This window comes from Spea bombifrons, chromosome 7 (genome assembly GCF_027358695.1).
Source record: "Spea bombifrons isolate aSpeBom1 chromosome 7, aSpeBom1.2.pri, whole genome shotgun sequence".
Taxonomy (NCBI): domain Eukaryota; kingdom Metazoa; phylum Chordata; class Amphibia; order Anura; family Pelobatidae; genus Spea; species Spea bombifrons.
In genome coordinates, this window is record NC_071093.1 from 10,408,570 (window position 1) to 10,510,312 (window position 101,743).

Below are 101,743 nucleotides of genomic sequence, written 5' to 3' on the forward strand. Positions count from 1 at the left end.
AACTGTAGTATCCTGCCGATAATTCTTTTAAACATAATAAAATATTCTAGACAGTCGGTAATTACTGCACTTCCTATCAGATTTCTGGAACACTCAGCATTTCTGCGGAGCAAATACAGAAGTGTCAATGACAAAAAACGTTATGGAGAATGATAGCAGGGGCATCATGACATACAGTAAGGATGGCACCTACCGAACTATCACATCAGTTTCAATCTGACACTTTGTAATTCAACAAATGTATGCTGCTCAAGGACGATTTAAGCGTATCATAATTGGACAAAAAGGGGTGTATTCGCTCAAGTAGGATTTGCTGTCCATATATATATATATATATATATATATGGGGTGTACTGGGTTTGGCGTTTCATAATGCATAGTGATATCAGGTATGTGAACTGCAGCTCCCTTGCAAACCTACCTTCAAACTCCCACTTTAATGGATTAACCCCAAAAGCACATCGATCTCTACCAATTCTAGCGCTTTGGTATTGGACAGTGTTATTTAACCGCATGGATGCTGCGTAAGAAAGCCATGCAAATTCCTGAGCTGGGGGTCTGATGGGGAGTCTTTGCTATTCGCAAAAATATCAATATGATAATATTACTATGGGTGACGGCTAAAAGGCAGCTTCTGGCACATTCTTCAGCTGCGTTGTCTTCAAGGCACCAACCACGGGCTACTTATGTCTACTAAGCTGTGCTAAGATTAAAACCCATTGCCTGCCCGGTGTGAGGAAAGCAGTGCTCGCCCCACTGGCACTTTAAATATTAAAGCAAATAATGTAGCCCATACTTTCGCCCATGTGGAAGATACAGGCTGTACCATTAACATTCAACCCTGATTTCATTTGTCGTGGCCCATTGCTTAAACAGTGAGCCACCACAGCACAATAAGATACCAATGTATTACATCTGACTTATTGGGCAACTCCCAATATTACAAAGAATTTCTAATCATTTGTGACATTGTAAAAATCTCATGCAACCTGACCATTATAGGAGGTAGGGCAATTATTAATGTAGAGGTTAGACCTGGGATCTCAAAGCGCAAGTGTACGTAGAGTTAAACATTCCAAAAATATATTATAGAACATGGCTTTTCAGCCGGTCAATAGGCCACAAAACATATCGCAGGGGTTTTTAATTCCCCGACTTTTCACCTCTTAGTAAATCTACACATGACCCATAAGTTTGCTATATTTTAACCCATGACAGTGTGCTCAACATAATGTGTTAAATGTGACCAGTTTCCAGCAATGGTTGCCTTTAAAAGATCCCAAAATTATCTATCTACAACTAGAAGTCTGTCTCACTCCGCGGAGTATAGTTGCCCGTAACACGCAACGGAAACCATAAATATTCATTTGATGTGCAATTCATAAATATATGAAAATAAAATTCACAGTCTTTTATACAACTAGGAATCAAGTTTGGCTAATATAACTGTTTTTTGCCGAAGAATATTCATTTTCAAATCATACAGAAAATAAGTAGTCTTGTGAATTAACAACAGTACCATTAAAATATCGGAATTTTTACAATGAAAATGAAAAGTACATGTGAGATACAAAATACTTATCGTATGTAACCAATAAATAGAGCTTTTATTGTTAAGTGCAATCACTTCAACTTATTAGCATGGGGGTCCAAATTGATTGATAACTGGCATTAAGTAGCATTTTTTTTTCTGTTTGGATAGCAGCAGTGATTAAAGTTGCGTTTCAACTTGTACCAACTTTGTGAATTTTTAGATCGGCGGCGCATCTCGTATGGTGCTGTTTTCATGCCGTTTTCCTGCTTTCCACACACCGTGATCATACAAGAGACTCCGAAATGAATCAGCTGATGCTCAGCTGAGCAAACCCGATCAATTTGACCTCGTCAGGAATTTCAGTCCCATCACAACCAGACGCCTGCAAACGGAAAATGACAATTATTTTGTCAAATGAATTTGTTTTACTAACTAGCGCAACAAATAAAATGAGCAACCGTGATACGCCGATACCGCTGGCGCGTACATCGCTTTGCAAATATATTACAGCAATATAGTTTGTCACTTTGATCATACATATCCATGAATATTCTTACAAAGAAAATAACGAAGCAAGAACTTGTATGTTTATTTCATTCCGTTTTCAAGTGGGCGCCATCCATGAATATTCTTTGACATCACATGGACAAATAATTCAAGTGACCGTGCAACACTGCTACGCTAAGTCACTCAATGGGTTAAATGGACTCCACCGTGGGCACAAATGCTGTGTAATGATTGAGTTGGGTGCGTTATGTATTTTCAAATAATTAACGCTTAATCTGCTGCCATTTAAGACTAGGTGTTAATGGACAAATTCTTTCTGCAAAATGTTTCTTTATATTTTAGGCAGGTAAAAATAATTAGCAATGCAAAAAAAAAAAAAACCCGAAATGTGTACGCAGGTATTTGGCTGTTCTTTGTGCTGCAATTATATTCATCAACTGTTCATTGTCTGATTAGGAAGCAAGATTATAGTGTTCCAAATGACGGAAGTAGAAATTTAGGTCTTTTTTTTATATTTTAGAAAGAGGTAGTAACTTTTTTTTTGTTTTTTTTTAGAGGCAATAATAATAGCTTTTAACATCCTTATCCCAGTGCTGGCATGACGCTCATCAATGGTTATTACTTACTATACATTAAATATTACTTTGAACATTATGATATATACAAACTTAAATAAAAATGCAGATATATTTGTTAATGATTTATATGGTTAAGGTTTAGCAAAGAGCGCATGAACGGGTTTAGTAAATTAAATAGACATTCGGTTTTATGGTGGATAGAATCTTTATGCCTTTTTGGAAGATTTTTTTTTTTATTTGACTTTTTATGGTTCAACAGAAATGGGAGACTAGAACAGAATCTCTACTCAGTGATCCAAATAATATATCTGTGTATAAGGAATCATTTCTCAATGGTGCCTTTATGTTCTTGGGTCAAGTGCTGGCAAAATGTTACATTACACAGAAATGTGAGTCTCGTTATGAAGAAGCCATATGAGGTTCTAAAGGAATTCAGCCGCTAAACGCTGTTTTGAGATTGTCTGGAATATTTAAAATATTTTACGATGTAGAAAAAAAACTTTTGTTTCTTGCCTTCTTAAAGATTTGGGGTTGAAAGTTAAATTGGGGAGGTTATTCAAAGAAATATTAGATTGCAAGAGGTAAAATGAAACAGTCTATATACAATACATCAAAAGACCAGAACATTGTTGGCCCTTCTGTGCAGCATAGATGTGAAGTTTCTCTCTTTTTACAGGTTTAGCTTTCGGTTCTCATGTGTTACATTTCATGTTTTAAAAAATATATGCCAGCAGTAATGGCTTAGATTAAATTTTAAAGAACACGGTTTGGGTAAATGCTGGATTCCTGCAGTACAATCTACAATTACAGTCATCTAAGATTAAAGGGTTAGGTTCCAAAATAGGAGCTCCTCCTCATCGCATTCCCAAATTTTTGAGGCAAACTGATTTTTGATGAATCTCTTAATCTGGTAACGTGAGCTGATTACTACTCAGGAATGACGTGAAGTTGGAGGCACTCTCACTCATTGCAGTTGAGTGTACCAAGAGGTAAGTTGGAAACAAAACTAGATGGAAACAATTGTACCTCGTTTTAGCAACTGTGGAGGTCAATGGAGGCAAAGGCTCCTTTCAGTAATAACTGGATCTCTATGAACATCTGCAGCATATATTTTTGAAGGTGATGTTGAGAAGACATTTTCCAGAAGCATAATTTATTTTTCAACTCCATATCAGTATACATGATCCGCACATTATGTTTTATTCTTACGTATGCAGGCACATAGTAAAGATGTTCAAGGTGATTTAGGACATAATTACAGATGGCCCAAAAGGTAGTAAAATGTTCTTGCTCCTTGCCCTCACAGATGTTCGTGAACATTAGATCTTAAGGAGAGGGACATAAGCAGCGCAAGCTAATTTTTGTTGAGTGGTCTGGGTCACAGAAAATGTCTTATTCCTAGGTATTTGATGTAAAGTTAAAGGATTTTGCAAATTCATCATTTATTATGGGGCCTCGTTCTGGAGTTCAAATAGCTTCTTCTTTACAAAATTATAATCCACCGCATAGCTATGAATGATCGCTAAAATTAGTGACGGTTTATCATTTTGTAATACGAAAGCTAATTTGAGAAGTTTGAACCTTTATTTGCCGGCTTCCGCTGGGACCTCCTGGTTCCTGTCCTTTGTGGGGTACATAACCTATCACTGCCTACTTTTGTGCCACGCGATAACTAAGGATTCCCTGAGAGATTCTGAACAAAGCAAAATTCTCTATGATTAAATAATAATATTTTCTGGAAACATTGGAAAATGTATAATATCTGTAAGGGTTTTCTTAATGCTACATTTAGCTGTAACAGTGTTACATTAAGTGGGGTAGGTGGAAGAGCACCCTTTAGTCTTCCCTACATACTTTTAGTACGTTACCCCATTGTATTCATTCTTTAAATAATGTTTCTATACAAGGAAATACAATCACTCACCAGCTTAAATGTTGATGTTTTATAGGTTATTGGATCATCTATCATCTTCTGCAAGTTAGCAGCAACTGTAAAATAAAAATAACAGGGACATAAATTTGGAGTTCCAATACGAAAACCGTTATTTTGGTGTCAGACCTTCCACATGTTTTCGAGGTGTGTTGTTAAAATTTGAAATGATATCAAATATATGTTGAGATTTTTAGATTTTGAAAATGTTTAACCTTAAAGTAGACATGCCACCTCCATTCTTAACGCATTTATTAGACTTGTGCATTTGGAGTCGTAAAAACTTCAGTTGTAACAAATTGTGCCTCATTCATGCATTTGTTGGAATCTCACAAAATGATTCATTCAGTGTTACGCCTAATTATTTCACCTAATTATGTAAGCAGTTTAAATCATGGTGGACATGGTTGATGTTGTTTATGCGGATTTAATATATCCGCAACTGTTCAAAAGTTTGGGGTCACTTAGCTGTTTTCATACAAAACAAGGACATTTCTAGCTGTAACATAATTGCAACATTTTCTAATGATCAATTAGCCTTTTAAACTTAAACTTAGTGAAAACAACGTGCTGTTGAAACACAAGAGTGATTAGAGTGATAACGGGTCTCTGTACGCCTATGAACATATTCCATTAAAAATTAGCCTTTCCAGCTACAAAAGTCATTTACAGCATTAACCCCATCTGCGCTGGATTTCTAATCCATTTCATGTTATTTTGAAACATTATTTTGACCCCAAATGTTTAAAGGCAATATATATATATATATATATATATATATAATATACACACATACATAAATAATGACTGGACGTTATTTAATTTAAGATAGTAACACAACACAGACATCATCACTTTTAGAGCTTCAGAGAAATTACAATACACTCTCCGCTTGCTATTAAACAGGCATACAGACCAAAACATAAGCAACATTAACATACAAAGTGCCTGGGAATATCTTAAATGCAAATGATAAACAAACAAAAAACATTGTATTGTTGCCAGATGAATCAGGACCATTTAGCATAAAGCTTTTATCTTCAGTTAAGTCTCAATAGTATTAAGTATTGTTCCAACCAAATACTCTATTACCAACCCTTTTGTTTAGTAAATGCCCTCAATAATTAATTTGAAATAACCTCAGTGCCTCATCAGATGGTCGTCGTCACATATGCGCTCTACAAAGCAACACAGGAGCTTACTCACTGATTTTCATCACAAGTGAAACAAATAATACAAGGATATTCCCCAAACAAATGGATTTATACCTCTGTAAGTCTTTGTGAAGACCTCCTATAGATCTATACATGAGTTATTGCCCAAGTGGCGAGTTCCCATCATACGTAGGTGATGCTTGTCCAGGCATCTTTTGGTGAATAAGGTCTACCATACATTTTAGAATTCCATTATCACTGCTTTGCCAATAAGATTAATAAACAAATGTTTTACATTCCAAGTCGGTTAGGATTCTGCGGCACAGAAAGCATATTGAACAAACGTCCCCTGCAGAGATGATGTTCTTGTATTCTGATTGCTGTAATTTCTGCAATGTGAGTAATTTCTTTTTGGGAACAAACTGTTCCATTTGATTGTTACCGCTATAATTCCGAAGCCATGGTTTCCTATAACCTTCTACAAACCAATATTACAAAATAAACAGAACTTCTGTTTGTACAGAAGTCAATCTTCTGTAAAATCTTAAGTAAAGAATATAATATAAACGTAAAAATACATTTCCCCTTTCTGATGTATAATTTTTTTTATATATTGTCTTTTAATAATAGATTTCCTAATGACATATGAAATTATCTAGTCACCAGAATTAGGAATCTGCACTCACATGCATTTTTTATACAGTAATTGCAGCATTAAAAGTGTACTGATCTCAAATTAAGATGTAACGCAGATTATGTTAAACGGAAAATGCAAATACTATTTACTTGAGTAAAGAAATGATGAGGAATTATGTATAAAGAGCAATTTTGGTGTGAGGGAGTAAAGTGATTTTGCAATCTGCCGGTATATTTAATTGCTGGTATGGTGATTAGACCAGGATCGAACTGGCAATGATAGGGCAGCCCTGGGACTTTAAGGCCAGCGGCCACTTTATGATGAAAGCTCGGCAAACATTATGTTTTTATGCTCGCATAGCACTCAGCTGGCATATCCAGCTACTGGCCGCAAGCAGATGCACCTAGTCTGCCGCTAGAGCCACAGATAGGGTTAGTGTGTGGCTTTGTAGGCCAGTGGTCCACCGAGCATTCAATCTGTGTGCCAGATGGCCAATCCGGGCCTGGATTGCACTATATTTCCTTCAATTTGCTTTTATAAATAAACCCTGATTTCTCATACTACTTCCTTGTTCTCCCTTTTAAAAAAGGAAAGTGAAATATAAGAGAAATATATACCAAAAATGGGATATAATAAAAAAAAACAAGATACAGAAAGGACATTAATATATTCAGGGCCAGCCCAAGACATTGTGCTGCCTGGGTCCAAGGATGAAAAGCTGCTGCCCCCCAAAACCATACCCCCCAAAACGCACACATCCAACAAGTTATAACATGATTAACGTGCTCTGTCACAATCTCTCTCACACGCTCTGTAACTCTTCTTCACGCCTTCTCTCAATCTATTTCTACCTTCACCACTGACTGCTTTTGTGTCTGTCTCCTTTCCCGCAGCTCTCTGCTTTTTCTCTTGCCTCTTCTTGTTCTTCTGTCTTCTTTCTTCATCTGCTTCGCGGTGATCATAGCCTCCTGGTGCACTTACGCAAAAAGGCGGAGCTTCCAGACACACCTTCTCCCCGATTGGAGGAACAGGGAGCTACTATGCTTATTACAAATCACCTCCCACACATAAGCTGTTATGGGTTATAACTCTGGCACAGTTTCAATAATGGTTTGATTTTCATATTCAATTTTCAAAGCCCTAAAAAAAGAATTCCAGCATAAAAATGAATAATTCGCTTGTGAGTTTTAAGGTAACATACCAATTAATACACAACCACAAAACAAAAGTGAAATGTTAATGGGACTCATAAGGCCTTGAAAATGCGGCTAAAATGAATGGACCATTTTGTATGAACATGTAATTATTTTGTTAATTAGCATTGCTAAAATGTGTTTCTTTGACAGCAAAGAACAAAAATAAGACAGCAGATAAATCTCATGAAAAGAAGCAAAGGAGAGCATACTGCAATTCTTATAAGAAAAAAATCACAAAAAAAGATTCCAGAAATAATGAACTTTTTACTATTTGTCTTCCTTTTATAATTTTTAAATACAGCACATCTCCTTCAGAAGACTGGATACTGAAAAAACATACAAGTATTAGCAGGAGGAAAACATGATGTAGGCCTAGATTGGGCTCTTGGTGATAGGAAGATCTTAGACGCACTATGGTAGTATTCCCAGAAGTAGCACTGAGTGGAGGGCTGGCAACTTTCACCCTTGGAAAAGCCAAAAGTGGTCAAGTAATAAAGCAGCCCAAGAGATGTATCGCAGAACCTGGAGCAGCTGTAGGTGTTTATGGTCCCTGTGCCCCTCTTGCCTGCCCTCCCATGTTGGTATTGAGGAATCAGATATCCAGCAGGTCACCAGTTACCTTCTGCTTATGTAGTCAGAGAAAACTTTAAATCGGAATTAATGATTCATCTTATGTCATGTTACCTCACCTAAGCGTATTGTTTTTCCTATATATTATCATTCAGCGAATGGCGAAGTTTTGTTTCTACCTGAAACAGATATATTTGATGATCACAGGTGAACCTTAAATAAGCACATAATAATAAGCTTTTCTTTAACCCCTAAAGGACAATGAGCAGTCCCTAAACCCATTGAAAACAATGCATTTTGAGCCCGGGCCTTGTCATTAAGGGGTTAATATTGACTTCCATTAAGCCTCTGGGTAAGAGATGTATTTACAACACATTGTGCATCACCCTGACACTCAAGAAGGTACGTAACACATTGAACAAATGTCTGCAGTTGAGTTTGATGGCCGCTATAAATTATTGTATTCCTAGAGGTGAAAATACGTTATGTACATGAAATGTTCCAGCTTAGGGAACACAGTATCTGTTGTTCTCTCTATTTAGTGCTTTAGGGACCGTTACTGCCATTCTGTATACAGTCTAAGTGACCAGATATGCTGACTTTGATTGGTCCAAAGAAAACTCATTTATTTCATAGTCTATTATTCGCTCAAGGATGAGATGGCACAGCAGACAAAACAATGAATAATGTTTCTCACCCCAGACTGGTATCTCTATTCTTTCAATAAATAATGTATGGCTTCTATTTAAGCGAGCATTAGATATCGGGTTTGTATAGTCTGTAAGTAAAGTTACAAACACCGGAGCAGAATTTAATTGTCCGCTTGGGGTGATATTTCTAGTTGTTTTGTGAAAAGATAAATATGTTTTTTTTCCTAGCGTAGTATGAAAACTCTGCGATGAGATCTGAGGACACATTTGTTGTTTGTATTATAGATACCATATTGTGTTAAATGTTAGCACCATTTACTGCGTATAATTATACATTATTACATTCTACATTATTACTTTAGATTGTGCCGTGAACTGGATTAGGTAACTGGAGGCAATCAAGGAAACTTAATACAATAATTGAATATGATCATTTTTTTCTGATTGTGCTGAAGGTATAATATCAAATTTTATAAACAAATAGTATGGGCAAAAATTACACATTTTTCTATACTCCAGAATGTTACTCCACCGATCTAATAACTGCACCTTGTGGGCTATTTATGGTAATAATGGTCATTTATAACAAAAGACTTTAGAGTAGTTTACTGCAGCATAATAGAACAATGTTGTTGTGAAATAATGTTTATTGATTACAAGGAAACATATCTTTGTAAATGATCCAACAGCTTACAGAACCAGCTTGTTCATACAACATGTTTAAACTGGGATAACTACTTGATTGACGTATGCAATTTATATGTGTCCCTATATAACAAAAAAAATCAAAAAATCTACATATCTGCATTGTTGGGAAAATCAAATAAAAATGTCCAGTGGGGATTATATACAGGAACCCAACAGCTCCAGACACTGTTAAAAATGGTAGGTGATGTTTTAACATTTGAAGCTTTTCTGAGAAATATCTACAGAACAGTTACTACGCTATTTCACAGCTGGAACAAATATACCTCTTACTTCTCGCAGAGTAACCGGGGGGAAGCTTTCAATCATCAAAGCCACCTCTTGTGAATAATCCTTAGCGCTGAATATCTGTATATTATGCACGATACACTGAATGTCAGTCACATAGAGCAGAAGGTTTCTAACGGTTTTACAGTATTTACCGTTTTACACTATTTTACACTGGAAACCAGGGCCACTCTGGTTGCCTAAATCTTGGAATGTAGAGTAGTTGGAGTAAAATTATAACCGGAGGAAACACCAAAAGCTCTTTAACAGGACATTGGTGATTTTCTCATGTAGAAAGATTGCTAAACTGGGCCTTCCAACAGCTTATTAAATGGTCCTAGATGAAAAATCTAAGCTTCGAAAATCAGAAAATCAGAAAAATAGGGTTATTTTTGGGTCTACTCATCACTATATGAATGGCCACCACAAGATGCAAAAAGACTGACCTGCCTCTATTTTATGAGGAACAGCAGAGGAATTTGGGGATGGATAGTGTAGTGGGGTTTCTTTATTCTTTAAATATAAGAACAAAGTCGATTTATTAATTCCGATTATACAATACATATTTTTCTGTACATAGCAACTTACAAAATTAAATCAGTGCAGTGCAGCCCCAATGTTTGAACCCTAAGGGATCACATACCCAGGCGTAATTATCTAAATATCACTGATATTGGGTAAGTGACCTGTAAGTGACATATATATATATATATATCCAGCCATATAATATCTAATGTATAGTAAACAATGAGTGAGGAATAACCTACCATTAGCCTATAGTCACTTGTACTTTTATTGCATTATTGATTTGAAGACCTACCCCTGCTGGACTGGAATGCATAAATTATTCATTAGAAATTTGTTCTGAAAAACTAAGTTAAAAAATGATTTTATTGAAGCAAAGCATTCTATTTTTTAAAGCCTGGGTCTTTCAGGATGTTGTTTCTACATTTATATTCTACAAAAAAAAAATGAAAAGCGTTAAACTGTGCTTAAAAATACTGAGGTTTTGACAGTCGAATTTGTCATCCAGATGAAATGGAAAGGTTAAGTCGATTTATCAGTATAAAAGAAATATTGTGTTTTCTAGAACATCCTGCTAAAAGGAAAGAATACACTAAAATAAATATGGTTATATTTTTTTTAAAAAATAACATAAAATGTACTATAAATGCAATTTAAGTAATATATTTACCTCTAAGTTAATTGCGTATACCAATTTGGTTGTAATGTTTTTTTTTTTTAATAATAATTTAGTAAAATGCAAGAGAATGTTTTACACTTACTATAAAATTATGCATTCTGTGAAGTGGTACGCCTTAAGCTACAGAGACATTATATATATTAAATAACGGAAGGAAAAGTATTTCATTATATTAGAATGATTTGAATACTCATCCCTGAAGAATGCAATAGAGCCTAAGCTCCCCCAGTCACTGGTGTAATGGAGGCCCTCATTTTGGGGGAGGCGCTGCCCAGTGGGGGCCCCCAACCTCAGCACCACCAAGCCTCTGAGCCAGGCATACTGTTGGGCCTACTGGCCTCGCTCCCTCAGTCCCAGCACACTGACTGAGTCTAAGCCCCGGGATAAGCCAATTATAAACCACCAACACTCCCAATAAACAAGATAATTACCAGCACAGGCATCCAGGTCATAAGGCCAGTTATCAGGCCTTGCATAGGGAATTCTGGACTGCTGGCATCTATAACAGGTAATTTATTGTCTGAGTTGGGCACTACATATATGTAATTTACTATTGTTATACACAACACAGGGATTTTAAAGGCTTAATTTACGGTAGCACATTTTTACTGCGTTAACCAAGTGGACTCTTCATAGGTGGACAGATAAGAGTTACACTGAGCTATCCATTTCTCCAGCCCCGGTCTTCGTGCCATCATTCAACTAAACACCTACAATCTGTATTTATCTCAACCATCTCTCTCTCTCTCTCTCTCTTACAGGTTTGTTTATCTGATCCACCTCTGAACCCCTCATCTCCTGCTGTAACTACTTGTTTTCACCTGCCTGTCTCCGTACCCTGCTGATTTCAAAGGGTTAACTTTGGTGCCCTCTTGTCTAGCTTAATTGCAATTAAGACAAGAAACATCTGCATCCTATATACAATCACCTTATATAACCACTGGTTAGGTAGCCCTGTAGGCCTCACTTGGAACTGTAGCTGCAGGGTCCTCATCCTGAGTGGACTCTTTATAAGTGGACAGATAAGAGTTACACTGGAGGGAACTGCAACTCCATCTCCCCGTGCAATCAACAGCCATAATCCTAATCAAGCCATCTGAAGGACCAACAACCTCTACAGATCATCCGGACCCAATCAACTCATCCCCATCCAAGCTGTCCTCTCCTACTGATTCACTTCCCCCACCGACTAGCTTGTAAGCTCGCACGAGCAGGGAACTCTTCTCCTTTTGTATCAATTTGTTATTGTGTGTGATTTTAATTTATTCCCTTGATTGTAACAGCACTATGGAAACTGCTGGTGCTATATGAGTAAATGTAATGTACGTGTCATTAATAGTAATCTTTTTTTAGTAATCAATTATATGGAGGTTATAGAATCTGGGTTTCATTGGGTAGCTCTGGCATCTAGGAGAAATATTTTAAGGGTTAACAAATATTTCTTGTAACACACATTACACATTGTAGTTCAATATAATCTATACATGCAAATAAAATGTAAAAAAATGATAGATATAGATAAAATAGGGAGTCGGATACAGAGTTAATGGAGAAGGTACTGAACCAGCAAAGTAAGGTGTGCTGTGACGCAATCTGTGCTGTGGAAGGGGTTAAATCACCAAAGCTAAAATCTAATTTACACACAATATGTTACTGTGTGTGTGAGTGTGGCTGTAAGTATGTTACTGTGTGTATGTGTCTGTAAATATGTTACCGTGTGTATTTGTTATTGTCTGCAATAGTGTTACTGTGTGTGAGTGTGTTGTGTGTGTTAAGTATGTTATTCTGTGAGAGTGTGTGTGTGTAAGTATGTTACCATGTGTAAGTATGTATGTGTAAGTATGTTACTGTTTGTGTGAGTATGCTACTGGACTCCCCCTTCTCAGCCAAACATAGAAGTGTGTGTTTCTATGTAAGTAAGTATGGTTGTGTGTGTTGTTTTCGCAAGTATGTTTGTGTGTTTGTGTTTCTTATGTGAATACGCTTTTACAGGAAAGTATAAAATGCCAGCTCTGCTAAGGTTTATTCACCTGCAACTCTGGAGAGCGCAATTAATGTTTTATTTGTGTTGAACAGCCATGAAACATTTTCGTTTTCTAATAATACAATTTTTGAGAAAGCATTACTGTCGCTATAACTAAAGCCTTTTGCCTTTTTAATCATTCTCACTGCCTACAAAATAAAACTTTAACGTACCCCTACTGCCTATATCTTCTCAATCTGCATAACTCCACACATTGAATATTGTCAAACCTAATGGCTAAACCCTCCCAACGTCATTTCTGTGACTCTGTACAAGTGGCCCCCAGATCCCTCTAGTCTCCACATTGTCTCCTTTTCTCTAGTATGTATGATCTATAAAATCAAGATAAGCACCGGGTCAAAATACTATACAATCGCATCTCTAATCCCATAGGCTCAGTTTCATCTCTAGACGTATGGTTAAATGTTTATTGTTGTTCATTTATCACAGCTATACTATAGTATGCCCTAAGACTCTGCAACTGCCTTCAAGACAATCAAAAGGCTGTCTTTTGTGCCAAACAGAAGAAAATCCACATATGATTATATTTGTTTAAGCTGAACTGGTGCAATGTTCTTTGCCTGTGGCTTCTTTCTTGCGTGAGATTATTTATGTCTTAGACTCTTCTGCACTCTTTAGAGACCTAGAATAGTGTTCTTCATCAGTTTATTAAAACTCATCATTGAGCATTGTGCTGGCCTCCTATTTACCTTATATCCGTTCTGCCCCAATTCCTTCTAGACTCTAATCTTGCATTAACGACATTTATTGTATGTATGTTTCTGTTTATATCACAATAAGGAATGACAATAATTCTGGTTCTAATAATTGCCATAATTAGAAATTTACCATGACTTCATCGGGTTGTCTGTTCAATTACCCGGGCAGAGGAGTTGTGTTTTGGCCCCCATTACCACCTACTCTCCACTCCCCCCTACTATGAGAAATTCACGGCTTGCTTGAGATGAGAGTTTAGGTCCAATTAATTTTATGGAAACGTGTAGAATTTAAGATGGAACATATTTTACACACCAACTTATACTTCATGTTCTAATTAATGTAATTAATTAAACAATGAATATTTTATTTTATTATAGTTGAGATTTTTTTTAATAATGGGTAATTCATTGATACTAATTAATTTCATGCTCCAATCCATCCTCCTTCTTCCTTGGATACCTTTGAATGTCTCTATTTTATTTTTTTTTTAAATATGATGAATAAGGAACCTGAGTAAATCTTCTCCTTTCAACGGGACAGGATGGTTGACATGCGCCACCTTCATCATGACTTGGATCAAGTTTTGTTACTCTCTATAAAAATTAATAATGTGTTCCATTTTTTTAAAAAAAATGAGGCATATAGGTAAGCTTTATCTCCAGGGTTCAGCCTCGCTGAACCACACTGCTATCATGCTGACATTTTTGACAGCCTCTGCTCATTTAATTTTTGCTGTGCTACATGATGGATCACTTCAAAAAAAAAAAGTTCTTAAACTTCAATACATGCTCCGAATGTGAAAGGCCGGTACAAGAGATTATTCAGATAGAACTATTGATTAACAGGTTGTACAATCCTTTACCCACAATCCCGCTCTCTCATAAACAAAGACCACAGACTGTCAACGGAATCAAGGATATGTCTGCTTATTCAATTGCTTTTTCTGTGTAAGCTCTATTTTGCGATGAACTCATACACCGTTTCATATTGTAATGTAGGGAATGCCATTCAAAATGATAGCGCGCACAAATGCTTTCCAACTTTTGGTTAGGCTGAGTTCAAAATAAATCAGAGAGACGCTTAGTTCTGCTGCCCTCATGAATTCAATGAGAAAACAAGAGCCATTCACACAACGGTGACCTTTTTGTTTTAATTACACAAACATCTGAACTTTGAAAATGAGCTGACCTTGAAATCTCAAACATATTAGCAAACTTGGTGCATAATCACTGCATTCTGGGCTTTGGTTTAAAAAGAAAATACAGGAAGGTTCATAAATCTGTGTTGTAACCTTATATCAAAAGCAGTGTACAGGGCAAGTAATCAGGGCAGGACTGACAAATGACCCTGGCACTAGTCAGCAGCCAGAAAAATGACGGATGTGCGTCCAGCGGTTGGATAAGTAGAATCACATGCTGCGTTCTTTTTGGAAAATGCAGCTATGTACCCAGCCGGCAGCCGCACACTATAATACAGGTTTAGGACAACCTCTGGGGGCAATACAAGTGTGTGGGAGGCTTCATTGGGCGCCCCCCACTGGGCACTTGCTCGGGTTGCCCGATAACCAGTACCTGGAGTAGATAGATGGACGGATAGACAGACAGACATGAAACATATGTATATTGTTTGTAGGTCACTGCTACCAAAAAATGACATACTACATCAAGATCCACAATAACATTATGAAGGCAACCCTCATAAGAAAAAAAGGCTTCATTCCTAAAGGGACACTATCACATGGGATGTAAAGACACTATTGAACCCAAAACTGGAAAGCATAATTGTTATTAGTATTTTGGATATGAATTTGTTTTTTAAATGTATACTTTCCAGTGAACTTGTGCAAATGTACCAAAAATGATTCAGACACATTTTTGTGTTTTGCTTTTGGTCCATTTGTTTTCAGACAATTCATTTTTTCCCCGGACCTTCATGAAATGCAGAGGGATTTTCTCATTCGCAAATTAAATTTGTTGTCACTCTCATTCACTCTCTGAGGCTCATTCAGAGCATGAATAAGAGTGAGTGAAAGTGGAAAAAACAAAATTCAAATGAAAATTCAGAGCTCTTTGCTTTGTTTTCATTTTTTTAATTGAGGGTCTCTACTCATTTTCTATAAAACCACACTTCAAGATGTGTACGACAGAACTGCTAGAATTCACGAATCATTCACTTGCAAATCCAACAAAGTGGTTTATTGCAAACAATGCATGAATTGTCTCAGTAAAATATGAGAGTGAAACCCAACAACCCCTCCAATTATGTCTTAATCATCATAGACACTCTACATAGGAGATGAGAACACTCTTTGGCCAACATGTCTCAACACTTGGACACACAATATCAGACCCATTGAATTAACATTAAATGGCAACTTCATTAAAGCCTGAGAATTCAAATATATCAATGCCTAAAACTCAAAAGAAGGATGGATTTGACCAAGATTATGGTTTTATGCCCCACTATTAACATTTAACACTTCATTGTGTTCACACTCTTGATGGAAATCTAGCACTTTTTCATGTTAGCCCTTTAAGACAATCAACTTTGACCAAAGACTGCATCTTCTCTTGTAGCAGTAGGACTATATCCATGTTCCTCATTAAGTCTGTAACTTGAGTACCTGCTCTGAGTATCTGCCCTGTCTATCTGTATTTCTGTCTGTGCTATGCTTTTCTGTGTCGGTCTGTAACTGTCTACTTTTCACTATATCTGTGTCTCTCTGTCTATTAATACTTATCTCAATGTTTTGTCTTGTTTATCTCTTTCACCGAGTCTTGCCTGTCTGTCTCCGAGTTCTGTATATGTCTAATTACTTATTATGTTCGCTGTTGATGTCTGTCAGTTTCTCTGATTCTCATCTCTTTACCTACCAATGTTTATGTCAGCTTCCCCATTTCTTTTAATATTAGCTCAGGTCAGAAAGTCACACACAGACTGATCTGTACTTAAATAATTTTAATGATGACGCATGCTAACTTTTCCTACCACTGACATAATAACATTTACATTTTAAAGAAACATTCTTCAGGATTCTTTCTTATTTAACATTTATTTCCAGCTGGCAAACAAAGTATTCTCTGTCTAATGTTTTTTCTCATTTACATATATTTTCTTTTCTAATGTTCTTTTTCTATTCTTTGGACTGGTTTCCTTGACAACACAGCTGTGAGTGACAGATGTGCCGGTCTGCTACAGCTGTTCATCATACTGTATCCAATCACATAGCCATATAACATGCAATTTTGCAAACTGATTTTAAAACAAATGTAATAGGAAACACTGTAATGCATCAGCTCATCAAATAATAATATTAATAATAATAATTATTATTAGCAACTGTGCAAATAACACAATGCGTAAACTGTAAAGGCTTCACTGCTTTATAATACTTTACTCTTATTTTACAAACCAATTTGACAACAATTAACATTTTTTTTACAGCTATCAACAGAATCACATAACAACCTATTTTCCTATCAAATAATCTATGCTGATGTTCACCATGCACCACGGGATTCAGAAATTACAATACTGCTAACGACAACCAACCCCAATCAGCATTTAATAAAAATGTTGCAAACACACTTAATATTACTGGCACCAAGAGGCCACTTAGAAAACTATCAAGATTACATTTTACCATGAAGTTCCATTGTGAAAACTATTCTGAGTTAAATGAAACATATTTAGCTGGACACATTCATGGTATCCAATGCCAAAACTTGATCGGGGTTGTTTTTTATTCTTGAACATAGGCCAGATATTTAGAGGATGTAGAGGACAGGGAAGTATTCTTGAACATAGGTAAAATGTATATATTACATAAACATTTCCAAACTATTTTTGTGTATTTTATGTTTCATACTCTTTCTTGCTTTAGAATTGTCCACCTTTTGTGTCAGTAGTACAATCATCACTTGTGTGACATGTCTAGTACCTATGGGGATAAGATCTCAATATACTGTAACCACGTCTTCTATGTCCAAGGGGCTGATAATGTTCTGGCACCAGATCTCAAGTCTAAATGGCACTTATCACTCCTTAGAACACAGATAGGATCTGAACACCTCATTCCATGGACACATTGTTTGTTTGTTCCCTTTTAAATTGACTATTAATCTTAGATATATGAGTACTTGTTAATTGATTGAGACCATACCAGTAATGTCACCAAAAACAATTATTCTATAACACCCATACTCCATAAACCTAATGTGGCCTCTACTGCTACTACGCTAACACAAGCTATGATTACTTGTCCGCCATTACATAAAATCCATGTTAAACCTAACTTGGAACTTTTAAGAAAACAAATAAGCAGGTCAGGGATGGGCTACACCCTGTTAATATACCTTGTTTTCCTTTTGCCAAGTGAAATTTCATGCTCATGCCCTTCAACAAGCAGATAATAACATCAATAAGGATCCCACAGGTATATGAGAATAGCAGGTCTTGAATACTAATGCATCTGCAGAAATAATTCATCTTCATACTAGTCATTACAAACACTTGGGCACAAGAGATGTTATTAATTCTTCCTGCCATACAAGGAACGGAATTCCTGTTCCTATCAGCAGAGCGGCCCTCATTAGGCTCCAACGCACGAACCAAAAATATGCACACAGCCGTTATAAGCGTGGTTCGTGTGCATATCTGAGAACTACCTGGGGCAGACTACCAGAAGCTCTCCTTTTTTCAGGAGAGATGGTATTGTGTAAGGGTTGGACATAATGCCTTTTCTGAGAGGTAACATAGGTAGGGACCAGGGGAAAGCGGGCAGTGAGTAGGTAGAACATGTGTGGTGAGTGGGCATGGTCACTAGATGTTCCCCTGCCTGGAGAAAGAAGAAACTAACCTAACTCAATGTTACACCCAGAGAGTTCCCAAGGTATGTTCAAGGGTAAACTTTGCCCTCTTATATATTTTCCCCCAGGAGCCATTACATTGGTTCAACTCCATTTCAAAAAATGTCCACCATTGGATGGTCGTACATTTACATCCACGACTGACAAACCTCCTGCGTCACTTATAGGATTCAAGTAGAGTGAATCAAGAGACCTAATATTCTTAACACCAAAACTGTGTTATTTCTATACATTAACCTTAAAATAGCCTGGCGAAAGGTAATGTGAGTTGTATTCTCAACGCCAAAGGGCTTTTAACCCCTAATACGTATTTTAACTGAATGGATAAACATCCTTTCCCTCCCTTTGCATAACTTAGCTGAGAGTTATCTGCCGTCATCTGGTGATAAATGCAGGTGGCAATGCTGGAAGAGATTGTAAAACAAGTTAATACCTTATCTCAACCAACACAACTAAGAACATTCATTAAATGAGAATGCAGGACTTTGTGGTTTAACATGTGTTACCGTTTAGAAGACAGGAAATTCATCAGTTTTACTATTTAAAAATAAAACGTCTTTTAAAAATGTAATAAGGAAAAAAGTGAATATGTAATGACTTCACATGCTATAAAGCAAAAATGTTCTTTTCAACCGGGAAAAGCATAACTTAATTCCTATCTATCATTCATTATGCGCTGATGCTTGCTAGAAGTCGTTACCATTAATATTTAAGTGGCCAAAGGAAGCTCAGAATCGCTAAAATATCATATCGGTTTACAATTTTCTTTCTCAATAAAGTTAAATACTGCTAATTATCCCTATATAAATAACATGTAATCAGCACCTGGGAGCTTTATGGCCTGGCTACCCAGAGCCCTCCCCTTGCAGGATGTGGGAGGTCCCGCTGACAATTGAGGGCAGTCCCGCTGATGTCAGTGGGCGGTGACAAAGCTAATGTTGTAAGAGAAGTAGGTGGGGCGTGCCGCAATGCCGCTCTGGTGTCCCAGAGTTTTCCCGGGGTGACCCGGAGACCTAGAGAAGCATGAGGGTTAGAGGCTTACATGCAATGTAAGGAAGATTTACTTTACTGAGAAGGTGGTAAATGAGTTGGACAGCTTCCCAGCATAAGTGGTAGATGTTACCACAGTAAGGCAGTTAAAATATGCATGTGAAAGGTATATGGTTATCCTGAATTTAAGATGAGGCCAAGGACTAATTATGTTTTAGGTCTTTAAAGCAGGAAAACCTGGGCAGATTAAATGGTCGGAATGGTTCTGCCATCAAATTCTATGTTTCTGCTACTCACTGGAGCACTGGAGTATAAGCACAGAGAAGATCAGGACAATCATAAAATCTAACGCTATTCCAAATATAGTTAAGACTGTAAATAATTACGAATAAAATGTGCGTGGTGTTGGAAGCCTGAATTGCAAAGCCGAGGGCCAATGTGTAAGATCAAGAGACACACTTAACAGACCAGAACAATTCTTTTGTTTCCTACATATATGGTAAAACCAAGCAACGTTATACTAATGTGTGATATAATTATATTTTATATTCCTTTCTGCCAATCATGGAATCTATGCACACAGAAAAAAGCACAAGGGGGGCAAACAGGGGGGCAAACAGGTTTCACTAACAATGATTACACAGATATATCGGCCATTCTATGTGTATGGTCATTAAAATTAGCTTTTTGCCCTACGAAATAATATTACTTCTCATTAGCTCTAAATCGCTGGGTTGGCTATCTGGTGAAGTGTCACAATATCTTTAAAAGCCCATCGTGCTTTATTAGTAGAATAACTAAAGCAACATGGAGCTCCGTTACAGAAATATATTGGGGACTGGGGTTTATGGGAAGGGGCCTTCGTGAAACAACAGATACTAAACAATGCTACACATATTCATATATGGTAATGCAATAACATGATTATTAATATAAGACACACTTTAGCCGGGGTCTCTCCCTCTACTGTCCTATGGGGCCACTATTTGTAAATGTGTCAAACACATTGTTTATTTACTCGGGGCAGCCTGCCTCTCAATGCCCCAGGACCCCAGTGATTTGCCCAACATACTGTAATGGTTTTTAAGTTTTTGCTGCGTGTTGTATAAATAGGATAATTCCAGGAATATGAGAGACACTTTACTGAACGCAGGACCAGCACTTGAAGGCCGACAGCAGCTTAATGACGTAAGTGTGGCAGATGGCTAGATATGACAGGCAACATGTTACGGTTTTATTATCCCGTACAGAATGGCCAGGCATATCCAGCCAGTGGCACAGCAGATAAGGTTCTTACAGAGCGGTGTCACGCAGTGGCCCACTGGGCATTTGTCAATTATGCCAGATTGCCAGTCCGAGCTTACCTGCAAGTACTGCATAGGTCACAAATACTGCACCAGTGGCATATTCATTTTAAATTGTTTGTGTTCTAAGGTTTTGTACCAGAAGAAAAACCACATATTACATAGAGGCAGAAGCGGCCCTTAGATGGGTCCCAGTGAGTCCATGAGACCCAGGCGGCACCTTGACAGGGGAGGCGGGGGGCTACCCAGAAGCTCTGCCCTTTTGCGAAAGTGCACCAGGAGGCTAAGTTCACGGAGAAGTGGATGGAATCAGAAGACAGAAAATAGAAGAGAGAAGGCAGAAGACCAAGAACAGGCAAGAGAAGAAGCATAGCTGTGGGAAAGGAGACAGGGGCACAGAAGCAGTTGGCGGAAGAGGTAAAAAGTTATTGAGAGAGTGTGAATGAGAGTTGGAGAGTGCGTGAATGAGAGTGAGAGAGCGCATGAGAAAGAGTGTGAGAGAGCATGAGTGGGAGTGTAAGAGAGCTTGAGAGAGTGAATTTATTAATCATGATATAACATAATGGATATGGGAATGATTTTGGTGAGCATGATTTTGGTGGAGGGGGTCGGTTGGGCAGGGCAGCATTTCAAGGATGCATTTCAAGCCCTGCAAGGATTCAATATGTTCTGTATGTCAAAAATGTCACATAACATATTTTCAAGCGTCAATCCTGAGTTTTGTTGTTTTCATATTTTGTTTTTTCATGATAAAAGATGAGGTTTTTTTTCAGAGCAGCTGGAACAACTCATTGCAAAGCATACTGCATGGGCACCAAGGGACAGTAGTGAGCGAGCAAAGGACACTGCAGTATCTGCCAAAGAGCCCAATGCGTAACAAGAGATGCAGAAGCCACATTGCATGCAGATGTAGGCAGTTTGTATGATGTACAATGTTGCTGTCTCAGCAATACTTATGTATTCTACAGAAGCCATGATATTGTGAACTATATTTGGATATGTTAAGATGGGTATTAAAGTAAGCTTTTTCAATATAAGCAGATGGGGCCAGTGCAATTAAGAAAGAACCTGACATTTTTAAAACAAAATACATCCATCATCAAGTCAATAAGGTTATATTCGACTAGAGCCCACAACAGAAACAGTCTTGTCAAAGAAGATTTCATATTAACATAAAAAGCACTGGGAGACTCGGCAGATCTCTGCTCAGTAACATATCTCATTATTGCTTAATCTGTTTGCACCCACGCTTTGCAAAGCCATGTGGAGCATGCATTCCAAGCAAATTATTGGTTATAAAAAAAAGGAAAGGAAAGAGAAAAAAAAGATGTACAGAAAATGTATGGATAAATATCGGATGCAATTACATCTCAATGACAAAGAATAACCATTTGTAATTTTTAAGACCCGACAGAGCAGTTTTGTTACCAACACATCATTTTATTTCTCCTGCAACAGCACACAGCAGTAGAATGTAAACTTGCTTCTAGTTAATTAAATGTTCTATTAAAATACAGTACGCACTGCAAAGCACAAAGAGATACAACACATCCTTTATTCTCGGTAACTAGAAAGGGTAAGTCCTAGATCAGTAGTTCCCTGCCAAATGTAGGATATCTAACCCAAGGGTACACTGCTTGATCTTAAATGAGATTGCTTTTAAAACCTGCAGACCACGGCTTGGAGGCACATTTTTTACATTAAAAGTAGAAATTAATGGGCATTTAAAAACTGGGCTGCATTGGCCTCATGCAACTTGAATTGTTAGTATTCATCAACAAAATATTTCAGTGTTCCTGGCTTTGGAAATTATTTACTAACAAGGCAATTGGCAAGACATACATTGGCGATTTTGAAGTTTGGATTTGCTTTGCCACACAGCAGCAAAAAAACAAAAGTAAATTAAAAAATTTAAATAGTTCCCAATTCTACATATGAATATGACATGTGTTATGTATAACACCACTAAACAATGGTCTTCCATAGGGTAGATAGAAGAATCTTGCCTTTTCTGGCACATATGTCAGAAATTTCTACCCTCTAATGGCCATACAATACGGACTGCTAGGATATGGCATAATTATCATGGCTCCTTGCTCAGCGTAGTGTCACGTTGGAGCATGTACCAGAAGGGATACCGCTCGGCGGCACTTGTCTTGCAGCCAATCTTAGAGTTCTGCCTAGTTGGCCTATGACTTGCTACACCTCTGCCAATCGCATGTACCAATCATGATAGTAAATAAATGTTTTTGTTTAAAGATGAAAGGCCACCTACCTCACCAAAACACCAACCCTTTGGGGCCCAGGACCACTGCTGTATTTTCAGTGCACACTAAAAAAGCACATTTGGCTTCAAGATACCCCTGAGGCTAAATGATCAAGTTTTTTACCCTCTCAATGTGTTATCTGTCATAGTCATTTTCTGTGTTCAAAAATCTGTGGTTTTTAATAAAAATACTTGTCATGTGCATTGTGCGGAAAACTAGAGCAAAATATCAAAAATATCACAGTTACACTTACGGTTTAAAAACATGGACCTTGTCTGGGGCTCTTTAACAACCTTGTGGCTTTAGCAATCCCAGCCTTAAGGACCAAGCTTTCTCTCCCTCACAGGTACTCGCTTGACATTAGCAAAAAGTGGTATTTCTTTCCATATTAAAACATCAAGGAGTAGAGCCATTTTTATGAAGAGGTGAAGCCGGGGATGTAGCAAGGCAGCAAATGCCAACTAATGAGGGAAGCGTCATTCCCCCAGCACAGAGAACAAAAGACACATGGCTGGTTGCCACAAATATTAAAAATGTCATTCCTTAGTAACGCAAAGACTCCTACTTAGATTATTTCAATTTGCATTGCTGTAGTTAATGGGAAGAACAGTATGGATCTTCACAGTAACCAAATATTAACAATTTCACATTTACTGATGGCAATGATTTAATGAATCATTTTCCAATAAACCATTGGTTTAGATGAAGCAAACAAGCAACTCAGAGGAAGGGAAGTGAGAACTCAATTACAAGTAAAATAAAAAAAATAAAAAACAGATAAAAAATATAAAAAGCAAAAAAAAATATTTTTTTCACATATCAGAGCTCAAGCACTACTGCACACATTTTTTTTCTCACTACAAACAACCAATTACATAACTGCTGTCTGGTATATTGTGACAAATATCCGACTGTAGTGTTTGTGACAATGTGCAGACACCATGTCATTCTGAGTCTTGCATCCGTGAAAAATGTTTTTTGCTCATTCTGATTTATTATCGTTATTGAATGTTTCCAAAAAAGTTCCCAGGGAATAAGTCATTTACATATGGCACCACAGAATGCTTGTATATAACGGTGGAACCAACTTTTTAAACCTAATTTAATTTTCACTTTGTTTTTTGTACATTCTCCTCTTATAAACACTCTTCACGTGTACAAGTTATAGAGAAAAACGTTAAAGATAGGTAGGTATCGAACCATTGCCATAGAACGACAAGGGCGAAAAATTTAAATTGATTGCAGGTCGGATCAATTGCACGTTAGCGGAGATGGAAAAGACCCAGCAGATAACCAGTGGTGCATTTCCAAAGGTGTATTGTTCGTATGTTAGTCTTCACTTTCTGGCAATAAGATAAAATTTAATGCCCAAGAAGAAAGGTACATTATAAATACCCACAACAAAGCTTGACTTGTTTAAACACTGAGAGACGTATGTAGTTTTAAGTGACCTTAATGTAAACTCCTGGATTTGTGTTCGTTTTAAATAACAGTTTAACTCTCTTATATTGAATTGTATCTACATTTGGCCACTACAAGCTGTCATGAGCGTACAGAATATAATTAAGCTTTGGAAATGCAATTTGTTATCTACAAACCCTGAAATTGGACTATTAGGACAGACAAAATTGGGTAGATCCATCTTATCTGCAGAGAGTGAGCTTAGCCAGCATATAATACTATCCATAACTCATTTCCAGCATGCTCTTAGTACAAAGCCAAAATAATTAGCAACTTACCATTTAGCAACTATCTAGTAATGTACATAATTCTATCCAAGAAAATTAGTTTGTTTAAAGATTACTAGTGATAAAAATTTGCTTTCATATTGAAATAGCCTCACTTTTTTGTGGTCTACCTTATATAAAATTGCCCTCGTTGTATTGTTAGACCACACGCAGATCTCCTGTATTGGCAACCAAAACCTATACGATCCCGTTAACAATCCCAATAACAACTGGGCATCAGAGAGAGTGTCCCTAGCCACCGGCACCACTTTCTACAGCTGCGAAGTAACCCTTGTTTGTATTTTTATAAAGATATTGCTGTACGGTTTCTACTGTATTTGGTTCAAGTTACAAATCAATTGAACTTTCCTCTTTTTGGAGTTGGGATGCTTAAGTCTGTTGAAAAACTTCAATAGATGCTGTTCTATGAATGCAATCGTACTATTCCAGCCTTAAGTCCTTTGGGGGAGGGGGGGTTATTTGTATCTTTGGTTATCCCATCCATGAGATGAATTAGGGCAGTTGTCCTGGTAACAACGCCTAGGAGAGCCCCACATGGGGCTCCAAGGAAAGTGGTGAAATGCTAAAGTCTCAGCTCTTTGCTCAAGAAGTATAGGAATAACCTGTGTTGGCGGCTGAAGAGTATCTCAGCAGTCTACATCAACTTTAGTCAGCTAATTCAGGGTTTCAACACGTTCCTCATGTTGGTAAGGAAATTCTTTATTCGCCTTGGACCCGTTACATAAGACAGAGGCGCCACTGATCATGGAAACGTAAGACACAAGCTCTTTTTTTGTTGCTATGGCAACAAAACCTTTCAACCTATCGATGCTTTATGTCACATGACTTCAAGCTACTAAGTAATATGGACAGTACGTGGTGTGACAAAGTTTAAATATGTCGAAAATACTGGGTAAATAAAAGCAGATAATTTTACTATAATAGGTGGGTCAAAACCTAGGATATCAATTCACACGAATGCAATTGATTTAAATGAATTTGACTCTTGCCTGTTTGCAGCCCTTGAAGCCTAGAGTTCAACATCACTATTCTAGAAAAATCCCTTCATTTCCAGAGGGAGACCAAGGGATCTCCTGATTCTCACATGACCACACTTATAACATGCATTATCGTCCAATATTAACGTAAGCCAGGGCTTAACCCGGAGGAGCCAGGGACATATGGCTCATAAAAATGTTACAGCTGGTGCTTATTTATTTATTCTGATCATTTTATAAGGCGGTCTATAAATGTTCCCCTTTTCTGGTCCCAAAGAAAATCACATTGCGTTCTAAATGTGCCCGCGCGACTCCTGAATTCTACGCAAGTGTGTCAACCCCTGACAAATGGTGATCGATCTTTATGTATAACTACATAGAAATTCATAGAAAAGGAAACTTTACAAGATTGAAACATCAGGAGGCCAACATATTTTTTAGAGATGGCTGTGATGAATTCATACAAAATATTCAAATGTGAATGGGTCATTTCCAGTTACCACAGGTATAACAAGCATTGTAATAATTGAAACACATACGGAATTGTAGGGATTGTCACATCATTCATACAAAAAGACAATCACAGAATAACTTGTGGCTTTGTGAATCAAATAGTAATAGCACTTCATATTTGCACATATAGTACTTCAGACGGATAGACAATTTTGCATGGAGAATAAAGACAGGCTCAAGAACATAAATAATCAGGTAATAATAATAATCATCCCAATAAATTATTATTTTTTTTACTAAATAAATCTCAGCATGGAAACCTGGCGTTCCTAGTATGGATCCATAACGTGTTACAGAATGCACGGCCAGCAACGAGCTTCCCACTGAGGTTCTAACAGCTGTCAGCGAGTAGGTTTCCTGGCCATGTGCTTCTATACTCTTGGCTTGGCTATAAAAGTTGTTTTATGCAGCAGACATAAGCCTGAGGGGATCCAAGTCAGTAAATAAAGTTAGGAGGGGCACACAATGTGCGTTCATTCGCATGTCGTTACTCCGTAATACTGGTAGAAATGCAAATGACTCTAGGCAGTAGAGTTATGCAGCTTCATGATGTGTTCAGCGCATGTGAGTATCTTTTCCGCTATAAAAGACTATCTATAATGCTCCCTCGTACACCCTTGTTTACACGCCACAGTAAAACTTGCAGAACATCTGTCATCAATAACAATTTCTAATAAAGGCATCTAATTCCTGATCCACCTGGACATTTATACCAGAATTAACATATCTGCAGGTAATTTCCCACTGCTAAACACCTCTCTGTTCTTGAAAACCTTTTAAAATCCCCCAGTTGAATTATTCATATGATGGATGAATGCTTAATATAATACTATTTTATCATTATATGCAAATAAAGCAATGGGAAGCTGTCACACGGAATAAGGCAAGTTCCATCGACATCATAAAAACATTCGTATCAGGACTAGAATACTCATTTAGAAACATGGATCATCAACTACAATATTACCCAACGCAACAACCAAGTCGATTCTTCTTTGATATAATGTCTCTTTTATGCGTCATCTACCAACCTGTAGCCCTGCCTCTCCATGTTCTGTAGCTTGTTTCTAGGGACTTCTAAGACTCTGCAGAACCACTTGGCTCTGTTTGGCCCGATAGCCTGTCCATCTATTCAGCAAGCTAGCAGACGGGAAAGGCTGGCATCCTTTGATCCTTTGAGATCATCATTTGAGATTTGATCATCATTTGATCATTTCAGCCCATTAATACAGCAGATCAGATCATATTTCACCAAAATGGCCCAATAATAGGAGCACAGAAAAGATATTGTGGGAATGCTACATAAAATATTGATTATTAGAAGCAATACGCACATAAAAGGCTTCTAGTAGAATGTTAAAATTAAAGTAATCTGGGGGTCATTGTCCTTCTGCCCCCTTGCCGGCCCTTTCCTATGCTAGCATGACACCGTACTGGACGGATGCCATAAGGTTCGACACCGGAGCTTTGCATTGGTAGGTATGAATATATGTAAAATATGTATTAGCCTCATGCATCATTTGACAAGTTCTGTTTAACAATCCCTTAAATATATGGATAGTAAAATACATTTTACCCAAAACTATTTTGAAACGTGCATTTCAAATCCTTATAGAAGTAATAGGTTAATACTTAAAGGAAGGGTGCTTCAAGAATCTACATCAAAACGCTTGCGGAAATACTTTCTTGAATGGTACTATTATTAATAATGCAATAAAGTCCAAGTCAGCTTTGTTTTGGTCATAATATAGATATTAAAGCCAAGCTGCCAAAACAATTAACTCAATGGCTCCATTATTACAGGTGAGATGCAGATCTACTGGATACAAGCCAATTTTCTGAGCTCAATTTAAATATGAGGTTAAGATTCGTCGATGTCGGTAAATCCCAAATGCATAATCTTACTCAAAGAGAAAAAATAATAAAATGTTAAGAGTAATTAACCTATTGAGTGATTATAGGCCCTCTGAGCACTGCTAGTGTTTAAAATATTCATGCGTTCAAGAAGGAGGAAGACAATTATGCAAAGTGCAAAAAGAAAAAATAATTTTAGTCCCATAATCCATAGTATCAGGAAAGAGTTTCTGTTTTGTGTCTTAAAACATTTTCATTGTGCCGCTACATTGGCGGCGACACCATTCCTTTGAGAAAATGAGGTTAAATGTAATTATTTTCATGAAATGCTAAAGCAGTCGTGTAACAGATCCAAGTAAGAAATGTCATTTACCTATAACTACATCATGACCGTCCACAAGGCCTGCTGAGAAGAGCTCCTGAGAAACACCATCTGCTGTATCTGTGGAAATAAAAAAAATGGCTCATATAAACAGTACCTTCAGGACAGAGGATGATAACCCAATGATCCAGCGTAGAATGTCTCCGTGCATTTGTCAAACCATAAAACAATATATGGGGAAACCGTAGATTCTGCTTCGAGCTGTAAACTGTTCAGCAATAAATCTACCTGCATTGTACAGTGAAGACAATGAAATTGGTAACAGTACAGGGATTCTATATGATATTTTTCATTTATTGTTACGGTTGTGTGTATAGACCATGGATTCTTCTGACCTCTTGATTATAAGCCATATAATAATATGGTCGGTTCTGACCAACCAGAGTTATTGCATCTGGTGTTCTGAAGGAACTGACAAATATTTTTAATAATATAATAAGGGGTCGATGACACAATCAAAACAAGTCCACATTGTATGATGTGTGATCCAAGAAGGTGGCCATTGGGTATGGAAAGAATTGCAAATGAGGGAACGAGAAGGTTCCCCCAGCAATGTCCATAAAGTGATGATTCTGCTGTACAACAATATTAAGACGCTGCTTCCTAAAACAGTGGGCCCGGCCTATACTGTTATTTTGTAGAATCCTTAAGAAGTCAATCTTTCAGACAGTAACTAGATCTTCTAAAGTGTGAAAGTCATAGGTGATACACTGCATTCAAGTTCAGTGTACAATGAATTAGACATGATGTTTTTGGTGCTTGGAAGGTAAGCAAAACATTACTCAGGCATAAGATTTCTTAAATGATTATGTTATATGCTTATGGGGTTAATAGGGAATCACCTGTTATTAAATTGTTGATCTCCTCGATCATACTTGTTGTGTAACTTTGAGGAGCAAACTGAAAAGTCTTAGGCTCCACAGACCTCGGCTTGAGAAGCCCCGCTATACACTGACCTCGAGTAATGGAACTGTATTCCTGTGTGACCTAAGAGAGCTACATATCATACCTTATACATCCAGCTCTGAAACTGGTAAAAGGTGAGGACTTCAGAAACATGCTACACATTATTGTATGTCAAGATAAAAACATATGTTTCTGAAATAGGTATTATTAATTTGACGCACAAGTCCCTGGAGAATGTTTTACACAGGCGCATCTTCAGAAAACATTTACAGTTTGTGTGACAGCTGTTTAAATTCCCCACCACTATAGCCGTTTTCTAGTGGGTAATATTATTTATCTTAAGGATGCAAGGTAGGAGATCTGTTTTATATAACGCACTCGATATTTTCCAATTTGCACTTCATAACGATAACCAACCAAAGTGTGATTGCCATGTACGTTAAAATATAACTGTAGGGGTTCTATCATAACATCCCCTCCATTCATGAAGTTTAATTATACGTATTGGTATACTTTATTCTCCAGTTTTAAGTATTTGTTAGTTTATTGTAGATGGTTGTATTTGGTCAACAATATGTCTATTTAAAAGATCACACATTGCACTGCCCTGCCATCCAGACTGCCGCCTGTAAAGCAGGAGGTGATCCATGTTTATGGTCATTTGAGTTTTTGGGCCTGAATGAGATCATTTCTCATTTAACAAAATGCACAGTCGAGTATATATTTTACCATTAGAGGTGGGTGAGCTATCTTAAGAGCAGAACAAGCAGTCCTGGCTCGGACTTACTGTTCCCATGTGTGGCTCCCAACAGAACCAGCCTCAGGTTCTGGCTTAGCTTAAGCTTGGGCTTGGGCTTCTCCACCAACTGCCAGATCCACTCACAGCCAACGCTATTAAATAATTCAACTCACAAATGTGATTTTAAAATGTTTTGAACACTAATGATCCTCTATCCATACAAACGGAACAGTACACGGAATGGGCTAACGTTGGTGACGCTACCCAATTATATGTTGTTCTTCAGGAGCAGTCTAGAATTATTTATGTGAAATGTAACATCTAAAAGGAAAGTCACCTATTGATACAAAGTAAGCCCCTTCAGGGAAAACAAAATCCTTATTATAAACACTCAGATTATTGTGTTGAAAGGCAAGGAGCAGAAATGGCTGGGCTAACCATGATGACTGCTTTAATTGTTCCTGAAATCTTCTGACAGGAGACTTCATTCCAGCTAGAGCTCTGTGCCAAATCTATTAACTTTTTAAAAATAAAATCTAGGAATTGAAGGACAAGCTCGTGATTAATAGGTGTAAGTGATGTTTCATTTTGGCTGTTAAACTCCAAGTCCAATCAGTGTACAATGAGGATGAAGTATCATAATTTACAGGAAGGTAAAAATGGCTCATGTCAAAACAAGTCTAAAAAATGCTCATTGGGCTTAAACAACCTTGAAGGGAAAAGTGCAGTTCTGTATTTCTTACAACCATTTATGATTATATATATATATTTTGTAGATACATTAGCAATCACAAAAGACACCAAGTTCCACAGGTGATTACATTCTGTTTTCTTTTCATTCATGATTCATTCTCACTTTCATTCACACTTGAAGAAAACATGCCTAACAGAATGTAATCACCTATGGAATGTGGTGTTTTTTTGTGATTGCCAATGTATCTACAAATATATATATATATATATATATATATATATATATATATATATAGATATATATAGATATATATATACTTGTAGATACATTGGCAATCACAAAAGACACCAAATCACACTTGACCTGACAAAAAGCATTTATCGATGTCGATTTGTAATAAGTGGCAACAGAACATCAAATGTATTTTAAGTCGTAAATGTAACAGAAGCAATATTTTTAGCCCATTTTAGGGTCAGTTTCTGTTTGAGACAGAAATGCCAGCTCAGCCTTTTTTAAGCCATGTTTATGGATTTTGTTGGCGACGGGAGGAGAACCGACCTCTGACATTTATAAGAAGGCCATTATTTTTGTATGACACATTTTAGAAATTGGTAACCCAACTTTTTAAATTAAAACTATTGTTTCACTTCTCTATGGTGGTGAGGTAGCAAGCTCATTATGCTTTGTTCCATGGGCTTCTTGAGCTATAACTCCAATATTTTCTTGAATGCTGCTGGACTTTTCTCCCTTAATAGCGAATTGAATGGAAAATGAGGTGTCATGAAATGCATAGATTAAATGCTTCTCACTGGAAAACAAACTTGCTTGCCTTCATATTTCATAATACATAGACTTTTTCATCTTGCCTAACTCACCTACCATCCATAGACTCGTGATTAAACATCATATACGCTTAATATGACCTTCTCTAGAGGGGGATAGGAAGGGGCTCAACCATCTTTGACTTCACGTGCGTCTCCATCAATGGCAATTCATGCAAATTGCCCATTATTTCATCATTTCACATGAAATAGTGCACTAGAATAGCAGGGTGTGCATGAACCTAAAGTTTTTTTAGGTTTTTGTTTCTTCTACAGCAAATAAGGAAATTAAAATATGATGTGAAACCAAGATGACTGCTCACATGCACAATGAAATATACCAAACATTGCTAAAATGCTTTCACAATACAATTTAGTAGCTCTGTTTAAAACTTACCCCTGCCTGGAGTAAACTCAAATCGTATATCATTGAGCTCCTTTCTTGAGTTCCTACAAAACAGTACAGAGAAACATTTAGGTCTAATGAGACCAAGTTTATTAAAATCCAGTACAGTTAGCATTTTGGAGTATTTACCATTGGACGTGTAAGCAGTTTCTTCCTTTATGACATGCCTTTTTTTTTTCCACCTTTAATTTGTTCGAAAGGATATAAACTACGAGAAGGTTCAAGGATATTAACAACCAAAGGTTTATGAAACAAGCAAAAAAAAAAAGAAACTCATTTTACCAGCGGCAGCGTTATTATCTTCTTAATTAACAAAAGCCAAAAGACTGCTTGCAAGTAACAGTTTTATTTCACCGTGAAAAAAAACACACACACCGAGGACTAGCCGGTTTAACGGCTTCTCTTGCGAACTACCGATGTATTCAATTCTAATTAAGAAATTTTTACTGCCCAGAAATGCCTGAGATCCAGAAATTTTGTATACAGTGTTATAAAAGATTGCTCTCAGAGCAGTATTTACTGCGCACAGAGCAGAGTCGACAAAAGCCACTAACTGCTTTTACAGTGAAATTAGCCATAAGTATTAGGTTTAAAGCAGCGGGGCAAATTAGATATTTTGTAATCCAGATGGCGGGGCTTTTAGCATCATTTGCTTAATCGGAAGAATTAAATTTGATTTTTTTTTAATAAATGTAATCATTTTCAGATGAGCAAAACTTGCAGGATAAAATAGTCCTTTGTATACCACCGAATACACTAATATTAGGTCTCCAATGAGTGCCAAGGTGGGTTATTTCTGGGTGGTGTGAAAATGTGTTGCTCTGGGCATCTACATGGTGTATGTGTGGCTACCAGCCATCTTTTTCAGTTAATTCGTTATGTGTTCTATGCAACAGAATATAAGTTGAAGTTGCCATCTTTAATGGTCATTAGCCTAAATATCGGCCCTTTATTTTTGTGTTGACTTCTTGTAGAAAGACCCAGATCACTTTGAAGTTGAAGGACCTCCTGTCAGAATTCCTTGGGAACTAAAGCTCTCGATCTCGATTTAAATATGTATAGAGGGTATTATACAGAAGACTATATACATGTACTTAGATAAATACACAAAACACATGGATCTACCCAATACTTTAATGATGAACAAGCCAGAGACAAGTTATTCTTGGTGTGAACAGATTAATGAAGTAATGATTACAGGGTTCATGCAGAACACTTGTAATCAACTTGCACAGAGAATAAATACCCGTGTTAATTTACTGCACCAGATAATTTGCATTAATAAATCTGCCTAAGCAACGTCTTGCCACATTTTGCGTTTGACTTAATTGCCAACGCGTCCTTAGATTTGTTTCTAAGCAACTGAGAAAAAATAACTCCTGTCTTGTAATTTATCTTATGCATTGTTCAGAAGATGAGTGTCTCATTTATCTAACAGGTTTTGAACACCTGCATGTGTTTGTCGTGGAGAATATAATTCCCAACGAGCTGCGCACTCTCCAAAAGGAAGCATTTATGTTTCGCTAAAAAGTTAAACATTAATCCGTCTCGTACGCATTCTTCCCTGTAGTCAATTTGCCACCTTCAGGAAGGCGACAAAGTACAGAAAGGGCATTCTCCATCCTCAGGAGAATAAGGGGGATCCAATGGAATTAGAAAATATCGCAAAACAAACAAATAGTATTGCACGTGGCAAGTATTGTATAATAGTATAATATAAATATTGTAATTGGGAGAACCTTTAAGAGTCTTCAAAAATGTAATTTTAGAGGTCAGTTTGACCAAAAACAGACAAACCTTAATTAATACTTAAGGACAATCCAAAGCCACTAAGTGAGACAACGATTCAACAATTTGAGATCCATGGTGGCTTCTTCAGGTTTTCATCAGTAAGGAGTTGTTGGATTAAATATTATTCTGTTGACTATAGGTAATGTATCTGTTGACTATTCTTATACGATCCCCCAGAAGTATTCAGATGATCTCAACGCATAAAAGTTCTAGCAAGTGGATGTAAAGTGTAAAATCTGTTTATGTACCCACTCTGTAGCATGATAATGTTTTTGTTTTTATGCATACAGAGTGATTCTACCTACAAGGGTGGATCAGGCCTGATATTTGAGGCAGATTTCTGTGTAAAAGGGATGCCAACAATCCTCAACCTTCATGGCCCTCTTGCTTACTATACCTAAAAGCATACTATCCGCCCCCACTAACAAAGCCCATGAAGCCATAAAGTACATCGAGGGTTGGTGTTTTTCTGCATTAGAAATGGACTCCTGTTATAGTCTGGCATGGCTCAGCGAGAAAATAGTTGAGGAGCTTCTGAATAAGGAGTTACCTTAGGGAATGGTATTAAAGTTTTCCCATTCTCAGCTAGTTTCAGAAACATTTGCCTTTTTTATATTTATAAATATTATATACATTTGTCCATTTCAAAACCCAGTATCTCATTTTAGAGCGTTCTCTAGGGTGGCATATTTTGCAGAAGCCATTTAAAGATTAATGGACTACGCAAGGCTTTATTGCTGCTAACTTGTCAATTTATGACGTTCCTGGAAGGTTTTAGGTAGTATGTTTTTGTGATAGTGACCATTTGGCCGCACAGCACAGTCCTCCATCTGTTCTGCAAGGTTTTCCTTTGACTTCATGTTAAATGACATCTAGTAACACATTGCATTGAGACTAGCTGGTGCCAAACTGTTTCTGGCATTTTATATAATGTTACTACAGCAAGTCACCTGGTTTCCCCAAATTAGGAGCCACAGGGGAGTATTTATTAAAGGAAATCTACCACCGAAAGAAGATTTAGAGCTTGTAATGTGAAAATACCCAGAAACGTTCTATAAAAATCTGATCCTGGACTAAAAATCTTAACACTAATTTATCGTAATATAAAACCATTAAGGTGAGACTTTCTCATCTATCAACAGAGTGATGCTATCATCAACACAATGCAGGATATTGAGGAATCAGTTTCAGACTATGAAGATCTGCCAACAATCCAATTTTCCTACTATAGTCTACTACATGTTTATATCCTGGCTGTTGACTGTCCTGGCCAGCGCCTAAGGGCTATGACATCATGTACCCTTGAAGTATCACGTTTTATGGATCAAGGGCGCAGCTAAGTTTGGACCATATAATTTCCTAATTAAACCTAAATGCATGATTTAAATTAAAAACCATAAGAAAGCCATGAAAAGTGTAATCATAAATTAGTATTAGAGGAAAATGCAGGGACACTAGGTCAATTACTCATCAATATATGAGGATGGAGTTTAAAAACACTTTCCTTACCTCTGATTAAATGTGTGATAGTTAAAATGGTCACAATGTTAGACATTTTAAGTGGATTTTGACCTTACAGAAGATTCTTCCGTATTTAATGTAAATACAATCTTCACAAGATCTAAGTTTATTCTAAGTCACTGGTCACCAACTTTCACTGAATTACATCTATTCACAATGAATAGAATTAAGAGCTACTATTGTATTGAAAAGAGTGATATTTCAGGGACTATGAATAAATTAAATATTGTATTAGTTTGTGTTCTTATTTGGTGAGCTTATTTTTAATAGATTTGCCAGCTACTCGGGACAGCTACCTTTTAGTATACTGTAGTGTCTGTAGCACACCGGCAATACAATTGTGGCTTGGCAATATGTATACATAAGAGACGTAGAGGTGGAAATTGGACTAAAGGTAGTTAAAAATAGTCACATGACCCATTGGACTGGATTCAGTACCAGATATATACCTATAAGAAGAAACTGATTAGCTATCACTAAATAGATTGCAATACAAAAGGTACATTTTCTCCACTTTATATTTTTGTTTTCCCTTTGGAATTAAAGCCAGCTTGTTGTATTTGCAAAACCAGGTGGATCAGGGAAACCCTCTTATTTTGTGCGTTAAGCTACAATTAGCTGAAAAATGATTTCTCTTTCATTGATTTTATTTGACATCTCCAAACCATACATTTGGAATACAGGCATATTTAATTACTGGTTTTATTGAAATGCAATGAAATGTTCCTAAGTAATTAAGCAATCCAATATAACCTTTACTAGTCATCAATTCAAACAATATTTAAGGGGTTAATTTGTAATGTTTGATAAATAAGGTCATTTTTAGCTTTCTTTAGCGACGGTCTATTTATATATCCACTTATTGGGGTATGTACAAGTACTAACGTTACTGTTTTCTTATTAAATACACAAACATATGGTCTATTCTACTCTTTTTAATAATTATTCCCTGCCTACAGAAGTTCAGAAAACTCCAGCGCAGATTTTTTTATCAACAAGTTATTATTTACTAATTTCCTTTGCTAATAAAACGTTATTTGTGGTTTTAAATACCATAATATTTTAGAGGCAGCAGTAACGATAAGCATGAATATGCAATTAATCGCAATGGCATTTTCTGTTTCCAGTAAATAGCTCAATCTAGTTGAAAACCAAATAATGGGAGGATTTTTGTAGCCCATTATTTTTCTGTGCCTCTGCAAAGATATGGAAACAGGCTCATATTGTAGGGCAATAAGGCATGACTTCTTGCTATGAAAAAAAACTAAATTCAACGACCAAGGGCACTTAGCCATTGCTCAAAACCATTATCACTCTGAACAAGAAGACAAATGAATCTGGCTGGAAAGCACAAACCCATTTTGTGGATAGAAACCAAGCCTTCGGAAACATTTTATAACACGCTTACAATACATTACCATTTAGATAATACATCTGATAAAAAAAGAAATAATGAAACATTAACTGAGTTTTTAGAAACCATTCCTGGCCTCTCGGAAAACTGATATGACAGATACGCAAAAATCAGCATTATTCATCTGAAATTAATCTGGTTTTATGCATTCTTAATTAGAACTATGTTAGGTTATCTATACCTATGAAACATATAGCACATGGCTTTTGGGTACCCTAAACTACTAGTTTGGTCTCCCCATTTATTATTCCCTACAGTAGCCCAGAAAAGACATAGATCTTCACAACTGTCCTGATGGACCACGGCTGAGGAGCGCCAACGGGGGGGAGGTGAGTAGAACATTTCAATCCACCGATTTCTTTATGCATTAAGAGTTAAGAAGGACCAACTTCTCCTGGAAGAATAGGCTGAGCTAGACATCTGCTATAACAGACCATATAACTGTAGTGTTTATTAGTGAAATAAAGGGTCCATGAAATGGAAAACTGGCTAATTTGGATTTGATGATGGCTTTTGGTAGCACCCATCTAGTAAATGCAAATGACTTGTCTTTTAAAAGGTACTTCTTAAGATACATGTTTAAGAGTTTGGGCCAAACATACATGGCAATAAGGGGTACCTGTAATTTGGATGTACTGAGCATTTAAGGCTTTTCAAAACTGGAAACTTAAACAAGAAATAAGGCTACGCTCTCAACCGAGGAATAGGAAGGCTATTGTGTCCAACCAATTATCTAATTATCTCCTGACACGGTGTTTCCGGAACTGAATACATTCAAACAAAAAATAAACCATGCATACTATGGCTTGTTTGCCCTTTTTATACATTGCCTGTAAAACGTATATTATTAGACTGGTGTTGAATCGTTAGTCACCGTGACATGACTTGTACTCCAATACCCATACATTAAAGTGAGGTGCATACATTTGTGCTGACCTTACTCATTATCACTTACAAACTGTGTCAGGTAAAGATTCCAGAAGACATTATTTAGAGTGCTCATCAAAAAAAGTAATGTATCTTCTTCCCAAATGTCACATGATTATGGAATACCGTAAAAGTACTTTATGGGCCATTATAGGTGTATACCAGTTTACCGGCCAATGAAATAAATACTAGCAAAGAATATTTTCCAGTGTTCTATCCCTTAGGATGTTAAAAACAAGAGAGAGATATTGATGCCATCTGAAAGTTAATCTCCTGATATTATTTATAATTTACAACCCTCATCTTAACTTTTCTAAACTCGTAGAAAGGCAGCCCATTTGAAGTTTTCTCTCTGGAGAGGTTACTGTTTGACTTCTGCTGGCTAAGGCAGAGAATATTAAATTACATCTTACTGAGAGGTATTGATGGAGATTTCATCACCTTTTATCACGTTTTGGGTATTCTTATTCATTGGTTAGCTTCATGTTAAACTAATACAAAAACAGAGCAATTATTCTGTTGATGGATTTGGCGGCATGAAGGGAATGATCTTTCGATATTTAGGACAAAGAAGTGGGGTAAATTAACTCCTTTGGTGACTAACGGGTCATTCTATGTATTGACATTGAATTTATTTCTGATCCCTCTGCAGCTAAGGTCCTAACACTTACGTTTGGCAATGCAGCAGAAAATGAACAAGTTACAATGTCAAGCGATGCTCAGAATATTTATACAACCCAACTACCTTCTGTTTAGAGGACAGATCCAAAACACATTTTTGGCTCGTCATATTCGCTACGGCTGCTCACCAACCTTAAAGATCAGCAAAGCAATACTGTACAGAAAATACAAATACAAGTCAAGTATTTTAAAGAGCAACAGTTTATAATTAGCTGTGACAAGTATATATAATTTCGGACAGGATCTGATGTTGTACCCCCACCCAGGCCATTAAATGTGGAGTGGGAGAGTGGGATCAGTCCCTCTATTGACACAGATCTCTCTATACTTGCTCCCTAGCATGTGTGTACTACCTTGACGAGTCGGGAACCAAGTTATGACGTTATCACCTGACATCAAAGTCCTTAGAATCTCCCTTTGTGATAAGGAATATGGCATAGAAAGTCTGTGCTAATTCATAAACTCTGGAGACAGACAAAACTACTTATCCTGCTCCTCCAGCTCTTGGGTTTGGTCAAGTATATTACAGTGTTCACAGTGCTTATGAAGCACATGATGTGTGTCTGTATAAAGGTCTGCAACAAACTTTTTTTGCCTTGAATTGTATCCGAAATGTCTGTATACTTTTTGCCTCTGTAAAACCCAATTAAACACTGAATATACAAAAAAAGATATGGATATTGATGTATCAAGATGCAGACTCACACAAGCTTCAAGAGCACATGAGATCCCTTCTCCAGTTAAAGGGAACTTTGAGATCGTAATTTTAAAGAAACAGTAAATCGGCATGTCTATGAGGAATCTTATAGCACATTGCCATAACAGGGATCTTTACTCAGAGTCTCTGGATCTCGTTCTTCATTCCAGGGGCAAGAGAGTAGTGTTTGGCCATGTCCACCTTCCATCTATTTCACCCATACACTTCCCACTCCTCACCCATTAAACCCTGTCTGGGGCTAGCCCTGCCACTTATGAGGGAGAGATCTGCGTAGCCTTCGCTGGGATGTTCCCACCAGCACCTACTCCGGAGTGGGTGCCGACAGTAGCCGAGGTTGTCTGTGCTCATCCCGCAGCCGGTGGCGGAGGTCTACATTGCACAGACCTCCACTGGCTGCCCCACTAGACACCAGGGAGTCTGAAGCATGGGTCACAAGTAAAGGCATGCACTGGTAAGTCGGGGGGGGGTTGATAGTGGCATGGGGGGGTTAAGAGTGTCAAGTGGCATGGGGGGTCAATGGTTTTCTGGTATAAGGCATACTGGGGGGTGGCAAATAGAGGGTTAAAATGCATGTCAGGGAGGCAGAGTGGCATATATGGGTGTATAAGGCATATCTGGGAGACAGAGTGGCAAAAGGGGGTTAAAAGGCATATCTGGGGGCAGAGTGACATATAAGGCATTTATGGGGGGCAGATGTGCATAACTGGGGGCAAGTTGGCAAATAAAAGGAAATAAAAACAAAAAATCACTTTTTCATAGTTTTTGTTAAATATGAAAAAATAGTTTACATGTGAATTAATATTTACTAGTAAAACATTTTTTCCTATTGGGTAGTCTTTTTTTCCTAAATTAATATTCAAATTTTTGGGGGGTGATCTTACAACTGAGCAAATATTTTAGCGGTATTTTAATCTTAACTTTAAATTTTATGTATGGGAAAAATACCTTTATGACTGAAAAAGTGAAGGAGTTCTCAAATAACTCTAGTGTTTGGTAGCTTTATTATACGTTCTTTCTCTACAAGGCCGCTAAGATGAGCCTCCTGTCCCTACCAGTGGTGATTTAAAGTTTTATTTCATGATGTAGTGTCAGAAAGCCAATTTCGGAGTAAAACGTAAATGATCGAGACTCTCCTTAATTTTACCACTAACATGAAACCTTGATAAACATCAGCGTGGCCGGACAGCACAAATTATATATTAAGAAAGTGGAAGAACACAGACGCCAACCAAATGCATCTATCAACTGAACGACCTCTATGAGCTGCTTAATAAGCGCCGGTCATATTGTTCCTACCATGATCTCTCAAAGGCATGATGCAGTGACATAACTAGGTGTTCATGTAATATAAGCAATTACCTTGCCTCCGATATGTCTTAACGGCATTTTTCACAGGTGTTTTTACACAAAGCCTATATATATATATATATATATATATATATATATAGTATTATTATTCATTTTATTTATATATATATTTGTGTCGCATGGTATTTTGATTTAGGTTAGAATATTTTGGTTTTATAATATGTTAATTTTGACAATTTTGCACCTCGCTAGACACACAAAAGTTGCCTGGGGATGACATAGCACTTGAATTAGAACTAATCTCTTTTGTGTACTCACTGTCCTCTGCACACCAAAATGAAGCACGAGCAAGAAGATGATAATTCCTTTAAAAATGTACATAAAATATTTGTTTGGGATCATCAGGCGTACTTAAAGTCAGAAAAAAAGACTTTGCATAAAGAAAAATTATAGACAATTTGTTGGCTTCAGAAACAAAATATACAGAAATATTAACAACTTTTATGTTTCATATTTCAGAATGTAATTATATTTGCATACATGTCCTTTCCAGTGTCTCAATGGTCTATGCTGTCTCAAAATGTCTTGTTTTTTTACACATGATAAAGGTATTTTGTAGAATGATTACAGATTTTGTTGTTGGCTCCCTTTGTGCAGATGGAATTTGCCTCACATTTGGGTTCTGGACTGCCCTTTTGACAGAATCAGGCTGATTTGTTGATGGAGTTTTTTTCCTCTGTAATGGCACAAGAGAGCTAAACTGTGAGATGTTCCCAAGCGGGATGCACCGTAGGACAAGATATGAAGCAGCTGTCTGTTCTTGGTGATGTTTTGTATACCTTTTGTTGGACGTGATGTGGTGGTTCTCATTATTTTCAGACACTTTTTTTCTGTGTAGTGGGCGCTATTAGAAAGAAAAAGATTCAGAGGCCATTTCTCGCTTTGTGTCCTATGATGGTGGCCAACACTGGCAGTTTTCTGAAGCAAGAAGGGCTGAGTTGGCTGTATATAATGTATAATCTAATGGTTGAGGAGAGTTTGAAGAGATCTCATGGATTTAATGACCCATTCTATAGGGGCACTCAAGCTCTTCCTGCAGCAGAAGCTCTCTGGGGTTGGACCTTCATAATGTCTACTAAAGTGAAGAACCTCAAGCATAGTAAATAAATCCCAAAGGAGGAGACGTAACGTTAAAAGGAAGCATAAAAGTGCAAATTTTGCACTCGTCGAGAAGGTAGCTCTTTTTGTTTAACTAATTAAACAGCAGGTCTAATCCTGGCCATTGTACCCTACAGAGCACACAAGATCATAAAATTAATATGAGGTCATTGTGTAAAAGCTAGATTTTAAAACATAAAAGCTTTTTTTAATAGGTAGTTATTATTAAACAGGTTTACTGAAACACACAACAATAAGGATTTAATTACATTCAATTACAAACTGAAACAGTTAATTGGTTTGAAGGAAAATGCTCGCCCTCTGTTTACGAATGACTGACAAGCTGCATAATGCATACTATATTTCCAGGTTTGTTTGCAATTTACTTTTCAAAACAATACTTTCTTTGAAGCCTGTGCATAATTATTATTCTCAGCCGGATTCTCACTGTTTATGTATTATCTGAAGAAATAAAAGTAGCGTAGCAACGATTTAAACACTGGACTGACAATCTCTGTGAATTCACAATGTCATGTTAGGAAAGCAATGCGAAAAGAAATACTGGGTTTGCACTTAAAACCACAGGACAGCTAAGCGGCCCCTAGTGGTGTCCACCTTGCAAATGTCCATTTGCGCAGAAAGCACTTCTATTGATCTCGATGGGTTCTTTTACCTGCCACCGATTGGCTGTTTCAAGTAGCCAATCGGTGACGAGTAACGTCAGACCACAGAGGAGGAATTCCACTGCATTTCCACCGTTAGTGCTTCATAAAGGATAGTTATATAACATTTCTGAAGCTGCAACTTCTCCTGAAGGTAATGAGTTTACCTTCTTTAAAATGCATTCGTTGTTAATGAAGCAGCCTGGGACACTGGGGTGTTCCTTTTAAAATAAAATGCTGTTTATAAGAATCCCGCTTTTCAAACTTGCTATTTTCTGCATCTGCATGATGATTCTCTACCATTTACCTAGCCCTGCCCTGAAGTTAGATTGGGTAGGGTCTCAAAGCTAATTTTTTACTCAATATCTCAAAAATAATTATTCTCATTGACAAACAAACAGCATCAGCAATAAATTAATTTAGTTATGGTAAAAGTTATGGTGAAAGTTGTTACATCAGCAGTTCCCTTTTAAAGGGAAGTGTGGATTATATGAAAGAAGACAAAAAAGAAGTAATTGTTGTATTTTGTAATGTCTGCATATAGTTACCTGTTTTATTTAACCCCTTAATGACACAGCCCGTACATGTACGGGCTCAAAATGCATTGTTTTCAATGGGTTTAGGTACCGCCCATTGTCCTTAAGGGGTTAAAAGAAAAGAAAGCTTGTGGCAATAACAAACAGAAAATGCAATTATTAAGGCTAAGTACTTTGCCTGAAGTTTCCTTAATCTATCACTAATCATTGCCCCATTAATGGAAGATTATGTATTTTTCATTTATATACAAACAACATAAAAGCAGCTTTTTGAACAATATGGAATTATTATTATCATTTGGGAGGATAATACGGAAAGATTCACTGATATTACATTTTTTGTACTGTTTGCTGTAACTGTTTCCATCCATTTTTAATAGTCTCATTCAGTTTGGTCAATTGTTATGTTCTTACAGAGAAATTCATTTTAATTGCTTATACTAAAAACATAAGAACAAAACTCTCCGAGAGACAGAAAACATGACACCTAAGCCATGTATTTTTTCTGTAATCTATAAACAGATTTCTAACAATTATTTTTTTTCCCACTCAATTCAGGGTAGGCAGAAGAAATAACCATATGGATGTTGCAAATATTTTGAGGTCCCTGTGGTTGTCTGCTGGAGCCGGAAGGTTCTTGCCTCTCAATGAGCATTATAAGAAGAAAATATAACATAGAAAACAATTACTTTTACTGCTGAGTTTACACTTATTTATGTTCTTTCGGATAAAGTCCTAAATTGAATTTCTTGTTTATAGTTTAAAAGCAGAACATGAATCACCATATTCTAATATAAATTTACAACGACAGAAAAGATCCCAGAGTTCTGTCCCCCAAATGTCAGTGGTTTGTGCGTTTATTGCAGTAGGGTCCTAACTGCATTTTGACCCCCAACTGACCCATTTACATTATGGAGGACTGTGCCGAGCTCTGCCATATCCTAGCGTCAGTGGGCAGTCCTGGCTGCGTCCCACAAGGGTAGGCTCTGGGTAGCCCATGACTCCCCTCCGACACACAGGAAAATTAGAAACACGTGCAGAGCAGAATTCAGATGCAGCCATATTTAACGTCCTCTCAGAGCAGCGGCTTTTTGATGATGTCTCATCTGTCAATATTAAAGCTAAAAAGAAATTGATTCAAAAAGGGGACGTCGTTTTCATTTTGGAAACATTGCAGAATATTGTTTTAATGCAGCATACTGTTGAAAAGCTACCTTTGGTCGGCGAATCGCTTTATAATTAAATGAATGCATCTGCAAAGTGCCTCGCAGCTACACTCATTTGTTTATTTAATTTCTTAATCACCCGCCACTTCCTCAATTTATGTAATTCAACCATCTGCAATCTTCTCAAAGCGTTTTTTTTAAGAAGGAGCTGCACTGTTTTCTTTTCAAATAAACATCGCATTATCTAACTAATCATCAATATGACATATGCTACAAATTATTCATCAAAAAAAGCAACTTGCACTCCCATTTTATTCCAGGGTATACTTGATTTTGGTTTTTACTAAATATAACACTGCAAGGTCTCTATTCCATTCCTAAATGGTTAAATATGATTTCTCTTATACTTATGGTGACGATAAATTTGAAAAGAGGGGTGGGAGGTATACTATTCATGGTTCTTTCACTCCAGGTTTCATCATTAGGGAATTATGGGCAAAGACGGAGGACAGGTGCAGTAAAATAATATCTGTGACCGATAGGATATTTCAAGGAGATACGCAGCTGGAAGAATATATGAAACTTACAGGTCTCCAACTTATCAACTGTATTTAACGCTTTCTCGGACATTAATTTACAAAATTGCGTTAATACATATTGTAACCTGGGTGTGGAAGCTGATTATAAGTGAAAACATGTAATTAACGTGTTTATTATAACTAAATATATTTCATTGGATACATCACAAATGTACTAATTTAAAAAAAAAGATTTGTTTTCGCTAATTTTTCATCTTGGTTTTGCAGGTATGCGGAAGTAAGGGGTGGAAAATATATCTTGGAACATTATTTTGTATTCTTTACCATTATATCATGAAAACGCACCAAAAACTGGAACCCTGATGATTTAAATCGACAGGTTTTTGATTGAATACTGGAGATTGGCTCCTCAAATGGGTAATTTAAAAAAAAAAATGACAATAAGCTAACCACAGAACTACTTGGACCTCACACAAGTTGTAGATGCCATCTACAGGACCACACTTAACTTCCTCGGACTAGGAAGGTATTGGTTAATAGCAAATAAAGCAGAAATAGAAACCTGATTCTTCTTCTCACAAAGAAAATGTATATAAAATGAAGATTGCAATGTTTTCACTAGCCTGCTGCTTATGAATTGGGATGACATGAAATATCTTCAGAAGTCTATAAAACACCAGAATGTCTCTCCACACCGCCCTTGTGGGTGTGCTGATGAGGACATCACTCTAAGCCTCGGCTCATATCAGACAGTCTCAATGTTCTTTTAAAAGGCGTGTGTCATTTCTACACTGTTGCAGATCAAATCTCCGAGTGAAAAATGTTCCAAACATGCATCTTGTAAAACAGCCATACTTTACTTCTGCTAGAGACAGACTGCTGGAGTGTGAAAGAAGCTCATTAAAATATCTTACCGAGATCCCACAAAGAAAAAAAAAACAACGAAACATAATAAAGTATTTAGAAATCCCACAGACACTTCCATGTATGACAGCAATTCATCTTGACAATAAGTAGTCTGAGCGTATTAATCCCAGACCAAAGAAAATAAGGTTGTAAATATTTGTATTGCCCTATTAGCAGAAAAACAAAAATAGAACAGAACAGTTGTCATTCCTTATAAACGACACTGACATTATTAGGTTCTTTGCATTCATTTCAGACCATGTTACTACAAGTTCACAGCAGAAAAGTGAAAAACAAACCAATCATTTAATGTCAGAACCCTAAGACTGTCACATAAGAGAAAAAACAGCAGCCGTAATATAAATAAAAAAAAATAATGGAGAGTGGGCTTTTCATGTAAGGAAAGAATAGGGTGAATGAAAAGTTTCAGTTTCAGGTCCATCCTAAACCCCCCTTTTAACCAGAAAAAATGTCCAAATTTTGGCAGCTAAATTGGCAGGGCCAATGTGTTGATAATTATTGTTTTTTTTTCATTTTTTCAAAACCAGCTACAAGGCATTATTAACCCAATTTATGTAGGGTTTTGGAAGGGTTAAATTTTGTAAAATTAATTAGCAATGTATTCTACTTCCTCAACTCAGGAGAACCTACTAGTATCTACTTTTTGACCTTCAGTAGACTAAATGATTACTTATGGTGAATAAGCATTCCATCTGGTGGTACGTATTGCTGTGCTAAACTCAAGTGAACAGAACCCTTAGCACTCCTAAAATACTCAGATTTGGGTCTCAATGAAATGGAAATGGAAACAGCTCCTTACCTCAGTCTAAGTACAAGGTTGACAGCAGCTGGAAACCTGTTTTCCTGGTGGCTTTCATTCGATTGTGCCTAGAACAAAATATATAACAAGATATGAAATCCTAATCATTCCATTTGGTGGACAAACCTCACATGCGCAGGGACCTTCTTGGTATAATGGTCTCTTCAGGCTTTCCCACCTCTGTTTAAGGGCCTTCCCTTACAGTTTTTGCTGCCATCAGATTACAACTCTATGCTGGAACGTCTTGAATCATGAAGACACAGAAGCCTGGTTGCCCCTGAGCTACATTCTAATATAAAATATTGTGGAGTCTCTATAGAAGTAAACTTACTGTAATTTAGAGGATGAAAAAAATGACTTTACGCTCTTTTTTTAGTGACTTTCTACTTAGTACAGCCGTTAAGGCTACAAAAGCTCTATGAAAGCAGAGTTTTATAGTTAAAGTCTGAAGCCTGATAATACTTTATGTAATATATTCTCCTTATTTGTATTGTAAGGACCCTTAGCACTCCTTGGACTGTAAACATCATGTTTACTCACACAGGGCCACATATGCCAGAATGTTCAAATGACAATTATACATGCTTCTTGTTAACAACTTAGAAAAAAACTGCCCACAGTTATAGTGTCAAGAAAAAGTAAGTGAACCTTGTGGAACTAACAGCATTTATGAATAAGTTTGTCTTAAAATATAATATAATATAATATAATATAATATAATCTTCATCTAAGTTACAATAATGAACAAACACAATTTTAACTTATAGCACAAAAATGAGTCTTTGTTTTTGTCCATAATGAATACATCATTCAAACATTCAAAAGTGTGTGAACCCCTAGGCTAATCACTTCAACAAAAGTTAATTGTAGTCAGGAGTTAGCAAACCTGGAGTCAAATCAGTGAAACAAGATTGGGGGTGTGTTTTATTGTTACTTGGACATAAAAACAATCAAACATTGTGAGTTTCCTATTCTCAAGAAGCATCTGCTAATGTGAAACATGCCACACTAAACAAAAATAATGAAAACATTATCCCAAAAGTGGAGGGAGCATCATGGTCTGGGGCTGCTTTGCTGCCGCGGGGCCTAGTCAGCTTGCCATCATCTAGGGGACACTGAATTCCCAAGCTTATCGAGGAATCATAAAGGATAAGGTTAGGATGGCTGTCTGCCAACTGAAGATCAGTAACTGATGACCCTAAACATTGAAGTAAATCCAGTACAGAACGGCTAACAAAACAAGAAAATAAGTATTTCAGAGGGGTCTGGGCTCTAACTTGAGCCGTTCACACCAGACATTTTAAGAATATGGCTGATCTTAAGCAGCTCTGAAAGGAAAAATGGTCAGGGAAGAGGTTGTCCCCGTGGTGTGCATCATAGCTCTGCCCTCATGCAAAAGTGCCCCTGGAGGCCCGGGAGAAGTGGGTCACCAGAGATGAAAGAAGAAGAAAAAGAGGAGAAGAAGCGGTGAACAAGAAGCTGAGCTGTGGGGACACGGAAAATGTAGGATGACATTGAGAGAGATTCTGAGAGAGAGGAAGAAAAAAGGGCGGCAGAGAGTGAGATTGAGTGACAATGAATTTCTGAATAAAAAAAGTCTTCTGAATTTCATCCTAACTTAAAGGACAGGGAGCAATGAAATGACCAAAAATAAAATGAAAAGATAATCTGAATGGATTTTGGTTCATGTGCGCAAATCTAATCTGCAGTAAACCCCAGACATAAATAAACTTCAGTGTGCTGCACCACTGCAAGAACATAACATCCCTACTTTTTCATTAACCAGAAAAAATATTTACAGTTAGAATTTAAAAAGCCATAAATCTACATTTTACTTGAAATCAAACCACGATAAACTGCTTTTAATTGTATGTTTTGGTAGACTGTTTTTATATCAAGTGTCTTTTTTCATTTTATATGCTTAAACCTGTTTATTTAGCATATACACTGCCTTACAAACAATGAAAATTCTGTTTATGAATGTTCTTGATCATACCTGGGACCTCAGCATGGTTGTTCCAGAGTCTCCAGGTAAAGCCCTGCTTCCCTGGGTCTCTGAGTCTGAGTTTCTTCTTACTTCGGGAAATGGAGCAGCGCCTGACCATGTATGCTCCCTGCTCATTCCCTACCTACTCCCCTCTCACACTCCCTGTCCACTAAGGGACTCATAGCAGTTAAATTAATACAATTTTACAACAAATTATTAAAAAAGCTCAATTCAGAAAAGTTGCTCACCTGAGTATCCTGTATAATCATATTTTGTAATCGTGTTTCCATATTACTATCTGGGGAAATCTGTGAAGAGAGAGATTTGGCATATTTAGACCTGTGTAACCTCGCTGTCTGTTATTTTGTTTGGCAGGTACCTTACATTTCTATTTTTTCTCTTGTCATTGAAATGAAAAAAGAAAAATCTTCAAGTTTTGCATATTTTTGTAATCTCAGCATTGAAACTGGCATATCTAGGCCTTTATGAAATAGAACGATAATAATAGTCTGCATTTGCATTCGTAAAGTACATATCTCCCTCGACGTGTTATTTTATTGTGAAGATTGGGTAGAATATAACAATTTTAAAGAATAACATAAAACAACTAGTTTTTAAAGGCTTGCGAAGTTTCATGGCAGGCATCAACACTCTCACCCTGTCAGATATTAATAGAAAAAAAACTAAGGATACAATCAAAATTCTGCATATGTTAGCATCACAAAAATGCTTGAGAAATGTGATACCCAAAGGTCTTTTAATGTCAATGAAAATTAGGTGCTGTTATATACATTATGAAGAGCCAATCCCCGCTTCTGCTGCAGGAAGTGCTTGGCTGGTCCTTTATAATTAATTCAAATGTATTTTGTGGTTTGTAGGTGACATTTGTTAATGTCTTGTGGAAAAATTGCCCCTTTTTAAGTTACGCTTATATTGTGTTTATCTCATTAATTGTTGATTGTTGATAGCAGGGCCGGCCTTAGGGGTGTGCGACCTGTGAGACAGGGCGCCATGGCAGCAGTGGCGCCTGCCCGGGACTTAAATTAAAACATTGTTTTTTTTTTGTTTGTTTATTTTTTAAACTTTATTTAACATCCTTCATGTTAAATAAAGTTAAAACAAAAAACGATGCTTTAATTAAAGTCCCGGGCAGGGGCACTGAGCAGTTGCTTGTGAAGTTTTCAGCAACCGCAGAGGGGGGAGGTAGTGAGAAGGGGCAGGGGGGTAGTGAGAAGGGGCAGAGGGGGGAGGTAGTGAGAAGGGGCAGAGAGGGGGGTAGTGAGAAGGGGCGGTTGGGGAGGTAGTGAGAAGGGGCAGAGGGGGGTAGTGAGAAGGGGCAGGGGGGGTAGTGAGAAGGGGGCGCCAGAGGAGTAGTCCGCACAGGGTGCCAGAACACTTAAGGCCGGCTCTGGCTGATAGTAGTAGCAGTAGTAGCAGATGTTATTTAGCCTATTTAGCTTAGAATCCAATACCTTAATTTGTGGTTTACTCATTTATTTAGGGTGCTAAATAGCAAAACATGGAGTTTTCACCTCTGTTGGACTAAATAAAGTTAAGATGAGTAATTGAATTGGGTCCATGGACTAATGGCTGAATAACAGGGGTTCTACTTAGGGAAAAATAAGATTTTTGCTTCTATTGTTAGAGCTAAATGACCCGAAAATATATTTCTCATTGGCTATTCAATCACAATGACCGCAGCTAGTCCGGCACATCAACAGAAACATTTTACATTCTGATTACACAATTTCCATTAACGTTTGCATCTATCCTATGTAACTGCAGCTAGAACAAGCATAATTGCATCTATAATCATTTTAACACCAGCAGAATTCGATATCTATGTCATTTATCTGGAATTACATATGTCTTTCAGTGCATAATTATGTATTTCAAGGTCTGATCACTAATTAAAAGTTGTAATGGTATGGCCTTTTATCCTACAGTAATACCCAATGCTGAAAGATAAAAAATTCATAAATGAGATTTGGAAAAAAAAAATGTTTTTACAAAACCATTGAGACGAGGAAGCTAGAAATGCAAAAATAGTCAGGCTTTTTTTTTTCCATAGCTGTCATTAGTCAATGAAATCTATTTCAAGATTCAAGAGAGGTCGCTTAAAAATATAGGAAATGAAGTCATCCTTTCTTCAGAATCCGACATTAAAATTTAATGTACTAAAGTAAATGCAAATAATTTAGTAAGGTATGCAACTGCATAATTATGGTGAAAAATATCCTATTTCAAGCTCAAATAAGATATGAATAGTCAAACTGTTGAAGAACTACTAAAATATAACAAAAAAAAAGTTTCTCTTTAATATCCACATATGCAGATATGAGTAGATATTTATGAACAACAAAATTAGTCTTAATTGTGATAAAAAGCTGAAATGTTCTGTTTAACAAAAATTTGCTGATTAAAACAACATCCATCAAACAGCTCAGACTCATTTTCAAATGAGAAAAAATAATAATCGGCTTTGTTGCTATTCTGATGCATAAAAGATAATTGTGAACTAAAAATATAGGTATTTTTCTATTGAATTCATCGTTAATGTCTGGCTTTTAGTGACATAAACAAATTCAAATATTTTCGTATACAGGAATATTAAATACATTGTGTGAACCCTTTGAATGGAGGGGAACGATAGTTTAATCTGCAGGCTTTTCGTTGACTTTCACCGCAACCACACCAAAATTCAGGTCGGTATCACCTGCATATCTTTGCACGATGACCCTTCTAAGGACAAGCCCTTTAAATTATGCCAATAGTAGAGATTCCAGTTAAAATGACACTTTTTTTAAGAAAGTTTAATTTTTTTTTATAATATTCCAAGAATTTTAAGAAAGCAGCTCGTTCATTAGCAGTTACAAGCTGCTTTCTCTGGGCAACAAGCATTGTTTTCTGACAGTAACCTGGTTCCAGACAGTCGATCCCTGCCAGTCCTAACATTTCTTGTTCTGTATATTTATGTAAATAATGACCATACTGCCCCAAGTTCATAATCAGAAAACACCATTTAAATAATGTTTTGTAGAACTCGAGGCACGCAATAATTTACCAATAAATCTTGGAAAAATTAGTTTCTTTCTGGGCATCGCAATTGGCTCTTTTAAAGCTAGCTATGGTAATGTTATTCCAGGTAATACTATGCAAACAGGGGTTTCTAATAAATCTTAGTTAGCTTACAACTGAAAAACAAGGTATAAGAAGAATGAGATTTATTGCTCTGATCTGATTTGGTTACTGCAACTCTCCATCATTTTCATCCGCATCATTATAACAATCTCTGCAATAGTTGACAATAACATCGTTGCAGCTCACTGTGACACTTTTACAACTTTGCGAATCCCATTGAGATACATGAATTTGCACGATCTTAATCAATTAATGGAAAACTATAAATTGTTTTCTGTATGTTCATTCATAACACAAACCTTTCAGCTACACTCAGCCTCCAGTTGCTAGACTTCCAGTTGTCATTAGGGGCTTCCCAGCTTCAATGACTATCGCTAAGAGTGTGAGAGCAAAACTCACTGTAAAAATCCAAATACTAGTAATCGGCTGAAGCTGTACTCAGGCACCAGAGAGGGGACTCCATTGTTGATAGGTAAGGCAGTGACATAAGCATTAGAGGTGTCATAGCATGTAGCTCATTGTATATAGGTTTTCTTTAGCTATATGCACTTCATAGTGGTAATACAAGATGGATAGTTTTATTTGTATTATTTTCCCTTCTTAATTGTGTGTACAGGGCCCTGCTTTCTTAATGTAGCATCTGGGGATCCAGCAGTCTCCGAGTCTCCGACCCTACCCCTATTTGTAGATACCCCCTGCTCCCTACAAGAGGGAGAGCTTGGGGGACTTAGCCAGGAGAGCTCCCAAGTATGCCCAGAGCAACTCTCTCATACACTCTCACCACATGCAGCCAGAAACTACAGTAAGGTACTTGAAAACGAAGGAGCAGCTGGTGAATGTAAGACCAGCTAACTGGACATAATATCGGTACAATTAAGGAGATCTTAATCTTAAAACAAGATTATGTTTACAATGATATTTCTATTTTCATACTAGATATTTTTTCTTGTTTATTTTTTTAGTATTTCTGTATTTTCTCTTGTTGTACATGCAGCTGTCCATCCGCTATGTATTCAAGTTCCATTGGTAAAGGTCGCATCCTAAGAGGTACCTTAAGAAGCAATGAAGATTAGTTGTTTTTTTTCTGTTTTTTTTTTATGGACAATTCCCCAAAAATTCACGTTTACAGCAACTTCACAAAGGTCAAGCAAATGCAGGGGATTATGACCAGAACAAAACAAGAATGTCAAGCTGTGCACAATAATAGATGATAAAAAAAAAATCCCAGAGTCTTCAGTGCCTTACACACAACGCTACAAGGGGAGAGTGACAAGTCTGCATTCTCTATCAAGAATTTCATTAAAAGGAAAATATTTAACATGCTTTATAAAGCTCAACATACTTTCAGGTAACAAAGTAAGACATAACTCATACCTCTGTGTTTTCATTGTCATTGTCGATTCTTCTGGACTAAAGAAAACAAAGAAAAGAAAAGAAAAGAAATATTTAAAAAGGCTACTATTGCCACCTCTAACTAAATCAATTTTGGCCATTTTTAAGTTAAATAGAAATTAATTATAAACTAACTTAAATAACATGAAATAGATACTACATGTAATGAACAAAAAGAATATTTGGACTTAGTAAGGGCTAAGCTTACAAAAATATAAGTTGTATCAATAACATTATGGTGAAATGTATAGATCAAGAGAAAGGAATGGTTATTTTGTGTGGTTTGAATTTTTGCAGGATACACAACCATATTTAAAAAGTACTACCAGGTGAGATAAATACATTCTATGTATGTGACTCTTTAGCTGGGATTTAGCGGCCCTGTTCTTCTAATTAATAAAGGGAACTTGGTTTTTGATACAGCATGATCCTATAAAACATGTGCCCTTGGTGATATTATAATGTGGTGAAGTCAGGTCACTTAAAACATTTTCAAGTAATTGCTTGAAATTGTGCCAGCCGACACATTCCCTGTGAAATGTACCTTCTCTTTGGAAAATGAATCTTTAAATTCTCCACTCTTTTCATCGAGTTCATCATCGCTCCATTCCCAGTCGCCATCTTCTGTTTTATGGAGGTGACCACTTGAGCCAGGGACTCTCCTAACCTATAATTAGAGAAATGTATAATGTTTTGTGTTAGCATCACTGTGCTTTACCGGACTAATGCCAGACAAGTCATGTCCTGAAATGTAATGGGGCTTATAACAGGACTAATTGTCCACAATAAATCAGCAATACCCAACTGATAACCATGTTACAAACTCCACTAAATCACACAATTACATCGCTACATAAAATGATTTACAGAAAACAATCACGTCACCGCAACAGAAAAAGGAAATGAAGATTTGCATGCAAGCGACACGGTTGGTACCAAAATGAAAACACAAACCCAGAAAAGCACACTAAGATTACCCAGAAAACTAATTCCTAATCCAAAAAGTCAAGTACCCTTCTGCTGACATCCTGCTCATTCTCAGACCCTGGAACCAAACTCGTTTTCCCAGGATTCTGCTCATCCTACTTGAGCAAAACAAAATAACATCAGACTGTCCTGAAAAATCTTGCGATCGACTGGTTGAGTACAGAATGGATCATTACACAGGTTGGTTGATAAAATAGCAACTGGGTTTTATTAAAAAAAAACCATATTTTTAATGCATGATGTACATCTCTAAAACCAAGTGTGCTTCATTTCAGAAAACCAAATAGTATGAGCCATTATTTAGTAGCCTGTCTTAATAAGATTAACCAGCAAGGATATGATTTTTTAAACACTTGGCCAATTATTGTATGGAGATTTCTGCAACGATAGATGTATGCATAATACACGAAAGTTGAACATAAATTATGAGGCGCTATTGGCATGGAATAAGCAATGGAAAGCAAAGTATAACATAAAAAAGACAAACATATTAATCCTCATGTTGTAATCTGAATCACAAAGGAGCAATGGTTTTCTAACTAATTAAGGGGATTATCTACGTAGTTTGTATTAGTTACAGTTTCAACCTGACTTCATTATGCATGAAGGGTTAACTCCAATGAGCTTCCCATGGCAGAAGAGCTTGATTGGCCCTGTATAATGCATAGTTTAATTAGTGAAATATCTTGAAAGCCAGATCATTGATTGAACTACGCATTATACAGCTCCTGGTGCCATATGTCCTTGAGAGGAGAAATAAGATTACCAGCCGCAGAAGCAAAACCAGGGTCATGACTGGGGCGTAGGGGTAGGTGTAGGGAAGCACTGAGAATAACTAAATCACAGGCTGTGACTGGGAGGTGCGACTAGGCGAGTCATTCCTAGTTGAACATTAGATCCCAATGTTGTTGAATGGATTAGGCAGGTATGTCTTGATGTTCCTGGAGGGAGAAGCCAAATGGCAAACGATCTAGGTAAACTGGAAACATGGGCAGAGCTGTGGCAACTGGCATTTAATGCGGATAAATGCAAAGTGATGCATCTAGGGCATAAAAACCCAGAGTATAGAATATTTGATACTGTCCTGACCTCAATGTGCGAGGAAAGGGATTTAGGGTAGGCAGACAATGCAGTAGAGCAGCAGGTAATGCTAGCAGAATGCTTGGTTGTATAGCGAGAAGTATTAGCAGTAGAAGTGCTCATGCCGTTGTACAGATCACTGGTGAGACCTCACTTGGAGTATTGTTTAAGAAAGCATAAATCAGAGCCACATAATGCAAATTGCATTGACCAGAAAATGCTTCAGACTATTTTTTTTTGTTTCGTTTTTGGTTTATTCTTTTTAGGACAATTAATTTAATTTCCTGCCATATTTGGTTTGTGCGAAATTCGTAGAGCTTCTAAAATTTGGAAACAAAATTTGTTGTCACTCACCCTCATTCACTTTCTCATGCTCTCACTCATGCTCTCACACCCTTATTCACTTTCTCTCTCAATGTCTGCCTGTCTTCTCTGCCAACGACTTCCAATCTCTTTTTCTGCAGCTCCGCTTCTTCACTTGCCTCTTCTTGTTCTTCTGTCTTCTATCTTCTTTCTTCATCTGCATCACCCCGTGTCTCCTTTCTTCATCCATTTCTCAGTGAACCAAGCCTCCAGGGACACTTCTGAAAAAGGGTGGAGCCTCCTGGCACAATCTCTCCCCTGATTGGAGGAACAGGATAGAGGCTGTTCCTGTGGCTCCGCCCTGTCGCTCTACCCTTCTGCAGAAGTACTAAGAGAGACTGAAGAGGACAAAGAAGAAAGACAAAACAAAAAGAGGCGGCAAGAGAAGAAGAAAGAGCTGTGGGAATAGAGACGGGAAGACGGAAACAGTCGGCAGAGAAGGTAGGGAGACATTGAGTGTAAGAAAGGTGAAAGAGAGTGAGAAAGAGTGTGAAAGAGCATGAGTAAGCCTGAGTAAGAGTAAAAAAAACAAACAAAAACATTTTTTTGGAGTCCCTCCTCGGTTTTAGATACTTGACAAATTAACAAAATTGTCAAATGTACGAATCCAAATGCACAAGTCTAATGCATACTAAAGTGGTTTTGGTTTCTTAAATACAATCATCTCACCAATCCTATATATGATACAGGATTAACTCAACCTTCTTGTAATAGAAAATCACCAAGGTTTTCCCTTAAATAAAAATGTTGTAGTAGAAAAATATGAGCCAGTAATTTCACTCTAGATGAATATAGTACTTAATGTGTTTTCACAGAACATTCCCCAGCCAGTTTTAATTAAACTTTCTACTTATATAACTCGCCTTTGAGTACAATTGGATTTAAGGGATTAACTGTCTGTAAACTGCAGAGTAAGCCTTTTTTGTTTTTGCAAGTTTTTGAGTACAATATTTTTTTTTTCACATTAACACATTTCACAGTTAATCATATTTTATGATATTATGTTTGCTTAGCAGGTAGTAGCCATAATGAGCGAATAGTTAAAAAGGAAATAAAGGCTATATAAGGGGTAATAAACTGTGAAGATGGGTCATTGGAGACGGCATTCCAACTGACTTCTTTATACATTATAAAGGACCAATCCTAGTGAGCGACCCTCCAGCAAGAAGGGCTGAACTGCCCCTGCAGTACATAGAGACTTAACTATGATTTATGCCGGGCCATGTCAACTCTTTGGGTTTGACCTTTCATAAAACAGTGAGTTTAGTGGTTTCAAATGTTCAACCTCTCTGCATAGAGATGTTTATTCGTCAAAGCTAGAGGTTGCAGGTGAGTTACATGTCACTTTGCATCGGACGTCCCAATGAATTGTGAACATAACCTAGATGAGTATGTCTAGGAGATGGCCCCAAGGGCTGGCAACGTACTACGAAAGTATGAAAATTACAAAAAAAAAGTCACTATATTAGCCATTAGTAGCATCAGCTACACAAAATAGAGGTACATGTGTGCATTAAGGCAAATAAAATAAGCCTTAGTGATGGTTGCAGGCTTTCAGGTAAAGCCCACCATCTAGTAAGAAGTGGCTGAAACTCAGTAATTTACTCATTGGGACCTAATCATTAGATGTAGATATGAGTGGGCCACAAGTGACGCAGATTCAGTCCTGGTCAATCCAGACCATGTAGTTAGTTCACCATGAGCAGAGCTGGTTTCAGCCATATTGAAGTCAGAAATGCCCTTCTGGTACATGGTGACAGCGATCCATTCCAAACCCAGTTCTACAAGTAAGTCATTGTAGAGTAAACACATTTTAAGGCAAAGTAGTGGAAATCTGCAGGAACATTCAATGGTTTTCTATGTGGATTTATGTATTTCCACTTTTTAATACTTTGCATGAAAATAATTCTTTATATGTAATAGAAAAAATAGAAATAGTGTCCCCATCACCAAAATATCTAGCAGCACCACTAATACACATTTTATTCTGATACACATTACTAATACACATTTACACCACTAATACGCATTTTATTCTGATACACATTACTAATACACATTTACACCACTAATACGCATTTTATTCTGATACACATTACTAATACACATTTACACCACTAATACGCATTTTATTCTGATACACATTACTAATACACATTTACACCACTAATACGCATTTTATTCTGACCAGACTGGTGTGGGCAATCATTACGCCCCCTTAGAATTTGCGGGTTCCTATACTTATGGGGCCAAGATTGACCTGAGTAAATTTGAGTAAATACCCACATTTATGAACCTTACGTTTCTACCTGTGAATTACCACATCTTGGGTCCACTGGGGTGAACTCACGGTTAGCGCAGTATGTAGTAAACCACTATATAATGTCAAGTCAGATTTACAATGAAGCATTAGAACTTATTCATCTTGAAAATAACCAAAGCACATGCTAATGTGCTAATAATGATGTTAAATACATTTTAACAATTACATTGAACAAAGGTAAAATTGGTTAATATATAAATGTATTAGATGCCACTGAAACAGAACACTAAATGGCAACAGTCTAATTAGATCGCTATTAGATAAACCTCGGATCATTACAGTTATATGTTTATTAAGGTGAAAAGCTTCCTAAAGCTAGGAAAAGGATACTGTAGGCCAATTAAGTTGATAAAGTATACTGTTTATGTTATGAAGAAATGGTATGCAAATTATGGAACAATATAAAGGCGTTGAACACAACAATATAAAGGCGTTAAACACAGGCGTTAACGTAAAAGCTTTATAATTGGCTGTAACAATAATGTGCCTTGAACTACATTAAAGATACCAGTTCCACTTACTATGAGTTTAACACTTCTGACACTAAATGCATTAGAAACAACACCCCTAATACTTTAAAAAGCCTGAAGCTTTTTAGAAAAAAATATGTAATAATGTAAAATTATTCTTCATTCATAACTTTTGCCAGGAATATAATAAAATAAAACACTCCTCTAGTGTAAGCTGGTGAGCAGGGCCCTCTCTACCTAACGTATAGTCTTTTTGTCATATCCCTTGGAAATATGTAGTGTAAGAACAGCTGCAATTATTGGTGCTATATAAATAAATAATTGTTATTATCTTTTATTTATATAGCGCCAACAATTTACGCAGCGCTTAATACAATGCATATATTCAAGGGGTATGACAAGACGAGAATTGACAGACTAAGACAAACCGATACATTAGGTGGAGAGGGCCCGGCTCGCAGAGGGAATGGGGTGAAGACAAACATAAGGAACAGAGAAAGGTGAGAGAGAAATATGGAATGCTTCACGGACTTGAGTGTCATAATACGAAGAGTGACCAGGACCCCCTATTTATCAAAGAGGTAGATGATCTCTTCCCCCCACCCTAGAGAGGCAACAGGGCATTAACCTGGGGGTGGTATACTGCCTATATATACCCCTGACTGATCATTTGGCTTCTTAGTAAATAGACTGATGTTAACAGGAGACCTGAAGATGTGCTCAGAGTTTGGGTGAAACACTTTCCTATTAGAGTCAACTGTATGTAAACAACCATAATTAAAGCTCTAATATAAAAATCCATACAGCTGCTATAGGTCAGGTAGGCCAACTTGCCACTTTGTTGCACTTGAACGGCATTTGTCTTTGTCCTCATGCAGACAGTATCTAGGTAAGCATGACAGGAGTTTCAATTCAAACATGATGGACACAGATTGTCCTTCCATTCACTTTGGAAATGGTTCTTCTCACAAACTCTCAACTACAAGCCTGGTGGTCCTTATTGACTGTTCCTAACAGTGGCTCAATGCTAACCATGCACTGTATATCCAAAAAAACAGAACTTAATCCAAGAAGAATACAATGACCTGTGCGTTCCATGATTCTGATCCTCAACAAAGAAAGTTATCTTATTACAATACTTCAATAAAAGTAAAGAATAGTTTTCATTACATCATGTAAAACAGAAATGTCCATGGTCCAAGATTAATACATATATATTAGCACCCATGAGTGTAGCATTTCCTTGGCATACATCCCGTCCTTCTCTCTGACATGTGTTAATAGTAATGAAACCGAGTAATTTATATCAAAAGAATTACATTTGATAAAAAGTTTCCTTATATTAGATGTTCTTCCAAGAAAAGAGAATAGTTAATCGCTTGCATGATGTATTGTGTTGACAGAGTTGCTTTCACAAATAGTCCTGTATAAGTAGCATTGAATTCATAAAGGAAGCCAGGTAATCAGCATAGTATTATAATAGAGAGCCAGGTACTAATATACTTATGTGGTGTCAAGAACGTTTCCTTGTTGCATTTGCTGCATTTAAATTTCAAAGGAAATGGGATAATCCATCACGCTGTCACACTTTAGATTTAAGGTGCAATATAAATGCAAAATATTTGTGATCTGAGCACAGGCAGTAGATGGAAGATTTAAAAACTGGGGGGGGGGCTGATTTTGATGCAATATAACATTCTTGTTTGCTCCTTAGTTATAAATAATCCGAGAAGCTGTCATGGAAGGTTTTTTTTTCCCCCCGATAATGCTTATTTTACCTTTGCAGATCATTAAAAAAAACCAAAAATAGTAATTTTGTGATTGTATTCTCAAATAAACATCAGTAACAGAAATAGTTAATTTGTAGCTGGCTGCTGATAGGTTATCAATATCTCCCTTACGTAGACTTGTTATATGTCTTTGTAACCCACTGATATCTAGCTATGCAAGAGAGCGAGGCTATTTAAAATGTATTTAATTCACTTGATTGTGTTTATAAACACATTTCAGCTGTTTAAATACATTATTATTATAATAATTATTATTTGTAGAATATCATGATGCACTCATGCCTAGCAAATACTAGTGGCGAGGAGCCTGGGCATTTTCCTGCATTTTACTTGCAATTCCCCATATATCCACCAGGGTATTAAGGGCATTAGGCTGTTTTTACATCTATATTGGATCCTCTCTAAGCTCCTTATAGGTTTTCTATTCGGTCCCTGCCAAACAGACTTTTACAGTGTTGTTTCCCACCTGTGAAGCAGACATTGAGAGGGTTTCCAGTCCAATGTCCTTTGGGTTGTTTTATTACTTGGACTTGCCCCTCTTGCCCGCTGCTGCTCCTATACATGGACACTTGGCTGTATATAAAATAGTCCCATAGTGTGTGTGACGCATGGAGATGTATCTGAAAACGTATTAAGACACGTAAAAGGAAAGAGAAGAGAGAACAGACTCCCTAGAAGCATTCACAATGTGCAAAGCCCAAGTCAGGGGAGGAAAGGAACAGGGTGACTGTCCCTACTAAAGAGGATCTTTGGGGAAATGAATGGATAAATAATAAGCGTCAGCGGGGTACGCACTGATATAAACAGAGAATTCTGCACGTTTGGATGTAACAAGGTTCTGTTAATTTGTCCTAAACATGCAGCTGCAGAACAAAACAGCTGCCAATACTGTCACAGCTGTTAAAAGAACAAATGAATGGCATGCCGGTTTGAAGACATATGCCATTTTTTTTGATGAGCATTGGTATCCCGCATACACTTTTGCCATTGAACGCACTTATAGCCAAGATTTTATTTTTAGGAAGAATTTCTCACAATTGTCTTTTTTTTTTTTTACTAAAGATGTAAACGAGCCAGATGCAATAAGCCTGGGACAGATATAAATGGAATACGTATTCTGTAGCGTAATTTGCTGATGATGTCTTTAGCATTTTGGAACAATCCCTAGGAATATAAAGGTAAATTGCAAAGAAGCAACCAAAATTAAAGTAATACTATAACATTTCCACAGCTGCTTTGAATAGGGATTGGCATCGGGCATTTGAACTAAAATTGTCATCTTCATTATCCAGCCGCTAGCTCGGTACGGATGATGGGAAAGATTCCCAGGGTGCCACGTCCTTGACTGGCATTCCCAAAAGAATGCTTTAGTTCAACTCTTCCGAAGCTGATCAGAATTATTTAAAGTGATTCTTTGTTGCTCCGTGACCTACTCCCAATGTTACCATGATACTCTGTCATACAGTCCGTAGGGTCAGGACCCATGATTGACAGCAGCCACCGCTATGTGTCATTGATGGGCAACTTGTGTCTGTCCTCCATGCTCTGGTACACCTCTTACTAGCACTAGGTGGGATGTTTTATGGTATATAAGTGTCTTGGAGCTGTCGCCATTTTTCTTTTGTTTTAGAGTCTGAGCTGCAGTATTCGCTAAGTAAGTCCTCCTCAGGAGTCAACATTATTGAGAACTGTTGACGTTCTCTGCAAAAGCTAGGGTATAAGCGCAATACTCTCATTGAAAAGTGGCAATGTGTTCATTTAAACCCTTATTAGTGGGTGAGAAGAAGGGAGTCAACTTAATAAAAATAAATGAATGAGATAATGTAGGCCCTATGACTCTTAGACACAGTTTCTATGTAAGCTAAAAACCTCCAAAAAACCCACAGAGGTACATCTAATTAAGAAATGTAATTATGTTGATGATGATGACAGTTTCCCTTTAATACAGCTTTAGGCCAGGGAATCAAGAGACCAACCTTTAAAAATGTATATCCTCATTTAAAAAAGTCTAGTCAGGATTGTCTAAAGAGTAATTCTTTCTGGTATAAATTTATGTTGGAGTATATTATTTTTATGATCCGCTGAATCAAATTGAGACTTTTTAGAGAGGCGACAAACAGGCCGTTCAAGAATGGCTTTTTAGGCTTGAAATTCCATCTCTGAACAAGATCCTTTATTATTAATCTTATGTGGGCACACAGAAATAATTATAAGAAGGTTATATCTTGAGTACTTGACTATTGTGAGACTTGTGGTTATTAAAAAGGACCTTCTGAACTTTCACTGTTTTATTCCTGCCGGCAGACGCAACAGACCATTACTTAGTAGAGCTCAACTTATCTACAGAACAAAAAGGCTATTAAGTTAGAACATTTACACACCCCTGTGAGGCTTTTCTTCAAACAATCTCCATGTAGCTGAAGAACAGAGCAAAAATAAATATGACTGTAATTATACGAGGTGGAACGCACTCCTGTGTCCTCAGCGGGCATCGCCCTAGATAAAATTTGACCAAATAACATTAATACACAATGTACATTATAATCAGAAATATGGACAGATAGATGGATATTGGTCTCTACACCAATATTTCTTGAAAACTTTGCTGACTGACCTTTCTGGAGTCTACTGTCTAGACCAGGAGTGTCCAACCTGCAGCCCTCCAGCTGCTGCAGGACTACATCTCCCATAATGCTCTTTCAGCTAAGGGGCTGGCTGAGGAGGAGTAAGGGAGATGTAGTCCTGCAGCAGCTGGAAGGCCGCAGGTTGGACACCCCTGGTCTAGACTCTACTCTGTCGCAACACTTCCGCTCATAACTTTTGTTGGTCAAGAATTGTGTACAAGGGCCAATGAGTCCAAACCATGTGGAACTTAACTATTCTCCTAAAGTTAAGTTGACATTTGATCCATGCAGTTCACAACTAAAGGGTCCTGGGTCTCTGTTATAAAGATGTTTGATATTCTAGAGTAATCTGGGACTTTCTATCTGTCATCCGTGAACTTTAAAGATCTATTCCTGATGTTCTACTAGCATCTGCTACCTGTGAGAGCTGATATGAGCTCCTTGAGAAATGTCTCTCCTGTTGCTAAGTTTGTAGCCATTTACAGCTTTTCTTGATATGGCGGCATGGAATGTAGAATAGTGCAGTTCATATTTAATATTCAATGTTCTTCTTTTCAGCTAAATTTGGTTATAAACATTTCCTTGAATAACATGCAATTTTCTGCCAAAGAGGTTTCGCTTTCCAATCTCAAATTCTTTCACAGAATATGCAGCTTTTATTTGACATTTCCAGTAAAAACAAGCATTATTGATCATCCATTGCTAATAAAACAAATGAAAGATAATCAAAGCAAAATTATTATTATTATTTTATATAGTGCCATCATATCCTGCAGCGCTGCACAAATCTTTTATAAACGTAATATTGCATGTCAAATATGGTGTTAAATAGGAGCATGCATCTCAGGTTTTTCTGAGCAAGATAAAATATTATATTTTTGTTGATAGGCAATAAAAAGCACAATGTTTTGTGAAATTACTTTTGCTTTGTTGTATGTTTTTCAATATTAATAAAAAAAATTCGAGCTGATTGGTACCAACCAACTTCAAATGTTTTATTAATATATATATATTAGTATATAATTATATATATATTAGTATATATATATATATTAGTATATAATTATATTATATATATATTAGTATATAATTATATTATATATATTAGTACTTCTGCAAAAATATATTGATTGTCCCTACGTTATGCCGAGGTACCACAAAACCATTGTTTATTTTGCTTCATTTGTTGCTATTCTGCAAAAGCAAGTATTTTGCCCAATGCATTAAATGGAGGTCTGGCTTTATTCCGGTATTGTAAATCAGTAATAATCACATATTTACATCTCCAATTTGCAGTTTAAAATCTACTTTTGTTGAGCAGCACATTATAGGTTGAGGTGCCATATACCGAGCTTTGCTATGCAACAATAAGCAACAGATGGAGCCTCAATTTTGTCACATTTCACACAAAGCAATAGCCTTTTTGGCTGCTCCTACGCTGTAAATGATGCCTGAAATAGAAACATAGAATTTGATGGCAGATAAAAACCATCAGCCCAGCTAGTTTGCCCATTTCTAGTCTGATGTAAAGACTCCGGATAGCTTTCTACCTTTCCCACGCATGTGTAAGTTCCTTTACTTTATTATCCTGTAGCCACCGGCGTACCGTTTAGAAAGGGCCCTTCTGACCTGGACTGCACCGATCACCGATGTGATAGAAGTAAATTCATGAAAGATTTAAAGGGACACTCCAGTGTCACAGGGGGGCTCTGACCAAACAACGCATATGAAAGTTTGTACTTTGCAAGTACTTTCATCTGAAGTGTTTAAGGTTGAAAAACACTTGTAATTAACTTACAACGTTACCATAATGTCCCAACATTTTGTGCCACTGATTGGCTGCTTGAAGTGGCCAATCAGGAGTAGGAAAGCGCTCCCACTAAAAACAGGGGACTAGCTTTCAGAGCTTGTGTATGGAGGTCTCAATAGACACCCGTCCACAGCAGTTGCCGAGCCAGCGCTGGAGCTGACTAGAGATTTATGTATATACTTATGTATATCATCACTTCAGTCGATTGTTCATGTTTTTATACACAGCTGGGAAACAAGTGCCTCCGAAATGCACTAAACACAAGGGCTGGTGGGTTATGTGCAAAGTTGAGCAACAGAAGCCAAGATTTGTGGATAAAGTAGAATATAAATTGGTTTCTCGTTCTCCAACCTAGTCTTTTGGGGCAAATGCCGTGTGGGTCACTGGACCTTGCGCTGCAGTTTAATATGCAGTAGGTAATTACCAAGATCGGTACGTGATGGCAGCTGGGGAGCATTTTACATTACAGTCAGTGGGGAATGATAACTTAACAAAAATGTACAAACAACTTAATCAGAAGGAATAACCGTGTACATCATCAGAACAGGAGGTTCGGAGAACTGCTCCCATGGTATACGTATAAGATGAGTTTAGAACATATTATTGTTTATTTTCTTCTCAGTCAAATCATTGAGTTGCTTTATCTTCTGAACTAAAATGTAAAATGCAGGATTTGGGAAGGTGTCAACTTAAACAGGAAGAATGAACTAGAGTTCATTCAGATATAGAGTATTTGAGTTAGATTCTGAATCCCCCCCACCAAAAAAAGAAATAACCATGGTTTTCTGTTTTTGCCTTCCTCATATGGAGTATATTCGGTAAACAAGATTACTCCTTTACATTGACAGCCAAATTATGTGTTAATGTACCTGAGAACCAAAGTTTCTAGGGCATACGTTACATAGAAATATTAGATGAGGTTAAAAAAAGATAAAAACACACCCAACACTGTCAGTGCTTGTAAGTTCAAAGGGAAAAACACATGCATAATTAAATGGTGTGGTATATGGCAGAAAACAAAATGTGTATTTTTTAAGCGGAATTTCGGCACTTTGTGTTAATGCCACTTGGAATTGAGCCAGTTCTCACAAACCCTCCCTTAATACCTTCTCACAAACCAACGAAAAGGATAAAAAGCTGCCGGATTCGCATCTCAAATTTGTCCTAAATATTGTGTTTCATAGTAGAAAACTTAGTATCAACAAAATGTTAGTATCGGCATTTAGCGATTCACTGGTATCCATTTAAGCTCACCTGAAGTCATCTTAATTTATATTATTTAGTTTAACTTCTGCATGCGGAATGTATACAGAACTTTCAAACAATATGCATTTATATCAAATCAGTCTATGCATATTACAGTTTAAACATGGCTTCCAAATGTTTGATTTTCTATAAAACCCTTTGATATATACAGTGCTATTCCAGTGCTATTATTTGACTACTTTGACTAATAAACAGTACTGTAGTTATTAACAGCCCAACAACCAAGCAGGCATTAATTGCATAATGAATATTAATTACAGTTACAAATAAAATACTGATAGTACTATATGGACAAAAATTCTTGCAAGCTGTAGCAAGGCAATGGAATAAGATATCCTGCAGCGCCATCTGCTGGAATAATTGTAAAGTTTCATGGGGAGAAGGAGAAATATAGATCAATTTGATGTATTTCTTCTTCTTTTTTTTATTGCCGGTGATAAATATAAAATATTGCTGGTTAATGATTGAGTTGAGTGAGTTTTGTTTTGTTGGGTAATAAACTCTCTATCCTTATCTATTACTGTGATTTTTCATATTGGCATTTTTTTTTCGATGAGACTATGATAACCTGCACTTTTATTAAAACAGAGTTTTATTTTAATTCTGTTTAGAGACAGAAATATGAAACCTGGATTAGGAATAATCCTGATTAGGAATAAAAACAAAATGCCATCAGTGTCCAAAATGCCCATGTGTACCAGAGCCTTTATCTTGTGATAAAGATCTAATTATACTTTACCATTTTCTCGAGATGTGTATACTTTAAGTTAAAAATCAGAAAAAAAATGAAATTCCGGTTCAAAGGTGAACGTTACGAAAACATGCAATATCACAATTTATTGAGCTCTAAAGATGGATTTAGGGGATTTTAGGGGATTTTATTATCATACCTTCATATGCCAATGATTAATTTGGAATTAATGTCCTCAATACCACAGAATAATATCTGAATTGATAGCTATGGGGTTTAAGTAGACAGGCTTCACACCCTCAGCTTAACACATCATTAAAAAAAAGCACTCCCATGATGCTTAGCCAGACAATGATAGGAGAGGAACAATCAAGGCTTGGATAATGATTTCACGCCCACTGTGGCCAATGTGGATAACGGCTATTTGCCACAGGCCCAAGCTTAGGGCTTCCGAATTCTCCAAATCCTTATGACTGAAAAAAATATGTAGGTAAGGGGGGAGTCTAAAGTGACTCAAATTGTGAACATTTTCCGTTAGTGCTGCTACAGACAAAGTCCACCGCCGTCCCCTCTCCATCCAACATTAGCAAAATGCGGAAACAGGGAACACTTGTATACGATATTTACTAAAGTTAGCACTGATGCAGTAGTTTTGGCCGATTTCCTTTATATATGAATATATTGGAATGTATAGTCCCAGATTCTGGGCCTCCAGGGAGTTGGGTAAACTGAACTGTGAGTAATTATGCTGAATACTCATACTATAAAAATATAGAACCATAATGGCAGCAGTGTTTTCACTTACTGAATGTGCACTCTATGAAATCAAGCATCTGTAAAGAAGTACAAACATAGTCGTTGTCGTTTTTAAATCGCATATGACATATCTGCGAAGATGACGTCAGTCCGCATTTAGAAGAATGCTTGGAACGACTATGGTTGTTCCCTTTAGCCACATACTGTCGATACATAGCAGTAATTAATACTTTGCATGTTTTGAGGGGTCAAGGTAATGTAATCAGTTATCAGTAATATACGCCTACTGTATATTATAACTTAGTAAACCATTAAAATAATGCTGTTTTTTCATAAAAGAGCCAATGTCCAACCCCAGCTCTCTTTCTGGGGCTTCACCTCCTTATTTTTTATACACTGGCACACCAAATATTGGCTTGAATTTCTTGCTTAATGCAGGTGTCTCATGCAACTACAAATAATAATAATAATTGTATGTAATACATAATACATATGTAATAATAATATGTGTTCCTCAGATTGGCCATTCACAAATATATCAAGCTGCCGGAATGGCCACAAAGCACACGTCAAAAGCTGATCATGTCAATTACATACTGCAGCCTTTTCAATGCCAGAATAAATCATTGAGAATCATCGTTTAAAGTGTTTTACTAATGAGATCATCAGTAGGACTTTTGGCTGAAAGCGTACACAGTTCCTTCCTGATTCACTCTAATTGAGCTTTTGTATATAGTGAATGAGCTCATCATGACTTCAGGCAGTGGACGGTGTCCTGCTGCTCAACAAGTTAGCTCCGAGCTGTACTTTTTTTGCTTTGCCAAAACTGTATTGTTCATTTTGGATAGAATGGCGTAAATCACTAAAGAACAAGAACACTTGTTTCTGCTACCCTATGTTACTGTGCATTACCATAGGGCCATCCCAGACAGCTTCTTCTGCAAGGAAGGCCCAGTTAACCCTTGCTACCACCTGGGTAAATCAGTGAGATTTCTTGGAAGACACCTCTTTTATTTAACTATGCAGTATGCAGGGTCAGATCTGCCTTTTTCCCAGAAGAAAAGTACTAGAGTCTAAATAAAGAATCAGTAAGCTGGAGTTATTCTCTACATCTGCATTCCCTACCTAGAGCTCTCCCTCTTCTGGGTTGGGCTCTCTATAAGTGGGGGCAGGGCTACAAACGTATGGGGCGTGGCTAGATGCACAGAGGAGCACAGCTAGCCCCAGAAAACCTTTTGTGGGCGGATGCAGAATGGAAAGTGGGCAGGGAGTGGGTGTGACCAAACACTGCCCAGAGAAAGAGGAAACTGACCCAGAGACCCAGGTAAGCAGGACTGCAGTTTGGTTAATGGTAGGTACCACCGACAATACTTAATTGTTAATGTTCAGTGCCAAGTTGGTAGGTCATGCCTACATATCACACACTTAATTCAGCATTATGAAATAATGGTAAATAATTAACATAACGTTATAGTAACCGGCACAATGAGATAGCTTGCTCTTTTGTAGATAACTTCTAACATCTACAAAAAGTCTTGGAGGTTAGCAAGGGGTGATGAGCATTGTAATCCACAAGAACTAACTTTAATGTATACATCGTCATAAATAAATATTAAGCACTCTACAAACAGGAACAAGGATTGAAGAAAATGTGTAAAATATGTATTTTACCTTTTTTCCTCTGTGGGCAATATTTGGTGTGTTGGTGAGAAGTTTTTCAATTAAATACTCCCTGTTCTGGAGGAAAAAATAGAAAAGATCAGAGAGGTTTATGACAAAATAAACAAATAATAATAATAAGATGTCACTGAATCCATGGTTACCTTTGATTTTTGGAAGAATTTGCATTTGAGGAGTTCGGCAGCTGTTGGCCTGTAAAAGACGTTAATGCAAATTAGGATTTTTTACTTTTCGAAAGCGTCATATTTCACAACGCTACATTACAAGAACAACAAAAAATACAAGTTCTCTTTTTTAATATTTTAATTATTTCATTTGTATTTATATTCTTTTGTTATGGAGAGTTTGGTTCTTTGTATTTTTTTTTTTTTTTGTATTTTCCTATCACAGGGATTAGATTTCCCAAGTAGCTTGGCTTCGATTAGTAGTAGGTGAGCAAGAACTCTACTTCATATTATATACAAAAAGAAAAAGTCAGTAAATCAAGTCATTAAATCATTAAAGGGACACCCCAACACCACATGCACTACATGATCCCTCCACATACAGTACCATCCCTCCTTCTCCATCCCCAGAGGCTAAACCCATCTCCTTCTGCCACTGCACCCACGTGTTACTCTGCTCACCACCAGGCAACTCTCGTACCAGCTTAAATGAGAGCTCCGGAGAATTACTTCCATGCTACGGACTGACTGCTACGGTCATCTCACCCTCAGTGACACCTTTTGTCATCCTTTTTTCCATTTAGTTACAAATTCCTCTGTGGCTTAATGAGGTTCTTCCCGAGCTACAGCCACAGGTTGCTAACCATCATTCGTGGACTGCGCTAACCAGACTAAAGCAGCAACCCTCTGCGATGTCTCACTTATAACCACGTACACCCTCACTGACCAATGCAAAAGGGTCCTCATGATCACACCGGCGAACGTCCCACTGTAGGGTATCTTGTGCGCTCCCTATTTTGGTCTTTGTGAATGAGCAGGGCTAGTCCCAAAGAGCCTCATTTTTTAGTTAAAAGACATTTGTGTCCCTTAGCTTATACATCATTTTTTGTATCACTTGTGTTGAAGATACGGCTTTAATTAGTCTTTTTATAAGGTTCCCCAATAACCTAACCCCACCCATGCCCTTTCACCAAATCTTAGCAGTATTTATCACTCGCACTGCACTTCTAAGCAGAATGCTGGTATATTACATCATGTTCTATGTTCTGCACAAAAAAGTCACTCACGAGGTAGATCCAAGGGGGTGGGCAACCTCATAAACACATCATTTAACGTAATATCCCAAAACACAATGCCTTATTTATTTAATTTGCATTATTCAAACAAGATGAATACCATTAAAAGATTTTTTTTCACTGCCGCTCATTATAAAAAAAAGCAATGGCGCATTATGTTGCATTAGACCCTAAATAACAAAAGCGGCTATTCATTTATAGCAGGACTGTCATGCTTACCCTGCATCTTTGTGTGTTTTTTTTATTTGAGCAAGAGGATATTTTGTTCTTCTAAGGCTGACAAGATTTTAGACCAATTCTCATCTTGTTGTTTGAAACGCATGTATCAGGTGCAGTATTTTTTTTTTCTTAAGACAGGTTACCCTGGCCTGATCTCTGTCTAATCTATGCATGGAGACTGCTTTTAACAGGTCAGACTGCACCTCCAGGCAGCAAGCCAAACGCTCAGGTGATCCAGATACTTATTGGAGAAAATTACTGGATGACCACCCAACAGCAAGGTGGGCCATACACAAGGTCAATGTGAGTGGCTGCAGGAGTTGGCCCGGGCAAAATACAAGGAATTTTACAAAGCAGCTGGTAAAAAATCACACAACATCTGGGAAACCAGGGCTACTCGAAGTAGTCTTATCAACAAGTAAGTGGAGAATTTGAGATGACCTTCTGAGGCAGAACGCCAGGGATATGGCACCATGTGGTGTTCTGAGCAAAAGGTACATTAGAGGCATACCTGGAAACTCACTGGGTCACTGCAGGGAAACTGTGGCACGTCCTACTTCCCACCCACTTCCCCTTCAAAAATGGCATGGGACCGCCCACTGATGTCAACGGGACCTCCTACCTGCATCCCTCAAGGGGGGTCTCTAGGTAGCCGGAGAAAGAGTTCCAAGGTATGGTTGTGCTACTATGGTTTGCTCAGTACCAGTGGTCCTTACCATCATCAATGATTGGTTTGCTCAGTACCAGTGGTCCTTAGCATCATCAATGATTGGTTTGCTCAGTACCAGTGGTCCTTAGCATCATCAATGATTGGTTTGCTCAGTACCAGTGGTCCTTACCATCATCAATGATTGGTTTGCTCAGTACCAGTGGTCCTTAGCATCATCAATGATTGGTTTGCTCATTACCAGTGGTCCTTACCATCATCAATGATTGGTTTGCTTAGTACCAGTGGTCCTTAGCATCATCAAGTTGCTCCTGATGGGGAGGAAAGTGTATGTTTCATAGAAAATATCTGGATGCATAAATCACGTGCATGTGTGTTGATAGCAACACATTAGCAGGACTACACATTACTATATGTTATCATCTGTATCGCAGGAAAGTTATGGGTCTGAAATGATCTGAAATGATCTGAGAAAAGACTACTCGGAAACATTCTCTCCTGCGTACTAAATTAACAGCACAGAGATTAACAGACCTGGTTTTGTTAAGAGTTGCAAGAAACACTATAAAAATAAATCATTTTCTGTTTCTTATGTTTCCCTTTGACTTATGTCTCTAATGGTATGTAAACTCCGGTAAAAACGGGATCCAATTTTAAATAGTTCCTGTAAAACCAGGGGTTGTTTTGCGTGATACCATAGATTTGAAATACCGGCTGGTCAGTGTTTGGTATTGCTTCCTCCTCTTTAATTTAATCTCAACTCTCAGTAAATGGATTTACAAGTACAGACATTTGATACGTGAACGTTATATTGTACTATTTTGAAGTCTAAACACAATGATCAAGAGAATGAAGGTTCATTAGGCTGAAGATACCTCTTTGATGGATCTTTTTGAAGACACAGTGAAATTAGTTTCCTAAATGATTTTCCGTATTTTCGCATCATTTCTTTATCTTCTACTCCGGTTTCTAAGGTCGGCGGATCATTTTGCAAGGTCAACATTAAAACCTAAACGATTACAAGAAAAGAAAATGAGTAGCCATGCTTATATTTTATATTTACATATGAAGGCTTAGATGTTGAATGAACTTGTCTAAAAAAACAAAAACATGCATTTCTAAAAGAAATCTTGCAAACCGTTCTGGCTTTTCAAGGACAAACCTTTATTTTTATTCCATCCCAAGTTTTAAAAGGGAATTTTTAATAAAAAGCCATATTGTTATAGCTTTACACAATTAATTAACAATGATTAACCCCTCTGCCACAATGTTCAAGACTTAATGAGTATGTTCTTCCCGACTTACATGTAATGCTTATTTATAAAGATAAAATATTATTGATACAAGAAAATACATTTTTACATATCGAAGAAAAATGTTTATTATGTGAAAGCTACTATTTACCATCTGACTTCAAGAGTCAGTCTTACCTTCATTGGAGGGTATTTGTGATATGGAGCTGAACCTGTTGCCAATTCAATAGCAGTGATTCCAAAACTCCATATGTCAGCTTTGAAGTCATATCCACGAACCTAAAGGCGAGTCAAATCAAAACAGACGGTCATTTTGGTCATTTATAAAGGAATATGAATAATAAACTTAACAACAGACTTAAACAAAGGAGGTTTCGCTGAAGGGTTCTTTACGGTGAGAACAATAAAGATATGGAATTCACTACCCACGGATGTTGTGCTATCAAATTCAATCGATGCCTTTAAATATGAGCTGGATGATTTATTTATGTTTTGCAAAGAAGAATATACAGGGATATCATTGTCTATAAGGACAGGACAAGTTATAGTTTGTTGATCCAGCGAGAAATCCGATTGCCATCTTGGAGTCAGGAAGGAATTGGGAATCGCTCCAATGTAGGGTTTTTGCCTTCTTCTGGATCAACAGCAAGCTTGATGGACTTGTCTTTATTCAACCTTAATTACTATGTTAATGTGTATTTATTGGCAAAGTGGCACAGAGCATGTAATGCTGACACTTAAGTTTTCTACCATGTATCATAGGCGAAGGTTAATAGAAGACCCATGTAGATTTACTAAAAGTATTACACACTACACACTATTTGTGATAAAGTAGGAGAACATTTTGGGGCAGGAATGTCCTTCAACATTTTCATTGATAAAGGACTCCTCTGGCAAACATATTCCAGAGTATCCCCAATACTAGTTTCTACACCCATTTACAAAACATTTATCATGGTTTTTTTCTTTACACTTAATACAGTATTCATATAAAATTGCTTCGGTTGTAGAGTGTGTGGGAGCTGCTACCCTATGATGTAATATCAGAGCAGCACAAATCTGAAGAATTTACTATGGAACAATAATAATAATAATAATAATAATAATAATAATAATAATAATAACAAATGACATGGTTTTCAGTTGTGGCTTCAGTTATGGTTTTATATCAGATGTGAAAGTTCCACTCGGAAGTGTTTTATGTACAAAACATATCTTACCTGTTCCATGACTTCTGGAGCCATCCAGCATGGGGTTCCAACAAATGTTTTTCTAACTTTGTTCCGCGTCATATCCCCACCTGTAGCTAGAAATGAACTAACCCCAAAATCTGAAATCAAGAATAAATACATCAAATACATATTCCTGTTACAGGAACAGACACCAAAAGGGGAAATGTGTAATTTTAAAGAAGTATAGAAACATAACATTTGCCATTTGCCCCATCTAGTCTGCACACATACCTTTTTAGTTTTAGAGAGACCTTTATTTTAAAAAGGATTCTAGCCCAAAGTTCTCAGGATAGCCCACCCATTGTACAGGGCTACGGAATTTGATGGTGATATATAAAACAATAAATATAAGCACAATTTAGCTAGGCTGCCAGAGACCCTAAGGACTGTCTGCGCTTCTTCATGTCTCTCTTCAGTGCTCTCACTCTTACAAGGGATTGATTAATGTCCAAAAGTGTTTTTTAGTTAAAATACATCATAATTGAGATTGTTCAATATATGCGTACAACTTGGACCTGGATAATGGACTTTACCTGCTATTTGTACCGATCCATCTTCTCCCAAAAGGATGTTACCAGCCTTCAAATCCCTGTGGCAAAAGAATAAGACGGAAACAATTTTGTTCAAACAAATATTTACATTGCATTCCAGCCAAAGAGGGAGACTGGTTAGGCTTATGGTCATGGTTGGGTCTTTATGAAGGCTCTTAGTACAAGGATTTATTTTATTTATACAACTGATTTCATAAACTCTTTTTCTGCTGTTTCTACACAAAGTAGTATGTCTCCAACTATAGACTATAATATGTTCCTGAACAGCAAACACTCTAAGAACCTACAAGAACGAGGAGGTGAAAGAAGGGACAAAGGGATTTGGGTTGAAAAGAGGGACTTTTCTTTGCCATTGCATTGCCAAATGTGTCCCCCAGTGAGCTCTGTAGTAAAGCTGCCATCTAACCAGAGCTGCTAGATTTAAGAAACATCTGCAACAAGGTCTTGATGCTACTTGAGCTCTACTTCCTAAAATAAAAGGTGACCTGTTTGTGCAAGCTGCTCACAAAAACTGTGAACATGGTTATGATAAATGTATCAAATAACAATTTGTGATACAGGTGTTTTAACATCCATATCACCCATTTAATAACATATGACCATCAAAAAACATTTCAGTTGAAAATCCATTCCTTAAATCTTAGCCGTGGTAATAAATTACTTTTGGTTTCCGGATTGCATCTGTTACAATCCTGCCCACTGTCTTCAACCAGGAAGGACATTGCTCAGGAATATGAAACCTTTCTGAGAACAATATTCAGCCCAGAAATCACCAAGCAGACGGGGAAACTGAAAGACTTGAGTGCTTACAGCGAATGTTTAATCAGCTGATCTTGGAGATGAAAGTTCGTAGCGGAAAAAAGTCCGAGATAATCATCATCCAACAACTCAGTGATCAACATCATCAATATATGGTCAAGAAATGCATACAGAACAAGACTCTACAGGGATACTGCTAGAGACAACTGTGTCTACCAAGAATATCACATTACATCAGTAAAAATTGATTTATAGTATCAGGGAATGTATGTAATATCATGATCGGACACTAGATGTCGCTATAAATAAAATGTAAGATTTATTGAGATGTAATAATTTATGGTTGATCCGGCTTTTCACATAGAATGGGTCATCCCGCAAAAAGTGTGCTTACTTGAATGTGACCTATGGCGTGATATAATACTTGTGTGTTAACTGTATCCTTCATTTAATATTTTATTGAAACAATCAATATATACTTAAAGTATCACTTAAAATAAAACAATATTATTTATTATAGATCAGTGGTGGTCTTAAGAAGGATACATAGGATTTGTGTGACTCTGTGGTGCGTTATGGCCAATATAGAGCAGATCCACACAAAATATTAAGCACAGGGGCATTTTCATTAGTTATAAAGTATAAATTAAAGGGACGTTACAGCTTTCTAACCTGTAAAATGCCAGATGACATTGAAAGATAACACAATATCATACATGCATTGAGTATGACAAACATAATCTGGCATTTATAATATAATGATGATATTATTCCATAAAGTGGGAAGATTGGAGAGATTTTAGGGGGCAGCACAAAATCCCCTCTTATTGCCATTCTTTCACTTGCATGATTAGTAGAGTTATAACCAGCACTTACCTATGAATCTGTCCGTTTCTGTGCAGATAATCTAATCCTTCCAATACTTCCTTAAGAATGGTTGCTATTATTGGTTCATCTAGAACTCCATTTTTATGCTCACCTCTACCCACAATATTCTTTATAATATCTAACATAGAACCTAATAAAATGAAAGAAGAAAAAAAAGAATACAATATTAATATAATAGACCTTTGTACGTAAAAATATCCTGACCATATCTTCAATTAAATATTTTTCTTGGCTCAAAAGCATTTATAAACAGTTCGTCTTTGAGATTTTATCGCGTTTATACACTGTCCGCTACAGTCAGAGTGATTATATCAACTGGTAAATCCAGCTTTTATGCATCAAGAGGTGCTAATGTTTCCAAGTGCTGATTTTTACTTCTACAACAAATATTCTCATGAGTTGCCATCACCATTTGTTCAACACAGAGGACCTTTTGTGAAAGTTCCATGTCTCCATGCCAAAATCTGCAATTTCAGTTTTTTTGGTTTAAGTAAGTGATGTGGAAACGATCCTAGGAGCGCATTTAAACTTGGCTTTTAAACTGTGGATGGCATTTGCAAAAAGCTTTATGAAAAAATACGTTTCTGGACAAATATCCGAAATATCAAAAATGTATGTGATGTACGTGCAAATACAGGAACTTGCTCGGGAATTCAATTGTTCTGATTTCTGATTTGGTTAACATGTTCAGAGTTCATGATTTATGACTCTGTATATCAGATACAAATAATTGTGAAGTGTAAAATATCTCCTTCTCATTTACTCCCGAGCTGTCAAATGCAAGCGTAACAAAGAAGCAAACCTAGAAAATTGTAAGTGAAAGTATATATATATATATATATATATATATATATATATATATATATATATAAAGAAATTAATATATATATATATATATATATATAAATATATATATAAAGAAATTAATATATATATATATATATATATATATATATATATATATATATATATATATACATATAAATATATATATATAAAGAAATTATATATATATATAAAGAAATGTATATATATATATATATAGATATATAGATATATAGATATATATAGATATACCGGTATATAGATATATATATATATATATATATATATATATATATATAATATTTTCTTTTCTACAAGATAAAACTGGTTATTTCCAGTACTTGAATAAGGAATTATTTATTGGAAGGAAAAACACTTCACGTGTTCATTTTAGCAGAGAGATTGGGACAGCAGGTTTAAAGTTCTGGGTATTTAAACTTTATGCAGACAAATAATGGCTACATTAAAGCCATTAATCAATCTGGTATTTTTAGTTGACTTAGTTGATTAGTAGATACAAAGTGTATACGTTAACCCAACTAAATAAACATTGTGATGGTTACTATTGAACATAACTGTTCTTATTTCAACAAACAACCATTTAATATAACCATTTATATATAGTCGTAAACTATAGTCGTAAACTATTTCATATAAATATTAGTCCATCAAAGCTTATTTCTGTCTTATTAAATAATTATAAGTTCTTATAGATGCATCATTGTGTCTTTTAAGGCTGCACAAGAATATTCTGAGCTCCTAGAAAAAAAGGGAGATCAGGTGAATAAAGCAGGATGGAGAGGCTGTCCTTTCTAAATTGGGACATTTGGGAGGTATGACTAGGTGCGGCTAGATGAGGGTTTGAATTTCATCTACAAGTCACTGCTTAGTTAGTGAATAACCCCAGGGACTTGTTTTGAGATCAACTTGTAAATCTTAAGTCAACAAAAAGTTGTCAAAATAAGTAAGCAGATACTCACCTCCACTTAACAATTTCATGACGAGCCAAAGTTCTTCCTTTACCACAAATGAGGTGTAATATGTCACAACATTTGGGTGGCTGCACTGACTCATGGCTTGAATTTCTTTCTGAAATATAATAAAAAATGATGAAGTCTTCGTATAACAATTACACAAATCACACAGCAACACCGGGTGACAAGATTTGTGCGACATTAAAGTATGAAAAAAGCTGGACGGAGATCAGCTCTACCATCTAACATCATTTTCCTCATCCAGTCCTCTCTGGGTTTGGTCTGGGGATATTAGTGAACATCTAGATCTTCTTACATTTTTGGGCTAAAGAATATTTATATGTGAGAGAGAGATATCGAGGAAGACAGCAGCAAACATGATTGATGGTATTTGTGACAGAGAAAGCTCAAGACGCGCAGCTTTGGCCCACAGTGTCCAAGATCTAAGTTATAAAAACACTACTTAAAAGAAAAAGAAGTATGGGGTTTTCTAAAAAATATAAAACAACAATCTCTTCCTTCTAAAATTATTTGTATTCTGTAGCATTTTTCAAAAATGATAATGGAGCCCAAAGCAATCGCTGGAGCATCAAGAAGCAAAGTGGAGAGACGTCATTATGACATAAATCTATAGAGTTGGCTCTACTCCCATGTCTATCGGGCCTGTACTGGCCATCTGTCACACGGGGCAAATGGTGGGCCGCTGGCCGACAGCACTCCACACTCGCCCGATCCACTGTTCCAGCAGGAGATCATGTCATCCAACGCGTGACCATCTGCTGGACACGTGCTGCATGACCACAGAAACACAGCGTGCAGCGTGTCATCCAGATGTCGGCAGCACTCACTCCTTATCATCCCCACTCTGACCCGGCTGTCTCTACTGTAAATGGAAGATTCTTATGCAAATGTAAAAGGGATTTGAGGACGAAATGCATATTAATTTGTGATAAACTTTGCTGAATCTAATTAAAATGATTGGCTGCTGTTTCGATATGTAAAAAATTGATATTATTCATGTATTATTTAAGAGTTATAGTGAACAAAAAAAAACAACAGAATGTACATAATGACATTGTTGGGACTAGATCTATTTTATGGTATTTAAACCAGTTAAAGCAAATTTGCCCATTACTGTTTAAAACGGAATTTAGCCTTAGAGTCAGGGCGCATATACGAGGAAGCATTAAAGTTATGTTGAAAGGAGAACTATAGAATTTTGTTTCAAGATTATACAAACTTGATTATTCAATAATCTGCTAAAGTCGTGCTAAAGATTTACATATCGAATGTATTTTATACACGTTCATTTTGCCTTTGGCCACTATTCAAGGTTTTATTTTGATCCTTCAAATGAGACTCCAAAGCAAGGTCTACTCTCTGTCTGCGTCCAATGTTTGTTTTGGCAATCCAATAAATGCTACGAGAGAACAAGAGAAAATCTCTTGGCATTTCATCAAATTCCTATTTCCCAACAAATTAAGTAGCTGAGAATGGAAAATCTCACCACTTATTTAGACAATTCAAGTTCGCAGATCTAAATAAAAAAGGAAGAGATGGCACGATGTCCCTTGTTTATTCGCAGTCCTTCTTCCATGATACTCGATGATCATTTGTTTTTAGTTTGTATTGATGGCTGGTAAATATAGTAATCATTTTATATCTACTCTTGCTATAGTACACAGTACTTAATATCCACCTGCATATTATTTAGCATGATAGGAACGTACTCTATGAGACCTAACTTACACAATGACCCGTGCGCCAGCTGTTCAGCTGCACCCGCCATATTGCTGTACGGTGGTTTTCCAATGAATTAAACGGGTGCTCTGCATTGACGTTAGAAACGTCATCAAAATTTCTTATTGTAAGGTTACAATACCAGCTAATGAGAATGAGCATGGTGCTAGCTTGATGAAGAAATTCTATATAGTTTACCTTGTGCCCACTTGTCGGCATCAACATATCCTGCCCATAAGGTTGTCTCCATTTGAGACACAGGGAACATTTCCTTTTCACAGGTGGAAAGAATAAGCAAGGACATCTAAGTCTGGAATTTTATTTAACTTTTAGGAAGAACCCCTAGAATCTTCCACAAAATGCAACAGAGTATGTCGGACGGCGGGAAAGGAAGAGGTTAGGAGCCCATTGGGCTCTTAGTCATGGACACAAACTTTTGAAACTCCAATTTATTCTAATTACAATTCAGATTTTTAGGCAAGGGTCTAAATTTTTTGCACTGGTTTATATCTGTGGGATCGGAATCAATGGTCCTATGGACATACATGGGAACTCTGGGTAAAGCTCCAATTCTCTGGGTCTCTATGGGGAACTCTGTGTCACAGGAGTGGCATTGCAATGTGCCCCATTCCCTACCCAGTACCCCATCAACAAAAGTGTCTGACCGCAATGTCAACAGGGCTACCCACCGATGTCAGTGGGACCTCCTACATTCATCTGGGAAGTCGGAGGCAGAAAGGTCTCAGGTATGCCTATATCTGAAATCTTCACTCGCTTACCTGCATACCCCGGAACTCTCTGGTTTTGGCCTGGAGTCTCCAGGTGAAGCCCTGATTCCTTAGGTACACTTCTGTGTAATTGTATTAACAAAGTTACCAATTTTGCATGGGTGTGGGCCCAAACAAGCCATGGAAGCCATGGAAGGCCCAGGGGGCTCCCTGCACTGCTCCATACGTTATGCCTATGGTTGTGGCTTTTCATTGACAAACAGTGGTTCCATGCCTGTGTAGCAGTGCTTCCCTTTGCAATGTTCATCCAGTTGATATCTGACTCAATATTTAGTAATATCAGAGAAAGTCTAAACCTCTAGCAACCTTCGAGAAAGTGACGGCCATATTATAATGCAAACATTTTTTGAATGAACATCTTCATAGATGTGTTTTTAGGCACTAATGTATATTTGTTATGTGTGTTAACTGCCCCACTTAATATGTACAGCACTGCGTAATTTGTTGGCGCTTAATAAATAAAAGATAATAATGATATTTGGCAAGCTGGACATGGTAAGCTTCTGTGGGCCATGCTTATCAGTCCTTTTTAAATTAATTGCTGATAAATACTGTTTCTACAAATCATAACAGCAAAGAGGTCTTTAGTCTACCCTTCCAACTAAGCTCACAACTTATTATTTGCAAAACAGTAACTTAGTCCCAACAACTAATGATAAAGTAATAAAGAGCATTGGTATCAGGACTTTTTCGGCATATAATCTCTTATTTGTTCTAATTATTAATAAACTCCCCTTTTTTGCGTTTTATTGGGAAAATCACTTTCCCAAAGCATTAAAAAGCTACTGACCTGTAATGGAGCTAGCCAAGACTAGACATGCCTGTTTGAAATGAACGATAAATAATTAAGCGCTTTTGCAATAACAAACTTTATATTCTCCTGCCGCCTGTGGAGTGTTTCTCACTGTGTAATTGAATGAGAGTCAGGAGGTCTGCCCCTCCACTTAACCTCTTCACGGCCAGGTGGCTGAGCGAGAGGTAATGGATCAGTTTATGAAACGGGCAGAGAGGCGCCCGGGGGTTCTTGAACAAAATGGGTTCCATACTTTATTTTTTTGTTTCTGTTATCTTCTAAAACATTTACTTATTTCTTGCAATGTCTTATGTTTCTAATACTTTATAGTTTAGTCTTTTTTTTATGATAGAGTTAATCATGTAACAACAGTTTGCTATGGAAAATGTAGATATTTTTGGCAAAATACACATCTTTAAAAACTCTCTGCGTTTTACATGAAGTTTTACAGTTCTTACACCAATTTCTGGATCTCAGATTGGATGGACAGATTCTTGGGGGTCACACAGTCCTTCATATTATACTTAAATTTAATGGTACCTCGCCTTTTAGGAGACAGTAGCTTTCTAGTTTTCCTTAAATAGAAATTCTATCAACTTTTAACAAAATAACTACTTTTTTATGTTGATTTAAAATGTATTGTTGGCATTGCTTTGGATACGTAGGTCTCACTGCCAGCCTAGATCGGTGAAGTTTGAACTCATTTCTGTTGATTGGCGCTGAAAATATTACGCGGCATAAAAAAGAGTAATTTTCGTAACATGTATGTCTACTTACGAGCAGCTCGTCCATACTGGTCTGGCATTTTTCTAAGTTGATTCGCTTTATGGCAACGCGCTCCTGTCTGGGTTTGCATAATGCTGATTGGACCACAGCTGTGGCTCCGCTACCTGAAAAACAAAGGTTTACAAAAAAAAATCTGTTGATATGAGTCATTCATAAACACAGAGTGCCTGTAATGGGCTTGATTCAAAGGACTAACCAAATCTTAGCCTTTGGTAAAGGTTTATCGTTAGCTTGACTGCGCATGCCCAGTGTGTTCGATTGGTTCTTCTAAAAGTTTAGTCAGGTTTTAGTCAATGTATCCATTTTAGGATAAGGAAAAGCTTTAGGGGATACATTTTCTATGGTTTTAACCCCTTAAGGACAATGGGCAGTCCCAAACCCATTGAAAACAATGCAATGCAATACATGTACGGGCTTTGTCATTAAGGGGTTAAATTAGCATTTTCTGTGCTTTGTACTATTGAATGTAGGATCTTTTTATAAGATTTAGTCAGGTTGTTGAATTGCTTGCTGTGGTTTTTTTTTTACACCTTTGAGGCTATTTATGATTTAGTCAGGTCGCTGAATCGAGCCCAATGTTCCCTGACGGACATTTTTCATGGCTCCCTCTCTCTCTCGGGAAGTTTCCCATTTGCTACTTTTACACATAAAAAACAGAAATGCATTTGTTTAATTCATCAACGAATATCAATTTCAACATCTATACTTATATAGTGAGACACAATTTTAGAGTGACTTAAATAAAAAAACGTTTTACAACTTAATGAGTTTCATAAGACAACCACAAACACACATATACACACAACCCCTTAACATCCAATGACGGACCAGGCACGTCAGACAAAAATGGTCAAGTAACGAACAATGACGTGCCTGGCACGTCATTTCATTAAACAGCACACAAGGCAGAACGACCGGCGAAATAGCACATGGGGCAGAATGACCAGATTTGGAAAAAAATTGTTTCGAAATAGCAAAACGCTACTTGTACTTATTGCCCAAAAACTTGCAGGAAAAAGCAAAAAAAAAAAAACATAAAAAAATAGGGTATTTCTAAACTTGGGACAAATAGTAGAATCTATTTAGCAGGTTTTTTTTATTAGCTTTTTTGGATGGGTAAAAGATTTTACAAATAAAAGTGAGAAAAAGATGTGATGGTCAGGTGTCCACATACATTTATTCACATAGTAAATAAATTACGATGTTAAGAAGCCCACTTATGCTTTTATCCAAATTATTATTATTATTTGATGAAATTTTTTGTGCCAAATAAAACAACCAGAACGTAGTCATCAAAGCATTCTTCAAACTACGGAATGCTTGAGTCTGATATTATTGCTTTAGTCATAGGGTTTGACCCTCAAGTCTCTTACGATCTTTTTGACCATATGTATATATATATATATATAAACATAGTAATTATTTATAATCCAGGTTGCATATGACTAAGCCGACAACCGGCGTCTCCTCTACGCAAATAGCTAAGTCTGTATGTTTGGCTGCTTGCAAGTAGTTATAAAATCAAAACAGTCCTCATATGAAGTGTAGACTACAGAAGAAATATTTAATCCATAACCAAGACAGAAATGGGGAGAAGAGGCACGAAGATGCAAAAACACCTGACGCGTTTCAAAATCCTAAGCAGCTCTTAATCATAGGCCTATGTTCAGCAGCTTGAAAAGCGTATTTGTATCTTCCTGACTTCCACACTTAAACTAGCTATTTTTTTTGACAGTACCAAGAATTCTGTCATTGCTAGGCTACGAAAAAACCAGGTCTATCCTGCCAACTCTAAATAGTCTGTAAGCTTAGAGCCGTAGCTGTCCCGACACACCTTCATTAAACAAATCTTGGTCTGTAGCATCCGGTCCAGGAACAAAAACCTGCGCGCTATATAAACATGACGGCAGCCAGATAGGGAACGTCGGTATAATGAGAGGTAATTATTACAAACGCAGAACTGTTGCATTTCCTTAACATGTTGCTCTTATCTAGATAAATTATTCTATTTGTATAAGGGTTTCACTAAAAAAAGACCTAATGCAAGTAGGATTTTACTCACAAACATCAAATTATATGAAATGAATATTAAATGTCATTTCAATACAATGGGTTTTAAATATATTATTTTAATAACATTCTAAGGTGATATACCCTGTGGGTCAGTGTATAAAAAAATCATGTTTAAAGAGAAACTCCTACAGACACCAGACAGGCCAGAAGCCTTGTTTTTCCCTCAGAAATCTCATGGTGCTGCCACAACCACAAGGGATTCTGGGTAGGCGCATGCAAATAAGGTCAACAACAATCACCTTTTGCCTCAATATCCACTTTATACATGGAACTCTTGGAAGTAATTGCCCGCTTTACAGGACCACTTTTAATGCTTTAAGCCATTTGCATTTTTTATTTTTCTTACTGGGATGTTTAACATGAATACTCACCTACCTATGATCCCCCAGCAATCTCCAGCAGTCTCTTCCCTTTGGACCCGGGAGACTCTTGGAACCTAGAACACTGCAGAGAACACGTTGTGGAGGTAATTTCCGACACACGTAACATCATGTCGTAAGTACAGACACCGCAAATGGTGTTTGATACCATATAGAAGCCATTTGTTGACAAAAAAGGCAAATAACGGCCTTATTTTCAACAATATGAAGCTTCATGTCTGACATGATCGGAGGTCATGGTCCGGCTGGAAGAAGACTGGAGAAAGGGCCACCTGTGCACATGGAGGAGACTAGGAAGCAGGTACACCCATAAAAAATTGGTTAAGGTTAATAAACAACTAATCACAACACTAGGTACCTACTGTCTACATACCTATACTACAATATGTGTGAGTTCCCCTTTAAAATCAAGTAAGCAATAAATACATTCTATAAGCCCAAAACATTTGCTGGACACAGGTTTATCACTTATAAGACCGTTAAATCTATAAACACACCTAAAATAATTCAATCGCTCCTTCTACACAAACATCACATTTTTTCCAAGTATGTTGTTCCTGAGTATCTCACATCAAACGGAAGGTTGGAACTATTGTTTTAGAGAATAACGTGACATGATGTTTCATTGCGATCTAGGGAGGGATTTGGGTGCTGCCAAAGTAAAACAAAACTCATTGGCACCCCTTGTCCGCAATCTAAAACATAACTGTGTTAACAAAACTGAAGAAAGAGACACAAACATGGCTTTTCCAGCCTTTGACAAATTACGCTGTTTGCTTGGACTTGGACAAAAAAATCAAGCTACCATTTTTAAGTATTTTGTTAAGGATGTCAGGATCAATGACTTAACAAGGTCTAACATATTTCATATGTTTATAGTCTAATTCTTGCCTATTACATGTTGGCAGTATTATGAGAAGAGGTCGGGCATCTTGCATGCATGATTTAACCCCTTCAGGCCCACGTTTCATAAACTAAGGACCAGAGTTGTTGTCTTTTTTTTTAACATATGTTTGTTAAACCATGATTCCCTTTTCCCATGTTTGATGAAACCACACAAATTACACATTGTTTTGTTCAGGAGAAGTATGGCCTTCTTTTAAAATCATAGAAATAGATGTCCCCCCCCTCCCCCGATATGTCTGTGTTGATCCATAGACCTGCTTTGCTGATCACGATACATGAGACCAGCCAGCAGGGAGGAACAACCACAGATCCCAGCAGGGCCTAGAAAGGCCATGCTGAGTCTCTCCTGTACTAAAGTGAACTTCTGGTGGGTGTCAGCATCATTGTATAATGGTGTACTGGTGCTCACATCATTATACATGATCAGTCAACAGGAAACCAGCAATACTGGATTCCACCGACAAAAAGTCAGGACGTACTGGTACATTCTAATGGGAGTCTCGGTGTAACTTTTTTTAAGACGTACTGTTACGTCCTAAGGGGTTAAAGTGAGAAAGCTTGGTTTGTGGAGCTCTCTCTATCTGGCATTGGAAATTGCTGGCATGAGTTACTGGTGAAATGTCTTTATTTTTCTTTCTTCATATCTGACACATTCTGTTCCTAGCTTCCGCTGCAGGGCTTTCACAAGTGAGCAGAGTTACATAGTTTCACGTAGTTACATAATCACTCAGGTTGGACACAAAGTCCATCAAGTTCATTTTTTTCCAGTACCCATATCTGTTGATCCAGAACATGGCAAAGAAAATATAAATGAGACTTTCACCCAATTGTTCCCCAAAGAAGAACAAACAATTGTTCTTGACTGCAAAAGCAGATCATTTCCCCATATCAACATCCAGAATGCCTGTTTTTGCTAACAAGCCACAAGCTTTTCCTCAAAGTAGTGACTGAATCTACAAAAACTATTTCTGTTGACAGTGCATTCCACATCTTAACTGTCCTGACTGTAAACAAAAAAAACACTTTCATTTGCATAACAAGATATCTGTTTTCTCCAAGCCTTAGATGATACGCCTGTAAATGGCTGTAAAGTTCTATAAAGGAGAAGATCCCCATGTAGGTCTTTGTGCCGTTTGTTGTTTTGCCTAGTCGCCAATATGGCTGGAACAGTTCCAACAACAGATCCTATGTTCAAAACCTAGGAGGTAGCCCACTTTATAGGTGACAGATCACTCCACCGCCTGTCCAACATAGAAGAACACTAATTTTAAGATGGCTAAACCTTTACAACAAGACGCTTGCACAGATTATGTTACATCTGCAACATATCTTTGTAAACAGTTGGAAGTTAATTAGACATGGAGAATGGGCAAGGATTGTCGTAATTAATTGTATAACAAAATACGTTGTGTAGATCCTTATCCTCTAACAGGAGTCATCGATTAATGGCAAGTACTGATGGGGGTCTTTACTGTTCCTCTAATCCAAGGGTTGTTGAAGGGCATAACAAACCACAATGTATCAGGAAGCTTATCCCGAACGACATGAGTTCCTTCCTAGCATGCGCGCTCTTTGTTGTGGTAACATGGTAGCGATCCTCTAGCTGGACATCTTTTCGTAGCGGAGACCATGGATAATTAATAGTTATGTGAGACATTTCTACTGTCTAATTGCTTGTCTATTTATAATCGAAACGAAAATGCAGTTTTTTATGATACAGAAGTTATATTTCATAGGATAACACAAAGAAATCTTTGTTTCCAAATGAGTCTTTTTCATACCCAGTTTGCTTTCCCTGGCACAATAGAGATCACATCCTTTATTCCCTTTAACAACCAATGCCACAATGAGCAGTTACAGAGAATTAATTAGAATACATTAGAGGATGAAGCCTGCAGGTTCCAATTAGCCATCCATCCTATGCACCTGATCATCATTGTAGTTGGTGAATCCACAAAAAATACAATTTATATTATATTACCTAGCGCTTTAATACACTGCCAAACATGAAGGCAATTAAATTATTGCATTATTGCATTTTCTTAGACAAAAATTCATGATTTCATGAGCCTAACTTGTAGTGTTTGTCTATGGCCAGATATAACAATATTAACCCTTTACTTAAACCACGGTTCTGCTTATAAAAAAGTGAAATGTTAATAATATGTCATTGCTAAGGTTTATAGATTTATTAATTCATTTCTTAGCTGTGTTATTTTTGTGTTTTCCAAGACACACACACCCCATCCCATTAGCGATCAGGCTCTTTATTTAAAAAAAATATATTTTGAAATATTTAATAAAAAAAATATAAAAACAAGCCAGAAGAAGGATATCAATTTACTTAAAAAACAAAAATATACCATAAGGATATATTTCTTAAATATTTTTGGTTACAAAGTTGGTTGGCGCATTCCCAATTATACTAAGATTAACATCTGAAAATGCACTTCAATTCTAAAGAATGTTTTTATTGTATAACCACAACCAGAACCAATAATATTCAAAATTTAATAGTAAAATAATTCAGCTTTGCGCTTAAATTTTGATTAAAAGCTCTTGTTACGTAAGCTGGGCATGGCAATGGTAGAACTAAATATTGTGCACACAAAGTGTTAACAAACCAGTGGCACTAAATCAAATGTTTTTGTCCTCCGGTATTTATTTTAGCTTTTTCCTGATATTCTGTTTTATTTCTGCGGCTGAAAAATGCACAATCTGTTTATTTAAATTGCTAGTATTTACATTGCTGTTTATGCTGAAAATGTTACAAATTGTTTATTGGTTTCATTATTTAGCAGATTTATGGCACAGAATTCTGAGTAAAGATTTAGTTGAGAGTAAAAACCAGAAAAAAAGCTGTTAAGGAAAAAAACATTTATCTTTACAGACAACAGACTATAAATCACAGCCGAGAACATGCAGAATGTTTTACTGCGCAGCTTACTGCTACTCCACAAGAACAGATAACTATTCAAATTATAATTCCGACTAAGCCTAAGGCGATAGGCAGACATAGGTATGCCTACAAACTGTTTTGTTACAGCAGGATTACAAAATAAACTACAACTAAGCTTATAATGGTACTCCTTATCTATATTTCCATTTGCCGACAATTTTGGTATAAAGCTCCTTCCGAGTCATCCCATGTATCAGCATTAACACCTAATTATACTATCATGCTCTAGACGTGTGCAATTATAAGTTGATTAATAAATTGATTAATAAGTAATGTACAATACCATTTATATAAACTTTCATTCAGATTTACATATTTATGTATAACCAACTGCTTTAATTCAGTGGTATAGTGGTCTTCAGGTCAAGTCATACTCACCAATCTGTAGGCAGATTCAAGAATGGAGCTCACCTTTATGAACTAGACAGGTGTCCAAAGGGACACAGAGACTTTGTATCCCTTGGGACACCTGTCTAGTTCATAAAGATTTAACCCGATTGTGGATGTCACATGGCAACAGGACCACCATCAGGGGTGACATCAGGGGGTGACAGTAGTACTAATGTATAGGACCCAGGCAAAGCGGTGCAACCTGTCACTGGCTGCCTCAGGGGTACAAATGTCGTTGGGCAGGGCAAGCAAGTCTATGGTCCGTATAGGGTATAATCAGGAATAATACCAGGTTCCTATGTATGTAATGTACAACATAATCTTGCTTGCCCTTTTCTCTGTCTGTCTGCATTTCTCCCCCCTGACTCCCCATCTAACTATATCACTATTAGTGGAAGCAGGCAGGCAAGGGGATACAGGGGCCACAGCTGGTTAGGGAGATGAAAAGATATCCCCCGATCAACCCCCTTAGCTGTAAAATAGATTGAAATTGAGTGACACAGCTGAATCATACCTCCCACGTGGCCTCCTTGCATCACATGGAAGCTGGGCACTGGGATATGACATCATACCCTAGATTTCTGCCTCAATGTGCCCTTTTATATAGGGAGAGATTGGTTATTACCAAGGGACAATGTAAGTCCAATACAAGAATTGTGGTTTTTTGGGGGGTGGTACTCCATATATCCTAGAAGGGATGATACATTGCAAATGTATATACGGAAGACTGCAGTGATTTGTTATAAGTTCTGATTATTATTTGTAGATTTACACAGTGCCATTACATTACGCAATGCTGTGCAATGATTGAGGTTAACAGTTAATTCACATACAAATACAGTGTAATATCCAAAAGCTATAGCAAACATTAAGCTGTCTCATGCTTCATACTCATTTCTCTCAGTAAATATGCCTTGTCTTGCAACATATTAACAGTTACCTTTCCATCATAATGCCACGCTGCTTATCATGCCTGGACTTAGGCGGCCACCGGCCTTAAAGTGCCAGGACCACCTTGTTATCCCCAGTCTGACCCAGCTGCGTGCTTAAACTTTGGTTTATCACAGCATCACTGTTTATATCCATAAGAGTGTAGCTGGCTATAGTGACATGCTTACATGATTCAACGTTTCATTATTATTTCCCCAAAAAAAGCAAAAAACTGCATACTTCTGGTTTATATCCCCTATACGCTACAAATGTAATTTAATGCAGAAGGCTTGCTGTGTATGATAGGAGTTTTACTTTCCAGCAGCTGACACATCATACCTTGTCTAAATACCAAAATATTTTAATTATTACTGTGGCATAATAGTAGCAACATATTTCACTGATTTCCAGTATTTATTTGTTCATACTTTCCATTTTTTTCATTGGCATGTATTAATGGGGAATACATTTATATCTATTGAGTTCCATCATCAATACCTCTTTAAAAGCAAATACCATGCATATGCCTCATCATCCTACTAACAGCAGTAATAAGATTATATATATATAATATATAATGTATATAGATATATACAAATAATTATAAAATAATTAGAGAAAGTCAATATTGCATGCTTGAACTTTACAATTATTAAATGATAACACAATTAAACAAAAACTCACACGAACCAAGATAACACTATGTACTTGGGCATCGTTGTGCAATAATTCAATGTAAAAAAATGAAAAGGAAATGAAAACCTTAACAGGAGGGCTTAACAGTTCTTCCCTGTTGGCTAAGATTAAGTGAGTGCCTATGAGAGAGGGAAAGCTTGCTCCTCTGGCCTTTAGGCTGAGTTGGTATATATATATATATATATATATATATATATATATATATATATATATATATATACCAAATCAGCATATATATATATACCGGTATATACATATATATATATATATATATATATATATATATATACATATATACGTGTGTGTGTGTGTGCGCATGTGTGCATTCTTCAAACACATATCTTCCAGAAAAACTGGTCTAAAAGCAAAGAACAGGAATCCACTGAACTGCATTTAGTAAATTTACAGACTTGTAACACTTTAACTACACCCTTGTGTGTAATTTCCCATCAACATGCTTTCAAAGTCAATGGACATGAGAAAGTCACTTTGAACCTACCTTTAGCAATATACATTAATGTCAACATTTGTCATGTTATGACCTAAAGTGAGCATTTGCTTTTTGCAATGGACATGGTTAAAAATGGCAGTAGATGAAACGGTCTCCCTTAGAAATCTCATGTTAAAAACACAATTCCCTTTACTAACATCCAAACACAGCCCGTAGTTAATTATAAAATTGTATCAAATGATGGTTTATATTTATTTGAAAATGTTTCATTTTAGTTTGTAATCATGTGACGGTTAGTGATGGGCTGAAACCATGTTGCCGCTCGAGCCACTTACAAATGTCTGTGTTGTTCGAGATCTGTGCAAACGACAAAAATGCACTAAAAGAAAGATCTGTTTCGGCTTCTTTGAAACCATGAAGGTATGGCAGCTATGTAGCTGGGGCCCCTGGGGGCCTTAGATGGTTTTAATCCAGCACTGATAACACTACAGTTTATTAGAATTAATTCAACCAAAAACATCTGCTCAATACTTCAATTCTGGTTAGATTATTACAATAAAAAATAATAGTGAGGGTTTATATAAAATATTTATTATTATCATCATTATTATTATCATAAGATGTCTGTAGTTTTCCTAACTGGTTTGCCATTTTTTAAGCTATTTTGAGGTTAATTGGACTAAAAAGGTAGCTGGCTTTCACATGAAACCTATCAGCACTACCACAAAACAGCCATCACGCAAACCTTTGAGAGCAGAAAGGGTTGAATAAACTTTACATTAAAATTTTCTATGCTTATCCCCAAATCAACAAAGTATATTGTAAACGGATTTTTGCATGATGACAGCAGACGGGCTCGGATCATAGAGGAATAGCCAAGGAGCCCGATCTAACAAAGAGGCCCTACCCGTACATCAGGCAGATACCCACCAAACATCTGAGCCTCTTCAGGAGGACTACAATCACTTTGAGTCACCTGAATCAAATTGCAGCATCATTAGAGTGTTGTAGCTTCATCTGCATTTAATATTATTCCGATCAAATACCAAAAAAAAGCAGATGATGATGGCATACTGTTATTTGATGTTGCCTAATGGTTACCAACTTAATTGGTCTAGCTAGATCGTCGGTGGTTCATAATATCTCATCAACAATAGGATCAGGTTTTGTTTTCGTCTCTGGGGGAAACGTGTTTGGTCTTTCTGGCTCCACACAGAAAAGAAACACTTACAGAAAAGCTCACTAAACACAAAAAGCATTCTTTGTATACATCGTAAAGTCGAGGTCAAAGTGTTTGCTTTGGGTAGTACAACAATAACTCACATACAATACATACAATACATGGTCACTAAAACCAGCTGCTTGTAATTCCATCTTGAATCTTTTTTGATTAGAGGAGACTTTTTAATATAGAAATGTTATAGATATATTGATGTGTGTTGTATTGGTGGCATTGAGGCGTAAGATAAAACTTGATATGATTAAAGATGTTTTATATCCTATTGCCTTAAAATTGACTAAAAGGGTGTGAATAAATGTCTTCTTTATCAAATGAATGAAGCTATACTTGAACAACAGGTCACTTTTATGCCTACCAGCTGGGATGACCAGCAGATGGCAACCTGAAGGTGACAAGTTGTTAGCAGAGAATGTTCCCCAAACTGCAGGAGAATTATACCTATTAACAAAAAAGTATTTGAAGTTTTAATAAGACAATGGTGCTGCTTAGCAACAGAGCCCTGATATTCATCTCCCCAATTTATTATATGACTGCAAGGAGACATCTTACAATGCTTCCACCTGCCTATAAAGATTAACTAGTTAGACAGATAATAAAATATAAAAGGATTGGGATTATTACAACAAATTATAAAGATATATTCATCCGTTCCTGCTGCAATCCTCTCCGGTTTTAAACAAAGCAAATCTCCTTTAAACCACAATTTCTCTTAGATTTACTCACGTTCTCCGAAGTTATAAATGGGTACGAGAGCAGAGAATCAAGCATTTCCCGGAAGAAAGGGACAATGTTACAGCCTTTAAATAAAAGGGAACATATTAACTAATGTTATGCTAGGAATCATAGGTTTCCTACTATGTTTTCATCATTTTATACGTTGCCTTAACCTGATTCCATATACATTAAATATTTATCACTTGTTGTTTCTATAAGTCAAATTCTTATGTTATATAATACGTTTTATCCCCTGTCTACCCATTGTACAGCGCTACAGAATATGATGGCACAATAATAAAAATAATATGTATTCAAGCTGTGTCTTTACCAATTATATGTAGGGAGGGATCTGTTTCAGGAGTTTTCTTCAAAGGAGGAGGTCAAAATCTAAAGCCTAGAGGGTCAGAGGTTTAGATGTAACATAAGGAAGTTCTACTTTATAGAGAGGGTGATAGATAAATGGAATGGCTGAAAGTGGTACAGGCTTATATAGTGAGGGGATCTAAATATGCATTGGGTAGGCATAAAGCTATCCTGAATCTAAGACAAGATCAATGATTGATTAAGGTCTTAACAGCAGAAACATGGGCAGACTAAATGAGCCAATTGGTTCTTATCTGCCTTCAAAGTCTATATTTCTATCTGTTTTCACAACCAAGGAAAAATAACCCTTTGCGTTTCAGAAGATGAGAAATGGATGCCCGAGCACTCAGGAGGTTAAAAATGTCCAACCTGTTCTTCTTGTTCCTAATGTACAGTGAAGAGCTTTCACTATGGTCATTTGGGGAATTTAATCCCAACTACAGTTATTCACTAACTCAAGAAAAAGAACTTTTTGAAAAGTTGAAAGCAGAAACACTTTTATTGCACTCAGTCGAGCCCAAAGAAAGTAGGACCCTCTGTGCCTTTTGAAATTGGTACCTTTGCATGATAAGCTGCTTCATGAATGTCTCAGTAGGTCACTAGGAGTCATATCCCACGTGGATCCCTTCATTCCATTAAGAATTAAACAAGGCATAGAAAGTGTCAACGATCTTTGTCTGAAGTATATCATTATAGTATATCAGTGTAGACCAGGGGGTATATTCCCCAACCCCGAGTTTGAAGGGCATTTATAAATTATAAAGAGCTGGTCCTGAATCATGTATAGTTAATCTGAGGACGTTTAATTTCATTGAACATGGCCAACTCAGTCATGTTTTTGCAGGAGATGCTCTTTCTGGTTAGCCCTTTAAAATATCTGTAATGTCATGAATGATGTCAGCTATAATGTCATCATTCATGAAATTGCTGTGATTTGCATAGTGACACGTTAAATCAATCATATTTTAATAAAAGACAGTCTTGTTTTTATTTAATGTCTCCAAAAACGAGTTTGGCAAATTACGGTTCAAGTTTTTACTGGTGCCTTAGTGAAAATGAGGCTTAACCCTTTAGGTCCCAAGACATGAAGAGCCACAACCTCTAGATTACATTAACCAGGGAATCATAAATCATGTATCTCACAAGGCTTTATAATAATAATAATAATAATAATAATAATAATCTCCAGTGAGGGAAATCTTTCAGTTCCTATGTTATCATATAGTATGTATGGACCAGAATCCTACAAAAAGAGAATGTATGTAACAAAAGAAAAACTGAAGGCAATCCTATCTATGAAGAAGCGTCTCTGATATCTAAGCCAGATTTTCTGATGCTCCAGCAGCCCCAAACTTCCAGCTAAGCATAGTTTAATCTTTAATTCAAACAGCTCTGTATAAAAAAGACAATTAGTTCAACTGTATTTATGTAAGAGATAATAAAACCAACCCTTAAGGGCCAAAGTTGTGAATTTATTCCAAGCTTCTCAAAGTAACTACCTACCAAAGAAAGAATGGTGAGAATAGGCGAGGAAACTGAGAAATCTCACTAATTTAACTATACATTATACAGGGTCAACCAAGCTCTTCCTTTATCAGAAGCTCTCTGACTTTGGACTTTCATAATGCATATTAAAGTAAATGAAATAAAACACAACTCTACTCTACTTCTACATTTGGTGAATATATCCATCTGGTGTCCAGTCCTCTAACATACAATAAATAACTAATACTCTTTATAAAAACTGCTTCTTCCAACAAAGCCCTGCTTGGATTTGACCGGTTTGGAGTTAAAGTAGCCATACCAATTATTTCCCACCATATTTAACCAGCCTTCTACTTCCATTTCCAAATTAGAAGTTCACCAGCTGGTCATAGAAAGCAAAAATAATACCCCGATTAAGCATTTTGATGCAATGCTTATATTTGAAGGCTTTCCATTACCAAATGCCCATTACTTATTCCATTCACATATTTCACAACAAACTTTCATAACATACCAATTAAAGATGATACAGTATAAACTCTCTTTGAATCATTAATAGGGTGCTTAACACAATTGCAAAAAAAAAATCTGTTTTCTTTTTATTTATTTTTGTTTATTTGTTTAGAAATAAATGATTGCATACAAAATTATTATTATTTTATTTATTTTTTTAATATGACTCTGACATGAAAGAAAACAAATTAAATCCTAACAATAACACAAGTTATTTTAACAAATATTTCTTGCTTTCATTCAATAAGCTGTTTAATACAATATATATATATATATATATATATATATATACCTATATATATATACAAGTGATGCATCTTTTTAGGTCCATAGGAAATGTACAAGAAACAACATCAGGAGCTTCCTTTTACTTTCACATAAATAATTGTCTCTGTTATTATATTATGTACAACATTGAAGCTGGCTAAATTTAGACTGCTGCGCATCTGGTCCTTTTGGGGATATAAACCAGGAACAGGATAAGCAATAAAGCAATATTTCAAATAAGTGCTAGTAACAGGTTAGCTAAAACACTAAAGAACCATCTTATTGTGCATAGATCTGCAACAAAAAGCAAAAAAAAGAGCTATATCGATTTATATATATGTGTTTAATTTATATTGTGTTTTATATATATATATATATACACATATACATATAAATATATATATATATATATATATATATATAATGTTTTAGTAATTTTCGACAAAATATTTAAAAAAAATATAATGCCCTTTGAGATGCTTGCAACATTTTACCAACAGCACAAACCTCTGGCAACCAAAGGGTGAATGAAAGAGTCCTGAAAGCCTATTAATAGCAGTAAATGCGGAAGTACATAAAGCTTATGATGTAACATTTACATTGTGTGATGAGTATATATTGCTGTAGGTAACGAATTAAAGAGTATTTATGACAGTGATGGTATTAACCCTGCTTCCAAGGGACGAATGTAAAATGAGCAGCGTGTCAGTGTAAAAGGGGTTAAATGACACAGGGGAAGCAGGGGTCGGTGTTTTGGGTTATCACTGGGCGCATGCCAAGATAACAGGCAAGGGGCAAGATGCTGTACCCGATGCTGCTGTCATCGTTATGGCCAGGCAGGCAACCTTGAGGCGCACATGGGCAAGGCTGCTGTCTCAGGCAGGGCTCGGGATGCTGAATGTCACAGGCAGGAGGCAGGGTGTATGTCACAGTCAGGAGGGACTAGGCTGGGTGTAGTAGGTGTGATCTTAAAGGTACAGGCAGTGACCGGGGGCATTACTGTGAGTGTATGAATGCCTTGCACTTGTGCTGCAGCTTGTATGGATACTCAAAGGCAGAGGAGGGTAGTCAGGGTGCAGCATCACTGCAGTGACAGCTGTGCAAGTGTGAGAAGCTGCAGCAGCCCCGGAGGATGCCGGTAGGCCCAAAGCCAGCTACCTAAGTGTCTGATCACCTGGAAGATAATATCGGAGAAGGGATTTAAATTGACTGACCGATGACCTCCTGGAGTTCGTAGCTGTCCCTGCAGATTGGCCATCCGATGGGCTGCGCAGGGAGCGGGCTGTGCACCGGAGACTCAGTCTGCTCTGCCATCCTGCCAAGCGCTGCTGCTGCTGCTGCTGGAAGTCGCCGGGTCACCTCTGCTCAGTGGGGTGAGCTCGCACTTCCAGAGGACACTCACTCACCAGCTCACTCAGCTCCAAGCAGTGGGGAGAGAGAGGAGGGGAGGCCAGGAGGCAGGGGGTGGCGCTGGGGCTGCTTCCTCCTGTGTGACAGTGGAGGAGGAGGAGGAGCTGCTCGCAGAGAAGCTCTCCCCATCCCCAGACTCATCCTGTTACTCAGTAATACACATTTACATCGCTGCCGGTTAACCTGCCTGCGATGGGCAGACTGAGCGCCTTTAACGCACAGAGAGTTTATCTTGGCAGCTTTCAGAAGACTTTTGGCAGCTTTTACACTGAAAAAAGAGGGTTGGGCAGTTTCTGCCAATCCTGCTGCCCTGAAATGCAACTCTTATCGTCCATAGTCAGAGTGTGAAGGAGGATGTGATCAATAATTTAAAAAAAAGTCCAATATTGTCCAACATGTGTGATTGACCTGCAACTCACATCACACGAATTATCATTATCTAAGATGATAGAAGTATAAGTGGTCCTCAGCCCTCAACACCTTTCATGAAAATGAAGGTTTAATCCCTTGGACTATTTGTGATATACATTATTTTTGTACTATATGTAACTCTTTGAGTACCCAAGTATTATTATTATTATTATTATTTATTGTTTTATATAGCGCCATCAAATTCCGTAGCGCGTAGTAAGTAGAATAATGGTAGTGCTTCTTTTGGATATTGTTTGCAAAAGGCAATACAATTATTGTTCTTAGCCAATCCCTTTCTTAAAATACTAACGTTTTGTGCTGACTGTTCTTTTTTTCATTTTTTTTTTCTTGTAGGCATACAGGGAGGATATACATGAATGTTATTCTCAAGAAACATGGAAATGATCAGAAGGCTCCCAAAGTATCTGGACGCTACCTGGTCCGGTTGTTTAATATATTGAAATCAGCACAAACAATGCAGATCTAAAAATGTATATATTTTGGACAATATCTGAAATGAAAATATGTGGCACTCAAGAAAAAATGTAATATAAGAAATGTTTATTGGTTACTATGGAAACCTTTACGACACTTAATACACAACATTCCCATCTATCCGAATCAATAGGGTGGCAATGTTTTTGGCAACATGTGATCACTTTTTCTTTTTCTTTGTTTCTTTTCTGTTGGTTGGAATAAGTAAACGAATTCTATAAATAAACAGTTTTTGTAGGAATATGGTTAGAGATACATCAAGCAGGTTATTAGTATGGACTGCATAAACAGACCACCTTATCCAGGCCTGGACTGGCCATCTGGCACACCAGGCAAATGCCCTGTGGGCCACTGGGCTACAGCGCCCCACTCTCATACCCATACACCCAAGCCTTCCCCATACCGCTCCAGTGGCAGATAGGGTGTTTTCCGCCGGTTGGATAGGCCTGGCCGCATGCTACCTGAGCTTAAAAACTTCATGTTTGGCCTCTCATATCCATCCATTGGCTGCACTTACGTCATCAGACAGCCGTTGGCCTTAAAGTGCCAGGAGCACCCTGTGATAACCAGTCCAGCCCTGTCCTTATCCCTACTTCTAACATTAACCTGATTTAAAACAGACTATTCCTGAGCTGATGGAGGGTTATATGATTTGGATTGATTATTACTGGAGGCATAGACTGCCCATCACTTGACATTCTGCCCGAGCGTTTGTTATCAATAAAATGCTATTGTTAAACCCTGTGATTTCCAGAAGCGTCAAGGCTCTTGCAGGATAATGATTTTTTTTCCACAACTAACAAGCTGAAATAATAGGATGTCACACAGTTGTTGTAGATTTAGATAACACTCTAATAGGAAAATAACATACCATAAGAAAAGATTATTTTAAGTTTTTTTACATCTATTTTAATTCTTTTCACTTTTGGAGTTTAGTACGCTATATAAACCAATGTAATACTGTTTCATTTCTAAATATTACTTTTGTGGTTTAGTAATCAAATAAGAGAATGCAACAATATGATTTTTAAAAGCATTATATTTGTATTTAAAGCCCTCTGTATGCAAATACCAGTAGGAGCTCCCATCATAATTTCATTTTTTACAAGATCTGCATCCATAGTAAGTTAGTGCGCTTCCTTGGTGGCAGTTTTTAACTCCTTAAGGACAATGGGCGGTCCCTAAACCCATTGAAAACAATGCATTTTGAGCCCTTACATGTACGGGCTTTGTCATTAAGGGGTTAATGGCTACGTTTCTAGGTTTCAGGTAAGGAAAAGTTAATATGCTGGTTCTGTCATCTTTTTCCATAGATCTCAGCTTCCATAAGTTAAACTGATTACTTACTTCTCAACCAAAAACTAACCAAATGAATACAGCAAAACACAAAACACAAAAAGCATAAGCTATAATAAGTTTTAATAAATTCATTTAATCATGCTATATATTGCTTGGATCAGCCATGAGTCTCCAACTCCTAATTATCCATAGGAATAATGGCAATACCAACTTGTGTGCTATGGTTTCTTTTCTGTTTTTCTTTGCAGATGGCATTACGTTCATTATAATGTATTGGTCATATGGGTTTCATTGTTTTTTCATTTTTAAATTACCTATATTGTATTTACAGCACATTCCATAAGTGAAACATTTTACTGTAACTGCTTACTGTAAGGTTAAAGGAGCAGGAAAACCACGTCAATGTGTCCTCTGCACTTTTATTTTATCAGTTGAGATAAAGGTATATGGCATGAGGATTAGTTAAACTGGCTGCTGAGTTTATCTGCTGCTCCTATGTATAATGATAATACTAAGCAAACATGAAAGGCCAGCTGGAGCTACAGGCACTGTTTGATGTGCAAAAAAGCGCTTACTGCAGTATGTACTATTCTGAAAAAAAAATGAGGCCACCACATGTCAGAACTGGCTACCAAGCATTTGGTTTCTATGCTGTGTATTAAAGACCCACACATCACTGTTTAATATTAAAGCATACGTTGTCGTGCTGTCCTATGTAGTTGCAAGCAGGGGGAATCATGGGCCAGTTAGGGAGATCCTCTTACTTTCAGCCACCACTGGAGGTTGCTTTATCGGTTTACGGTTTTACCTTAGGGACACACCAGTCATACTTTAATCAATATATTACCTGAGTGGTCCCTTATAATCTACACTTGCTCCCTGTTACAAATGTATGGGGAGATTCTACAGAACCTTCTCATATGAGGGCCCCTTTCCCCAGCAATTTACCTTGAAGGAAAAGTGTTCAGCTGAACACATCTCCTGATATATGGTTTACTCACTGCCAGTCAGTGCTGGCTCAGTGAATGTTGCAGCGGGGTCAAATGAGACCCCCCCTCTGCTCATCGGTGGTATGCACAACCATTGATTTCAATGGGAGGGATTTCCTGATACGGACTGGCTGCTTCAATTAACATTTATGTTAAAAGTAATGTCATTTCTGGTCATAAAGTGCTGTATGTTGGGCTCCTGATCTTTAAGTCAGTAAGATGACAAAACCAAAGGGCACATTTATTGATGTTTTTTCTCTTTAGTTAATATGAATGATCTGTGTTACTATCTTACTCTTTCGTTGTAAAACATATTAATAAAATTGAGTGAACTAGGATCCATATGGATTTTCACTGCCACACCTTTGCAGTTGTAGAATGAGCTGGATGTAAGTGTGTGTGAGCATGGATGTGTATAGGTTAATGTGTAAGCATGAGTGTGTATGAGCATGTATGTGCGAATTTTGTTGTGTGACCATGGATGTGGATGTGTAAGTGTGTGTGAACATGAATGTGTATGGACAAATGTCTCAGCATGGAAGTGTATGTGTGTTTGTGAGCATGAATGTGTATACAGAAGCATGTATGTGTATATGTACGCGTGAGCATGTATGTGTAATTGTGTGGGAGCATTAATGTGCAAGTGTGTGTGTGTAAGCATGAATGTGTATGTGTAAGTGTTGGTGTGTGAGCATAGATGTGTATGTGTGAGCATTGATGTGTGTGAGTATGGATGTGTAAGTGTGTGTGAGCATGGATGTTTAAGTCTATGTGTTTGTGTTTGTAAGCATGAATGTATATATGTGAGCATGAATATGTATATGTATGTGTGTGAGCATCTACTGTATGTGCGGAACCATTGGTGTGCATAAGATGTGCCTGTTTGTGTATGTGAGTGTATGCATAAAAATGAATGAGTAAATGTGCCAACATGGTTGTGTATGTGTAGATGTGTGTGAGCATGTATGTGTAAATGTTAGTTTGTGAACATAGATGTGAGTGAGCATGTATGTTTTTGTGTGTGAGTATGGCTGTGTATGTACATGGGTGTGTATGTGTAAGTGTGTGTGAGCATGAATATGTATGTGTAAGTGAGCATGGATGTGTATGGGTAAATATGCCAGCATGTATATGTATGTATGTATGTAAGTGTTGGTTCCGAGCATGTGTATGTGTGAGCATGGATGTGTAAGTGTTTGGGTGTGAGCATGGATGTGTAAGTGTTTGGGTGTGAGTATGAATGTGTATGTGTGAACACGAATGTGTATGTGTAAGTATGTGTGAGCAAGGATGTGTTTGTGTAAGTGTGGGTACAAATGTGTAAGTGTGTGTGAGAGGGGTATGTTTTAAAATGAGTGTGTAGGATGTAAATGTGTGTTAGTATGTGCATGTGCATGTGTTTTGGTGTGTGTAATTATGTGTAAATGTGACAGTGTGTGTAAAAATGTTTGCCGGTGTGTACGGAACGATGGGGGTGTCAAATTTAGGATCCGTCCTGGGTGCCAAATACTCTGGGTATGCTCCTGGTTTTATTTCAAGGTCCGTACTGACCAACTCCGGGAAAATAGGGCCGCATATTTAACCATTCGGCCACTCCAGCAGCCGATCCGGACTGGCAGTTCGTGGCCAACAGCTAGACAGCCAAACCTTGTGAGTGTATAAAAACGTTGAAATGTACTGGTGATTTAGTCATTCCCAGTCTGGCCCTAATTCTAACCCATCCTCGGCCATTAAGGTATTGCTAGTGAACCACTATTCAATTCAAAATGACCCTACCTATTTGTAAGTGCCCGTTGCACGCATGTTCGTTAATAACTGGTCTGTGACGTGTCTTGCATATTAAATCTTTTTGAGTTTTTTTTTCTGTTTCATTATGGTTTACATACTGTTGCAAAGTTGGATTGCACTTCGTGTTACACCTCAATTCCTTATGTATTGAACAGTGTCTATACTGATTCCAAGTATTCCTTCCCACTTTGTTATGTCTCACCTTAACAATAGGTGAGACATAACAAAGTGGGAAGGAATAATCATGCAGATAGTAAGAAATGGGTGTTAAAATATTTTTTCTCAATCTATGTCCATTGAGTAGGGTTTTATATGTATATTTTGTTTATTTTATGTGTAAATAGTATTATATTTAATGTACAGAACTGTAAAAGGTGGGACTGGAGGGAAATATTAGGGCTTCTTTAAATAAATTATATTATCACCATGTTCCTCAGTATGCAAATTATTTTTAATTTATATACAGTTCCAATTAGTGATGATTCAGAACAATCTAGTATAAAAAAACGATGTTTTTCAATTTCTATACATTACCTTAAAATGACGTGTGTGTGAGTGTATGTACTGTATATAAATATTCACACACGCCTTTCCGGTGTAGAATGTTTTCTCAGT

The 101,743-nt window shown here is 37.0% G+C and overlaps 1 protein-coding gene across 2 annotated transcripts; it reads right to left on the reverse strand.

Annotated features, from left to right (window-relative positions):
* Positions 1 to 1,174: 1,174 nt before the first annotated feature.
* On the reverse strand, positions 1,175 to 96,202 carry STK39 (serine/threonine kinase 39). Of its 2 annotated transcripts, XM_053470843.1 has the most exons (19): positions 95,951 to 96,202; positions 81,358 to 81,470; positions 77,266 to 77,374; positions 75,449 to 75,590; positions 73,796 to 73,851; positions 73,251 to 73,360; positions 72,208 to 72,309; positions 71,653 to 71,786; positions 68,795 to 68,843; positions 68,643 to 68,708; positions 53,825 to 53,893; positions 53,356 to 53,478; positions 52,794 to 52,829; positions 48,527 to 48,586; positions 46,292 to 46,359; positions 32,136 to 32,188; positions 28,570 to 28,638; positions 4,544 to 4,608; positions 1,175 to 1,916 (listed from the first exon to the last, which is right to left on the reverse strand). In XM_053470843.1, the coding sequence occupies exons 1-19, from the start codon at positions 96,048 to 96,050 to the stop codon at positions 1,842 to 1,844; spliced, it is 1,599 nt and encodes a 532-aa protein (XP_053326818.1). In that variant the 5' UTR covers positions 96,051 to 96,202; the 3' UTR covers positions 1,175 to 1,841. The 2 variants fall into 2 exon arrangements, with proteins under 2 accessions (XP_053326818.1, XP_053326819.1); XM_053470844.1 differs by lacking the exon at positions 53,825 to 53,893.
* Positions 96,203 to 101,743: the final 5,541 nt, after the last annotated feature.

Excerpts from the sequence above, each read along its gene's own strand:
- STK39 (XM_053470843.1), bottom strand. The coding sequence starts at position 96,050 with ATGGCAGAGCAGACTGAGTCTCCGGTGCACAGCCCGCTCCCTGCGCAG. Across the intron at positions 81,471-95,950 it reads CGAACTCCAGGAGGTCATCG|GTAGCGGAGCCACAGCTGTG; the intron begins GTCAGTCAATTT and ends TTTGTTTTTCAG. Across the intron at positions 68,709-68,794 it reads AATTCTTCCAAAAATCAAAG|AACAGGGAGTATTTAATTGA; the intron begins GTAACCATGGAT and ends TTTTTCCTCCAG.